Genomic DNA, 144,179 nt, shown 5'->3' with positions numbered 1-144,179 from the left:
TTCCCAAACATTACGAAGCCATACTGGACGATTAAGTGCAACTGTTTCCTAATTACCAGTTTCAATTTGACATCTTTTCACATTGTCCTTTAAATTCATCTTTGTATCGTTTCTGACGTCTTCCTAGTTTTATTTGACCATCCTTTACCTGGGAATTCATAATTTGCTTTGGTGGACGAGATACAGGCACGTGAAGAATGTGGTCTATTAAACGGAGTTGTTGCTTGATGGTCATGGTTTCTATGCTGGTAGAGTTAGCTTCTTGCACAACACTGATGTTGGCTCTGAGCACTATGGGACTTAACATCTATGGTCATCAGTCCCCTAGAACTTAGAACTACTTAAACCTAATTAACCTAAGGACATCACACAACACCACTCATCACGAGGCAGAGAAACACTGATGTTAGTGCGCCGACGTTGCACTTGACACTTAGGGTCCTTCTCAGGAAGCGCTGATGGTACCTTTCCGAACATCGTATGTGCCTTCTGTAAATAGTTAATGCTTCACACCCATACGTAAAAGAAGGTATAAAGTAGCTTGGTGTAAACAGAGCTTGGTCTCAATGATAACGATGTGATTAGCAACCAGTAGATGACCAAAACCGTTCTGGCACAGTTAAAGCTGTATTGTATTTTAGGAACAATATCTGCATTAGCTGAGAGACAGCCGTCCAGGTATGGAAAGTATCCTATGTATGGGCTACTTAAGCCAAAATATGTATAAAACTTTCGTTGTTGTTTTGAAATATCATATAACTGCATAAAAGCTTTACTGGAATATTTGTTTTGATGTAAACAGCGAAATAAAGATTTCCAATCGAAACGACACAAAGCAAGAAAATGTTTTCTAAGGCTTATAATTCGAGATCTCAAGAAGAGTGTCGGATAATATGGACCATACAAAAAAATATAGTTTTATTAAATAAAAAGGTGATTTTGTTGTTTAAAAAATACATCTATTTATACATCAAAAGTACAAGATGATAAGAAAACATCTGGTTAAAAGACATTTCAACTTGTCGTTTTATTCTGAAAGAACACATTAAATGTGTGGACTGTGTTTTGGGTGATACTTCATTAAGTTTTGATAGATATTCTTACTTGACAATTTATTTTCTCTGTTAAATCCGTGAGGCAGTTTCAAATTTTCTGCCAAATTGTAATTCAGCCTCTGAAACTCAATCTTAGCTAGCGACGTTAACCGGAATATCCCATGTGTGATACAAGGAAAAAGGAAGAAATTTTCTTCAAATATTGATTCTAAAACCCCTTTTGAGGTGTCATAGATGTCTGCTAACTCCCTACAATGATTTTAATTTCTTTTACAGTTTAATTCTGTAAGCATTAAAACGATCAGCAGAAGCCGTTTCGGTCAATTCGCCTTCAAAAACACTTGAAAACACTTGTTTCAACGCAGACTTGGCCCACTTCCATCGATCCTCACCGGTACGCTTCTACTTAAACCTTGGCATCACGCTCAAAAAATAAATAAATAAATAAAAAAAACTTTACATCATCCATAACCTACGACTTTGGTGTGCCCCATTTATGGTGAACAGATATCAGTGACGAGATTCTCTGATGACATTCCTGTCATCAGTGAAAGTGAAGACATGTTACAGGACGTGTTAAATGGAATGAAGTGTAATGAGTATAGAATAAATGTTGAGAGTAAATCGAAAGAAAATCAAAGTGCTGTGAGTAGCAGAAAGGAGAATTGCAAGCAAGTTGGTGACCAGGAAGTAGTCGAAGTGAAGGAATTGTGCTATACTGGATAATATATGATCGACGAAGCGAGAAGAACAAGTAATGCAGACTAGCAGAAGTAAAGAGGCAAAAGAAGTCTTATCAGTATCAAACATAGGTATTAATTTGAGGAAGAAATTTCTGAGAATGTACGTTTGGAGCAAAGCATTGTACGGTAGTGAATCAAGAACTGTGGAAAAACCAGAAAAGAAGAAATAAAAGCGACTGACATGTGCTGTTACAGTGGCATGTTGAAAATTACTTCGACTGATGAGGAATGAGGAGGCTCTCTACAGAATCTACGACAACAGAAAATACTTATTTATTGCTTATTTAGCCTGACCAGATTAGGTTATTAACGTCCTCTCTTACATCTGACCAGGGGCAACACAAACAAAAGATGTTACCAAATTTGCCAATAATAATAATAATATTAATATTATTAATAATAATTATTATTATTATTGTAAAGTTTTGTAACGTCTTCTGTTATTATTATTATTATCGTTATTATAAAGGGTATTTACAATGATACCGATTAGCTTAGGACATTTAGAGACATGTTTAGTATTGTCAGAAGCGGAATGGATGAAGGAAGAGGAGGTATCTCCTCTGACAATTTGTAGGGACAAGTTCTGGGGGAGGGGGGCAGACAGAATGAGCTGCACAGAATCTACAAGAGATTCTGTGCAGCTCATTCTCGTCAGTCGGCTATTGTGATACAGGTTAGATCATTAGTTGCCTTTTGAAGTTTGGAAGACATTTAATTTCTTATATTTTGAGGAAGACTGCTCCAAAGTCAGAGTCTCGACACAGATAATGATTTATAAAAATGGTTCAAATGGCTCTGAGCACCATGGGACTTAACATCTGAGGTCATCAGTTCCTAGAACTTAGAACTACTTAAATCGAACTAACCTAAGGACATCACACACATCCATGCCCGAGGCAGGATTCGAACCTGCGACCGTAGAGGTCGCCCGGTTCCAGACTAAAGCGCCTAGAAGCGCTCGGCCGCAGCGACCGGCAAAATGATTTATAGAATATGACAGTGCTATCTGATGGTACGAAAAGAATTTTGCCTTGTTGAGAACGACTATTAATATCTGCTGTGTTGTTCAAATAGCACAAACGTCGGAAGGAACATTGTGCCGTACTTCTGAACAACACAGGCACTATAATATCGTATTTATCTGCCGACATTGGGCAAGCGACTTTCAATTAAAAAATGTCTCCCGTCTATGGGAACATACATAATGGATGTACAAGTATAGATTGTAGGCACATGGTGGATGACGTATGGTAGTTTGAGTCTGGCCATGAAGTGTGCTCATATAGTCAAATGGTAAGGTGACCACTTGAGGTACATGGGAAATGTGGTTTCGTGTCCTGTTCCAGCACAAGTTTTCATTATTGGCATTCCATTATATAGCTGATGGTTGTCCATAGTCGCAACTGCGAATACATTGCATGGATTTCACAATGATGTAGTCGCCAAAGTGCCTACTCCTGAACAACACAGGCACTGCGATATAGTATCCTTAAAAGGTTTTATCTGACTAATATGTACTATCAGTGTTTCCATCGGTAACTGAAACTTGACGTTGACAACTGAAGTCATCTCCAATACATTATATGGTCCTTGCAACTTTGTCAAGAATTTCTTAGTTTTATCCTTTGGGATATAAGGATTGGCCAGTAGGACCCATTGTTCAACTCTGTACTGTGTTAAGTTGTACCCTGCCCAATTCGTTCTTGACCCTTCAATGCTCTTGTATTAGCACATTTTATCCTTCGCCATACTTCTTTTAAAGTTTTTGCTTTTTGCTTTACATGTTCACCTTGTGTACCCCTCATGGGCTGAATCCATCAAAAGGTGAGAGCATGTTTGCCATATTCTACTTCATGTGGCAGAAGAACTGATTCCGTGTGAATTTCAGAGTTGTATGCACTCACCACTTAACTTCATATCCCAGTCTAATTTTTGGCTGTTCATGTAGTGGCTTAACATTTTTGCTATGGTATGGTGGATCTACCCCGTTCAGTAATTTCCTTGTGGATGTAACAGACTAATATGCAATTTTTTCACTTTCATTAGATGATATAACTGTTTAATCAGATCAGACATAAAATTAGTTCTTTAATCTGTGACTGCAGTTTCCAGTACTTCAAATTTGAGTACCCTACTGTTAACCAAGCCTTGAGTTACAGCTCTCCCTTTTTGATCTGGTATCCCAATCATTAAGCTATGTATCTCAGAAAATGATTGATCATAGTCAGTCTATACTTATTCCATGCTAAACTTCTATTAAACAGACCTAATACGTCACGTCCTACCATTTGAAAATGTTTTTCCGAGTCTGGTAACCTCTGGAGTTGCTCCTTTTGGCGATCTAAAACTGTTTGTTGATCACAAAGAATGCAGTATGTCATACATTGGTTCACATCACTACGTCGTGTTTTCCACCAAAATCGCTCTGCAAACTGTCTGTCAGTAGCTCTTTTATCTCCAAGTCCCAACAGTACATTGTCACGTGCTTGTCATAACAATGAGTGCTACAGGAACGAAGACGAGTGGTCTGCATTTTGTTTGCCTACAGAGTAAACCGCTGTGCATAAGACTTTGTAATTGCTTGCTGTACAATTGGCATTTCTTGTCAGTCATTTGTTCCTTCTTTTGCCTTCTTTATTTCTGGCAAACTTAACCCAGATACTTACAACTTCACAATTTTCCTACCAAGTGTGTCCACTTGTGAAGTATTTCTTACTGAAACTCGGTTTCAGTGTCGAATTTGTTAGTTGACTTGAAGGGTCTTTTAGTATTTATGACCATATAAATGACAATTGAAATATGTTACAGCTAACATCGCTGTTTCCATAGTCGAATAGTTGCACTCAGCCTGTCTCAGCCAATGAAACACATATGCTACTGGATGTTCGTGATGTCTGTAGTTGACTTGAAATGGCTCCTGAGGCAATGTTGCTTGCATCATGTGACAGTACAAATCCTTTGTTAAATTAAAAAAAAACTAGCTCTTTTAAATTTTAATATGATGTCTAATATTCTGATGTCTAATGAAATGTAACTCCTTTTTTCGGTAATCTAGTCAGTTGTTGCACATTTCTGCAACCCCTGTGATAAATTTTCTATACTAATTCGTTAGTCCAGGGAATGATTTTAACTGCTTTACTGTTCACCGAACCAGAAAATCATGCACAGCTGATGTGAGATGAAGAGTTGTCCTCAGCCTGTCTTGGTTAATAATATGTCCAAGGTAATTAACTTGTGAATGTCGAAAGTGACATTTGTCAAGCTTCAGCGTGAGACAAGCTTTTCTCTGCGAGCTTTCTAAAATAAAATGAAATAATGTGCTCCTCAACTACGTACTGTCAGATTCAGAGTTGAAATATTAAAAGTATTGGTTGGTTTCGTTGTCTAGCGGCTGGGATACGTAGTTGCTGCATTACAAGCCAAGTACTGCTGAGTCTACAGTATACAGTATCAATATACACATGAATCGAATAGTCGAAGGTTCCTATCACTCGGCAATTGCGAGTTTTGAACGTAATACATACATTTATAAATGAAAGATTGCAATTAAATAATTTCTGCAGGTACTGTTTTAACGACTTTAAATGATGAGTACTATAGCAGAAGTACCTTTAAGAATGTGCCCTTTATTACTGTAAAACACTTGTTGGTGTCGATGGTCCAGCAATTATATAAAATATAAGTTGAATAACAGGGAAACAATAGATTTCTACTTCACGTAATCAGTTATGAGCAACAACATAGCTCGCGAGATATTCACTTCTAAACACATAATACTTCTTCACTGCAGAAGCCATGGAAATCTCACAAGTGCACAGGTCGGCACTACGAAATACACTCCTGGAAATTGAAATAAGAACACCATGAATTCATTGTCCCAGGAAGGGGAAACTTTATTGACACATTCCTGGGGTCAGATACATCACATGATCACACTGACAGAACCACAGGCACATAGACACAGGCAACAGAGCATGCACAATGTCGGCACTAGTACAGTGTATATCCACCTTTCGCAGCAATGCAGGCTGCTATTCTCCCATGGAGACGATCGTAGAGATGCTGGATGTAGTCCTGTGGAACGGCTTGCCATGCCATTTCCACCTGGCGCCTCAGTTGGACCAGCGTTCGTGCTGGACGTGCAGACCGCGTGAGACGACGCTTCATCCAGTCCCAAACATGCTCAATGGGGGACAGATCCGGAGATCTTGCTGGCCAGGGTAGTTGACTTACACCTTCTAGAGCACGTTGGGTGGCACGGGATACATGCGGACGTGCATTGTCCTGTTGGAACAGCAAGTTCCCTTGCCGGTCTAGGAATGGTAGAACGATGGGTTCGATGACGGTTTGGATGTACCGTGCACTATTCAGTGTCCCCTCGACGATCACCAGTGGTGTACGGCCAGTGTAGGAGATCGCTCCCCACACCATGGTGCCGGGTGTTGGCCCTGTGTGCCTCGGTCGTATGCAGTCCTGATTGTGGCGCTCACCTGCACGGCGCCAAACACGCATACGACCATCATTGGCACCAAGGCAGAAGCGACTCTCATCGCTGAAGACGACACGTCTCCATTCGTCCCTCCATTCACGCCTGTCGCGACACCACTGGAGGCGGGCTGCACGATGTTGGGGCGTGAGCGGAAGACGGCCTAACGGTGTGCGGGACCGTAGCCCAGCTTCATGGAGACGGTTGCGAATGGTCCTCGCCGATACCCCAGGAGCGGTCCCCTACGGCACTGCGTAGGATCCTACGGTCTTGGCGTGCATCCGTGCGTCGCTGCGGTCCGGTCCCAGGTCGACGGGCACGTGCACCTTCCGCCGAGCACTGGCGACAACATCGATGTACTGTGGAGACCTCACGCCCCACGTGTTGAGCAATTCGGCGGTACGTCCACCCAGCCTCCCGCATGCCCACTATACGCCCTCGCTCAAAGTCCGTCAACTGCACATACGGTTCACGTCCACGCTGTCGCGGCATGCTACCAGTGTTAAAGACTGCGATGGAGCTCCGTATGCCACGGAAAACTGGCTGACACTGACGGCGGCGGTGCACAAATGCTGCGCAGCTAGCGCCATTCGACGGCCAACACCGCGGTTCCTGGTGTGTCCGCTGTGGTGTGCGTGTGATCATTGCTTGTACAGCCGTCTCGCAGTGTCCGGAGCAAGTATGGTGGGTCTGACACACCGGTGTCAATGTGTTCTGTTTTCCATTTCCAGGAGTGTATTTCTACCTCTCGCGACCACGCGCAAGCTGCCCCACTCGCCAAGTCTTTCCCTCGACTGCCGTCCAGTGTCCTGCGCAGCACTCCCTCACTTCCATCCAATCTCCCCATTAACGAGCACTGTCATTGGCTAGAGCGCTCCCGCCATTTCTTCAAGCCAACACGCACTCACAAACATATTGAAACACATACAAAATACTGGATTTACAGATAAATAACATGAAATTAAATAAATATTCCTATTGCTGGACCATAAAAACGCTGCACATTATGAAATACATAAATAAATGTATGGGAATCTACTAACCAAGGGAAGGAGTGGTTTCATTGACGCCCTTTGCGCCATATCCTGAGTCCACATTGCTTCTGAGCGGCGGTCTGTCTGCAATATTTTCCTTGGCCACCCACAAGAAAACTGCGTGATTTCAACGCTGGACGTTGCTGTTCTGACCTCCACAGCAAAGAGAAGGGGTAAAATGTGGGTAAGAGGGGATGCGGCGACCTTCTCATAGTGTGACACGTCCACGGAGGCATTAAGTAGAATTGAGGCAAAATTTGGTCCCAATGTGACATCATTAATCCACGAACTTCAAAGCTCTGGCCTTTTTATCACATGTGTCGACACCTCAATATTTCAAACATTGTCATGCCCGAGGATGACGTCGCAGGTAGCCACGCCTTTGCACCGTTCCAAAAGGACATTGTCAGCTCTTTTGAACCAAGTCTGAAACTTCTGCGTTGCAATGGGAGACAATTACGGGGTTTCGAAAAAGTGACCCTTTAGTTTGTTGCGTATGTACTTCTCAGTCAGTGCGACAAGTACTTTCGAGACTGTTAACGGTGCGCAGGAAAGTATCTTTCGTGATCGACTGTAGGGGAATACAGGCTTTGGCAAGATATTCATATACTAAAAGCAACTCCCCTCAGATGCAGACAAATGACGAAAACCGTTATTGCGCAGTTGGAAAAAATATGCTAATTCTGGAGCACTACATTCGAGATATGTGACTTGGATCAGTTCAGCGAAACTATATGAACTGGAACGAACACACAAAACTACATTACTGAGTGCGAAATTTTTTGTGTAAAAAAAGTCCAGAATTTCATGAGATGTGGAAATATAGATACAGTTAGTACAAAGATTTAGAAAGATTAAATAGATAAAAACTATAGACAATGATACTAACCCAGCCCAAGAGGCGCGTAGAAAGCTCGGCAATGCGGGCAGCGATACTCGAGTTCCAGTCTGAACGAGGAAGAGTTCACAAAGATGTTAGACCGTGAAACGGAGGTACATCCAAATCCGAATAAAAAGTTTACAATCCAAACTGTTTCATAATAAAAAAAAGTTCCTTCGTACTACCAGGCTTACAAGTACTTGCAGGCGCTATTTCGAAGTAATTCATTCGAATTCAACTGCCTTGAGTGTCACTGTGTATGATTTAAACGTAAATTAAAGGTATCAGCAATAAAATCGCTTTACTCCTTCCACCTCAAATCCCGATCGTGAGTCAAAGCAACGCCTTAACGTACCTTTCGCATCGGAATCAGCTCTCGCTAAGACACATGTGATATCCCGAACTATAATTCCACCATAGTTAACACTGTTTTATTTGGCATTTTCCATGGATGAAGATACTTCTTTGATACGTCCTACCTCCCATTTTTTCGGGGCTTTCGATTACACAGAAATTTCTCAGATGTTCAAAGCCATCAATTTCCAAGGTGGTTGACAATATTTTGTGAAATCATCGATTTGAAGAGTGAGTATTTTTCCTTATGTGATGTACACCTTGCAAAATTAGGCTTTTATCTCTTCAGAGCTAGTACTTTCGTTTGAAAGAAAGAAGGCTGACATTTTGGGATTTAATATCACATACCTGACGAGCTCAGTTGAGCACAGCTCCGTGTTAGACAAGAATGGGAGAAAGAACTCGGCCATGCACTCAATGAATGAACAATTCAGCCATTCGTCCTTCACGATTTAGTGAAATCCCACTAAACCTAAGGCATGCCTGTGGACGGGTATTGGATCAGGCTTCTCTAGAATATAACTCCATTGCCTTAACAACTGCACTGTCCCACCCGACAATTCCCATCTAACCGATAGTGGTTAACATTATTGGTAACACATCGAAATTAGAGACGTGTGATCGTAGCTAATTCATCGAGGACGCAATTTTCGAGTACATCTCCTCCAAATTACTGATTTGTTTTGAGGGTTTAAAATATAGGTTGTTACAGTTACGTATCTCAATGAAAGACACGAAAAAAATAGCAGACAACACTAAAGTAACTATGCTTAATATAGCTGCTTAGAAAAGAAACCTTGAAAAATTTAATTAATTTGCAAGACAGATTATATATCAATGTCAAAGCAAGAAGAAAATGAGAAAGATATATTTTAAAGGAAATAAATCTCATTTCAGAGAAATAAGATTTGAAGCTGTCAAATATTCGCTTCAGCTGGTGGTTTGCGGTTTTAAGCGACCGTTTTTCCAGAAAGGGTCACGTAACGTAAGTAAATTCATAGTGAAAGAGCCATTTAATCAGAATATTTAATCAACACCGAGGAATACGACAAACCACAATACCAGTGATTGTCGGCAGCCAACTATGTAACTTCGCTCTTCGTTTCCTCTTGAATTACAACAGGATGCCTTATATAAATGAGAGGGTGTTGAAAGTAGTCTGGACGGTGTAAAAACACACAAGGTGCCAGGGAAGCAAAAGTAGGCCACCGCACTCACAGCCATTTTGCAGAAGAACGCATGAAGGAGGTGAAGGTCAATAGCCCGAGGGCTGAACAGCTTTTCGTGTTGCCACGCTCGGGTGCCCAAAGTATCGTGGATGAACACAGATACGATCTCCTAAGGCGTAATAGGATCTCGTATGATGCAACCTCTGCTGCAGAACATTGTACAGCCCAGAAGAGGTGAAGGAGGAGGATCGTTTTCAGCAGAAAGCATTATTGTGCGCAAAAGTAGAAAGCTGAGGTTTTTTTCTCTGTGAAGCACTGGATGCCCCAGGGGACCCGCAGTTTTCGAGCCTTTGAAGGCATGAGATGCCACTCGATATTTCGATTTCACAAAAACCAAGTGTTCACGCGTTAGAAGAATCACAGAGATTGGGTAACGTAAATAAACAAGGGGTCAGAAAGAGAAGCTTTGCTGTGTCGACAAGTTTGTTCACAGAAAGTGAGGTGCTATTTTTCTGTGGAAAATGGTAGAATCCACATTACTGGTTAAATGAACAGAGAACAGCTCAGGGAAAGGGGTAGCATATTCTAAGAGTCAGTTTTATCAGTTGGTGCTTGGAACATCTGAAGCTCAGCCAAAAAGAATAAATGCAGCAGTAAAGGTTTTCTTGTAGAAAACATTCGGTCAGAAATCACTTTTCATTTTTCTGCCTCAGCTTATACTTCATCTTGGACTTGAGACTCCGCTCAGAGCCGCTGATAGCCTACCACCGCCAGAGCTGGTTTATCGAAAGACTTAAGAGAAATTTCGGTTTGTGTTGCTCTTTGGCGTTGGTGAGGGTCGTTGGTGCCGCCAGTGATTGATTCTGCACCCACTTCCACCTCCACTTACAACACTATGATGAGATTAAGCTACAAACATGAAATGACGCATAGGGAAATTAAAGTCATTTCATAACATTTCGATTACTTCAACCTTCACTTTGAAAACCTGTATTTTGATTCAGTGAACAATCTCTTTTCAACTCTGACTGCAGGTGCGATGTCTACCCTTCTATGGTACTGTCTGCCTTTCAATTAACACCACGACGATCACTGCGCACTTCACAGCTGCAATTAATTCATTTGCACAGTTATTAACATTCATTCCCAGACCCCTTTACCAGATGTGCCAAAGTCTCGTTATATTAATATTGACATTGTTTGTCAATTGTTTATAATACCTTTATCAGAATAAACCGAAGTAATTTTGGTTCCTGTCTCATTTAACAATCATTGGATTCCTAATTAATTATTTTGGAGAATAATTAATTAACATATGTTAGATAGAGTGCCTACTTTTCCACTTCCTACATAAATTAGCAGCCTTTAACCATTGCCCATTTACAGTGATGCAGCACTCTATGGAAATGAAGCAACTGAAAATCCTGCAATTATGAAACCAGCAATGTCTGAATAGTGTTCTATAGCATGGACAGAGACTGATTCGTAACATATGTCAGTGATGATATACGGTGCTAATTGGCCCAGTAGTCTGTATCTTTTGAGAGACTAGCTTAGAAACGAGGCCCATATTAAACCAATCGAAATCTGGACATCATGAATATAATATCAGTCGCAGTCAAAATCAGTAGAGAAGATACAATACTGAACGAAAAGTACATTGATGAGCCAAGACATAATGGCCAACTGTTGAATAGTGTGCTGTCCACCTTTGGAACGCAAGACTGTGATTATGTGTGGCGTTCAATTCCTATCACTCAGGAAAAATCCTTGGCAGCACCGAGAACCCAAAACCTGTCTTCTGCATGACAGTCAGCTTTTCTAAGCACCCGGTTATTGAGACGGACGAATCGACTATTACTTGGTAGATTTTCCAATGGGTGTGTCACAAGGGGTCTACGGACACGTCAGGTATTTACTATAAATTAGGGGCCACTTGTTTGTAGGGACAGAACTGGCGCTCGACAGAGTCCTAGACATTTTCCGACAAGCTTAGATCAGGTAATTCTGGTGGCCAAGAAATAAAAGTGAGTTCACTTTTATGTTCCTTAAATTTCTGTAGCGCGGTCCTGTGCTTATAACACTGACAGTTATCCAGCCGGAGGATGCCATCGCCGTCGGGGAAGATACCAAGTATGAAAGGGTTGGGGAGGGTATCAAGCACGAAAGAATTCAGGTAGTGTGCAGTAGTGTTGGTACAGCCCAAATTTAAATGAAGGTGCTACAGAAAGTCGTATAGGAAGCATGCGACCAAATTGCATAAGTTAAACAATACTGTAAGGATGTAGAGGCTTATCTCACTAGTGGTAAGATAGATACTGCCTACAGGATAATTAAAGAGACCTTTGGAGATAAGAGAACCACATGCATGAACATCAAGAGCTCAGATGGAAACCCAGTTCTAAGCAAAGAAGGGAAAGCAGAAAGGTGGAAGGAGTCTATAGAGGGTCTATACAAGGGCGATGTACTTGAGGACAATAGTATTGAAATGGAAGAGGATGTAGATGAAGATGAAATGGGAGATACGATACTGCGTGAAGAGTTTGACAGAGAACTGAAAGACGTGAGTCGAAACAAGGCCCCCGGAGTAGACAACATTCCATTGGAACTACTAACGGCCTTGCGAGAGCCAGTACTGACTAAACTCTACCATCTGGTGACCAAGATGTAAGAAACCGGGACAAATACCCTCAGACTTCAAGAAGAATATAATAATTCCAATCCCAAAGAAAGCAGGTGTTGACAGATGTGAAAATTACCGAACAATCAGTTTAATAAGCCACAGCTGCAAAATACTAACACGAATTCCTTACAGACGAATGGAAAAACTAGTAGAAGCCGACCTCGGGGAAGATCAGTTTGGATTCCGTAGAAATACTGGAACACGTGGGGCAATACTGACCTTACGACTTGCCTTAGAAGAAAGATTAAGGAAAGGCAAACCTACGTTTCTAGCATTTGTAGACTTAGAGAAAGCTTTTGACAATGTTGACTGGAATACTCTCATTCAGATTCCAAAGGTGGCAGGGGTAAAATACAGGGAGCGAAAGGCTATTTACAATTAGTACAGAAACCAGATGGCAGTTATAAGAGTCGAGGGACATGAAAGGAAAGCAGTGGTGGGGAAGGGAGTTAGACAGGGTTGTAGCCTGTCCCCGATGTTATTCAATCTGTATATTGAGCAAGCAGTAAAGGAAACAAAAGAAAAATTCGGAGTAGGTATTAAAATCCGTGGAGAAGAAATGAAAACTTTGAGGTTCGCCGATGACATTGTAATTCTGTCAGAGACAGCAAAGGACTTGCAAGAGCAGTTGAATGGAATGGACAGTGTCTTGAAAGGACGATATAAGATGAACATCAACAACAGCAAAACGAGGATAATGGAATGTAGTCGAATTAAGTCGGGTGATGCTGAGAGAATTAGATTAGAAAATGAGACACTTAAAGTAGTAAAGGAGTTTTGCTATTAGGGGAGCAAAATAACTGATGATAGTCGAAGTAGAGAGGATATAAAATGTAGACTGGCAATGGCAAGGAAAGCGTTTCTGAAGAAGAGAAATTTGTTAACATCGAATATAGATTTAAGTGTCAGGAAGTCGTTTCTGAAAGTATTTGTATGGAGTGTAGCCATGTATGGAAGTGAAACATGGACGATAAATAGTTTGGACAAGAAGAGAATAGAAGCTTTAGAAATGTGGTGCTACAGAAGAATGATGAAGATTAGATGGGTAGATCACATAACTAATGAGGAAGTGTTGAATAGGATTGGGGAGAAGAGAAGTTTGTGGGACAACTTGACCAGAAGAAGGGATCGGTTGGTAGGACATGTTCTGAGCATCAAGGGATCACCAATTTAGTATTGGAGGGCAGCGTGGAGGGTAAAAATCGTAGGGGGAGACCAAGAGATGAATACACTAAGCAGATTCAGAAGGATGTAGGTTGCAGTAGGTACTGGGAGATGAAGAAGCTTGCACAGGATAGAGTAGCATGGAGAGCTGCATCAAACCAGTCTCAGGACTGAAGACCACAACAACAACAAACAATACTGTACAAACACTGCATAGATAACTCAATGAAATGTCATCCGTTGGTGAACAAATGACTTAACTACAATGTGTTTCAGCTTTACTCATCATTAGATACTGTGAAAATGAAGGGTACGTTGTCATGAAACGAAAAATGTTTATAACAATGACATCCCGTATGAAGAAGAACAATCACTGGTTGCAACAAAATGAACATATATCAAATACATCACGTTGTTCAGATGAACGGAAGGTACATGTTAAGCACATAACTGTTAGAGGCAGGTTGGCAGTGTTGCATGTGTTCATGTCAGGTCTCCAGCCGGAACATGTCGTCGTCTGGGCACAATATTTCAGCGGTCCACCTGGCCGCCATCTTCAGGTGAGTAGACCGTCGCACTGACTCGCCAGGCTGGCAGTGCTAGTAAGGTAACATCGGCATGGAGCAGAAACTGTCTACAGGGGGCACTAGTTTGTCCAACGTGATGTCCTCAGTGTCAAATAGTAAATCAGAGTACTGCACAATATGTTATTTATAATGATAAGCCGGCCGTTGTGGCCGAGAGGTTCTAGGCGCTTCAGTCCGGAACAATGCTGCTGCTACGGTCGCAGGTTTGAATCCTGCCTCGAGCATGGATGTGTGTGACGTCCTTAGGTTAGTTAAGGTTAAGTAGTTCTAAGTCTAGGTGACTGATGACCTCAGATGTTAAGTCCCATAGTACTTGGAGCCATTTGATTTTTATAATGATAAAAATGTGAATAACTATTTCAAATATATGCCCACTCAGCTGAAACGGATTAACGATCATATTTCAGGCATAAAGTGTATAGATAACTACAAAATTAAAGAGTTTTTTATATTTTTAATAAATATACAAAAAGCCAAAGGGAGAGCCACACAGTTTAACGATACTATTGATACGTTTAAAGAGGTGAGAGCTTTATGATAGTTTTACAGGCATGTAAGAATTTATACAAATTGTACTGGCAGCGAACATAACCAGTGACCCTGAGAATTGCTCGAATACGTAAGCGTAAACTAATTATTATCCTACAAAAAAGAAAAGAGCGTGGCCGTGTGCTTGTACCCTTATACATTTCTTACACAAACAATTTTTTTTTGAAAAAGTAAAACTATAACTTATTTTCAATTAATCTAATGAGGTCCATAGTTGTTACGGTGTCTTATCTTAGTGCCACAGCTGTCACGGAAGCCTGGGTGAATGTCCGTCGTAGCATAATACTGTCCCCACCGCTCTGCTTCCGTGGAACGGTGCATGTTTCGAGCACTCATTCGGCTGCAAGGTGTCGTATCTGGAAACGACTATCGACCTTGTGTAACTAGAAACGTGATCCATCTGTCCAAGCGACACTTTTCCACTGAGACACGGTCCAATCTCGAGTATACCGTGTTCACTGCAGTCATAATTAACGATTTCGTTGGGTCAACCAGGAAAGACGCAGGACCCGTCTGTTTCCGACCCCTTGTTTAACAACGTGATATATTACGTCAAGATTCCTTGTATCTAGGATGTTGTCCGCCCCGGTAGCTGAGTGGTCAGCGCGACAGAGTGTCAATCCTAAGGGCACGGGTTTGATTCCCGACTGCGTCGGAAATTTTTCTCCGCTCACGGACTGTGTGTCGTGTTGTCCTAATCATTATGATTTCATCCCCACCGACGCACAAGTCGTCGAAGTGGCGTCGAATCGAAAGACTTGCACCCGGCGGACGGTCTACCCGATGGGAGGCCCTAGTCACACGACATTTATTTTATCTACAATGTTCACATTATCGATTTAGGTAATTGATTGCCTTCTTCAGATATCATTAATCTATTAACAGCTTCATGATATGTGATAATACCTGTATGCACTCTGAACGCCATGAATTCGTGTAAAAGATGTCAATGAGTTACCTGTCATTTCGTCACATAGTAAAAGAGGCGACATGATTTACGATGCCCTCTTTCTTTGTATGGGCTAGACCTTGCCACCGTGAGAGTGAATAGCTGTGGAAAATCTCTCCTATGTTGTTTCCACAATTGTGGCCGCGTCCCATATATCTGTCACCGTAAGTTTCTATCTTCTCATGCTTCATCCTCTTCTTCTGCTTCTCTTTTGCTAGAGGCCTCCTTTAGCCGATTTAGCCAGATTACTCTCGGTCTCCCTCTTCTCCTTCTTCTCTGAGGACGCTACATCAAGATCTTCCTTGGCCATCTGTCATCTATTACTCACATTGTATGTCCATACCAGGTGAGCTGCTGTTCTTCAGTCTTCGTCGAGTGTGGGTTGTTTCCCTAATTGTTGTATTTCTTATCTCGTTTTGCAGAGACATTTTTCACATTCTGAGATGGTCGATTTCTACAACTCTCAATTTGTTTTTATTTTTTCCAGTATGCTCCCAGCGCTCGCAACCACATGTCGTTATCTGCTCTACAATACTGCTATACAGCATGATCTTTACTTTCCAACTTACCTTCGAAGGTCATAACAGAGATTTTAGCTTCTGGATTGTTGCTTTCTCACGAGCTACTCGTTGTTGTATTTCCCAATTAATTGTTCTATCTTCTGATGGGATGCTACCCAAATATTTAGAACTTTTATATGCCTTTATTATAAAGTTTTTGTCCACTTTTCTTTTGAAAATTTACTTTCAATCTCCACTTATCATATTCGTCTAATAATTTTCTTAGCATTAAGCAGATATCATCTTCTTCACTGACCATTATTACCTAATCATCTGCCAAGAACAAGGTGTATAAACATTGATCCTTTATTATCTGAAAGACCATCTCTGCACGTGTCTTACTCCACAGGTCTAAGGTTTTCTGGATACACACTACTGTTCGTAAAAAGTGAAACGTTCAGAAGCAATGGTCTGCAACAGGCCGTGATAAGAGGACGTGTAGAATAGCGGAACCACAAAAAATGCCAGAGAGGCGGCGTGCACGTAGGTCCAAGTGCGCCCTGTTTTGTGTCACCGGACTGGTCAGCGTTACGCAACGCTCAGTCGGCACGGAGTCGTCATACACCATAAAGTGGAATATCGGCATGTGAGTGCTTTCGAAGGGGGAAGAATGATTGGTCTCCTGGAGGTGGGTCTGTCGTTCGGTGACACTGCGGCTCGTAGAGGGTACGCTGCTTCGACAGTGAGAAGTATGTGGAGCCCTTGGAGAGAAGTGGGCCGTACACAGCGCCCCCAGGTTACTGGACGACCATAGCTGAGATTACCGGCATCTCGTCCGCTTGTCCGTAATGGACGGAACAGCTTCGTCCACAGTATTGGCGCAACGTTGGAGCACTGAACAAGTGTGGACATTTCTGTGTCGACTGTTCGACGCCTTCTTCTGCGGGCTGGACTGGTGGCACGCGTGCCATTGCACTGACTTCCACTGACCAGAAAATACCAACGCCACAGACTCCAATGGCACGTGAACTGCGACACCTGCATGCTGAGTGGCAAAATGTAGTGTGTTCGGCCGAGTCCCGCTTCATACAGTCAATACGCGTTCGACGCTGCCGTGGTCAGCACAGTCGGACAACTGTGTAAGAGGTCCATGACTAAGGAATTTATTGCTACCGCACTCGAGCAGATGTAACTTCGATGGACTGCTCATGCGCTGCCTGCGATATGTATGCTACAATAGAATCGCAGACCAGAGAGAAGTGTCGGCAGCAGTATTAGTAGTTGCTCGCAGTCGGGCGGTTGGGTCAGGTCGCTCTTAGAGAGCAGTTGTCTAGTTGTATAGCTCACAGAGAGCACTTGTGTTCTGTATGGAATTACCAAGGCCGGTCGTGGAGAACGATGGCGGTGCCTGAGCGATGTAGTATAAGGTAAAAGCAAAAATTATTCTTATTTATTGGCGCACACATATGTAATTTGTAACAACTGATTTCGTACTATTGTTATATCAAGTCCCATGTAAATGTTTTTAAAAATCTTTTAATAATAATCTTTCTTATAAAGATAACTTTTGACAATCATTCATCTGAATTTAAAGATTTTGCCAATTTCTCCTATCCATTGTCATCCCGATTATCGTAAAGAAAAATCTGTTGTTTCTTTTTATACAGAGTAAATCTAGTGGCCAGCATTGCACTGGGCTGTGGCAGAAAAATTTCTTATAGGAGCAGATATATACGCATTATCCGGCGACATAATTGAGGTAAGAATCTTCAGTTTATTCAGAACGACTTTTCAGGGCCATGACGCAGAATTGCTGACGTCTAGATTTTCCAGTTTAGATTCACAATCAGTTAATTATTGAAAGGTTATATGTGAGTCACAATTTTGTTGAGAGGTTAAATCACCATTTATTGGGAGGTTACGAAATTAAACTGTTGGGAGGTTACAACTGTACTGTTCAGCAGCATAGCGGACAAACGCGAAGTGTGCTGTATTGGGGCGCCATTGCCTGTAACACGCGATCTCGCCTCCTATGTCTTGAGGGCTATCTGAATTGCTACAGTTACATCAAAGAGGTCTTTCGGCGCGAGGCACTGCTTCTCCCGTAGGCCGTTCCACATGCCATATTTCAGCATGATAACATCCGACCGCATGTCGCGAGTAATTTGCAAGTCTTCTTCAGAGAACGACGAGCACCGCTGCTTCCTTCATGCATGTCCGAAGGAATATGACATCGTAATTCGGAATAACACAGGCACTGTAATATCGTATTTATCCTCCGACATTGGGCAAGCGAATTTCAAGTAAAATGTCTCCTTTTTCGGGAATATACATAATTGATGTATGAGTACAGGTTGTAGAGACATGGTTGACGACGTACGTAAGTTTGAGTCTGGCTGTGAGTCGTGCTAGTATAGCCAAGTGGAGAGGCGACCGCTCGCGAGAAGCGGGAAATCTGGTTTAGAGTCACGGTCTGGCACAAACATTCATAGTCATTCCGTTATACAGCTGATGGTAGTCATTATTCGCAGCTGCAAAAACATGTATGTGTGGTATATGGTAGGAGGGCAACTTGTTCGAACAGGTCCTACTGCAGCTCTGTGGACGCGTCTACAAACTTCGTGGCAGAGTATTCCCCAGCAGCATATTCAGGTACTCTTTGATTACACGCCACGACGTTTAGCGCCTCTGATTGCTGCACGTGCTGGCGCTACCTTTTGCTCAGCTTCCCCAGTTACTGTGCATGTACAGGTTTGTAATACTAATCATTCGTGTAGGGCCATGCCCCTAATTGGTTGAATAAATTTCATAGTGATCACAGCTGTCGGTCTTGGTACTTCCCTTTTTTGTGAACAGTATTGTATATTTTAAACAGCGCAGGATGAGCTCGCATTTATCCCATTTATTGTTTGTCATCTTCTATTCTGGTACTGCCACCGCGTTTTCTTATTCCATTTACTGGCGTCACTAACTTCCTGTCTTACTTGCACGTGAGCGGCAGCAGCAGCGTGTATCGATAGGTGCACTGTCGTACCATCTCTGGAGCGATATACCGTAGGTCTCTAGAAGAGCGTAGTGTTCCAAAGGATTGGAAAAGGGCACAGGTCATCCCCGTTTTCAAGAAGGGACGTCGAACAGATGTGCAGAACTATAGACCTATATCTCTAAAGACGATCAGTTGTAGAATTTTGGAACACTTATTATGTTCGAGTATAATGACTTTTCTGGAGACTACAAATCTACTCTGTAGGAATCAGCATGGGTTCGAAAAAGACGATCGTGTGAAACCCAGCTCGCGCTATTCGTCCACGAGACTCAGAGGGCCATAGACACGGGTTCACAGGTAGATGCCGTGTTTCTTGACTTCCGCAAGGCGTTCGATACAGTTCCCCACAGTCGTTTAATGAACAAAGTAAGATCATATGGACTATCAGACCAATTGTGTGATTGGATTGAGGAGTTCCTAGATAACAGGACGCAGCATGTCATTCTCAATGGAGAGAAGTCTTCCGAAGTAAGAGTGATTTCAGGTGTGCCGCAGGGGAGTGTCATAGGACCGTTGCTATTCACAATATACATAAATGACCTGGTGGATGACATCGAAAGTTCACTGAGGCTTTTTGCAGATGATGCTGTGGTGTATCGAGAGGTTGTAACAATGGAAAATTGTACTGAAATGCAGGAGGATCTGCAGCGAATTGACGCATGGTGCAGTCAATGGCAATTGAATCTCAATGTAGACAAGTGTAATGTGCTGCGAATACACAGAAAGATAGATCCCTTATCATTTAGCTACAAAATAGCAGGTCAGCAACTGGAAGCAGTTAATACCATAAATTATCTGGGAGTACGCATTAGGAGTGATTTAAAATGGAATGATCATATAATGTTGATGTCGGTAAAGCAGATGCCAGACTGAGATTCATTGGAAGAATCCTAAGGAAATGCAATCCGAAAACAAAGGAAGTAGGTTACAGTACGCTTGTTCGCCCACTGCTTGAATACTGCTCAGCAGTGTGGGATCCGTATCAGATAGGGTTGATAGAAGAGAGAGAGAGAAGATCCAACGGAGAGCAGCGCGCTTCGTTACAGGATCATTTAGTAATCGCGAAAGCGTTACGGAGATGATAGATAAACTCCAGTGGAAGACTCTGCAGGAGAGACGCTCAGTAGCTCGGTACGGGCTTTTGTCAAAGTTTCGAGAACGTACCTTCACCGAAGAGTCAAGCAGTATATTGCTCCCTCCTACGTATATCTCGCGAAGAGACCATGACGATAAAATCAGAGAGATTAGAGCCCACACAGAGGCATACCGACAATCCTTCTTTCCACGAACAATACGAGACTGGAATAGAAGGGAGAACCGATAGAGGTACTGAAGGTACACTCCGCCTCACACCGTCAGGTGGCTTGCGGAGTATGGATGTAGATGTAGATGTAGATTGTATTTCTGGGTCGTCGTGTGTGGCAGTCGGTTGGGGATGGACCAGCAGTGCAGTCGAGACGTAGCAGCAGTGATGTTGGGTGACGGAGCGCCGGTGTGGCGCCGACAGCCAGTGCTCGCCAACCGCTGGCGACACACATGAAATGTCCGTCGGAGGGAGATTGGAGCGGAACTACCGTTGGTTGCTCGTTCGGTTGGTCGTCTCATCGACCGACACATATTTGGTCCTTCCGCCATTTCCGGGCCTCGGAAGTTGGTCGGTTGGCATGGAGGAGCGAGGAAATCTCCACGGTGTGTCGTTTGGCCGGGACTGCTGGCAGCCTACATGCGGTGTCGGAGTGTGTGGTGCTGTCCCCATTGCTGTGAGGTTCGTGGCTCGCCGATCGTGGACATGAAAGTTGAGTTTTGACTTAATCTACCAGCAAGTCACTATTGTTCACACTGTGTCGTTTGGAGTTCGTTGTCGGCTGTTGAGATATTCCTGCGAGCAACAACGTGTGTTTTCAAGTTGGCAAATTTTAGCCACCCTCCGGTGGAGTTTAACTGTACTTGGTTATTTGAATTGAAGTGCACCAGCGGAATGTCCTGCCTTGTGGCCGTTAACGTTCCTGTTACCTGCCCTGGCCGTTGAGGTAAATTCAGGCAGTGTATTTTCCTCATCATGTTGTCGCTGTCCAGCACAGTGTGTAGTTTGACAGCTCAATGCATATTTGGTCGTGGGCGCCAATACCTTCTGCATTGTGCCATTGAACTACCTGTTGTGTGCAGGTCGGGTGACGTAGAGGTTATCTTGTCAGTGGGTCCGTTGACTGTCTGTCGGTTGGGTTGTCGTCGGATCGACAATGGTTGGGCCGACTGTCTGACTCACCTAAGCGAACGTTAGTGTTTGAATTCCAAACCGACCCTCGGAACTTCAGACCGCCCTTGGGAGTACTGTCTTTACTTGTTCGTTGTTGTTCGTACTTGTATGGTTTCTAGCCGATTTTTAGATTAAGGTTGTTTTGCCCTTAAGGCGTCAGATGGCTTGGGCCTTCAGCCTAATTTAAGAACTGTTTAACATAAAGCCTTTTGAATTTTTGAAATTGATGTTATTGAGTCTGAAGTGTTGGGCCTTGAGCCGATTTGGAATTTAAGTTGTTTTCGCTTAAAGTGTCAGATTCTTTGGGCCTTCAGCCTCATTAAGGAACTTTTTTTAAGATAAGGCTTTGCCTTTTAAGGGGGGTAGGACGTCAAACGGGCCGACTTGGAGCAGGAGAGGCATCACAGGACATTTTAATTTCCAGTGTATATAATTTACAAATAAATTCATAAAACTTTGTCAGCAACACCAGCAAGGATTCAGGATTCACACTCATTGCAGTGGAAGTACGAAAACATAAAAAAATAATTTTTTTACGTGCAAAATTTCATCATTTTTTCACTTACTAATATCTGCATTTGTTGCTATAGGTACACTTTTCTTCCTAAGTTAGAGAGATTCTTCGATGAATTTTGCACAGCATACATACCATACTCACAGATGTATGAAACTCTAGAATTTATTTAATTTATGAAGAAACGAATGAACTGTTATATTTTAAACTTCATGTTTAGAAAAAACACTAATTTTATAGTTAATTACCTCAATTTTTACCACAGTTTTTAATAGATTTGGAAAATTCTAGAGTTTCATACACCTTTAAGTATGGTTTGTATGCTGTGCAAAATTCATCGAAGACTCTCTCTTACTTATGAAGAAAAGTGTACCTACAGCAACAAATACTGCCATTAGTAAGTGAAAAAAATGATGAAATTTCACATGTAAAAAAATAATTTCGTGATGTTTTCGAACTTCCACTCCTATGAATGTGAATTCTGAATCCTTCCTGGGCATGCTGACATAGTTTTATGAATTTATTTGTAAAAGTATAGACAGTGGAAATTAAAATGTCCTGTGGTGCCTCTCCTGCTCCAAGTCGGCCCGTTTGACGTCCTACCCCCCTTAAAATTTCTGATTTTGGTTGAGCTTTAAGTTTTTAATTTAAAGTGGCCTTGCCCTTAAGGCATGAGATTGTACTACACATTCAGTCACTAATTAAGTTCCAAAACTAAAGCTGTGTTCCCTTTTTTTTTTTAATTCTTGGCTCTTGTAATGTCTGACCAAATAAAAGGTTGTATGTTCGAGTGTAACTGACAGCCACTTATTTTGGCCCCTTTCCACAATTAAACTACCTGTCCTGTCCTGCGGGTTTAGCAGGGCGTCTCACAGGAGATAGGCGGCATCCCTGTTTTATCCTCTCGTAGTTCTGAATCGTGATCTACATACGCACACTACCGCAAAAGCGAACGAAAAAATAAGAACAAAGTCCGCTGCCACTGCGAGGAAGTAGCGCGTTGTCAGCAGCGGAAGTGCTGGAGCCATTTTGCCGGGGAGAACCCAGAAGAGAGAAGCGCGCCGTGGTGCGATTAGGGCGGGAGAAGCCCAGGGGAGCATCTGCGGGCGGCGGCGGCGGCGGCTTTGTGCGTTGCTGAGTCACTGAGCAGTGTGTCGGGCGGCCGACCCCGGAACGACGGGCGCGGGGCAGCGCGCGCCGCGGCAAGTGGAGCGCGCCGAGCAGCGGCCGGGTCAGCGCGAGCCGCGCCGCGCGGGTTTCCCGGCCGCCGAACGCGCGCGGCGGCGCAGCTGCCGCCGTGACGCAACGCCGCCGGACTGCGGGCGCAGACTGCAGCTTCCACAACTGGCCGTCACGGTGTTTGTGCTGTCTATATACGAGGGGCGTTCCATACGTAACGCAACACTTTTTTTTTGTAAAGAAGTTATACAAAACTGCAACCAGTCACTTTTTTGAACAATTACGTACTATTCCATGAACCGGTTTTCGAACCTTTTCAGGTTCATCTCCAGATGGTTTCAGGAAGTTACATCGTTATTACTAGCATAATGCTGGGTGCTGGCTCTATGACAAAAAGACGGAACACACTTCAGTGTATCGCCATGACTATATTGACTGTGCTACAAATATAGCACCATTCTTATCCGTCATCTATCAGAGATCATTGGAACGGCGGAAAGTTCCACGGGACTGGAAGAAGGCCCAGGTCATAGCAATCTATAAAAAGATTAGAAAATCGAATGCACATAATTACCGGCCAATTTCAAAAATGTTCAAAATGTGTGTGAAATCTTATGGGACTTATCGGCTAAGGTCATCAGTCCCTAAGCTTACACACTACTTAACCTAAATTATCCTAAGGACAAACACACACACACCCATGCCCGAGGGAGGACTCGAACCTCCGCCGGGACCAGCCGCACAGTCTCTGACTGCAGCGCCTCAGACCGCTCGGCTAATCCAGCGCGGCCCGGCCAATTTCACTGACGTCGATTTGTTGTAAAATCATGGAACATATTTTGTATTCAGACATAATGATATTTCTCGACTCTGAGAAGCTCATCTGCAGAAACCAGCACGGTTTTAGGAGACAGCGGTCATGTGAGACACAGCTGGCCCTCTTTGTGCATGATATACAACAGTCTCTTAGATACCGGCTCCCAGGTTGATACCATATTTCTCGACTTTCGAAAGGCGTTCGACTCAGTGCCGCACTGTCACTTTGAACAAAAAGTGCGCGATTGGATAGAAAGTTTGCCGGCCGCGGTGGCCGTGCGGTTCTGGCGCTGCAGTCCGGAACCGCGGGACTGCTACGGTCGCAGGTTCAAATCCTGCCTCGGGCATGGATGTGTATGATGTCCTTAGGTTAGTTAGGTTTAAGTAGTTCTAAGTTCTAGGGGACTTATGACCTAAGATGTTGAGTCCCATAGTGCTCAGAGCCATTTTTTGGATAGAAAGTTTTCTAACAGACAGGGAGCAGTACGACGTCCTGAACGGGGTAACTTCAACAAAAACAAGAGTAACTTCAGGTGCGCCCCAGGGCGGCGTAATAGGTCCGCTGCGTTTTACGATTTACATAAACGATCTGCTTGATGGTATTGACAGCGGCATTAGACTGTTTCCCGGTGATCCTGTAGTCTACAGGAAAGTAGTATCACACGAAAGTTTTGAACAAATCAATGAGGATTTGCAGAAAATAAATGCGTGGTGTGATGACTGGCAGTTATCTCTCAATATTAGTAAGTGTAACCTACTGCGTATAACAAGGCGAAAATCCCCGTTAATGTATGAGTAAAAAATAAATGCCCAGTCTTCGGAAGCGTTAACATTCTCAAGTATCTGGGTGTGACTATTCGAAATGATCTCAAATGGAATGGTCAGATTACACAAGTAACGGGTAAGGCGAACTCTAGATTGCGGTTTACAGGTAGAATCCTGAAGCTATGCAGTCCTTCAACAAGGGAAACTGCTTACAATACGTTAGTTCGTCCAGTCTTAGAGTACTGTTCGTCTGTGTGGGACGCTTACCAGTTGGGTCTGATTCAAGATATTGAGAAGGTCCAAAGAAGAGCGGCAAGATTCGTGACTGGTACATTTAGCCATCGCGAGAGCGTTACTAATCTCTTAGAAAGTTTGAAGTGGGAGACACTTGCAGATAGACGACGCGCTAAACAGAAGGGGTTGCTCACTAAATTCCAAAATCCAATCTTCACCGAGGATGTAGAGCATATATTACTACCACCAACTTTCAAATCGCGTTATGATCATCATTCAAAGATAAGGGAAATAAGAGCTCGTACTGAGGCGTTCAGACAGTCTTTCTTTCCTCATGCGAGCGGGGGGGGGGGGGGGGGGGGGGGAGAAATATGACTTAGGCGCGAATTGTGCCCTCCGCCACACACCGCTTGGTGCCCTGCGGAGTATATATGTAGATGTAGACTATAGTTTGTCTGTCGATATGGATGTAAATTTAGTTTTTTACTTGCTGGAACAGTATAGGTGGCTTTCTTCGATTAGTGTCCATCTGTCTGCCTCCATTTTGATGTACAGTTATTATATCACTACAAACACTTCCACAAGAACTATGTTAATTTACACTCTGACTGTGAGACTTTTCCAGCATCCAGCATGCGCTCTACAACTGTTGCTTGTAACAAAAATCTTGACAGAAAGATATGGCATAGGCCTACTGTGCACAGTGATGTAATTTGTTCTTCTTTACATGTATTAAAGTCGATATAAGGTAAAATATTTTAATCAGATTGACGATAACGTGAGAGCACAAAATAAAATAAATAAATAAATTACAAGAACAATTTTTTTAATCATGATTGTCATTAACATGACTATCCAGGAATCAATGATACAGAGTTATTGCATCTGCAGTTAGATGCTGCTGTCTGTATGACAAGGACCTTTATATTTAAATTTAAATTAATAACAAACCTTCAGATGAACTGCTGGCTTATTTCTGTTGTTATGTTAACATGATCTGGGGTATTAGCAAGAGTAGATACTGTTTATTTTAGCTAAAGGCATATGTGTAAAGGTTATAGTGATTGTAATGGACTAAAGATGTTTGTATGGCTGTACACTTTACATTTAAAAAACAATGAACAAATGTTCTATAACTGTTGACTTATTTTTGTTCTTACATTAAAGTGATCTGGACTATTGGTAAAGGCAGCATCTGTTTGTTCCAGCTTGAAGTAATATGTATAAAGTACTGATTTATGTTAAAAGTAGAGAGCTTTGACTTTTAGAAATGTAGTACAGGTTTTATTCTGTGGTAAGATATTAAATTGACACCAGTGTAGTTAGGATGTAAGGAGAGGAAGGGGGGTTGGGAGACGTGTAGGGTTCGTTGAGTAGTTACTTGTTTTGAACTAGTAGATCTTCAAACTTCTGAAGGAAAAATTTGTTTCTCAGTTCAATTTGATCGTTGAGTAGGTAGTCAGGTGCTGTATTTGTGTAGATAAACAGTTCAAGTTCTTCAAGAAGGTGCACTATTGTGCCTTTGTTGGCAAAATGGAGATTTTGTTCTATGTTGTTTGCAGAATGATTGTGTTGGGCACGATGTAAGGCAAAGCTGAACTTATTCAGGTTGTTAAGCGGAGTGCATCTATGTGTTCTTTAAATCTTGTTTTTTTTTCTGAAAGCAGGTGGATTTTATTTTATTCAGGACTCCAATACACCATATCATACCTCAGTCTTCTGGCTAAAAAACCCTATGTTTTAACATACTCTCCGTTCAATGCACCGGCCTTAAGCCTCCTTACTGGGAGGGCCTGTTTGTCAGCATGCTACCGCTCTACTGGTCGACGTCGGCGCCAACGTCTTGCTGGAACGATAACGTCCCCATCATTGACGTGCTGCTTCCCGCGGAGTGCATCCTTCATTGGGCCAAAAAGTTGGAAGGTGCGAGGTCAGGCCTGTAGGATGGATGAAGAAGATACCATTGAAGTTCTGTGAGCTCCTTTCGGGTTTACAGACATGTGTGAGGCCTTGCGCGTCACGGAGAAGAAGAGGTTCGCTTGCATTTTTTTGGCGACGAACAAGCTGAAGTTGTTTCTTCAGTTCCCTGAGGGTGACACAATACACTACCCATTTGATCGGTGCACCATGAGGGAGGACATGAAACAGAACAACCGTCGTCAGCTTTGAACATTTTCTTCGGAGGAGAGGCGGTGTGGCGCCACTCCATGGATTGCCGTATTTTTTCCTGTTGGAAGTGATGAACCCATGTTCCATCGCCTGTGAAGCTATTCTAGAAAAAAAAAATGTCACGATCAGCCTCGTAACGCGCAAGCCATTCCGGACAGATTGTCCTTCGTTACTCTTTGTAGTCTTGTATCAGTCGGCGAGAAACCCAGCGCGAATCTACCTTTGAGTGCTCCAAATGAATCTGCCAACACTACCAACGGAGTCGTCCAGTTGTGCAGCTACGTGTGTGATTGTTATATGTAGATCACCTCGAATGAGAGTGTCCACACGTTCCAACATTGCAGGAGTGACAGCTGTTGGCCAGCACGCGAGAGATGGGACAGCTTTGCGCAACCCTTGAGTGTCCCAAATGGTCGATGAATCTGCCAACACTACCAACGGAGACGTCCAGTTGCGTAGCGACGTGTTTGAGTGTTATACGTCGATCACCTCGAATGAGAGTATCCGCACGTTCCAACGTTGCAGGAGTGACAGCTGTGTGCGGGCGGCCGGCAACCGGGAGATCGGACAACTTTGCGCGACTTAGCAAAGATTACAGATGCCTCGCCCAGCCGCCCACCTCGCTTTCATTCACTGTCAGGTCTCCGTTGACATTCTACAAGCGACCATGAACATCTGAGACGCTCTGGTTTTCTTACATACAAACTCAGCGACTGCTCTCTACTTGGAACGCACCTCCGTTACAGACGCCATTTTGAAGGTTACGTATAGCTCCGCCACCAATCGGAACTTCATGAAACTACGAGGGCTGAAGCGGGAATATTCCACAATGTCCCACAACAAATTTCACATGTTTTCAACCGAAACTGGCCGAGAAAAGAAACGTGCTGCATTACTCATTGAACGCCCCTCCCACGACCATATTTCAAAATGTGCTTATGGTTTTGAAAAGAACAGCATGAGCACTCCTTCAATTAGGAATGAAATGAATAGGAAGTGCAGGGTAGCTAAGGTGAAATGGCCTCATGAAAAATGTGAAGAAACCAAAAAAGAATTGATTGTCGCAAGGACTGACTCAGTACATAGAAAAGTCAGGAAATGCAAGGAAGCGCCCTTCTCCCGTACTGACAAAGGTGGTTGGATTATATCCAAACGTTTTCCAAAGAGTACTAAGCCCATCAGAAAAACTTGTTGTCCGGATGTCTACGGGATTGTTGCACCACAGGATTACACAGCAATAGCCAGTGAGTAAACCACGCTGCAGCACAGTGCTAGTGGTCGTTTGTAATTCGTAAACTTCCAAAGGTTCCTATACTTTAACCAAAGTGAGAGCAACGGGCTAAATTAATTAAAAAAGGTTAGCCCTGATGAAACATGAGCCATGGATCAACCACATAGCAATATATAATTAAAGACAGAGTTTATCTGGCTGTGAAATGAAATAGGCTTCTCAACTAAGCCAATTTATTACAATAGTTTTCTGTTTAAATCCATAAATATACGAGGGTGAGTAAAAAGCAAGTCGAAAAATGGGAAAGAGGCATCAGAGGAATTTTTACCAGCCTGAAATTTCTTTTCCTTTTCAACATTCTCCCCTTGCAAACTTAAACCATGGTGAATACAGCAGGGAACAGCCCTGAAGGGGATCGCAACAAGTCGATCAAAACATCGGCAACTTAGCTGTTTTAGTAGTAACAGTGACGCGGCTCAATGTCCAAAATTGTTTTATCTAAAGTACATCAAAATTTGAATCGTCAACAAGCCATCAAAGTTTCCGTGGAACTACAAGGTTCGCAACAGTTACTAGCTTCCAGCATCGCTCCTAAAAATCATCACTTGTTTACCTAGTTTTTGAGCCATCAGTATTCTGCTGACTGATCTGATGTGGCTCTCCACGGATTCCGCTCCTGTGCCAACCTCTTCGTCTCAGAGTACCGCCTGCTATCTACGACCTTGATTATTTGCTGTACGTATTACAATGGCCGTTTTCCTCTTCCGTTTTTACCCTCTACACATCTCTAACACCATGGAAGTTATTCTGTGATGTCTTAACAGATGTCCCATCATCCTGTCCCTTCTTATTCTCTGTGTTTTCCATATACCCTTTTTCTCTCCGATTCTTCGGAGAACCTCCTCATTCCTTATCTTATCATATCCTCTAATTTTCAATATTCTTCTGTAACACCACATCTCAAATGCTTCGATTCTCTTCTTTTCCAATTTTCCCACTGTCCATGTTTCACTATCATACAACGCTGTGCTCCAAACGCACTGTTTCAGAAATTTCTTCCTCAAATTGAGGCCTAAGTTCGATACTAATAGAGTTGTCTTGGCCAGGAATGCCCTTGTGACAATTCTAGTCTGCTCTTTATGTCCTCTACGCTCTGTCCAACATTGTCTATTTTGCTACCGACGTAGTAAAATACCTTAATTTCATCTACTTCGTGGTCACCAATTCTGATGTTCAATTTCTCGCTGCTGCTTCTCATTAATTTCGGCTTCCATCGATTTACTCTCAATCCATGTTCTGTACTGATTAGACTCTTCATTCTGTTAGCAGATCCTTTAATTCTTCTTCACTTTCATTGAGGATAGCAATGTCATCATCGAATCTTATCACTGATGTCCTTTCAATCTGAATTTTTCTTTTACTTCCGTCATTGCTTCTACCATGTACAGATTGAAAAGCAGGGGCGAAAGGCTACATTCCTCTCTTACATCATTTTTAGTCCGAGCTCTACATTCTTGGTCTTCCATTCTCACTGTTCCCTCTTGGCCCTTCGACATACTGTAAACTACCTGTCTTTCCATATAGCTTAGCCCTATTTTCCTCAGAATGTCGAGTACCTTGCACCGTTTTACAATGTCAAACGCTTTTTCCTGGTCGGCAGATCATGTTACGGGTCTTGATTTTTCTTTGGTGTTGTTTCCATGAGCAATCTCAACGTCAGAATTGCCTCCACGGTGCCTTCACCTTTCATAAAGCCAAATTGATCCTCATCTAAAAGATCCCCAATTGCCTTTTCCATTCTTCTGTGTGTCAGCAACTAGCCGGCCGGTGTGGTCGAGCGGTTCCAGGTGCGTCAGTCTGGAACCGCGCGACCGCTACGGTCGCAGATTCGAATCCTGCCTCGGGCATGAACGTGTGTGATGTCCTTATGTTAGTTAGGTTTAAGTAGTTCTAAGTTCTAGGGGACTGATGACCTCAGATGTTAAGTCCCATAGTGCTCAGAGCCATTTTTGTCAGCAACTTGGATGCATGAGCTGTTTAGTTAATTGTGCAATAATTCTCGCACTTGTCGGCTCTTGCATAGCTCTTTTAAATTATGGTTATAATATTGGATCCTATCTCTTCTACATAGACTCCTGTTTCTTTTTCTATCATGTCACCAGACAAGTTTTCTCTCTCACAGAGGCCTTCAGTGTCCTCTTTCTATCTATTCGCTCTCCCCGTTGCATTTAACAGCGGAATTCCCCTTGCTCTCTAAATGTTACTACCCTTCTTTTAATTTCACTGAAGGTTTTGCTGAGTCAGTCCTTCAGACAATCATTCGATTTCATCACATTTTTTCCTGCAGCCATTTCACCTTAGCTTCCCTACATTTCCTATTCATTTCATTCCTAAGTGACTTGTATTTCTGTGTAAATGTAAAACTTGGTACAACTACCAAAATGAGCCTATAAGGAGTTACGCTACTTCCAGTATTGACCATTGGAAAGTAATTTATGGAGAATGAGACGTGAACATAGAATCGGATGTTGACAGCTTGACTGAAATAATCAGGCACCCAAGTTATAACGGGACTTACCTATTTCGGGAAGAAGACATGACGAAGACCAAGTCACTACAGTGGCTATGGTGCTATGGGTAGCAGTACCAACGGGTCTGGCGGATTAATTGAGAGTTAAAAGCTCACCCAGGACAAGGCATTCGCATAAAAATATTTGCCGATGGTGATGCCTTCCCCATACATCTTCAGAGCCTTGACCTCGAGTATTATGAAGGAAGTTCGACCTTCAGCTCCACTAAACAGTAGAAATGATCACCAAGGATGTATTTTCTCAAGCAGGGCAATGACCAAGAGCAGCTTCAGGAAGTAAATGACTGTAGAGCTAAGCGAATCTTCATTGTGGTTCAATCTACGTGTGTAAAAACACTGTAAATAGGTTGCTGAGCCGACATTTTAACAATGATTTTTAGAACTACCATCTCTTAGCATTATGAATGAAATCGAAGTGGTTCAATCTGTTTGTCGTATCTCCATTAGTGAACCCTTATTAAATGAATCGGGGAATCCTTAGTTAAGGAGGAAATACAACATGTGAAATTGTGATGCCGTCTTCGGTGTTGACTGCTACTTCACCAACTGATTCCCGCACGAAAGCATTATCGTTGCAATGAATAACGTAATCTTCTATCAGCTACAAGTACTGTAACGAGATTGCTCGGTGTAAGTTATTATGTGGTTCACCTACTACTGCTGATCGTTGTGGTTTTGTAAAACTTTTATGAAGTCTGTATGTATTTTTTCTGTGTTAACTTTACTAATTATGGATTACAATTATTTTGTATGTACAGATGCAATGTAATGTATTATGTAGAATCAATATTATTATTTATGATGTATATTTGTTCCCATGTATAATGTAATTTCGTTGCTGCACGGAGTAGCCGCACGGTTTGAGGTGCCATGTCGTGGGTTGCGCGGCCCCTCCCGCCCGAGATTCGAGTCCTCCCTCGGGCACGGTTGTGTTTGTTGTTCTTATCGTAAGTTAGTTTAAGTAGTGCCTAAGTCTAGGGACCAATGACCTCAGCACTTTGGTCGCTTAGGAATTCACACAAATTTGAACATTTTTTGTAATTTCGTTGCAATTCGAGGAGCTTCGACCCGTTAGAAAATTAATATCTGTAGAGAGTACTAAAAAGGGACAGCTGAGGAGCGATAGTGAGTGATGGTATGTTGCAATTACGAGTAAGGCTGAACAGTAGGAGTGAGACGCACTGTCGTCATTTCAGACGGTCAGTTTCCGTAAGCTCAAAATTGTAACGAAATTTATATAAGGGCCGAGTTCATAAAAAATTTAGTTCTATTTTTGACAAAAATAAACGGGCGCACTGCACGTCAGAATGAATATTCCACCAGCCGTCCGCTATTGTTTTCTGGAAATCATCTTGTGTTCTTACTATTAAATTTGCTCGATCGGCTTGTCCCGTCCTTCTGAAATAGGGAAAGTTTGTTTTGGAGTACTTTGACGGGGTGGCGAGTAACGAGACAACGGAACATTGACAATAGAAATCCTTCGGCGGTTGTCTCAGGTAGGTAGCTACAGCACGCACATCTCTGCAATCACATTACACTAGTCAACAGCCATTTTATATCTGGGATGTGATACATCAACTAGTACGTATTTTGGTGCGTAGAATCCGAATATATCTTTCAAAATGTTCTATCACTTACCATTTTTGAGTTTTTTATTTTTCGTATTCAGTATTTCGCTTGATGCTGTTCTTCTGTTTTGATGTTTAATTGTTTGTTTTCGATTTTGTAGAGGAGAGCTAGAAGATCTACAAATCGTCAGTAAATGGTTGTGTGGTAATCCAGTGGTGTGAAAGAGATCCTCAGTGAGTGTTTCCTGTGAAAGGTAGTGCAAACTTTTTGTGTTTAAAACTTACACTAAGAAAAATGGCAACTAGTAAATCTAGTTGCTGTTTAAACCGCCCAGACATCTTTTGTTATGTGTGCGGGAAATTCACTCCAAAAGCTCAAAAAACCAATCACTGATTTGGTTAAGAAGGAATATAAATTGTATTTTGATTGTCCTGTTGGTGATCAAGATAAAAATTTTGCACCTCATAGTGCCTGAATAGCCTGTACTACAACCTTAACCGAGTGTTTGAAAGGAAAACGCCGAGCCTTGCCATTCGCTGTTCCGATGGTGTGGTGTGAGCCTAATGACCATGCTTTAGACTGTCACTTGTGTCTTACAAATATTTCGGGACATTCAAGCAAAACTAGACATAAAATAAAGTATTCAAATAATGTATCTTTAGTGCGTTTGCCTGCGCCGCATGATGAGGGGTAGCCTGTTCCTGTCTGCAACTTGAAAGCCACGGAACCAGACACCATGCCAAGTGAATGACACTTCGCCTCAGCTCTTCAATCAAAAGGAACTGAACGATTTGGTTCGAGATCCGAATCTTTCGAAACAGGAAGCTGAACTCTTGTGGTCGAGATTGCAACAACGGAACCTTCTAGCTCCAGGGACAAAAATATTCTGTTTCAGATCGAGAGGTGCTTCGTTCGCTCAGTATTTCGATTTGGAGAACTGAATGTGTGCATGTAAAGATGTCAATGGTCAGATGATGCAGCTAGGTGTACAGCATAATCCACAAGAGTGGCGAATACTAGGGTTGGAACTTAAACAGTGGCATCTGCTTGGTCTTCTCTTAAAGCAATTGTGAAGGGCTTTCTGGGTAACAGAAAAGACAAAAACTATGTTACTATTGTGAATGATCTGTTGGACAGCTCTAAGAACATGGAGCGTAGAATGTCACTTAAAATTCACTTTTTACATTCCCAGCTTGATTTATTCGCGGAAAATTTGGGAGCCGTAAGCGATGAGCATGGTGAATGCTTTCACCAAGACATTCGTAAAATGGAACACCATTTCCAAGGCCATTGGAACCCTTCGATGACGGGTGACTACTGCTGGGGTCTTGTTAGGAAGAGTGATGAAACGGCAAACAAAAGAAGAGCTCCGTAGACGCATTTTTCAAAAAGCAAAGACGATTAAAGGTGAAAATATCTTCAGAACTAACTGGGACCTTTTATTGGCGTAAAGCCGCTATATACATATAAAGTAGTATTGATTTCATACGTTCTAAATGAGTATTTTTGTTTGACGTAATTGTGTCAATTTTCGCTATTACAATTTTTTATTCTGCTGTGTATCTAAGAAATGTGACGTCATGGAGAAAAACTGATTTTACCAGTGTATTCAGCACCACAAAATTAGGCAAATCCACCCATTTACAAACCAGATGCAGAAAAAAAGTTTAAATTTGTTTACTAGTGTTGCCAATTTGACGTTAAAATGTTGCGAGTTGCCAATAAGAATTCCTGTCGATAAACATTATTAAAGTGCATTACTAAATTCAAGTCAGTTTTCAATTTAACCTTGACGGCCGGTGTGGCCGAGAGGTTCTAGGCGCTTCTGTCTAGAACCACGCGGCCGCTATAGTCGCAGGTTCGAATCCTGCCTCGGGCATGGATGTGTTAGTTAGGTTTAAGTAGTTCTAAATTCTAGGGGACTGATGACCTCAGATGTTAAGTCCCATAGTGCTCAGAACCATTTGAACCATCAATTTTACGTTCAACATTCAGATTAAATTTACGTTCTGTGCTGTAAAAGCCTCTTTCGAATGCGAGAACTTTACCTCCTTGTCTCTTTACAAAGTGTTTTGATAATACCGTTTATGCCGAGGTTCTTTAGTGCTGATATTAACTTTATTCCAATCAGGTATCACTTATTTGTTTGTTGATTGCTCTGCTTAGTAATTAAAGTTTCCAACCAAGAACGTTCTGGATTCTAAAAAGTCTAAATTGCTAGCCAATATGCATCAAATTAACTAACTTGGTGGAAGCACTTTTCCGTATAACAACCTTGCACTGGCTACTCACATTTCCAGAGTTATTTATTGCTACTGCAGCTCTTGCTAAATAGTATTTTATCTGTTTACGTGTGTTTATTTTGTATGTGACTGAAGTGTGCTTACGTTCTACATCTGCAATCTCAGTCAATTATTCTTAGAGACAGATGTCATCTAACAGATGATTAGACATATAAGTTCAGGATAGAAGCAGTCTGGTTAGGAGTTGGATTAAATGGACAGATGTGTGACGTTTTAATCACAGCAGTTCGCGAGGTGTTTTGGTGAACGGTTTCCTAATAACCTTTAAGTGTTACGTGCAGTACGGCAAAGCTAAATGACAAGGTGGGGGAAATATCAGCAGATTATTTACTTGTGGGACATGGTGAGTATCATTATAGAACACATAGAAGCGTGACAGTTCCTGCAACTTTTCATAAAGTCTTAACCGAATAGCAGTGCCTTCGGACAATACCATTAAAGAGTAAGTTCTGTACAACTCAAATTATTTGATTTGTAAGTGGAGCACAGAAACATAATTACCATCGACAGGGACGTATCGTCTAGCTGCGAACACTTTCCGGTTTTGAATGGTCCACGATAACATGCTTCTGGCATTTGTAAATTTTATACAACGGCTCATCCACAAGGGCATACCATATTAATGTCTGCACTTGTTCTCTGCAAATCAGTGTAAAGTGTGCTGTGGAGAGCACTGTTGATTGTGCGATATGTTATACAACAACTGCGGAGAAGTAATTCATACGAGACCGACGCACCATGTGCTGCGTACCCTTGGTTGAGAGGACCCCACTTCCTGTCCACGGTTGAGAAGTTGCGTCAGAATCTTGTGCGTCGAGAGATCGGGTTAACCGCGTCCGTTGCAGCCAGGAAATTACTTTTGATATCAAGCGTCTGTACGTATCACGTAATCTAAGGCACCAAAATGATGCAATAGCGGTCTTCATTCTTACATAAGGCAACTGCTGATGCTTAGTCTTAACTGCTCTTAGCAAGACAGTATTTCTGTGCGAGTTTGCCTTCTCCGTTGACTGAAACTGTTCACTGTCAATAGACTAATCTGCTAGGTTAACGGAAAAAATTCATTGAAATAAACTATTTTTCCCATATTAAAAATGAATGTTTTCGTGTTTTAATTATTTAATAAACCAGCTGAAAAATTATTTCGTTAAACCACGGAAATTATTTCTCTCCTTTATAGAACCGTCTGGTTTGGGAGAAAGACCTACCAAGTTATTCGATATAAACTCCCTTAGTCTCTGCAAATAATGTTGACCGAATGGAAAGTAGGAGTTTTTGATTTCTTTAATTTCATTATCTGGAAGAATATTTCGGTAAGTCACATCTGAGACCCTCCATACAAGAATTTCATACTATTCATAGAAGAAACAGCTCAGTCCTCATCACAAACTTTTTTTTATTATCCCGGTAAACTTTTAGCTGCCGCAGAAGTGTTTCACTGGGCTAGGAATGCAATGATTGAGACAGTGGCATCATATTGCAGGAACAGAGTTGGAGCTCTGATGACTTTCCTTTCAAGTGAATGCCAAGATAGATCTTTTTACAAAGTCATGCATAATTCGACCCAGAGTGCAGAAGTCACTGGAGAACGTGGCAACAAAAGATTATTCTCTTTGGTGTGTGGGATCTGTGAGACACGTTATACCATCAGACTTACGGCGAAACATCATCCACAAACATCATCCACACAATTTCGAAAATAGCAAGAACTGGCAAGTGCGAGAATTATCACAGAATCAGTGTATCGAAGTTGCTGACAAGAACAATACATAGAAGAATGGATAAAACTGAAGATGTATTAGATGGAGATCAGTTTGGCTTTCGGGAAGCTAAAGGCACAGCGGCAGGTCTGACGTTGCGCTTGACAATGGAAGTAAGACTGAAGAACAATCAAGACACGTTTATAGGTTTTATTGATCTAGAAAAAGCGTTGGACAACGTAAAACGATGCAAGATGTTTGAAATTCCGAGAAAAATGGGGGGAAGCTGTAGGGAAAAACGGGCAAAATGGAATACGTACAAGAGCGAACTGGATGACCAAGAACGAAGTGGTCGGTTGAAAAAGGGTGTAAGATAGGCATTAGTCGTTTGCCCATACTGTTCAGTTTATACATCGAAGAAGCAATAAGAGATATAAAAGAAATGTTCAAGAGTGGAATTAGAAGCAAGGTGAAAGGATATAGATGATAACATTCGTTGATGACATTGCACCCTCAGTGAAAATGAAGAAGAATTGCAAGATATGTTGAACGGTATGAACAGTCTAATGAGTACAGATTTTGGATTGAGAGTAAACAGAAGAAAGACTTACGTAATGAGAAGTATTAGCAATGAGAACAGCGAGAAACTTTACATCAAAATTGTTGATCGCGAAGCGTATGAAGTTACGGAATTCTTCTGTCTAGTCAGCAGAATAGCCTATTACGGACGGAGCAAGGATAACACAAAAAACAACACTGGCTTTATTGGCCAAGAGAAATGTGCTAGTATGTATCAAACAACAGGTCTTAATTTGAGGATGAAATTTCTGAGAATACACGTTTGGAGTACAGTATTATGTGGTAGCGGAACATGGACTGTGGAAAAACCAGAACAGAAGACAATCGAAGACATTTGAAATGTGGTGCTACGGAAGAATGTTGAAAATGAGGTGAACAGGTAAGGTAAGGATTGAGGAAATTCTCCGCAGAATTGACGATGTAAGGAATATATGCAAAACACTGACAAGAAGAAGGGACAGGATGATAGGTGACCTGTTAAGACATCGGGGAATAACTACGATGCTACTAGAGGGAGCTGGTGAGGGTGAAAACTGTAGAGGAAGACAGAGATTGGAATACATGTAGCAAATAATTGAAGACTTAGGCTGCCTGTGATACCTGAGGTGAAAAGTTTGACACAAGAGATAAATTCGGGACCAGTCAGAAGACTAACGACCCCCCCCCCCCCCCAAAAGAAAAGGCTTTCGAAATGTGGTATTACAGGAGAATGCTGACGATTAGATGGATACATCACGTAACTAGTGAGTAGGAACTGCATAGAATTGGGAAGAGAAAAAATCTGTGGTATATCACGACTGAAAGAAGGGATTGGTTGATAGCACACATTCTGAGACATCAAGGGATCACCAACTTACTGTTGGAGAGATGTGAGGTGAGGTAAAAATTGTAAAAGGAGGTCGAAAGATGAATACAGTATGCAGTTTCCGAAGGATATAAGTTGCAGCGGTTATATGGAGATGAAAGAGGCTTGTACAGGACAGACTAGCGTGGGGAGCCTCATCAAACCTGTGTTATGGCTGAAGACCACAACAACAACAACATGTGATGACGCGCCAGTACACCCAACACAACTAATTAATTTACTCTTAATTATGTACGTCCTACCCGTACAAAACAAAAGGATGACCTTATCGAGTATTATGAAACTGTAGTTTTCTCAAGCAAATACTTTGACATTATAGTACTCGGAAAATATTCACTAATCTCTTTTAACTTTGATAATATCCAAATTAAAATGAAGTGCAGCAGTTTTAGAAAGGGGCCGCTTAAAGAATTTGTATTTATATTAGAACCAACAACGTTAAACATTCCACTCATCGACACTTGTGGCTGCAGGAGCGAACGCCGCCCACTTATGGAAAGATCTGGAATGTCGAGTCCGCAACAGGGATATACTTAAGCGATTTAGCGTTGGTAAAAAGAGGAGAGGAAGACCTGAAAGCTCATTTGAGAAATGATGCTGCACTCACGCTGAATGCAGCTACGCTTGGGACTACGTTTGATAGTCGTGAAACGAGAAAAGTATATCTAAGCTGCATCCATGTGACCGTCTAGCATGTCAGACATAACAACAATACCTTTGTTGTGGAGTGTATCTCTGCAGATTGGTCTGTACCTTCTCAAATATATGGTGTTTTCAAGAGGTCAAAAGCGTGCTGCCAATCTTATTCTGTTTGTTCCTTGCCTTCTGTCGTTTCCCTATGGGTCGGCATTGTTATACACGATGTGACATTGTTAGTGACACTTGGCAAACGGATGCTCTTCCTGACGCCACAGCTCCTCACGGACCGAAGCTGTGTACACCGTCTGCTTGCATCTAGAGTACACATGTTCAAGAGTGAGAACGTTTACGACAGGTCTGCCTGCAGTGTAACTGAGACGGGAAGTGGGTACATGGCCGATACTCGTTTGGTCTAATATGAGAAAGCGCCTAAAGCCCACGTTGCTCCTGTTCGCTTCACCAGCCCTCTCCGTTAATTCCCGAGGTTATTCGATCCGCGACAGGTTGGCCACCATGAATTCTTGAACAACGCCTTACCGTGCTCTGGAATCCGGGCAGCTCCAAACGTGCTGCCAATGTTTGCACAAAAACTATTTATTAATTATTTATCGTATGGCGATATCACCAACTGAAGAAGAAAAAAAAATACATAGAGTGTAGAGCATAATACACTCTGAGGAAAAAAAGGCACACCACGAAGGAATTACCTGAATGTGACGGTAATCGGTAGATGTGATGTACAAGTTGCGAAAATACTGCTAATCATATGAGATATATTTTATCTTTTTCTTGTCTTCTGCTCCATTTACTCTGCACGTATATCTTCGATGCTTTAGAAAATTTGCTGTCTTGTTCTATAGTATGAAATGTAACTGTTTCTTGCTTTATTAATATTGCTCCATGAATCTCTTTTGACTGAGTATGCAAAAATATCAATGTATGTTTGACCTTCTCTGAAACACTTTTGCGTAACCAAATGTGTGAAACCAAATGTAATAGGCACCACTGTTGTATGAGTTGTGCTGCGAGAGCGATATCGATAATTGTCAGTCGAAAAGCGACATTGGGTAGGTGTGCTGTGGCGTGGAGCATGCGCGTGTGTTGTTAATCGTGGTGCACAGAGGCATTTGAAAATTTGTGGCCAAGTTCTTATTTTTAGGTCAAGGTATTTACTGAATTTGGACATGGACGTTATGAAGCAAAATGTCAGCCTGTGAATATTGTGATTTTACATTGAGTACTATAAACAGCAGTCACAATGCTTATGCGATTGAAGTGTGATTGTCGTATGTGATTTTATACTGTTATAAAATTGTGTACTGTACTCTAGAAACAGGAACGTTTCCTACCAACAGATTAAATCCTGTAACCTCGCAATAAAAAATGACTAAGCTCCCAATGAAAATGTGACTCATATATAACCTTTCAATAATTAACTGCCTGCGATCCTAAACTGGTAAATCTGGACGTCAGCTTGCCCTGTGTCACGGCCCTGAAAAATCATTCTGAGTAAATTGAAAATTCTTACCTCAATAAAGTCGCCGGATAATGCGTATATGTCTGCTCCTATATATATATTTTTCTGGCACAGCCCAGTGCAATGCTGGCCGCTAGATTTGTCATGTGTAAAAAGAAACAACTGATTTTTCTTTGCGATAATTAGCATGACTATGGATAGGAGAAATAGTAAAAACTTTATATTCAGAAGAAAGACTGTCAAAAGTTATTTTTAAAGCAAAGACTTTTATTAAATGATTTTTTAAAAACATTTACATGATACTTGATGTAACGACAGTACAAAATCAGTTGTTAGAAATTACATATACGCGCGGCTATAAATACACTCCTGGAAATTGAAATAAGAACACCGTGAATTCATTGTCCCAGGAAGGGGAAACTTTATTGACACATTCCTGGGGTCAGATACATCACATGATCACACTGACAGAACCACAGGCACATAGACACAGGCAACAGAGCATGCACAATGTCGGCACTAGTACAGTGTATATCCACCTTTCGCAGCAATGCAGGCTGCTATTCTCCCATGGAGACGATCGTAGAGATGCTGGATGTAGTCCTGTGGAACGGCTTGCCATGCCATTTCCACCTGGCGCCTCAGTTGGACCAGCGTTCGTGCTGGACGTGCAGACCGCGTGAGACGACGCTTCATCCAGTCCCAAACATGCTCAATGGGGGACAGATCCGGAGATCTTGCTGGCCAGGGTAGTTGACTTACACCTTCTAGAGCACGTTGGGTGGCACGGGATACATGCGGACGTGCATTGTCCTGTTGGAACAGCAAGTTCCCTTGCCGGTCTAGGAATGGTAGAACGATGGGTTCGATGACGGTTTGGATGTACCGTGCACTATTCAGTGTCCCCTCGACGATCACCAGTGGTGTACGGCCAGTGTAGGAGATCGCTCCCCACACCATGATGCCGGGTGTTGGCCCTGTGTGCCTCGGTCGTATGCAGTCCTGATTGTGGCGCTCACCTGCACGGCGCCAAACACGCATACGACCATCATTGGCACCAAGGCAGAAGCGACTCTCATCGCTGAAGACGACACGTCTCCATTCGTCCCTCCATTCACGCCTGTCGCGACACCACTGGAGGCGGGCTGCACGATGTTGGGGCGTGAGCGGAAGACAGCCTAACGGTGTGCGGGACCGTAGCCCAGCTTCATGGAGACGGTTGCGAATGGTCCTCGCCGATACCCCAGGAGCAACAGTGTCCCTAATTTGCTGGGAAGTGGCGGTGCGGTCCCCTACGGTCTTGGCGTGCATCCGTGCGTCGCTGCGGTCCGGTCCCAGGTCGACGGGCACGTGCACCTTCCGCCGACCACTGGCGACAACATCGATGTACTGTGGAGACCTCACGCCCCACGTGTTGAGCAATTCGGCGGTACGTCCACCCGGCCTCCCGCATGCCCACTATACGCCCTCGCTCAAAGTCCGTCAACTGCACATACGGTTCACGTCCACGCTGTCGCGGCATGCTACCAGTGTTAAAGACTGCGATGGAGCTCCGTATGCCACGGCAAACTGGCTGACACTGACGGCGGCGGTGCACAAATGCTACGCAGCTAGCGCCATTCGACGGCCAACACCGCGGTTCCTGGTGTGTCCGCTGTGCCGTGCGTGTGATCATTGCTTGTACATCCCTCTCGCAGTGTCCGGAGCAAGTATGGTGGGTCTGACAAACCGGTGTCAATGTGTTCTTTTTTCCATTTCCAGGAGTGTAGTAATTTTTGGTTTTACCTTATACTACATCGCTCAGGCACCGCCATCGCTCTCCACGACCGGCCCCGGCAACTCCATACAGTACACAAGTGCTCTCGGTGAGCTATACAACTAGACAACTGCTCTCTAAGAGCGACCTGACCCAACCGCCCGACTGCGAGCTAATACTACTACTCCTGCCGACACTGCTCTGTGATTCCATTATAGCTTACATATCGCAGGCAGCGCATGAGCAGTCCATCGAAGTTACATCTTCTCGAGTGCGCTAGCAATAAATTCCTTGATCATGGACCTCTTACAGTGTGTATGGAACGTTGTAATCGCACACATACGAAAATGATTCTACAAAACAATGATAGGTCCAACCAGCTCGTGACTAAAGGAATGCAACCGAAGATAATATTACCGTCAGGTGAATCATTCACGAAGTAAGAGGATGTGTCAGTTGCAATTTCATGAATTATGGAGACTGCACCGCCATCAACGATTGCCACCGCAGGATTGTGGCCCCTGCGTTCGCCGCACCTAACCAGTTGTGACTTTTATTTGGGGGGCAGTCCAAAGGGGAAAAGTGTATGCAAATAATCTAATAATTTTAGAAGACTTGAAGGACAATATTCGTAGTAAAATTTTGAGAACTGCTGCAGCAGATATGCTTGAAGTGTATATTAATATGTAAGGTCGCTTGCAAAAGAGCACTAAAGTACAAGGAAGTCATTTTCAGGACCCAACGTAATTTGATGTAAAAGAGAATGTCAATGTAATAAATACAGACCTTTTAATTACCCTATCTGTTATTTCTTTGTTACTACACGTTTACCTAATAAGTAGGTGCATAAGTTCACAGCGTTTTTGATTTGCATAGTATTCCGGTTGCTACGGGTTTATTTATCGATTGTCATTTTTTTATTTGTACTTGAATGTTGGCTTTTTGAGTTTACATATTGTCATTTTTTCATGTTGAAGTAGTGAGTGGAGCCGTGGACGCTAGAAAATGGAATGCCAAGTGCGGAAATAATAACATTTCCCACATATTTTTTTGTTTGAGTTCAACAGAGAGTGACGGCAGCGGAGGCTGCCAGGAACATTTGCGCCCTGTCTAGGGATAATGCCATTGGACAGAACACGGCAAGAAAATGGTTTTCTCGTTTTAAGAAGGATCCTTTTGACATCAGTGACTCTCCACGTTAGGGAAGACCTTCTGGGTTTGATGAAGATCTTTTAATTCATCAAGCCAAGCTAAAGTTTTCCGGGCACAAAAACGTGCAGTAAGAATTATATGTGGTGTTAACTCAAGAACATCCTGCAGAAGCCTGTTTAGGGAACTAGGGATACTAACTACTGCTTCACAATATATTTATTCCTTAATGAAATTTGTCATTAAAATATATATCACTTTTTCAAACCAACAGCTCAATTCATGGAATCAATACTAGAAATAAGAATAATCTTCACAAGGATTTAAAGTCACTTAGTCTTGTACAAAAAGGTGTGCATTATTCAGGAATACACATTTTCAATAACTTGCCAGCAGCCATAAAAAGCTTAACAAGCAATGAAATTCAGTTTAAGAGAAGCCTAAAGGATTTATTGGTGGCCAACTCCTTCTACTCCATTGATGAATTTCTCAGTAAAACCAACAGATATATATATACATACATATATATATATATATATATATATATATATATATATATATTACAATATAACTTCTGCACCATTTCATTGCAGTAATGTGTTCATTGTAAATAAGTATTATAGTAGTTGTATTACATGTTTATTTCCTTATAAATAAATAAATAAACTTTTTTATTTCAAATTCAGTGCATTAGTATTAGTAAAGTGACTCTTTCATATAGTGTTCATTAAAAATGGGACCTGTGGAATGGTACATTAGCTTATATGTTTTAGTTGTAAATATTTGTCATGTATTGTTGTTTTTCTAACATGTTCCACATCCTGGAGGACCTCCCTATTACGGATCAATTGGAATAAAAGTAAATCTAATCTAAAATCTAATCTAAACACATCAATCCACGCCAGTGTACTCGAGAACTGCTAAATGTGCTGAACTGTGAACATTCACCATCTTGCGACATTTGCATGTGATAGGACAGATTCAGAAATCGGCTTTGGGTACAGCATACTGTAAATCAATATCATAAATATCAGCGGCGTCCATATGTGCATCTCTGCTTGGCCGTCATGAATTAGCTTGCGTACAACACCGACCATTCCTATCCTGTATTGTTCCTGGCGACGAGATACGGCGTCTTTATGCTAAAATGAGGAAAATAAAGGAAAGGTTGACCCCAAACAAAGGAGCTTCTCCCCGTACAAAGAGCTGTGCGCATCCACAGAAAATCATGTTACGCCTCTGGTGGAACAGTGACGGTGTAGTGCGCTACGAATTGCTTCCACGAGGTGTAACCATCACTGCTGATACTTATTGTCAACAACTGAGACGTCTTGCACACGTAACATGAACGACCAGAAAGATTACTTGCACTGATGCTACTCCAAAATTCATGCCAGGCCGCGTTCTGCTCAAAAAATTGTTCAAATGGCTCTGAGCACTGTCGGACTTAATATCTGAGGTTCAGTCCCCTATACTTAGAACTACTTAAACCTAACTAACCTAAGGACATCACACACATCCATGCCCGAGGCAAGATTCGAACCTGCGACCGTAACATCAGCGCGGTTCCCGACTGAAGCGCCTAGAACCGCTCGGCTACAGAACCTGGCCACGTTCTGCTAGACCGACAAAAAACGCAAAAAACAGTATACGTGACTTGGGTTGGGAAGACATTCCAGACGCATCTTATTCACTTGACATTGCACCCTCAGATTTTCACTTTTTCTGCTCTCTATCAAAGACCTTCAAAAAACTTCCTTTAAGGGTGGAAATGCTCTCCGAACGTGCGTCGAACAATGTTTCGCCTCAAAACCAGTGATTTCTACAGTCGCAGAATCGAAAAGCTCGCCAGCGTCGGCAGACTGTTGTTAATAGTGAAGGAGAATATATTATTGGCGACTCTGTTATGTGTATCTGTTGCGTTTATTACACTTATAGAAAAACACTACGAACTTATGCCCCAACCCAATATTTGTTGTTGTGTCTGCTCGTAGCGGGTAATAATTCGTGCGTAATTGGCGAGCAATCTGCATTCGGGGCCCGTTTTTCTGCGCCACCACGTAATTTCCCAGTACGTCTAGGTTCTAGTTTGGATTTCTTCTCACTGTCAGTTGAGGTACACCTCATTAAAGCACCCAGTCGTCGACGTAACCATACCTCGATGATTTTGTTTTTAGCCTGTGCTGATGCATTAAGTTGTTCTGAAAGCGGTGCTGATATTCAAGATAATAAAAGCGGGTTAAAAGCTGTGAGCTATCTGGGGAAGTTATCCTTGCATTACTGAGCAACTGTTTCACCAGGTATCCAGTCTAGCTTACCAAATTCCCAACCAGGCTAACATTAATTGTAATCTTTTAATATTCATCTCACAACAACCGATGATATATATATAAAAAGAGAATTTAAATAAAAAGAAATAAATCAGTTTATATTTGGACATTTATTTTAACTTTGATCATTGTTCCGTTAAAATTTCAGCATATTAAACTTGATTCATAACTAAACTGGTGCCTTATTTAGGATTGTGAAAATGTGAGTTTGTAATCTTACGGAACACATCAAACAAGGAGCCAAGATTGGGAGACTGCATACAACACTGCATTCATAAAACAACACACGAAGAACATTGAAACATATGCAAGAGGAAATTAACCACAACCAACCGATTCAATTTTCACCCAAAGAAGTTATGTTCATAGCGCAATCCTGTCTGTCACGAAATTACCACACACTGGTATACTAAATTCATACTAACTGTATGTGAAATCTTCCCGAAAAGAATAGCTGAGGGCTACTTTGATGATTACACCAAATGCTTCACGTGGTCAACTTGGTTTACGCAAAGAGTGTAACTCCACAGTAATTTTGATAATTAAAATAAATTGCATCGAAACGCAATTTACAAAAGAAAAAACTCGAACTGGTTACTATCGTCTTACTATTAACCTGATGGGTCAAACAACTGTATAAGCACGTGGTACTGGTCTCACAAAGTACACCCCACATGGGTTGAACATAAAGAAAAGTTGTTATATTGAAAAATATTGTCAAGACGAGACGTTATAATCTCACACACATTCGCATTTAAGATTGATGATCTTACTTAGAGTTACGGATCATCAACACGTGTTTTCACTTTGCTCACAAAGTAGTGACAAAGCAACTACTGGAAGATATTCTGAACTTCACACTCAAATTACACTGCGTTGCAATTTAAGATAACATAAGATAGATCTAAACCTGAAACAAAGGTGATTAAATTTTCAGTTAAGCTGAACTTAAGAAATCCATTGTCCTACAGACTTAGCAGAGACGCGCTTAGCCGGAGATCTTACCACTTCAGATGCTCGCCGCAGACAGACTGGCGTGGGCCCTTACCGAGGGTGCCTCACAGATACAATCGGAAGTGACCAGAGAGGCAGCTTCCTATACCAACATGACAAGGGACGGACAGTACCATACCAAGAATAGAAACCTTTGCTTTTAGAAAGCGTAGCTACTTGTTCCGACGTTGGTCCTACTGTTCTCTAGCAGACAGGCTTGTCTGCTACCATCAAGCATGCAACTAGAAATACATCCTTTCACACAGAAGGGAAGAGGGATGACAGTATCTTATCATATACACTATATAAAAGAAAGCGGATGTAGGTTCCATATGAGACTGTGTGATATGAATTACATATAAACTGTGTTTTATAAAGTGTAGTAGTGTGACATATCGTTTTTGTTTATGTGTAAAAGTAACACGTTCCACTGCTCAGTCTCCTCCCAGATAGAGTCAGAAACACCACAGTAAATTTAGAAATGGAATTTATGCCTTAAATGACAACAGATTTAAGAAATTAACATGAAAGGAATCCAACAGAGACCTTTCAATGTACAATCAAAAAAATGTTCAAATGTGTGTGAAATCTTATGGGACTTAACTGCTAAGGTCATCAGTCCCTAAGCTTACACACTACTTAACCTAAATTATCCTAAGGACAAACACACACACCCATGCCCAAGGGAGGACTCGAACCTCCGCCGGGAGCAGCCGCACAGTCCATGACTGCAGCGCCTTAGACCGCCGGTATTGTTCGTTGCGTCCGGTCTGGGCGGACGTCACGAGACATCCGTTCAGGTGGATCGTTGATTCCTTTACTCAGTTTTTTTTATTACAGAGGGCGAGCAGCCCTCTGACCGAACACGCTGAGCTGCCGTGCCGGCATGTTCGTTTTCGTTCGTTGTATCTGCTCGGGGCGCACGTCGAAAGACACCCGTTTCAGTTCGTTGTTGATCCATTAACTCAGTTTTTTTATTACAGAGGGCAGCTAACCCTCTGACCGAACGCGCTGAGTTACCGTGATTCGGCTAATCCCGCGCGGCTGTGTACAATCTGAACGAAAGTGGGGCAAGGGCTGAGTCCTGTGGTAGAGTGGTTTTTTATTATTATTATTAATTTTGTTGGGAAGCTGCTATTGGGTCCTCCGACTACTTGGAAACGGTCGGCCGTTTAGCATACTGTACAAAAAGAAGTACTATCTTTACGTGAAATAACAGCCTGAAAGCCTTGACTGTAAAGGATGGCGGCAGAGAGAGAAACAGCCAGATGGCGAGAGCTGTAAGAGAGGTGTCGATAAGACGATCACGTATGCATCTCTAGAACTGCGCCGAAAAGCGCGCAGGCCTTACGCAAGAGGGCACGCTCCATTCATCTGGCGGCGGGGCCGTACGAGCGGCGTTCGGCGCGGCGCTGCGGGCCGCTTATTGGTAAACAGCACGTGGTGGCGCCGGCGGTGGTGGGGTGGCGTCGCGAAGGGAGTACGTCTCGCGGCCCACAGACAGCCTCCGCAGCAATCCGCCGCCGCCCGCCGTCGCCGCAGCACGCAGACGCTCCGCATAGCCGCCGCAGACCTCCCGCAGACCAGCCTCGCCTCTTCCGCTCTGCTCCGACACTCGCCCGACATGAAGCTGCACGTCGCCGCTTTCCTCGCGCTGCTGCTAGCCGCCTTCCTCAGTAAGTACACGCACTGCTTGCACTATCACACCATTTCGTGTACACTCGCGACTTGCATCAAATACGCTGACGGTGATGTGTTAATATGAAATTTATATAATCCCGATTTGGTGACTCTCATACCAATGCTTATTTAGGCTTATTCCTCTTATGTAGGTTTATTTTATCCCCCCAAGTTTCACTTTTCCTTCTTCTTGAAACCACTGCGTTTGGTCCGGTATTTCTGAACTATTCCTCGGAGGAATACCGTCCAGATTGTTCCACACCAGTACGGATCAGTTGTTAATTGTTGATTATTTCGGGACTACGTCATCCCATCAGGTGCTATAAAATGAGGAAACAAATTAATACATCGTAATAGGGCACTACTGACGACTATGTAAATATTTATATCGAACTGCAGTATACCTTGAAGCATGTATGCCGTTATGGACGGTCAACAGTAAGAAGTCATCTGCAAACATGCAATGTCAAATAGAACTGTTCCTTAAACACCTCATTTTGACGCATCACACTACATCTACATCTACATCCATACTCCGCAAGCCACCTGACGGGGCCGGCCGGTGTGGAATAGCGTTTCTAGGCGCGTCAGTCTGGAACCGCACGACCGCTACGGTCGCAGGTTCGAATCCTGCCTTGGGCATGGATGTGTGTGATGTCCTTAGGTTAGTTAGGTTTAAGTAGTTCTAAGTTCTAGGAGACTGATGACCTCAGATGTTAAGTCCCATAGTGCTCAGAGCCACTTGAATCATTTGAACCACCTGAAGGTGAGTGGCGGAGAGTACTTTGAGTACTTCTATCGGTTCTCCCTTCTATTCCAGTCCCGTATTGTTCTTGGAAAGAAAGATAATCGGTATGCCTCTGTGTGGGCTCTAATCTCTCTGATTTTACCCTCATGGTCTCTTCGCGAGATATACGTAGGAGGGAGCAATATACTGCTTGACTCCTCGGTGAAGGTATGTTCTCGAAACTTCAACAAAAGCCCCTACCGAGCTACTGAGCGTCTGTCCTGCAGTCTTCCACTGGAGTTTATCTATCATCTCCGTAACGCTTTCGCGATTACTAAATGATCCTGTAACGAACCACGCTGCTCTCCATTAGATCTTCTCTATCTCTTCTATCAACCCTATCTGGTACGGATCCTACACAGGTGAGCAATATTCAAGCAGTGGGTGAACAAGTGTACTGTAACCTACTTCCTTTGTTTTCGGATTACATTTCCTTAGGATTCTTCCAATGAATCTCTGTCTGGCATCTGCTTTACCGACGATCAACTTTATATGATCATTTCATTTTAAATCACTCCTAATGCCTACTCCCAGATAATTTATGAAATTAACTGCTTCCAGTTGCTGACCTGCTGTATTGTAACTAAATGATAAAGGATCTTTCTTTCTATGTATACGCAGCACATTACACTTTTCTACATTGAGATTCAATTTCCATTCCCTGCATCATGCGTCAATTCGTTGCAGATCCTCCTGCATTTCAGCACAATTTTCCATTGTTACAACCTCTCGATATACCACAGCATCATCCACAAAAAGCCTCAGTGAACTTCCGATGTTATCCACAAAGTCATTTATGTACATTGTGAATAGCAACGGTCCTACGACACTCCACTGCGGCACGCCTGAAATCACTCTTACTTCGGAAGACTTCTCTCCATTGAGGATGACATGCTGCGTTCTGTTATCTAGGAACTCTTCAATCCAATCACACAATTGGTCTGATAGTCCATATGCTCTTACTTTGTTCATTAAATGACTTTGGATAACTATATCGAACACTCTCACAAGGCTCAGCTGTAAACTAAAGGCAGCTGCCTTCAACTGTCAATGACAGTACTTTCCATTAACGTATGTATCACAGCCACAAACGATGCTACCGTCTATCGTAAAATCTTTGAAAGCTGTGAGACCTGAGCTGCTCCAAACGTATAATATGCTCACATAAATAATGGGAATGTATCCGGGTGACGTCACTGACAACCATTGACATTTGTCGACGACGTCACCCGCCTTCACTTCCGTAATTTATTTGATCTTTGAATGTTAGATGTCAAGTCCTAGCAAATACTACAAACCGAAACTGCGCCTTTGTTACAATGTGTGCATGCATAAAGAGTAGCCAACAGAAAATATTACGTAACTCTAACAATGCGTTGGTACCATTATCATCAAATCAAAATATTTTTTATTTATTCATTAAGGTTTCCATCCAAGCTGCAAATAACATTTTTATTAGTGATTAGTTTCGAACTTATCGTTCATTCTCAAACCATTACTTGTATTATAAGATACAATGTTATTAACAAAACATAAAATACAAGCATTTCGTGTCCTTAGCTTACAGCAGTGCAACAAATATTTTGGTCATACCTGCATTTGTAATGTTTTACTGTACTAATACATGTGTTTTTACATCAGACCAACAAAAAATATGTTATTTGTCTGTGCTACGGTTGCCTTAATATATTTAAAAAAACGCCTATCGAATTTTGAACGTGTCAGGACAATCGTAGTACAGTCAAGTAAATGTTTTTATTGGTCTGTTGTAAAAACACATGTAATATGTACAGTGAAACGTTACAAATGCAGGTATGCCACAAAAGATTTATTGCACTGCATTTGTGTACACAAAAGTTTTTGTTCTACGTTTTGTTAGTAATATTGTATCTTCTTATATACTTAATGGTTTGAGAATGAACGAAAAGTTCGAAACTAGTCACTAATAAAAATATTATTTGCAACTCTGAAGGCAACATTAATTAATAAATTACAAATTAGAAAATATTGCACCTAACACCACTAATTATATTAAGTTGGTGGCTGTTTCTCAAGGAGGACGTAGTTGAAGTGGGCCCAGAAGTGCCCCTTGGATGGGAAAAGTGGGTGTTTATAAAATGAAGTGTCAGGACTGTGAAAATAAGTGCGTGGGGAAAACGGCTAAAAATTTTAAAATAAGGTCTAAAGAGCAATATAATAAAGATAACGGCTCACCGGCGGTGGCGTAGCAGCGTCAGGGTACTGGGCTTTGAGGATGAACGGCGGTTCCTGTCAGATTTAGAAGAAGCTGAGATTTCTAGAACTTGATAATAGAAATGCGCCAGCTAGTTAAATGAGAATACAGAAGTGCCCAAGGGTCATTTATGGACTCACTTCAGCGATACCCTCCGGGTGAGGGAGCCATCAACTTATTGTAATTAACGGATCGAGGTGTAATACTTTCTGTTGGTTGTTCTTTATGGATGCACATATTGTAAAATAGATGTAGTATTGCTTTTTAGAACACACTGGGTCTTGACGTATAACGTTCAAAGATTTTACAATAGACAGTAGCGTCGTTGAGAGCTGTGATACCTGCGTTATAGGACAGCACTGTCATTGTTAGGTGAAGGCAGCTACCTATAGTTTACAGCTGAGTCTTGTGAGAGTATCATGCGTCATCTTAAGATGTTCACGAAAAAATTTTATGTTTGACAATGCTTGTTTGTTGCTGGGTCTTTACTGTTTACGGTGCCTAATGGCACAGGAGCTTAAAGGTATGTTACACTGCAGGACGATATAAATATTTACATAGTCGTCACTAGGTGTCCCGTTACAATTTATTGATGTGTTTACTAGTTTTGTAACATTTAATAATGGGATAACATAGTCCCGAAACATGTTGTGGTAAATATATCACTTGTCTGACAACTGGTGCGTAACATTCTCAGTACTGATTCTACTGATTCGTGAACAATCGTAACATGACTTCCTAATAGATAATCTTGAACCACACCGTTTCTTTATCTGAACCCTAGCAAATACGAGCAGGACGCTTATTTTATTGTAGATGAACTAACACTGGAGAATCACATTAATATTCTGCCGAAAACTTTCCAATATAAAGGGTTAAAAATCGGTAGAAATAAATGTGACTCACACTATACGGAGGAAACTGGAAGAACCCTCTAAATCGCACATCGCGTGGCAAGTTTCCTTTACCGATTTTGGTGGTGACTTACGAGGATGTTCTGGTTTTAATGTCTTACTAGTATTTTCAAATTCAGTATGCTAATGATTTGTTTTGGCGTTATTCATCTTCTTAACATTTTCCTTTCCTCCTTTATCTCCTGATGAATGGAGTCTATCTTCTTCCGGCATTCTCATATACAGTCGTTTGTGAGGCTACTTTACGCCTATTTCATGGAACTCGGTGGATTTGTAGCATCGATCAAACGGTTACACTGAAATTCAAAATCTGTTTCAGATTTAGCGATCACGATTTCAAACAGACATACGGTCCACTTGTTCTACTCGATGGTCTACAATAGTGTAATTCTGTTTGTCGGCCGGTGTGGCCGAGCGGTTCTAGGCGCTTCAGTCCGGAACAGCAGTTCAGTCCGGTCGCAGGTTCGAATCCTGTCTCGGGCATGGATGTGTGTGATGTCCAGTAGCTCTACGTTCTATGGGACTGATGACATCAGATGTTAAGTCGCATAGTGCTCAGAGCCATTTGAACCATTTTTTTGTAATTCTGTTCCTTTGAAGGAGCAAAGTGGCGCATTGATAACAACACCAGAATTGTCTTGAGAAGATGCTGTGGTTAAGTCCCTCCCCGAAGATTCCAGTTTAAACATTCTGCCGTATTCCTAACTTGGGACAGTCGTTTAAGATATCGGGCCACACGCAGGAAAATCAGTTTGTACCTGAGAGTTTTACGTAAGTTGACTGTGGACTAGCCGCAGGCAGTGCTGCGGCAATAAATTAAATGTATCCGCAATTGCGAATAAGGACAACCATCAGCTGCAGAATGGAATGACGGCAGTGAAAATGTGTGCCGCACCGGGTCTCGAATCTGGATTTTCCACTTATCGCGAGCTGTCGCCTTGCCATTTGGCTAACCGTTCACGACTCGCAGCCACACCCAAACTTTCATATGCTGTCAACCATGCGTCTTCGACCTGTACTCGTACATCTGTTATGTATATTACCGTAAAGGTCAGACGTTGTGCTTGAGAGTCGCTTGCCCGGTATCGGTAGATAAATACACTCCTGGAAATTGAAATAAGAACACCGTGAATTCATTGTCCCAGGAAGGGGAAACTTTATTGACACATTCCTGGGGTCAGATACATCACATGATCACACTGACAGAACCACAGGCACATAGACACAGGCAACAGAGTATGCACAATGTCGGCACTAGTACAGTGTATATCCACCTTTCGCAGCAATGCAGGCTGCTATTCTCCCATGGAGACGATCGTAGAGATGCTGGATGTAGTCCTGTGGAACGGCTTGCCATGCCATTTCCACCTGGCGCCTCAGTTGGACCAGCGTTCGTGCTGGACGTGCAGACCGCGTGAGACGACGCTTCATCCAGTCCCAAACATGCTCAATGGGGGACAGATCCGGAGATCTTGCTGGCCAGGGTAGTTGACTTACACCTTCTAGAGCACGTTGGGTGGCACGGGATACATGCGGACGTGCATTGTCCTGTTGGAACAGCAAGTTCCCTTGCCGGTCTACGAATGGTAGAACGATGGGTTCGATGACGGTTTGGATGTGCCGTGCACTATTCAGTGTCCCCTCGACGATCACCAGTGGTGTACGGCCAGTGTAGGAGATCGCTCCCCACACCATGATGCCGGGTGTTGGCCCTGTGTGCCTCGGTCGTAGGCAGTCCTGATTGTGGCGCTCACCTGCACGGCGCCAAACACGCATACGACCATCATTGGCACCAAGGCAGAAGCGACTCTCATCGCTGAAGACGACACGTCTCCATTCGTCCCTCCATTCACGCCTGTCGCGACACCACTGGAGGCGGGCTGCACGATGTTGGGGCGTGAGCGGAAGACGGCCTAACGGTGTGCGGGACCGTAGCCCAGCTTCATGGAGACGGTTGCGAATGGTCCTCGCCGATACCCCAGGAGCAACAGTGTCCCTAATTTGCTGGGAAGTGGCGGTGCGGTCCCCTACGGCACTGCGTAGGATCCTACGGTCTTGGCGTGCATCCGTGCGTCGCTGCGGTCCGGTCCCAGGTCGACGGGCACGTGCACCTTCCGCCGACCACTGGCGACAACATTGATGTACTGTGGAGACCTCACGCCCCACGTGTTGAGCAATTCGGCGGTACGTCCACCCGGCCTCCCGCATGCCCACTATACGCCCTCGCTCAAAGTCCGTCAACTGCACATACGGTTCACGTCCACGCTGTCGCGGCATGCTACCAGTGTTAAAGACTGCGGTGGAGCTCCGTATGCCACGGCAAACTGGCTGACACTGACGGCGGCGGTGCACAAATGCTGCGCAGCTAGCCCCATTCGACGGCCAACACCGCGGTTCTTGGTGTGTCCGCTGTGCCGTGCGTGTGATCATTGCTTGTACAGCCCTCTCGCAGTGTCCGGAGCAAGTATGGTGGGTCTGACACACCGGTGTCAATGTGTTCTTTTTTCCATTTCCAGGAGTGTACGATACCGCAGTGCCTGTGTTATTCTGGTTACGACGCAAAGTTCCTTTGGACATACATGCATGCGTGCACCATTTGATTCCTTTGCATTGTAATCAGAATAACACAGGCACTATAATATCGTATTTCTCTGCTGATACCGGGCAAGCGAGATTCAAGTACAACGTCTGACCTGTTCGAGAATATACATAATGTATGTACGTGTACAGGTCGTAGACGCGTGGTTGACGACATCTCGAAGTTTGGGTCTTGCCGTGAGTCCTGCACGGATAGGCAAATGGATGGCTCAGGATGTTCTGTTATCGTGGGCTTCTTTCTAATATGCTGTATCTTGTTTTTCATCGACAAGGAGTTGGATGAGTTGACATCCCTCCCCCTTTTATTTGTGGACACTCTTTTCTGGATTTGGATGTTCCGCGATGTAGAAGTGACGGTGGGAATAAGATGTGGGCACGTTAAAATTAACCCCATTATCCTTCACATATGATTTTCTGATTTAACTCTTTTGTTTTTGTCGAAATGACTTCTTAAGTTTTATTTCAATTGATTGCATTAAATAAGTCCTTTCGAGGAAAAAAAGAAGTGGTTACGGTATTGCACTACCAGGCGTACGTCCTGTGTTCAATTCCCCGTCGCTCCTATTTATTGATTGCTTTTTCGCAGTTTGATTTGTTGAAATTTGTTTCTAAAAAAAGAAAAAAAAGTGGCTAGGGTTGCTACCTTTTGATCACGGGGTACCTTGGTGCGATTCCCGGCCGGATGGGAGATTTTTTCTGCCCGGGGACTGGGTGTTTGTGTTGTCCTCATCATTTCATCATCAGCATTCGTGACAAACAAGGAAAAAAATGGTAAGGCGACCGCTCACGATTAGCGGGAAATCCGGGTTCGAGTCCCGGTCCCGCACAAATTTTCACTGTCGTCTTTCCATTCTACAGCTGGTGGTTGTCCTTATTCGCAATTGCGAATGCATTTAATGTATTTATTAAATCAGAATAACACAGGCACTGCAATATTGTAATGGGATAAGGTGCGGATACTGTCAGCAGAAAAGGGCAGTCGTGATACTAGTCAAACAAGGAAATATAAATTACGCCGTCCCGCCTGCTCTAATTACAATTACCATTTGGTGCATGGCAACTGGTGGTAAGGTGGGTACATTTCTCAATTCCGGCTAACAGTACGCATACTTCGGCGTCACCACCTTCGCGAGGATCCCCATGAGCACTATCCAGAAGCCTAACTGCTACCGTCCAGATTCTAAATGTCACCCTCTACCGAGGGTGGTTTTTCCGGGCTATTTACGGCGGTTGTTATGTGTGGCTGGTAGTGGGTAATTATACTTGATTATCGACTGATAGACCATTGACAGACTCTGTTCAGGCTTCGAGTTGTTTAGCTTTAAAGGATATTTTTAACGAAATAATGTCTTCCGAGGGTCCTAAATAATTTCAACAAATGCCAAAATATTTCTTACAGCAAGACCACGTTCGATTTTCCTTCAGAACCTTGTCCACCTGACGTGGCGATTTTATTTATTTATTTATTTATTGTTCCGTGGGACCAAATTAAGGAGAAGTCTCCATGGTCATGGAACGAGTCAATACATGAAATTATAACACGATATTAGAAACAGATAAAATGAAATATAAAAAAAACATATTCAGGTGACAAGTCGTAAGTTTAAATGAAGACAATCAACAATGTAACACTGGAATTTGCTTAATTTTTTAGTTCTTCCAGGAGCTCCTCGACAGAATAGAAGGAGTGAGCCATGAGGAAACTCTTCAGTTTAGACTTAAAAGAGTTTGGGCTACTGCTAAGATTTTTGAGTTCTTGTGGTAGCTTATTGAAAATGGATGCAGCAGAATACTGCACTCCTTTCTGCACAAGAGTCAAGGAAGTGCATTCTACATGCAGATTTGATTTCTGCCTAGTATTAACTGAGTGAAAGCTGCTAACTCTTGGGAATAGGCTAATATTGCTAACAACAAACGACATTAAAGAAAATATATACTGTGAGGGCAATGTCAGAATTCCCAGATTTTTGAATAGGGGTCGACAAGAGGTTCTCGAACTTACACCACATATAGCTCGAACAGCCCGTTTTTGAGCCAAAAATACCCTTTTTGAATCAGAAGAATTACCCCAAAAAATAATACCATACGACATAAGCGTATGAAAATATGCGAAGTAGACTACTTTTCGTGTTGAAGTGTCACTTATTTCAGATACTGTTCTAATGGCAAATAAAGCAGCATTTAGCTTCTGAACAAGATCCTGGACATGGGCTTTCCACAACAGCTTACTATCTATCCGAACGCCTAGGAATTTGAACTGTTCCGTCTCGCTTATAATATGCCCATTCTGTCTGATCAAAATATCGGTTCTTGTTGAATTGTGAGTTATAAACTGTAAAAACTGAGTCTTAATGTGATTTAGCATCAAATTATTTTCCACAAGCCACGAACTTATTTCATGAACTACATTATTTGTTACTGTTTCAATATTACACACAAAATCCTTCACTATCAAGCTGGTGTCATCAGCAAACAGAAATATTTTTGAATCACCTGTAATACTAGAAGGCATATCATTTATATAAATAAGAAACAGCAGTGGCCCCAGCACCGACCCTTGGGGAACGCCCCACTTAACAGTGCCCCATTGGGACTGAACATCACTACCACTCTCAATATTGCGGAGAGGCTTCATGTCCTCAATGTTGACAGGACAGGACGTTACGCTCTATGGATTCTTCCTTGTTTGTTCACCGATATACGGGCGTTTATATCCCCTTTCCAAAATCTAGCTGTTTTGTTCTGAGTATGTACAGCGGAGCCATTTTAACAAGAACCTCGCATATTCAGTGTAATACACGTGCGAGAAAAATAAAAATGCTTACTTCGCAACTCAGTGCACGACATATTAATATAAATTAATATCATATCGCTTAAGCGCCATGCTGACTCGTACCAAGTTAACTCTTCCTGCCTGTCACTCAGAGAAGCATCCAAGTCCTCTCCACAACCCGATGCGGATGTTAATACTCCTAATGCTTTTCTCTTACAACAGTGACTTTCACTCAAATTGTCAGGATAAACACGTTTGAGATACGGAACAAGGGTGACCAGTTTCCCCTAAATTTTGTCGATGAGAATCATGGGGTTTCACTTTATAGGACGTGACAGCTGCTTCGCCATTCTATGAGGGGAACGATGTTGCCGTATTGCAGTAAGTCACACCAAATTCGGACAAAGTTTTCGGTGGGTTTGTTTCAAATGCATGCCTGTTGCACACCCATGAGGATCACATTTACATTATAGGACCAAAAATCAAATTCCCATGTCGAAGGTATCGCTGTACCGTAAGTACTTCCGACAGACAGCAGGATTCTCAATTTCCGTGGCGTTTTTCTAAGTTATTCATAACCGGTTAACAACAAATTTACAACAAATTTCCCGTAGCCAGCTGAAGAATAGTAATGAAGATCACCATATTAATAGGTGAAACTCTCAAATTACCAAACAACTTGCCATTGTAGAGTTTTAAATTCATTAAATTACCACATACACATGCTTGAAATTTAATCTGAGACTCTAAAATGTCTCCACTGAATGCTGCAACCACAGATCGGCCATAGGATTGAACACTAGCCCACTCTATGCAGACAGTATTGTTTTATTAAATTTAGGTCTGAAACGCTATTAATCTATTTTCAATAAGTTACAACTTTTCGCCTTAATCTTTTAAAAGAGCGATTTCTTGAGTGAGTATCCCATTAGACATACTCGTTTTGACTACATTACGGGAGCACTGTTGGCTTACCTTTTGTCGTGGTATCCTGGTTATGACTGTTACCAATTCCCAGAAACATTAGCTGAATTTACGGTACAAATGGACGCTCTCTGCGAATTAAATGGATCGACACATAACATACCATAGACTCTTCTTTGAGTGGAAGTTAATGTTTATTTTCTACGTCTGAGCGATTTCTTGTATTTTCTGTTACACGCACTGCTGTCAGCATGATCATACAATACAGCTACCTGTCGATATAAAATAGAACACCAAGTCCTTATACTACAAGCAACCAGAGCCTGTAATCAGAAATCGTTACGGCACTGACTTCGTACACGGCCAGAGCCTTCATATTCAAAGGAATATTGTGCTATGGCGAAGCAGGACAAAAAAATAAAAAAAAAAATAAAAATAACCTCCAAACGTCATATATCTACATTCAGAACACAAATTCATAGATGAACGCTGTCATAATAATCAGATTTTGCTGATTTTATTTAATCCATTTTAGAGTTCTTTAGAATGCTGCGACTATTTATGATTCTAAACGAGGCGGCTATTTCATATTGATCGTTATCAGATTTTGCGTTCGCTGTAACATGAATATTCCCGAAATTTTCTCAGGAAACGGTGACAAACGGTGAAAAAATCTGTGGAAGAAATTTGAATCACCAGTGTTAGAGTTCCTAGGGAAGAAAAAAGCTGAAATAATCCCCCTTCTCGACAGACTGCAAGCATTTCTTGTGGGGTACACTCGAAACTACAACTCAGAATTCCAGGAATGAGCATATGTGATACTGTTGACAGTGAAATGTCTATCGGATAGGAACTTTAGGCCCTACTACCCTCTTGACACTATTAAACACGAATGGGTTATGCACCACCTACTGCAGGTCTGACCAGTTTCCTTTTCCTTAACAAACGTAATCGTCCAGAATAATAGGAACACAACACTACATTGCACAACAAATCATCACAGTAATTCACCCAATAGATATACACTTGAAGGGCTACTTCGTGGAGTTTCTCATTATGAGCCAGGAAATGAACAAAAATTGATCATATTGTTGTAGTTGAAATCTGTGATTGGGAAACCTGGGTTTTGGAGATGTTGTCTGATTCATGAACGATTAAGGTTTGCACGATGCGTTGATTTGGACAATAACAGAGTTATAGTGTGTAACGCATTAGTTCTTCTTTTCTCTGTGACAAATGCCACCCAAGTCCCTTCTCGAAGATCTCTTGTTTTGAGTCCTCAGCCTTCTCCAAGGTCTATCTTCCCCTAAAGCATTTAAAGTGTGCAGCTCCTTCTAATACCCTGAGAATTATTGCGTCATATATTAGCACATATGCTATCGTTCTTTTCCTTCATTATGCCAGCGTTTTCTACATATTCCTTTCCTCGCCGATTACGTGAAGAAATTCCTTTTCTCTTATCTGACCAGTCAACAAAATGGTTCAAATGACTCTGAGCACTATGGGACTTAACATCTGAGCTCATCAGTCCCCTAGAACTTAGAACTACTTAAACCTAGCTAACCTAAGGACATCACACACATCCATGCCCGAGGCAGGCTTCAAAACTGCGACCGTAGCAGCAGCGCGGTTCCGGACGGTAGAGCCTAGAACCGCTCTGCCACAGCGGCCGCCACCAGTCAACATTCATCTATAGCACCAAACCTCAAACGCTTCATTTCTCTTATTTTTAGTTGTTCTGAATGTTCGTTATTCGTTTCTATGCAGTGTTGTGCTCCAGACATACGCTCTCAGAAATTTCGTCGTCAAATTAAGGCCAATATTTGATACTCGGAGACTTCTTTCGCCCAGGGAAGCCTTCTTTAACTGTGTCATTCTGCTTTTTATGTCCTCTTTGCATCTTCCACCATGTGTTACCCGTATTTTTCTTCCAAGATACTAGAATTCCTTCGTCTTCTTTGTAGTCACCTATTTGAATGTTTCTCGCCGTTCTCATTTCTGCTACTTCTTATTATTTTCGCCTTTCTTCGATTTACACTCAGTCCATGTTCTGTACTCATTAGACTGTTAATTCCAGTTGGTGTGTGGATTATATGAGACTGGAGATACCATTACACTTTCGCAAGGATACCGTCCACACAATCGGAAGATGCCAAGGAGGGATAAGGACCGAATTATCGTACAATCAGTTTAAGAGCTCAAGCATCAAAGTTGCCGATAAGAATAATATACAGAAGGATGGAAAGGAAAGTTAAGGCTCTGTTATCTGACGATCAGTTTAGCTTTAGGAAAGGTAAAGACTCAAGAAAAGCAGTCCTGACATTGAGCTTGATATTTGAAGCAAGACTGAAGAAAAATGAAGACCTGATCATAGGATCTGTCGGCCTTTAATTCTTCTTCATTTTCACTGAGGACGTCAACGTCATCAGCGAATCTTATCATCAATATCCTTTCATCCTGATTGAACTATAGGGGCGAAAGGCTGCATCCCTGACTTACATCCTTTTTAATAAGAGCAACTTCGTTTTCGTCTTGTAATCTTACTGTTCTCTGTCGCCTCTTGAACATGTTGTAAATTGCCTGTTTTACCAAAACTTTACTCCCATTTTTCTCATAATTTCAAACGTCTTGCACCATTTTACACTATTTAACGCAATACTGCGTCACCTGTCATCCTCATCGACTCCCAATTCTTCTTCTATCACGTTATTAGACAGTTCCCTCCCGTCGTAGAGGCCTTCGGTGTACTCTTGCCTCGTATCCGCTCTCTCCTCTAAGTTTAATAGTGGAATTCTTCTTGCATCCATAATGTTGACTTATTTCCTTTTAATTTCACAGAAGGATGTTTTGAGTTTACCATACGGTGAATCTGTCTTTCCGACGACGATTCCTCATCCAAATTCTTGACACTTTTCTTATAGTCATTTCTCCTTAGTTTTTTTGCGTTTCCTAATTATTTTATTCCTAAGTGCCCTACATTGATGTATTACTGAGCATTTTTGTACTCCCTTCACTCGCCCATCAGCTGAAGTGTTTCTTCTGTTATTTAACACTTCTTCACAGTTGTCTTCCTTGTATGTACGTTTTCTGCCCGACTTATGTGATTTCCCTCTTTAGGAATGACCATTTATCTTCATAAACTGGTCTGCCTAATATGGTATTTACTATCACAATAACTGCAGCCTCAGAGAATTTCAGACGTACCTCATCATTCCTTAGTACTTCGGTATCCCTCTTGTTTCCACACTGATTCTGCAGGACGATTCTCTTGCAGTCCACTTTTCATCATGACCATATTGTGACCTGAATCTATATCTGCTCCTGCATACGCCTTACAACATTACGGAATACAATTGGTATACTCATGTATCGTTCCGCGTCTCAAGGGATTTTCCAAGCAGATCTCTCATTAATAGTATATACGTTATTACCAACTGTTGTTTACCGCAGAACTCTACAAATATTCTCTCATTCCTACTAGCGTGCCCATATTCTCCCGTAACACCGTCTTCAATTCTTTCCCTTACCGCACCGTTCGAATCTCTAATGATTGCTCTGTTACCATCGCACTTTACATACTGAAACTCCCGTTCATTGTCTTCATATACTTCATCTATCTCTTCATATTCTGCTAGTGACCTGTTGTTGTTGGTTTGGTTGCTGTCGATTCTGATGAGAATAATCCTATCACTTAACTGTGGAAAGTAAGCTACTCCCGCGCGGTCTGTGGAGTCTTGTTACGGTCCGCGCGGCTCCCCCCGTCGGAAGTTCGAGTCCTCCCTCCGGCATGGGAGTGTGTGTTGTCCATAGCGTAAGTTAGTTTAAGTTATATTAAGTAGTGTGTAAGCTTCGGGACCGATGACCTAAGCAGTTTGGCCCCATAAGATCATATCACAAATTTACAAAATTTAAGCTACCCTGTGACCTACCTTCCTACACATAATGAATCCCACTCCCGTTACAGCATTTTCTGCTGCTACTATTGACATTACCCGATGTTAGTCTGAGCATTTCTCTTTCCTGACTTCCACTAGATGTAGACTGGCCTTTGCATCTCCTGTTTCGGGCTCAACGTTCAAACTTGTGACCTTCAATGCTCTGACTCGTAGAATGTGAGCCTTTCTTCGGTCATTGACTCTTTTTACGAACGTCGCCTGTCCCTAGTCAGTTTCGTCCCGGAGATCCGAATTGGGACTAATCTAGAATCTTTGGCCTCGAGAGAGATCATCATGACACTTTTTGATTCACAGACTACATGTTGTATGGATACATATCAACTGACTTTAATTCTGTAGTTTCCATTGCCTCCTGCATCCCAACGCCATTGATTCTGGCTAATTCGTTCGCCTTTTAGATGTAGTTTCCTACACCAATGGCAAGAAGGTGTCCATAACCTCTGTCCGCTACTCCACCTTCATTGAAAGGACCGTTGGTGGAATGAGGTTGGGTCCTTATGCCGGGCCTTCGGTCGCTACTACAAATATTTTTATTCAAATTTAAAGCAGTAGCTGGGATCGATTCCGAGCCCAATGAAATTTTGATTATTAATCAAAGATGCCACGTCTAGACCACGGTTGTAATGAGATGTCGCCAGTCTTATCAATATCTCGTGGTAGCATAAGAAACCATTGTTCACCGTACACACACACTCTTGTAGTCTTCCATACTAAGCAAAATATGCTGTGGTGAGACACTGGTCTCTCATTCGGGAGTACAGCAGGTCAAATCGCAATATGACCAACCAGGTTTAAATTTTTTGTGGGTTTCCTGCATCGTTTAAGGTAAATGCCGTACGGTTATTTCAAAATAGTACAAATTTCCTTCCCCGTCCCTCCTCAAACCGAGCTTATGCTCCGCTTCTAATGACTTCGTCGTCGATGGGGCGTTAAACTTCCATCTTCATATCCTTTCTTCGATACACTTGCTCCAACCAATCATTGTACTTGTGTCTTCACTTATACCTGGCCATCTGACAGGATGAGTAATATCGTGCATATCGCATGTTATCTTCATTCGGTGTAGATCAGGAAAAATGAAGGCGCGTAAACACTATTTCTGTTCAGTTTAACACTGTATTCAGGGAATGAACACTGGTTCATTTGAACAACAAAAGTAGACTGGGCTTGGCCGCACTGACTTAGAGGAAACACGATAAACCAATGTTAGCTTTAAGCACGACTATCTGAACTCCGTTTCTTCCGGACGCGGATCTATTCAGACATCTCATTTACTGATAACGATCAGATTTAGAACCTCCCAAAGCCGCTGTGTTCCCTAAAACAGGAATAGTTGTTTTAGTTATTCTCATATCCGTTGTGAGACTTTCGAATGAAAAGACGAAGAAAAGTACAGACAGACGAAATATGTTTTTCAGAATAGAAACAGACTACACAAGAATACTGGGAACATAATGCGAAAATAAGCACATAATCATAAGTAATAAGTATTATAGATTGCATGTAGACCAGTTAACTCCTAAAATAAATTACTTGGGTGGACTGGATTACACTTGACAACAAACAAATATTCCGATTCTTTTCATGCAGCCCGCAACGAATTACTATCCAGCGTCGACATCACCTCAGAGTAGCACTTACATACAACATGAAAATATACGAATCAGTAAAAAAAAAAGGCGAAAAGCACTGAAATGGCCAGACATGAGAAACAAGGAAAAACATCTGAGTAAGTTTTAGGTTTAAAATTTAGAAAAAAAAATTTAGTGCGAAGGTTAATTCACGGGAATATATTTGAAACTACACACAAAAAAATTCCCAGTACAGCTGTCAAGGAACTGATCCCCTGGAAGACGACGGATTCGCGCCCTCCCATCGGCATGATGAAGAAGGTATCGGGATTGATCAGACCGTGCAACGCTCTGCCACTGCGCCAACATCCCGTGCCGATGTTCGCGTGCCCATTTCAGTCGTAGATGCTGATGTCTTTGTGTTAACATTGGCACATGCATGGGTCGTCGGCTGCGGAGGCCTCTTGTTATGAGTGTTTGATGCAGTCTTTGTTCGGACACACTTTCACTGTGCCCAGCATTAAAGTCTGATGTTAGTTCCGCCACAGTTCGCCGCCTGGCCTGTTTCACCAGTCTGCCCAGCCTACGACGTCCGACACCTTTGATGATTGGTGGTCGTCCAACCCTATGACGTCCGGACGTGGTTTCGCTTGGTTTCCCCACGCGTTGCCGACATTCATCACATCACTCCTCGAACACTTGACAAGTCGTGCAGTTTCCGAAATACTCGTGCCGGGCCTCCGGGCCGTCACAATCTTCTGTGGATCAAACACAGGTAGATCGCGCGCCTTCCCCATTCTACACATGGGCAGCGCACTCGCTGATACTACGTGCACCGTGCTGCGTGTCTAAATGGTTCAAATGGCTCTGAGCACTATGGGACTCAACTGCTGAGGTCATTAGTCCCCTAGAACATAGAACTAGTTAAACCTAACTAAACCTAAGGACATCACAAACATCCATGCCCGAGGCAGGATTCGAACCTGCGACCGTAGCGGTATCGCGGTTCCAGACTGCAGCGCTTTTTAACCGCACGGCCACTTCGGCCGGCTGCTGTGTGTCTAACAGTCATTCCCCGCCAACTGGACGGCTTTATATCGGTAGTAGGTCGGTTGTCATAATGGTCTGGCGAATCAGTGTATTTCCTCTAACTTTTTAGTCTAATGAAAGACTAAATTTTTCATGTTCGTTTTTCCTCTAGCTTTTTCCTGCGGTGGACTACTTTGTGTAGTTTGCAAACAGAACGTATATCTGTTAACCTCTCTTACAATTTGTAGACATTGGCTTGGAATTAAGATTTTATCCACGCACACTCTGTCTTCTTACTCTCTCCTGGCTAGTCCATGGTTATATATTCTTTAATATTCCTCATTTAGGATGTTTAAGGATATATTTCCACTCACTTGATATCTGCTAAAGGCCTTCTAGAAAAAGGAAGGCTAACGGACTGAATGAAAAGATGTAAAAACAATGGATACAAAAGACATATCTTCAGAGTCAGATCACAGTCGGGTTCATAATTTTAAGTTTAAGTGAATATCTGTAGCTAACACTTCATCTTCAGGTTCCAGGTATCACATACTCAGCCATTCACCCTGGTGGGCCTTCGTTTACCTGTGATCGACGAAAAAAAAAAGTTCAGAATTTTGCGTGATGCTCCGTAAATTAAAAAAGAAATGTGTATGGACTTTTTTCAGCAACATGCATCACAAAACTTTTAAACTGACTTCAAATACAGCATTTAAATAAGTTCTACAAATTGTAAGAACTTTTCTCTTTCCCATTAATTGTTGAAGATTTCTTGTTTTTCGTTCTTCAAGTCTTGTTTTAGGTCATATATATAGCCCCCTCCCTAGTTGAAGGTCTAGTTTATAAAACATGAACCATGTGAGTGCTCTTGGCTGGAATGCTCGAAACGTTCCGACGTCCATACACATTATTTTCTTGCTGTTTATTTCGTTAACAGTCGTTTATAGCAAACTTTCTGATTTAAATGTCATGCATTTCCATAGATATGCATTTCTGGAGCAACCTGCTGTTCGGTGTAAGGCAGTGTCAACCATTCCACAATACATGAACAAATACCCCTAGTGGGATAAAAGGAAGAAAAAATGAGTGCAATTGAAAAAGGCAATACAGTGATTAAAATGATGTGATAAAGGAATAGAAATTAAAGAAATTACATTTGACCAATTAATTGAATAAAAATAATTATCGAAGTCATTTCGATAAAGATTTAAGAATAAGAAGTTTCAAAGCATCTGATGAGATACGAACACTCAAACTTTTACATTTGAGGATTGTGTCTTAACCATTAAGCTACGTAACTAGTTTGCATAACATTCCTTTCTTAAAGCTGTAGAGTGTCAAGCGAAATACCACAATGTTTTTTTCTTGATTACTCGTAAACGAGGGGCCACCAGGGTGAATTGGTTGCTGGGTATGATACTTGGGACCTTAGCCTACATCACAACAAAGATGGCTTCAAAAAGGCGATCCCACCGCTTGGGACCTATCTTTGTAAGTGCATTATGTTTATGTGAGACAAAATGACTGCCGTCTTACGTGAGACGTACACCAGAGCACCAGAGCACTTTTTACAAGTTAGTTACGCGACTGCAGTAGCCGTAAGACAGCACACGTCAAGCTTCGTTTCCTCATTCACCATATTTTCACGCTGCTGCTTTTATTAAAGTGATTATTTCTCCAGATAAATATGTTCTTACAGAATAGTAGAAGTCAATTCTAAAATATAGATTTTATTTCAAGAAAACCTTTTCAAGGCGCTAGTGTTAACAGAAAGTAGTGTATTTGAGGAAGTACACCGTTCTGGTGTACAAGGAGACGTAACATTAGACTCTAAAAATGAACCTGTATGATACACCTATTTATTTTTTCATTTGTTTATATTTGACAGGTATTATTTCGTAAATAATTCGCAGCATGGAAACACCGATGATTGGACTACGAACGATAATGACATTACTTTAACTTTTATCCGAATGCTGGAGAAAGAAGCAAACGTAGCATCCACAGCACTGTTAGATTTTAAGAAATACGTGCTTAATATAGAGCTTGCGAGGCTGTCCCACTCTGTGACTGTCGAAGACCACAACTCAAAAATGCTCAGATGTGTGTGAAGTCCTATGGGACCAAACTACTGAGGTCATCGGTCCCTATTCTTACACACTACTTAACCTAAGCTAAACTAACTTATGCTAAGAACAACACATACACCCATGCCCGAGGGAGGACTCGAACCTCCGGCGGGAGGCGCCGCACAGTCCGTTACATGACGCCTCTAACCGCTCGGCCACTCCGCGCGGGCACTTATGGTCACAACAATAAAGGCCAGAAGTTATGCGGAAAACCATAATGCTTCTAGTGACATTTACGCTGATGTAACAGTAAAATGCACTGCAGTGCCCTCACTATTTTCGTTTTGGATGTGTGAGCATGAATTATGACCAAATACCATAGAGATCATGATTATCAAGTAACGCTTGTGACAGCTGCTCTTTATCAAGATGATTATGCGGCAAATGGTGGGACCGAGCGAGGTGGCGCAGTGGTTAGCACACTGAACTCTCATTCGGGAAGACAACGGTTCAAACCCACGTCCGGCCATCCTGATTTAGATTTTCCGTGATTTCCCTAAGTCGCTTCAGGTAAATTCCGGGATGGTTCCTTTCAAAGGGCATGGTCGACTTCCTTCCCCATCCTCACCTAATCCGATGGGACCGAGACCTCGCTGTTTGGTCGTCTCCAACCAACCAACAAATGAACTTTCTGTGTTTGATACGAATTCCTACGTCAGGTTTGCGAATTTTAACGTATGATTAAGATAAGAGAAATGTTTTTGCGTGGTAGTATTCTCTCTACTTGACTGCTGGAAAGGAACAGCAACGTCTGTGTAACGCACCGTTACTGAAAGAAGGATTCGAGGTTGGAAGTCAAGCATTCTTTCATCGAAATGCAAAATGTCGCTATTGATCGAACCGAATTTAAGAAACAGTTCAACGAATGGATAAGTTATGCTTAATTAATCGATGAACTAAGTAAAATGTCAAATAAGTGTTGATCTTTACTTATGACCACCAAAGACTCTTTGTGACGGAGTTCCACGTTCAACAAAATGCGTTGTCGCATTTTATTTTGATGATTACCGAAATTTGAAGCAAGGATCTGTGTTATTCTACGGAAGAGCTTTCTGCACCCGTTACCAGAGTCATCCGACGTACGAATAGAAATGGGGTCAGGGGTGAAATAATAAAGCTTCCTAGAAGTTAGAACTCGGTCACTGAGAAACAGGAAGTTGTTTGGAGGCCTATAAAAAGATGCGGTAAAGTAAATATGTGGTTGAACACAGAAATTATTTTTATTAGTCACGAAATGGCGCTCTTATAATTCATGTATGAAATGCAGTAGTAAGGAAAGTGAGGAAAAAATCGATAACAATCCCCATCAGCAAAATGGACAGGGTCATTCAGTAATAGTTAATTTTGACTGTAAGGAGCAGTAGGCAGATACAATGCAGCGATGGACAAATGGAAATTACAGTGTGCAACTCCTTATCAAATTTTTGGTGTGTGGATATACATTCTGCGTTACTAAACGGTTAAAATAACGGATCCACATAACAGGTTGTCTGTCTAACAGTTTCCAGGGGCTACAAAAGTTAGTATTATTTCATAATATCGTATAATAATTTCATTTCATAGAAACAGTGACCAAATTTATAAATTTAAAATGCTGTCAGAATCTACTCATTAAGATTACGTTAAGGGTTTAACACAATAAATAAAGTATCAAAGTTAGAAAATGGAAATGTGTCTTGTGGTAACGCAACTCATGCAGCCCAAATTACGCAGTGTTTGAGAACGGAAACAAATCTTGCACGTAATTTTAAACTTTTTCGGAACTTTTCCTCGTTGACACGCCAGTACAGTAATGAGAGGGAGAAAGTTTATCGCTAACTGTATTTTCTGTTCATGAAGTAAAACTTCAGCATTAGGTATGATGTTTTAATTTATAACTTATTTGCTACTAACTCTACTCGCAACACAGTTTGCCGATACTATAAACGTACGCCACTAAATGCAGCTGCAAAATTATATTATTGCGCGTCATATAGTTTAGCAGACATTGACGCCATAACACAGGAAGGAATAAAAGACAGGAAAAAGCAATCGAAAGAGTAAAGAGTATAGAAGGTACCGATATGGGGCTGCCGCTTCAGTCTGTTGGCCTGCAGTCGTATTTTTGGTTGTATTTCCCTGCATTGGCAGCGGGCAAGAATAGGCGCGCGTGACACTGGGGAGACAGGTAGAGCGGGACCTGTCTGATGTAAGATCATCACGCGACAAGATTGGCGCGCTGCAGGCAGGCGCGGCGGTATAAATACTCGCGTGGCGTGAGCTGACTGACGCAATCTGTCACGGGATTGCTGCGACGGCTTCCGCCGGACCCGCCCCTACACGTCCACCAATCACAAGGCGGGTTCTGTAAAGTAACACGTGCCAGGACGGTGACAACGTCAAGCAAAACCGAGCAAGCGCCCGTTATTCTTCACAGCCATACTTGGTGCTAAGGACTCTCTCTGACAGTACTGCCACTAATTTCAAAGCCTGATTTTCACATGACACCTCTTATTGCAAGAGAGGAAAGAATTCCATAACTGAGGTAAGAAAATTGCGATAAGTGATAAATCTATTTATAAAGGGAAGTCAAATGAAACCGTGACCTATTATACACACATCAAAAAAAGTTTTGCGTCACCTCGGTTCCGAGAATTCCGGAACCTGTACAGGAAACTGCAATAGAGATCAACATAAACATAATTTCCGCGCTTTTTATTGCTCATGAAAACCACTCATTGCATGTCGTTCCACCACAGGCTTTCAGAGGTGGTGGTCCAGATTGTTGTACACACCCGTACCTCCAATACCCAGTAGCACCTCTTCTTGCATTGGCGCATGCCTATATTCGTCTCGCATGCTATCCACAAGTGCATCGAGGCACTGTTGGTCCAGATTGTCCCACTGCTCAACGGCGATTCGGCGTAGATCCCTCAGAGTAGCTGGTGGATCACGTCGTCCATCAACAGCCCTTTTCAATCTATCCCAGGTATGTTTGATAGAGTTTATACCTGGAGAACATGCTGGCCACTCTAGTCGAGCGAAATCGTTATCCTGAAGGATTCACAAGAGGTGCACAATGGGGGCGCGAATTGTCGTCCATGAAGACGAATGCCTCGCCAATTTACTGTCCATATGGTTACACTGTAGGTCGGAGGATAGCATTCACGTATCGCACAGCAGATGCGGCGCCTTCCATAACCACCAGCGGCGTACGTCGGCCCCACATAATGCCACCCCAAAACTGCAGGGTACCTCCACATTGCTGCACGCGCTGGACAATGTGTCTAAGTCGTGCAGCCTGACGTGGTTGCCTCCAAATGCCGGCCGCGGTGGCCGAGCAATTCTAGGCGCATCAGTCCGAAACCGCGCCGCTACTACCGTCGCATGTTCGAATCGTGCCTCGGGCATGGATGTGTGTGATGTTTTAGGTTAGTTAGGTTTAAGTAGTTCTAAGTCTAGGAACTGATGGCCTCAGATGTTAAGTCCCATTGTGCTTAGAGCGATTTGAACCATTTTGCCTCTAAATACGTCTCCGACGATTGTCTGGCTGAAGGCATATGGACACACATCGGTGAAGAGAAATCCTGAGCGGTCCATTCGGCATGTTGTTGGACCAGTCTGTACCGAGCTGCATGGTGTCATGGTTGCAAAGATGGACCTCGCCATAGACGTCGGGAGTGAAAGGGTTCAAATGGCTCTGAGCACTATGGGACTTAACATCTGTGGTCATCAGTCCCCTAGAACTTAGGACTACTTAAACCTAACTAACCTAAGGACATCACACACATCCATGCCCGGGGCAGGATTCGAACCTGCGACCGTAGCGGTCACGCGGTTCCAGACTGAAGCGCCTAGAACCGCACGGCCACACCGGCCGGCTCGGAAGTGAAGCTGCGCATCATGCAGCCTATTGCGCACAGTTTGAGTCGTAACAAAATGTTCTGTGGCTGCACGAAAAGCACTTTTCAACATGATGGCGTTGCTGTCAGGGTTCCTCCGTGGCATAATCCGTAGGTAGCTGTCATCCACTGCAGTATTAGCCCTTGGGCGGCCTGAGTGAGGCATGTCATCGACAGTTCCTGTCTCTCTGTATCTCCTCCATTTCCGAACAACATCGTTTTGGTTCACTCCGAGACGCCTGGACACTTCCCTTGTTGAGAGCTCTTCCTGGCACAAAGTAACAATGCCGACGCGATCGAACCGCAGTATTCACCGTCTAGGCATGGTTGACGTACGCACAACATGAGCCGTGTGCCTCTTTCCTGGTGGAATGACTGGAACTGATCGGCTGTCGGACCCCCTCCGTCTAATAGGCGCTGCTCGTGTATGGTTGTTTACATCTTTGGGCGGATTTAGAGACATCTCTGAACAGTGAAAGGGACTGTGTCGGTGATACAATATCCACAGTCAAAGTCTATCTTCAGGATTTCTGAGAACCGGGATGGGTGATGAAAAACTTTTTTTGATGTGTGTATATGGAGTATGGCGCGGACATCGGTAAAGCAAGTAGGTGTGTGTATAGAACAGAGGTGTACACGTTACGCTTTTAACCTTCCCGTGGTTGCTTGTTGGCCAGGCAGGCAAGCTGTCTCATGTTACCAGCCGAACGGGCAGGATGCTTTACTCCCATCCAAGCCGAGCTACGCCCAACCCAGACTGGCTAATGGCATCTTGCTTGCCTGCCTCCCTGCCCGTCTTCCGTCGGTGTTAAGCTACGGAGCAGTTTATTTGTACGCTTTTACTGTAGTGTTACGAGTATGTGCTTTACCCGAGTATCGGATGTCGAAGTCCAGTGTACTACGTATATTCATTCCGGATCCATGTAGCCCAGAAAATTGTGGATTTTACTTCTCATTTCTTTTTCTTTTCGACGTATTTAGGGCTTATTTATTTACTTAGATTTCATCGGTTTTGTCAGCAGCTTCATCGTCTTTGGAGTAGTACTGGTTATTCTCAGTTCGAACCATTTTCACGTCACCTCTAATGCGTGTTTTCCGTCGTAAGCAGTACCATATTTGGAGGTCGAGATCCTTTGCACATGAGTACCTGAAGAGGTTTACTATAATGCAACGCTCACTAAAGTAAGGTTTTGAAGGTCTACTTTATATAACCTTAGTGTGTTTCAGCCAAATAAACCCAATGACAACAATTTTAATCACTTTTTTCCAGGATACGCATTTCGGGTTCGCTGAATTCATTCTAAATGGCCAAAATAGTTCATTCTAAATTCCACAAACATATTTTTGCAAACATGGAGTTGGTTTTTCATATTAAGTCAACCTAAAAAAGGTCATATCGGAAAGAATAAGCTTTTTTTTCATCCTAAGCTTTCTTCGGATTACGTGCCAGCAGCATATATTTTACCTATTCAATCAATGTTTGCCCTAAATTTAGAAAGCTTATACACTGATAAATGGCCGCAAGTCCTTAGCACACATTTCTACATAATTGTCAGCCATTAAGTCTTTGTCCTCTGTAAATAAAATGATAGAGTGAAGAAACCGCTGGTCAAATTTACAAGCATGTCGTAACATACTCGAAGTTCCCAAATGAGTGTTTAGTGAATTTTTATACAATTTGTATTGCGGGACACCTACCGATTTATTTGAAACTGCCGGCCGGAGTGGCCGTGCGGTTCTAGGCGCTACAGTCTGGAGCCGAGCGACCGCTACGGTCGCAGGTTCGAATCCTGCCTCGGGCATGGATGTGTGTGATATCCTTAGGTTAGCTAGGTTTAATTAGTTCTAAGTTCTAGGTGACTGATGACCTCAGAAGTTGAGTCGCATAGTGCTCAGAGCCATTTGAACCATTTATTTGAAACTGCCACATAAACACAGGAAAACTTTCCCATACTGGACCTTGACTCTGTTTCGTGACTGGTATTCTTTATTTCTTCACAATCTCCTTAAGTTCAGTTTGTTCATTTAGCTGGTCCCATCTTTAAGATAGCTGAGCTGCAGTGAAATTACCTTCGATAACATATACCTGGCTCTAGAATGAAATTTTCACTCTACAGCGCAGTGTGCGCTGTCATGAAACTTCCTGGCAGATTAAAACTGTGTGCCGGGCCGAAACTCGAACTCGGGACCTTTGCCTTTCGTGGGCAAGTGTTCTGCCAACTGAGCTACCCAAGCACGACTCACGCCCCATCCTCACATCATTAATTTCGCCAGTACCTCGTCTCCTACCTTCCAAACTTCCCATAAGCTCTCCTGCGAACCTTGCTGAACTAGCACTCCTGGAAGAAAAGATATTGCGGAGACATGGCTTAGCCACAGCCTGGGGGTTGTTTCTAGAATGAAATTTTCACTCTACAGCGGAGTGTGCGCTGATATGAAACTTCCTGGCAGATTAAAACTGTGTGCCGGACCGAGACTTGAACTCGGGACCTTTGCCTTTCACGGCAAGTGCTCTACCAAGTGAGCTACCCAAGCACGACTCACGCCCCGTCCTCACACAGTTTCATATATCTGGCTATTCTATAGTCACGTTGGATTGACAGCACAACCTGTTTTGAGGCGCAGCAGGCTGTACGGATTTCGTTGAGCTTGCCATGCTTGAGGAAACTTAAGTTGTCCTGTTTTAACCACTGCGCTTCAGTACACGTTTGCTCTTGTGACTTCGTTGCGGCAGTTTGAGCTGCTTGAATGGTTGCGGCTCTGAAAGGGGCAAGCAGGTTGGGAGGAGAATTTGTACACTTCTGGTGCAGAGGAAGGAACGTGAACGTTCACCGCTGTGCTAATTGTCTATTAGACGTACTCAACGTGAGGTCAGCGAGTCGAGTGTGCGCCCGATTTCAATATGGAGGCCGGGAAAGAGAGACAGGGAAGTGCAGTGAAGTTTTTGACTGTGGAAGGAGTGTTAGGAAGTGAAATTCATGTGTGAATGTCTACTGCGTAAGGCGAACCCAATACGTCAGATGCACGTGTGTTTGCGTGGAATAAATGATTTCGAGAAGGTCGGGCGTCATTGAAAGACAGCAGTCGTCCAGGAGAGGCTCAATGGACTTTACTCCTTCTGTCATTGTTGCGGTGGATTCTGAAGTCAGACCTGACCGACTGCGGACGATGGAAGACATTCGGCTCATATTGGGCATAAGTCACGGTTTCGCTCACGCCATCATGACAGAAGTTCCGGAAAATCTGTGCGCAGCGGGTTTCCCACAGCCTCACGTAGGAGCATAAGTTGAACAGAATGCTGACATCACTGCGGCAGCCGGAGAGGTATCGCGATGAAGAATATCGTTTCCTGTCTCGTATTGTCGCGGGAGACATGATGTTATGATTTTAAGCCGGAGAGCGAGCATCAGAGCCAACAATGGAAGCACATGGATGCACCCCCACAGAAAAAGTCCCAAGCTTGGTACCCTGAAGAAATATATTTGTGACCATCGATTTGCTTCGGACGAAGAGATGTACGACTGGGTACAATCGTGGTTCCGTAGGCAATCGCAAACATTTTTCCATTAAGACGTTGACCGTCTTTACTCACAGTGGGATAAATGTATAACAGTTATGGCGATTATTTTTGGAATAATAAATAGGCCAGTTATTTTTTTCCTTCGATCTCGTTTTTGTTTGTCTGCCACTTTATATACTCTGCAAGCCAATGGTGCATGTCAGAGGGTACTTAATACCACTTCTATTGTTTCCTTTCTTGTTCAACACGCAAACAGAGCGATGGAAAAAGGCCTGTCTATGTGCCGCCGTAGGAACCCTAATTTCTCTATCTTCGTGGTTTTTACGCTTGGCGGTCCCTTGCTACTATTCGACAGGGTTACGCTATGTGTCGGCACCCGGTTTAACCCTCTCCCTTCCCTCATCGTCATCATCATCATCATCATCATCATCATCATCATCACAATCATACTACGCAAACATAGCACTACACTATAGAAACATCCAGCACACTCGTCTATACCCAACAAATACAGATATGACCACCTCTCACACATCCACAAAGAACGGGGCCAGTGCGCACGGAGGAAGAACAATCTTTCCGACTGGCGACTGAACCTACTCCGTAGCATTTCCCAGGCAACAATGCCACACAACATTTAAATTTAATGTCTACGAGTTATAATACCGTGGTGTTCAATCCAGCGTTTGGGCTGATACCATATTGGTTATCACCACACAAGCAAAATCCTCGCGAAATCACTCGCCATAGAGCGAGTGGAACGGAAACCCGAATGACATGGTCGACCGTTTAATACATAATGAAATTATACACTGCAGGTGAACTTTTCTGCACAATACATCAGACGTTTGTGCGAAGAAGGTGTTGGATTTTTATACATGCCAATAGATACTTACGATACAGTGTCTGAATTGGAAGAAAAAAACAGGAAACATAGCTAGTGAAAAACTCCTAAATCTCCTAAACGGTTGATCGGGTGGCATTCGGTCAGCGTTTGTACACTCATTAGCACTGTGTTACAGATACTTACCAGATAACGTGTATCGTCCCGTTTCTACCTGATGACAGTGGCGACACGTCGAGACGTGGGAACCAAGAGACACCAACAGATTTGTGAGCAATTCTGATCCGTGACCACTCAATTGCAACCCACAATTCATGGAGATTGATAAGCTCTGACCTCAATAAGCGCACACCTCGCTAGATAGTGGTGCAGATGTCTCTAGTGGAGCTAAGGGCAAGTCACCTGGAGGATTATGCCCATAGTGCTACTGAAACCATTCGGAAGCAATGTGATGGTGCATTGCGTAGCACTGCATAACATACCATAAATAAGTCATACCAATAATTAGTGGTTTGACGAAAGCCTTATGTTGGTAGTACTTTATTTTACGGGACTAGTTTCGGGCGTTGTCCGTCATCAGTGGTGTCAGTATTAAAAAGACATACAACTCTTATATTACGTCGCAACATAGAACAGTCCTGTAAATTTGCACGTTCATGTGTTTTTAGGCAAGACTGTGGCAACTGTGAGAAAATTTACGTAGGACAGATCGGAAAAATTTCAGAACAAGATTTAAAGAACATCTGAACCTGTCTGGTACGAATCTATCTTAATTTAGTATACATTTAACAGAACAAAACCACACAGCAGGTGACATGAAACAAAGCTTATCATCCTAAATATTGCCAAAACATGTAGATTTAGAATATATAGAAATTTATACACTTAAAAGAACAAAACCATATGACAAGTGACATGTCACAGTGCCTATCATCCTAAATAGTGACAAAAATTGTAGATTATTAAACGTATTCGAAGAAATAGAAATTTTGAATATATAACGAAACAGCCTGACATTATTTTAAATGAACCGACGGACCTAAAAAAAACAGTCGTCGAAAATTTTATTAGTATTAATTAATGACAAAACATTTTTCTGTTCTGCCAACAGAGATAGAATTAGAAGTCGCACTATATATACATTTTTGTATGTCAGCAATTGACAATGATAACTGCGTATATTTTCGTAAAATATACCGTTGCAGACTGCATATATGTACGTACATAAATCATATAATTGTATTATTACACGATTATTACGAAATATCATCAGTGACATATGCTAAAAAGCATAACGTATAATTACATACATAATACTGTATGAAAAATCACATATGTACAAAACACTATATATATATATATATATATATATATATATATATATATATATATATATATATATATATATATATATATATATATATATTGGAACTATAAATACTGTATTATAAGAACTATGTATATTTTGTAATACAGATACCGCCGAAAATGGGCAAAGACCGAAACTAGCACAGTAAAATAACTAGCAACAAACAGCTTTCGTTAAACAAGTAATTATTAATATGACGTATTTATAATTTGCAGAGCACCAAATGCAGAAGACATTAGCATTAAAAATCGTTTTGAGTTGCTGTATGCTATCAAGTGGTTACACAAACTGGGCAGAAGGTTACGGTTCATTTTTTATGAGAATCGATAACATATCACGAGCTCCATCTTCATGCCATTAAACGCTTCCCACACGAGAATACCTCATCTCCACCACCTGCCAGAATGGTTCCTCTAACAGGTGGAATCACAGCATAGAATCTAACGTTTCTCGAAAACAAGAAATGCGGAACCCTTTCATTTCCTGTGGCCATAACTTTTAATTTTCCATACATATCGTCCTGCTTTTTACATCATAAACGCCGTTTTCGTCTAATCTGATTACCAAAGAGTAGTCAAGTCGTACGTAAACTAGGTATTTGTTACGCGATTCTGTAGCAGCAGGGTCAGATCGCTGTCGCAGAAGCAACGAAACGAAAAATTGCCAAATTTAAAAAAAACGCAAAATCCCCAAGATTGGCAAAGTTTGGCAGACGTTCGAAACATAGCGCGTACTTCAATGCGAGATGCTTTTAATAATTCCCACAACGAAACTCTGCCTCGGAATGTGGCAGAAAACCCAAAGACATTCTGGTCATACATAAAGCACACCAGTGGCAAGACGCAATGAATACCTTCACTGAGTGATAACAACGGTGAAGTCACTGGTGACAGTGCCGCTAAAGCAGAGTCATTAAGCACGGTTTTCCGAATTTCCTTCACCAAAGAAGACGAAGTAAATATTCCTGAATTCTAATGAAGAACAACTTCCAAGATCAGAAACGTAGAAATAGATATCCTCGGTTTAGCAAAGCAGCTTAAATCGCTTAATAAAGGCAAGGCCTCCGGTCCAGATTGTATACCAGTCAGGTTCTTCTCAGAGTATGCTGATACAATAGCTCCGTATTTAGCAGTTACATACAACCGCTCGCTCACAGAAAGATCCATACCTAAAGATTGGAAAATTGCTCAAGTCACACCAATACCCAAAAAGGTAAATAGGCGTAATCAGCTGAATTATAGGCCCATATCACTGACATCGATTTGCAGTAGGGTTTTGGAATATATACTGTTTTAGAACATTATGAATTACCTCGAGGAAAACGATTTATTGACACATAGTCACAATGGATTCAGAAAATATCGTTCATGTGAAACAGAACCAGCTCTTTGTACTCATGAAGTAATGAATGCCATCGACAGTGGATGTCAAATTGGTTCCACATTTTTAGATTTCCAGAAAGCATTCGACACTGTTCCTCACAAGCGTTTTCTAACCAAACTGAGAGCCTATGGAATATCGCCTCAGTTGTGCGACTGGATTCGTGATTTCATGTCAGAAAGGTCACAGTTCGTAGTAATAGACGGAAAGTCATCGAGTAAAACAGAAGTAATATCCGGCGTTCCCCAAGGAAGTAATATAGGCCCTCTATTGTTCCTGATCTATATTAACGATATAGGAGACAATCTGAGTAACCCTCTTTGGTTGTTTGCAGATGATGCTGTCATTTACCGTCTAGTAAAGTTATCAGATGACCTAAACGAATTGCAAAATGATTTAGATAAGATATATATATGGTGCGAAAAGTGGCAATTGAACCTGAATAAATAAAAGTGTGAAGTTATTCACGTGACTACTAAAAGAAATCCGTTAAATTTCGATTACGCGATAAGTCACACAAATCTAAACGCTGTAAATTATTTCAAATATCAGTCTTCTCCTCCGATTGCAAAAACATTCTGTTGGCACCCACCTATATAGGCAGAAATTATCAGCATGATAAAATAAGAGAAATCAGTGCTCGCACATAATAACTTACGTGCTCGTTTTTCCCGCCCGCTGTTCGAAAGTGGTACGGTAGAGAGACAGCTTGAAGGTGGTTTATTGAACCCTCTGCCAGGCAATTTACTTTGAATAGCAGAGTAATCACGTAGCTGTAGTTGTAGATTTAGCAGTGTACCAAATTAATTCGCACATTAGGTGTGAACAAACTATCAGTTCCACGGCACAGTTTTCAACTTCTGCTATGGTTGGTGTGGATGTAAAACTAAAAACCACTAATTCCACAAAGTGAAGAGGCACATAGCTAAGTTCGCTTTTGTTCACCATATTACCAGTAAAATTCTGACAATCGTTTTTCCGACACTAGTAGCCAAATATGTGAGTTGTATAAGAAGTGCAGTGTTAGCTACATTGCCTGCTCCTGAGCAGTGGCTGACGAGGTTGACAGCTTTCTGGTAGCTCTGTCTTTCATTGATAATCTATTTTGCTATTAACTCTGCATATAAAGCAGTTTTATGTTCCTGCCAACTGTTTCGTCTACAGTTCTTCGAAATACGGCACAGTCACTCGCTTATTCTGCTTCCTTAAAAGCAGAAATGAGTACTAAGTCTGTCGAGGAAGAACTTTGCTTTCTAAGAAATCTCACAAACTAAAGAACGGTGCTGATAAGAACGGGCCTCGGTAACTAACCGTCCTCTTCTAAATAGCTTTCAGAGAATGCTTTCGTAATAATTTGAGAGGAAATTGCGTCGTGACCGCTACTTGTGTAACTATGACTTTTTACCTGTTACTGTACGAGTGAATTCTTTTTCCCAGCACTATTGTGAAACGTACTATTTATGTGCTACAGATACACATCTTTCACTTGCATAACAATTGCTTAAAATACGACGAAGAACTTTCCTTTTTATCAGAAAAGACTTTTTTACGTGGTCTTTCGTTCACTTGAGAGTGTTCCGCAAACAGCTTCACATGCAATGTTTTCCTCTATGTAGTACCAATTTCTACAACAACAATACCGACTTTACTTCAGATCGTGTATCCCACAGATGAAAATTTGTATTTCTTTCAAATTTCTCATTATTAATCAGTTCTTGTTGACTCATATTTTCATAAGAAGGTACCATTGTTCCAAAGTGGATCACTGTACTCAACTCACTGTATCATAAACTCTCAATCCACACGAGATAGCCTCCCCCTCACCATCATTTCCCTTCTTTTAAACTTCTGAAATACCAGCGATGATCCTTTACATTGCATTTGCGTTTTGGTATCAAGTCACAATTGCAGATTATATCGTAAAGAAGCTAGTATCACGCTTTGCCACCTCGAGAAGATAGTATATCATTTTGAAGGAGGAGATAGTGTTTTGACACTTACATCTACAGGGCGATTCTGCGATGACGGTACAGATTTTCAGGCATGATGGAGAGTGGTAAATGTATCAATCTCAGGCAAAGGACTTTGGTCCGAGTACGAGCGAGTCAAAAGTTATAAGCGAGAATCGTTCTGATACCTCTGACAGTGGAATATATGTGCCGACACTGTTTTTGCTAAGATTGTAGGGTAGACAAGCTTGAGGTGGTAGTACGGACGAAAACAAGAAAAAAAGTCTAATGAATATGGGCTCTAAAATGCATACTTTTCGAGCTATGGGTACTTGTCCAATAATAGAAGTGTGTTTCACTTTAGCGAACATAAACAAGTGTTCATAGTTTTTAAGGTAGACATTTTAAAGCCCACCTCTACTGGATTATTTTTGGTCCATAACCACCTATGAAAGTTGCCAACTGTGCATGTACAGGTACATGTATTCATTCCTCTCTCAGAGGTATCATAACGATTTTGGCTTATAACTTTCGACTCATCTACATCTATATGGTTACTCTGCAATTCACACTTAAGTACCTGCAGAGGGTTCATCGAAGCATTTTCATACTACTTCTCTACCATTCCGCTCTCGAGTGGCGCGTGGGAAAAAGGAACACCTAAATCTTTCCGTTCGAGCTCTGATTTCCCTTATTTTATTATGATGATCATTTCTCCCTACGTAGGTGGGTGTCAATAAAATATTTTCACATTCAGAAGAGAAAGTTGGTGATTGAAATTTTGTAAATAGATCTCGCCGCAAAGAAAACCGCCTCTTTTTCAGTGACTGCCACCCCAACTCGTATATTATATCAGTGATTGCGCGACAACATGAAACGAGCTGCCCTTCTTTGCATTTTTTCGATGTCTTCCGTCAATCGTACCTGCTAAGGATCCCACACCACGCAGCAATATTCCAGCAGAGGACGGACAAGTGTAAAGTAGGCCCTCTCTGTAGTTGCTTTGTCGCATCTTCTAAATGCTCTGCCAACAAATTGCAGTCTTTGTTTCACCGTCCTCACAATATTATATATGTGGCCTTTCCAAATGGTTCAAATAGCTCTGAGCACTATGGGACTAAACGTCTGGGGTCATCAGTCCCCTAGAACGTAGAACTACTTAAACCTAACTAACCTAACGACATCACACACATCCATGGCCAAGGCAGGACTCGAACCTGCGATCGTAGCAGTCGCGCGGTTCCAGACTGTAGCGCCTAGAACCGCTCGTCCACTTTGGCCGGCTGTGGTCTTTCCAATTTAAATTGCTCGTAATTGTAATTCCTAGATATTTAGTCGAACTGACAGCCCTTAGATTTGTGCGATTTATTGTATACCCAAAATTTATCGGATTACTTTTAATACCCATGTGGATGACCTCGCACTTTTCTTTGCTTAGTGCCAATTGCCACTTTTCGCACCATACAGAAATTCTGTCTAGATCATTTTGTAATTGGAATTGATCTGATGATTTTACTAGACGGTAAATTACAGCATCATCCGCAAACAATCTAAGAGAGCTGCTAAGATTATCATCTAGATCATTTATGTAAATCAGTAACAGCAGAGGGCCTATGACACTACCTTGTGGAACGCCAGATATCACTTCTGTTCTACTCGATGATTTACCTTCTATCACTACGAACTGTGACCTCTCTGAGAGGAAATTACGAATCCAGTCACACAACTGAGACGATACTCCACATGCACGCAATTTGATTAACAGTCGCTTGTGAGGAACGGTATCAAAACCCTTCTGGAAATCTAGGAATATTGAATCGATCTGTGATCCCTTGTCGACAGCACTCATTACTTCATGGGAATAAAGAGCTAGCTGTGTTGCACAAGAATGATATTTTCTAAATCCGTGTTGGCTATGTATCAATAACTCATTTTCTTCAAGGTGATTCGTAATGTTCGAGTATAGTATATGCTCCAAAACCCTACTGCAAATTGAGGTCAGTGATATGGGTCTGTAATTGAACGGGTTACTCCTATTTCCTTTCTTGAATACTGGTGTGACCTGTGCTACTTTCCAGTCTTTAGGAACAGACCTTTCATCAAGTGAGCGGTTGTATATGATTGCTAAGAAAGGCGCTATTGTGTCTGCATACTCTGAAAGGAATCTGATTGGTATACCATCTGGACCGGAAGACTTGTCTTTCTTAAATGATTTCAGTTGTTTCTATTCTAGAGTCCCTCACCTCAAATTAATACATTTATCCTTCTCCATCATCCCTGGAAGTTTGTCCACGTTACTGTGTGTGGTGGAGGGTATCTCTCGTACAACTATCAGTTTGTCCCTTCCCTGTTCCATTCGGAAATGGTGCGTGGGAAGAACGTCTGTCGATAAGCTACTGCGTGAAGTTTAATTCCTTTGATTTTCTCGTTGTATTCATTTGGCGAGACGTATGTGGCACAAGGTAATATGTCACAGACTCTTCTTTGAGTGTACGCCCTGGGAATTTCAACAGCAACCCTCTCCGTGATACACGACGCCTCCCTTGTACCGACTGCGTCTGGAGCTTGCTGCGCATGTCCGTAACGCTCTCGTGCCTTCCAAGCAATCCCAGGACGGAAAGTGCCGTTCTTCGATTTTCTCTATCTCTTCTGTTAATCCTACTTGGTAAGCTTAATAATACTCAAAAATCCATGGAACAGGCGTTTTGTAAGCCACCTCTTTCGTGGATTAAAAACATTTCCTTACCATTCTTTAAATATCTATTCGCCTGTTCACGCTCAGTTCTACATATCGCTTGAGCCTTGGCCCGCAGTTACAGCCATCGTTAATCGGTTTTGGATGTTAATGCTTAAGGGGACGGAATTAGTGTACCCCAACTGCGTCAAGTGTAATCCATGAATAGTGGGAATGTGTTCAGATGTCTGCGAGCCATGGAACTGAGGCGGAAGATGGGGACCAGCCCGGTATTCACCTAGCGGGATGTGGAAAACTGCCTAAAAACCACATGCAGTCTGGCCTGCACATCGGCCCTCGTCGTTAATCCGCCGGGCGGATTCGACCCGGGGCCGGCGCGCCTACCCGAGTCAGGGAGCAGCGCGTTGGCGCTCTCGGCTGCCCTGGCTGGTGCCTGTTCACCCTCAGTGTGCTACATTTATTTACTCTGAGGGTCAACTGCAAATCGCTGCACCAGTCACCGATGCTCAGCACGTCTCGGTGCATTTCGTTACAGTCATCTGCCGTTGCAAAAATTCCTGTAGACATCAACGTACCTTGTAAGAAGTGATTTAAGTATACTGTAAACAATATTGCCTTACATCGCTCCTTTGTGGTACAACAGAAATTGATTTTATATCCGTCGCTTTGCCTTAGAAAGTCCGCGAATCTAGACATAAATGGGATCAGATACTCGGTAAACTCGCATTTTGTTCACCATATACACACTGACGACAGGAGACAATCCTACAACTTTTATGTACCGAAAACTGACCATAGCGAATGGAAGATGGGTTGACTGACGTACATATCTCGAAATCATTGTTGTTTGACTCGCCTACTCTGTTATATAGCTAGCGCCTAAGTGTTGCAAACTCATCAACCTTTGGTTGTAGTTATCTCACATTGACGCGGATGGAAGCCCGAGAATTCTTTATTTACTATTACCGCCGCAAAACTCTGAACTCTTACATCGCAAATTGTAGTTTAGTATTACCGCTGGGCTCCATGTTTGTCATTTTTGTTGCAAACTGAGTGGTCAAAAATAACGGAAAGAGTTGTCGGTTTTGAACATGTGCCATGTGTGGAGGCAGAATGTTGAGGCGTATGGCGCGAGTGTATAAATGATGACAGAGCAATCTATTGCAGGCGGATGAGTAGTGACCGTGGTAGCACGTCGAGAATCTGCTAAATTTTAACGTGGCATGATAAAAGATAAACGGCCCTTGGGTCATACACTGAGCCGGCCGAAGTGGCCGTGCGGTTAAAGGCGCTGCAGTCTGGAACCGCAAGACCGCTACGGTCGCAGGTTCGAATCCTGCCTCGGGCATGGATGTTTGTGATGTCCTTAGGTTAGTTAGGTTTAACTAGTTCTAAGTTCTAGGGGACTAATGACCTCAGCAGTTGAGTCCCATAGTGCTCAGAGCCATTTGAACCATACACTGAGATTACACAAGGACTCGAATTTCCGAGGTCAACAGTGTCTAGTATCGCAGAGTTTCCATATGCGCAACCCACCTCACACGGCGTCCGCTAGTGTCTCACGAACCGACGTCCCATCACCTTCGCAGGGCGTTACAGAACGGCTGATGGTGGGCTGTGAGCTAATCATCATCAAACTGAAGTGGGCCTCGGCACACAGCTCAGCGACAACCATGGGACCCGGTACATAGCCACTGGTGGCTCGTTGTAGCATATTCCGATGAATTCCTATTTCAACTGTTTCCGGCTGATGGGCACTTGAGAATGTGGATCGTGCTTGTTAACAAGATTATTTCCAGTCACGTAAATAGCTCAGTTATCGTTACATGGTCGCAGTGAGCCACGTCGTCCGGGTGCAGGTACCAATACTAGACCTACTTAAACCTAACTAACCTAACGATATCACACACATCCATGCCCGAAGCAGGATTCGAGTAGCACCTAGAACCGTTCGGCCACTCCGGCCGGCCCTAAACTTTAAAGTTCCCTTTTACAAAGACGGATGAAACGGCAGATATATCTGGCAACGGAAATATTCACGGAACTAAGAGGGACTCTCAGAGACAAATTGTGCTCATTTTTTGAAATACTGTACACTGTAACTGTGCTTGGATGGCTTTATTAAGTTACACCAAGAAAGTTCGTAGACGCGTGGATTTGACGATTGTATTACATTTTATATCGGACAAACATGCGGGAATTTTTGAATCGAATTTAAAGAACATACACGAAACAGCAAAAGCAATCATTTCACATTTTACTTGTATTTAAAAATCGAACGAGATGAAGCAGTAGATATTGAATATACTCTAAAAATTTACCTAAGTGCTTAAAGGACACTCAGTGAACATTTTGAAGGAAATGAAAATTTACACTCACACAGGAAAATACCCAGAAGATATCCTCAACGAACAAACAGATCTTAAACATAAGAAACAACTCGAAATTTTTATTTATTAGAAAAAGGGTAAAATATTGCGATAAACACAAAACAATGAAACACATATCATTCACGTAAAAACATGGAGGTAAAAAAGAGAAGGGACCTGACATTACGTCACAAACTTGAAGCTGATCTTAACCAGCTGAAAACATTAGGTTCACCGCATTCATACCCCCATAGTTCATCGTGGTGCCACTTTGCCCTGGTGTCACTCTGTGTCGTATTACTAGAGCAAATACGCATTCAAGAGCAGAAAAACGTACGCAATTGCCTACCTGACACTGTTATTCTTGTAAGCTCTGTCATTTTTAGTATTTAAAACAGTTGCTGGATGCACACGACAGAAATATTGGATAATAAGCACTCGTAAACCGTAGTCTGCTAATGTTTTGGGCTACGTAAATTGGTGGCAGACACCGCCCACTCTGGCTTCAAAACAACGTACAGCATAAGTCCCTTCTTTTTTTACCTCCATGCGTAAAAACAAAAAAATGCTACCTCTAAAAAATAAACGTAGTCACTGACTTTTCGCTAAACAGAAACTTCATTGTAAACATGCACCATCGCTGGAGCCGAATCTGTCAGAAAAATTGTCAATAAATAACTTTAAAAGTGTGACGTCTCGCTTTGTCTCTGCTCGATGGTGATGGTTGTCCCAGCTAACTATTATAAAAGCAAACTCCTTGCGAGGTTTGGCTATTTTTCAGATACTGTCTCCCAAAACTGATATGAACGTCTCAATGGAGCAGCACACCGGACCGTGTGCGCCGTCCTTGCTTGTAATTAAAGCAATGGTGTTCGATGTCTATCGATCTTCTCCGCTTATAAATATAGCGGCTGCACCACTCGATAACGCGGTGACTCCCTTAATCTGAAATGATAACCAAAAGTCCTTTGGGTGTTCGAGACAGATTTTTAAGTTTACGCGAGCTTGCTGACTGTAGTTCTTATGCCCGGTTTGAGAATGGGTATTCAAACGTTGAAAATATAATGTCTTGAATCATCAATCCATCATTCCAGTAGATGTCACATCATGATTTCTGTGAGGATATTGAGTTGTAAGTTATTATTCCGTCGTCAAGGCGTCGCTACGTCGCGTATTCAACAACTACATGACGTAATTCCAGAGATAACATACCCTTGAGCAATGTTAAGAATGCGTCGTATTTCGGTGTAACCTTATTGCTGTTTACAGTTAAATTGTCACTAAATCACTTTTCACTTTTATGTTATCCGAAGAATCAGTTAATTCCACAAATTCACTTTAAATATCCGTTAAATGATGTATGCGACACGAAGAATTAAAGTTGAATTAAAGTTTATTGTTCTTCGTAAATATTTGTCCCTACACTGAACACACACACAGATTTCTCATTCAGGAAATTACGTCTGTTAACATCAGATATTCTGACTTTGACGATAGCTTCTGGCAACACGGAGCAATTAAAAGTTCTTCGTGATTACGTTTATCTGTTGCCTACTCAAGTCTAATAATTGAGTTTATGTCGGCGACCAGTCTCTTTCTGTATCCTTTGATGTTCGTGACTATTAAGTATCACGAAGGATAAGTCCCATCACAAATCAGGAATCACGAGTTATTTTTCTGTCACATGTATCAATTATCCCGTTATCTGTCTAAACGGTAAAAATGATTTTACTTCAGTCCGACTTTTGACTAAGACTTCCAACCGTATAACTTGTTAACTTGAGATCGGTTCTAAAACAATCAAGTAGCGCTTAACATGCGTACGACTATTGCAAGAGTACAAGAGAGAGAAGTGAAGTTAACATCTCCATTGCCGAGTTAGGTTGGCGTCACAGCGAACTCACAGGTCGATGCGGCTACAACTCTCTTCTAGGAAAATGTTATCTTTGGTCAATTAATGGTCTGGGCTTGAACCTTCGTGAATAATAGTTTTTTTTTAATTCTTTCTTTAAAGTTTTTGTTTCGTATCATATGGTATTCTTTCATTCAGTCCTTTCTTTATGATAACCATTAGTATTGAGACAATCCTCTGTATTTTCCAACCAAAGATACAGCTATTCTACCAGAGGGAAAGAGACTTTAGGCTCATCGAGACATGCGAGTGCTTAGTGATGTGTGTATTGATACATAACATCAAAGCAGACGGCTTTCAACCTAAGTGGATATATTTGTACGAAAGTGTAATTTTAGTACTACCTTATGTTTATGATGTTACTGAAAACTTTTATGGAACATCACGACAAGAAATACTGTACAAGTAGCAGATGGCAGGCACTTTTTTTGCCCCAAATAGCTAAAACATTGGGTGGTTATAGTTAAATAAGGCAACTTAAGAGGGTCCCACGAAAAGCGAGTCATCTTAGGAACAATGAAACTGTGGAAATATTAGTAAGGACATGCGGAAGAGAAACAACTAATAAACTATCGAAAGAAACACGTTTTAATTTCTACATGAGAGGGTGTCTTTTATTAATTAAGTACCACTTTCTCGTTCCAATTTACAAACGTTGCTCCGTGTGACGAGCATCTGCATCCATGACAGCCTGGAATCGCACAAGTTATTCCATTTCACAACTGTTCGTTGTACTTTTCGGACGGTGAAGAATGGAATGTCCAGCAGTCATGACAAAGCTCGAGTACTGCGTGAAGATCGCTCATTGCGTCCAGCATTCTCAGACATGACAAAAGTACCCTTTTCAAAAATCCGTGGCGCAACTGGCCGTTGGCCTCTCCTAGGAGCAACTCCGAAGACGCCAGTTATTTCGAACTAACCAGTCACGTTCTTCAACCCCGCTGCGGAAAGAGGGCCTCCCCGTATTCCTGTAATGTGTCGCTACTTGCGGAGAGCAGTAGCACTGCTTCTGTTGTATTCATGAAACAGCTTTACGAGTAAAGCCCTGCTCTCCTTGGCCACACTCGTGTTGACTGTCTGCAACAGTAGTTCTGATGCCTGTGTTTCAACCCTATGTCGTCGTATCAGTGCCGCAGCGTAACAGATTCCCGGCTGGATTGGAGATTTTCTCCGCTCAGGGACTGGGTGTTGTGTTATCCTTACATTCGTATCGTCATTACTGACATGAAAGTCGCCTGAAATACACTGTCGTATCGTCTTTCCACTATTGAGGAACACTTCCACTATGCGGAAGGAACACATACAAAATGTTGTGGGGAAGGCTAACCAAAGACTGCGTTTTATTGGCAGGACACTTAGAAAAAGTAACAGACGTACTAAGGGGACTGCCTACACTACGCTTGACCGTCCTCTTTTAGAATACTGCTGCGCGGTGTGGGACCCTAACCAGATAGGACTGACGGAGTACATCGAAAAAGTTCAAAGAAACACAGCACGTTTTTTATTATCGCGAAATATGGGAGAGAGTGTCACAGAAATGATGCAGGATTTGGGCTGGACATCATTAAAAGAAAGGCGTTTTTCGTTGCGACGGCATCTTCTCACGAAATTCCAATCACCAACTTTCTCCTCCGAATGCCTAAATACTTTGTTGACACCGACCTAAATAGGGAGGAACGATCACCACGATAAAATAAGGGAAATCAGAGCTCGTACGGAAAGATACAGGTGTTCATTCTTTCCGCGCGCTATACGAGATTGAAATAATAGAAAATTGTGAAGGTGGTTCGATTAACCCTATGCCAGGCACTTAAATGTGATGTGCAGAGTATCCATGTAGATGTAGATGTAGATGTAGATGAGACGGCTGCATGGGCACAATAAAAGAGTAAATAGAAATAAAACATAAAAAAGCTACTGAAACCAAAAGTCATACATCCCACAGTCTGAACATCATTCCTATAAAATTAGGTACCCACACGGTCAATAGTTTTCCATCCAGGTTGACTCACGTAGCTCACAAATGTAAGAGTTGGAGAACTGAGAAGTTCAATATTTCTAAGAGGACCACAGACATTGTTATGTGGAACGGAGACAGTTTCGTTCGCAACCTCTAGTGCTCCGAGAGGCGCATCTGTTTCTGTTTCCTCTTCTCGGAACGATTTCGCAAGGCTTTGTTTTCAACCCGCATCTGTAACTAATTGAGAGGAAAGATATGAGGTGCGATGGCATCGGCCTTCGAGAGTGACCAGTGAGGCAGCTTGCCTCGTCTTTCTCGGAAGTGTTGACCCTCGCGGAGGCGGCAGCAGGCGTCTAAAAGTATCGGCGGAGACGACGGCGCGGCGTCACAGGGCAGACGGCGTCTCGGGTGCCCCCACTCCGCTGCCGGCGTCGCGGCGCCAGCGCCAGGGACTGCCCGTGTCTGCCCACACTCCGCTCAGAGATCAGCGCCGGGGCGCGCGCCGGTCGCCGCTCGCAGCTTGGCGCCAAAACGTACTGCGTCGCCGTGGCCGCCTCCGCCTGAGACTCACAGCCAGCTCCTGACAACAGGGGATCAGCGGTGACTAACGCTCAGACACGACATCTTGCAAATAACAGTTGCTTGTGAACAGTTACACTCTATATTCCTATATTTCCGTAGGAGGGGGTTTCACTTTCCACCAGATCGTCATCCATATGCAAAAACGCGAGGAATGTATGCTTGAAATACTGTATTTACGCAAATCTAATGCACCATCGAATATAACACGCACCCCAATTTTAAAAATTAAAAGCATAAATAATGAGTTTGTTTGGTAGGCTGAATTTATTTTACACAACAACGGACATACACATGAAGATCAAACAAAAAAGAAAAAAAAAAGTTTAAGTGAAAATTTGTATCAAGGCCGGAATCTGAACCCGGGTCTCCTGCTCAGTAGACAGATGACGTACCGATTAGTGCATCTGCCGAGTGAGCAGGAGAATCGCGTTCGAATCCCTGCTTTGAAACAACTTTTTATTCGTCGCTTAAATGACACCCTCGTTATTAAAAAAGATCGCCTAACTTGATTATCACTGACATGCAAAGAAACATACCGTAAATTGCAGGTGTTATTCATCATTATTATTCATTACTGACCTCATCGGAGGAATCTACATTAGAAACTGATTTATTTCCTCGCTCCCCGTCGCCATCGGTTTCGTATCACAGCACCTCATCTACACTGGCGTCCAGACAATTTGAAATACAGGATATCTTCGATGATTCTACGCTCATTCCTTCGATGCTTTTCCAGGCAGCCGAAATCGGGTATGCAATAATGTGCGATGCAGCACGTTCAGTTTTTCCTGTCGAAGTCAGTTCAAGGTTTGGTTCGTAAAACCAATTTTCATTCTGTTCCTGAACGCAACCTTTGAAAGATTTGTTTATACTAAAATCCAGGTGTTTTAACACGGAAGTCTTTCCTCCAGGACTAACAATAAGGTCACTGGCCAGACTTTGAATCTTTATACCCCGTCAGTGAGATGACCACAATGCATCAAGACAAAGTACTGATGGTAGTTTGGAAAGCTTGCCCGAACGGAGTTCCCATGCATTTCGGGGCAGTAAAGCATTGAAGTTTCACTCATCCTTCCCAGCTCTTGATTTTGAACAATCAAATCATCAGGGAAAAACTTTTCATTTTCAGGCAGCTTTGGACTTGTTTTCCCCTAAAGATTAAGAAACTGGGAAGTTTGCGTCCATCTGCCGTGACTGCCAGCATTACACTTATGCCCTGTTTTCACACCCTGATGTTTTGATAGTGATTTCTTTTGTCTCCTCATCAGCTGTATAATTATGTGGCATATCCAACCAAATTGGCGTCTTATCAGCGTTGCCTATTTGTTCCATGGAAAAATTCTTGTCTTTCCGAATGATGAGGACATACCACCCAAAATCCTCTGGAAGCTTTTGGGGCGTACCACTGGACAGCGTCGTAGATGTAAGTCTGCCCCTTTCTTACAGTGATCAATCCATCAACAGCTAGCCTTCAGCTCTTGCCACGGGATGTTGCTTCGTTTTTTTGTGGTGTTACTAGCCACGGATTGCCCATTCTTCCTCCTTTAATGGAAGAATACCACAACCTCTTTCTTCAACACATGATGTCTTCCTTTGCCAGGGCCAGTGAATTTCTTTGTAGTAGCGATAGTCTCAAATAATGTCAATTTCTGTTTCTTCCATAAACGAACGTTACCCTCTGCTACATTGAACTCTTTTTCCCACTCTTCTCTTACAACATCTTTCACCGTAAATAATTAATAGGTGGTTATAATTAAACTTTCACTGTTTCACACGTTATAATACGGTAACTACACTGAAGAGCCAAATAAATTAGTACTCCGCCGGCCGGAGTGGCCGAGCGGTTCTAGGCGCTACAGTCTGGAACCGCGCGACCGCTACGGTCGCAGGTTCGAATCCTGCCTCGGGCATGGATGTGTGTGATGTCCTTAGGTTAGTTAGGTTTAAGTAGTTCTATCTCTAGGGGACTGATGACCTCAGATGTTAAGTCCCATAGTGCTCAGAGCCATTTGACCCATTTTGAAATTGGTACACCTGCCTAATATCGTGTAGGGCTCCCGCGAGCACGCAGAAGTGCCACAACACGACGTGCCACGGAGTCGACAAATGTCTGAAGTAGTGCTGGAAGGAACTGACACCCTGAACCCTACATTGTTATCCATAAATCCATAAGAGTACGAAAGGGTTGAGATCTCTTCTAAACAGCACGTTGCAAGGCATCCCAGAGATGCTCAATAATGTTCATGTATGGGGGGTTTGGTGGCCAGCGGAAGTGTTGAAACTCAGAAGAGGCACTCTGTAGCAATTCTGGACGTGTGGGGTGTCGCATTGTCCTGCTGGAATTGCCGAAGTCCGTCGGAATGCACAACAGACATGAATAGATGCAGATGATCAGACACGATGCTTACGAGCGTGTCACCTGAAAATGGTATCTAGACGTATCATGAGTCTCATATCACTCCAACTGCACACGCCCCAGACCATTACAGGCCTCCACCAGCTTGAACATCCCCCTGCTGACATGCAGGGTCCGTGGATTCATGAGGTTGTCTCCATACCCGTACACGTCCATCCGCTCGATACAATTTGAAACGAGACTCGTCCGACCAGGCAACATGTTTCCAGTCATCAACAGTCCAATGTCTGTATTGCCGGGCCCAGTCTAGGGGTAAAGCTTTGTGTCGTGCAGTTATCAGAGTCACACTAGTGGGCCTTCGGCTCCGAAAGCCCATATCGATGATGGTTCGCACGCTGACACTTTTTGATGGCCCAGCGTTGAAATCTGCAGCAATTTTAAGAGAGGTTACACTTTTGTCACGTTGAACGATTCTCTTCAGTCATCGTTGGTCCCGTTCTTGCAGGATGCTTTTCCGGTCGCAGCGATATCAGAGATTTGATGTTTTACAGGATTCCTGATATTCACAGTACACTCGTGATATGGTCATCCGGGAAAACCCATTCTTCATTGCCATCTCCGAGATGCTGTGTCCCATCGCTCGTGGCCGACTATGACACCACGTTCAGACTGACTTAAATCTTGATAACCTCCCATTGTAGCAGCAGTAACCGATCTAACAACTGCGCCGGACACAGTCGTCTTATACACGCGTTGCCGACCGCAGCGCTGTATTCTGCTTTTTTACATATCTCTGTATTTGAATACTCATGCCTACACCAGTTTCATTGTCAGTTCAGTATAATGACCGTAGGAGGGCCGAACTTGGTGGCATTAATGTCAAACACATGGGGAAGAGAAATAATGCAGAATCAGTTCAATTGAAACACTTTTAATGGAGGTATTGAATAGAATTGGGGAGAAGAGGAGTTTGTGGCACAACTTGACTAGAAGAACGGATAGATTGGTAGCACATATTCTGAGGCATAAAGGGATCACCAATTTAATACTGGAGGGCAGCCTGGAGGGTAAAAATCGTAGAGGGAGACCAAGAAATAAATACACTAAACAGATTCAGAAGGATGTAGGTTGCAGTAGGTACTGGGAGATGAAGAAGCTTGCACAGGATAGAGTAGCATGGAGAGCTGCATCAAATCAGTCTCAGGACTGAAGACCACAACAACAACAAGAACACCTACGGCACATCATACCGTTACATACCGGTACCATTATTGCTACAAAAGGGAATCAATATGGCGGTCATCAGGGTCCAGAAAGCGCAGGATTGCATTCTGCACATGCCGCGCTTCAGATCAGCACATGTATGAATGTTCCCCTGGAAACCCTGTCCTTCAGGTAGACCCACAACCAGAAATCACAGGGAGTGAGATCAGGTGATCGTGACGGCCAAGCTTTTGGAGACGATAAGCTGATAAATCAATCGTTTCCTATTGTGGTTCGGAGAAGCAGATGAACTTCACGAGCGATGTGCGGTGGGGCCCCATCTTGCAGGAAAACTGTTAAGTTCAATGCGTCTGTCTCCTGTAGGTCGAATACGACATGGTAGCGAAGAATATCGCAGTAACCCTGACGACTCACAGTGCACGTCTTTGGTCCTTGAGCGCCAAACTGTTAAAAAAGAAGGACCAATGATGAACGTAGCCGTGAAGACACACCATACGGCGACAAGTTCACCTTACAGAGGAACTTTATGCACAGTAACTGGAGGTGAAGATCCCCATACACGGCAATTCTTTGTGTTCACCTCATCCGTCAGAGAAAAATGACCTTCGTCTGTCCATAGGATGGTCCAGGGCCAGCCTTCGTCAGCTTGCGAGAAAGTGTAGAGCGAAGTCAACACGTCGTTGTGCTGTACTATATGGATCTTAAACGGATACCATTTGAGAACGCTTCGAAGCACCCTCCGTACAGTGGACCACGGGATGTTCAACTGTGGTGACACAGCACGCGCACTGCCTGACGATCGGGAATTGCGCGCAAAGTTGTATGTCGTAGCAACAACGATTTCATCAACCACTTGTGGTGCAACCGGAAATCGGCCTCTTCCCGGAGCGACGCCCAGTTCTCCAGTTGATTCGCACTTCTCCGGCATTCTCCGCACAGCAGGTAGAGAAAGAGGACCCTTCCGTTATCCTTTCAGCAGGCGATATTCTCGAAGTGCAGCTGCAGCATTACTGTTGCTTTGATAATAGAGCTTTACCAATAATGCCCTGCTCCTCTTGTCCAAGCTCATGTTGACACGTCAACAAGTGCATTGCGACTGGTTAGGTCTGTGGGACTATGAATCACGATGACTAATCACGGCACCTTGTGGCCATAGTTAAAACTGGACTGGCACTGTGACGCATGCAAATCATGTACCCCATACTCTGGACATTAATGCTACCAAGTTTGATATTCGTACTGTAATTAGTTTCCGTGTTATAACATGTTAAATATGGAGAGCTTAATTACAACCACCCGGTACTTTACGCTTGAAAGTAGCATCATACGCTGTTCTCCCCTGCTTTCCTTCCGTTTCGTGACTAGCTAATGCAAACACGCTTTGTAATAATATGTCAAAAATAATGTAACGAAGTTGAGAATTACAACAACGCATTGTGACGTAAGTAACAATACCTAAATTTCAGTGATGTTACCGATCAATGACGGTTTCAAGTCTTTACTCGAATGTAATGCGCCAGCGAATCTTATAGGCACCCCAATTTTGATTACTGCGTACGGTAAGAAAAATGGCGCAATAGATTCGCGTGAATGCGGTAAATGTGTATGTTGGCTGCAGGTTGCCCTGATGTTGGTTGGTTAGTTGGTTGATTGATTTGGTGAAAGAGACCAAACAGCGAGGTCATCGGTCTCAAATCAAATGTTCAAGTGTGTGTGAAATCTTACGGGGACTCAACTGCTAAGGTCATCAGTTACTAAGCTTACACACTACTTAAACTACATTATCCTAAGGACAAACACAGACACCCATGCCCGAGGGAGGACTCGAACCTCCGCCAGGATCAGCCGTACAGTCCATGACTGCAGCGCCTGAGACCGCTCGGCTAATCCCGCGCGGCCATTGGTCTCATCGGGTTAGTGAAGGGAAGGATGAGGAAGGAAGTAGGCCGTGCCCTTTCACAGGAACCATCGCGACATTTGCCTAAGGCGATTTAGGGAAATCACGGGAAACCTAAATCAGGGTGGCCGGACGCGGGATTGAACCGTCGTCCTCCCGAATGCGAGTGCAGTGCGTGCGATGATGTATTTGACCACAACCGACACCCGTGCAATGTTATTAATACGCTGTAATTGTCAGTCGTTGTCAGAACGGTTTCGTGTGTAAAAGTGAGTACATTATGGCAGAGTTTAGTGAATTCGAACGTGGGCAAACTGTTGATTTTTGAACGGTGGGTCCTTCCGTAACTCAGGTAACCGATGTGTTTGGTGACTCATGAGGCACCGTATCGGAGATTTACACTACATATAGGGAAATTGGAAAGCATCATCCTGTAAGTTACAAAGCGAACGGAAGTGTGTTGAGTGATCGTGACGGGCGGTCATTGAAGAGGATTGTGACGAGAAATAAGACGACGACAGCTGCAAAAGTCACCGCAGAACTGAATGTCGCACTCGCGAACCCTGCGAGCACCAAAATAACTCGAAGCGAGCTCCATAAGCTGGGAACAGCAGGGTGAACTGGAATTCCAAGATCACACATCAGTGATTAAACTGCTCGTAACAGGAAAATGTGGTGCTGAAGCAAAAAAACCTGTGCTATGGAGCAATGGAAGAAAGTCGTTCAATCAGATGCGTTTTATTTCTCACTATTTCCAACTTTAGGCCGAGTTTACATCCCAAGAGATAAAGACGGCGGAGATTCAGTGATTATTTGGGCAACCATATAGTGCTATTTTATGGGCACGTGGTTATTTTGCATGGTCTAATTGCTACCAAGGATAATGTGACTATTCTGGCTGGTCATGGCTATTCCATGGTACAATGTTTCTTCGCCAATGGTGATGCTATGTTCCAAGATGACGGGTAACCTGTTCACGAAAAGCTCATATCATCCACGGCTGGTTTTGTGAGCACGTGGATGAATTGTCGCAGCCAGCCGTTGTGGCCGAGCGGTTCTAGGCGCTTCAGTCTGGAACCGTGCGACCACTACGGTCGCAGGTTCGAATCCTGCCTCGGGCATGGATGTGTGTGATGTCCTTTGGTTAGTTAGGTTTTAGGGGACTGATGACCTCAGACGTTAGGTCCCATAGTGCTCAGAGCCATTTGACCCACTTGAATTGTTGCATCTCCCCTGCCCCCCACAGTCACTAGGTGTCACTATTATTGAGCGTTTCAGGTCAACTTCTTGAGAGAAGGGTGCATGATTGCTATCCACCTCAGTCAAATGGTTCAAATGGCTCTGAGCACTATGGGACTTAACATCTGAGGTCATCAGTCCCCTATAACTTAGAACTACTTAAAACTAACTAACCTAAGGACATCACACACATTAATGCCCGAGGCAGGATTCGAACCTGCGATCGTAGCAGTCGCGCGGCTCCGGACTGAAGCGCCTAGAACCGCTCGATCACTGCGGCCGGTCCACCGCAGTCATCGTTACCCGAACTTCCCTAAGTTGCGGGAAGGATGTCATATTATTCCCTTGGAAACAGAGTAAATAATCTGTACTTATCCATTCCGAGACTACGGGAGACTCTTTTGAATGCCAACGGGTTTACTAGTACGTATTAAGCATGGTGGTATGTGGTGTTCTCGGTGTTTCCATGTTTTTGTCCAACTCTCTCTGATCACACGCAATTGTTTCGCAAATATGTGATTGGCTCGGGAGATATTGCTCTAAAAGAATGCAACAGGTTGAAATTGTTTTTTCCGAAGTTCTTATAGTGACTTTTATGTTTCTCCCAACAATAATATTCTTTGTCGGGATAGATTTTCGACGTAATGATGCATAGCCATCTTACCCAAGTATATGGGGTACCCTTGTTCCATGCGTCTTATTTCTAATATAACATATAGAGACGGCAAAAGTCAGTTAACGGGTGGATATTGCCTTGAAAAGACGTCACTAGATGATCATTAACATAAAGAAAACGGAAGGTAGCGGAGTGTCGTCGAACTAAAATCAGATGATGGTGAGACAATGTGACTGGAAATGAAACATTGATGGTATTACACCTGACTTGATAGATGGGGAGAGAAACAACTGAGCATGTCAGAAAAGGATATAAAACGGAGACTGTCAATAGCAAGAAAAGCTCTCCTGAAATGGAGAACAAATTTAAACGCTAGCAAGCTTTTTTTGTTAAGTATTGGACTGCAGTCTAGTGTAATAGGAAGTGAAACGTGAACGATAAATAGTTCGAACAAGAAGAGAAACGAAGGAGAAGGAAGCTGAAAAAATTATATTTTGTGAATAAAACCGTCTAGATCGCTTACTACGATTTTTCAGCTACTGCCCTCATCAGGTATTAAACATATTAAAACTAATAGAAGGAAGTTCTGTATCAGCAGTAAAAGCTGTGCCTAATGACATAGAACCTTCTTATGTTACATAAGCGCTCCCACTTCATGAGTGTGATACAGCAACCTTACTGATTATTTTCGGCAAACATAGACTGTTCTTCTTACCGAACTGTCTTTTATTAGTTTTGAACTTTTTTATATCTGATGATGACAATTGCCGAAACGTCGTAATATATAAAGAAAAATTTTAACGTACGATCTATGCGTTAGTATTATAAAATATTCTCAATGGTCGCGGACTGATACGGGTAATTCATTTCCTGTATTAGAAAGAAAAATTTATGGATAGATCGAATAATAGAAATTCGTTCCAACTTGATGAAGAGAAGGGTACAGCCTAAGGCACTATGTTTGTGGAGGGAAGCCTGCAGGTGTGTTAAAAACTGTAGAGGGAAACCAGGATTTAAGTACATAACTTAGTTCAAATGGGCGTAGCTTCCAGTAATTATGATGAGGCAAGGAGACCGGTACAAAAGTGATTACAGTGGACCGATGCACCAAACCAGTCTCCCGGCTGAAGACGACAACATTAACAGAACGGACACTGCCTGAGTTCAGGTACTTACTGCACACACTTCACATGGCAGCAAGTGAAAAACAATGTTCCTGTACAGTATCGCGCACCCATGACTTGAGTCATTGTATGTAATTACAGCAGCATTACTCCCAAAAATAGTGCTGCTTGATATAGTGAAGGGATGTATTACGCTTCTTCCTTTTTATGGGCGGCAACGTTCATTTCCACTGAAATACCCACGTTGCTGAGACAGTGAAGTGTTGCGGACATTGCATGAGACGGCAGCTTGAGTATGTGACGAACAATCTTCTATTACCCGTGTGAGGAATGTTCACAAAGGTTGAAACGTATGAAGTATAACAAATACTGCTTCTTTATCTTTTAGTATACAGGGACTAATGAAATTTATTGCCAACACATAATACTACCGTTTCCCTGATGGAAAGATTAGGCCATGACGTCCCGTCGCAGCACTAGTTCAGATTGAGGAAGGGAATCGGCCGTGTCTTTTTCGAAGGAACCATTCTGGCAGTCGCCTTAAATAACTTTGGGAAACCACGGAAAGCCTGTGTCCGTATAAAGGACGGGGATCTCAACCGTCGTCTTCTCTAATGAGGGCTCTTGTTTCCATGCGCACCATCACTCGGTCGGGTTTCTTGAACTGAGGTCATCCGTGGCGAGGAATGTGTGCCGTATTACCGAAATGCAGGGACCATTTCCTCTTGTTATTGACATGGTCCCAATATTTGTGGTAAAAAAGAAGAGCAGAATAATATTAAATTCTTCCTTCGCTACTGTTAGTCAGTGCAAATACAGACGGGTCTTAAGTTATCGGCGAAGTGAACACTACTATGGATCGATGAAGTGCGTAAATTGGACAAGATATCCAGTGAAACAGGTGAATCGATGCCTCTGAATAAATATTAACCCTTGAACTTTCAATAGCTACGGACACCCACCTGGTATTAGTAGATCAGGAGTAGTGAACCTCTTCCACCTGCCACCCACTATTGTATCTCTGTTAGTAGGAAAATTTTATGACCGCGCACCAGTTCCACAGTAAAAGTGATCCATAAAGTAGGGAAGTAACTTTACATTGCAAAATTTGGACAGTAGAGTTACAGCAAGTCAAAGCATATAATAATATCTGTTAACCAAATATTTTATGTCTAAACTTTATGAAAGCTAAGGAAAATAGTTGTAAAACGCCTACGGCCTAACACCCACTACGAAAACTGGAGCGGCCGCTAGTGGACCAGGTTGACTACCATTGTGGTAGATGGAGCCACAACATTCCATCATGACTGAATTTGTACAGAACAAAATGATTGCTAGGCCAGTATTTCAAATGCCGCAGAATCCGGTCTACGATAGGATATTATTATCCTGATGATACGTCTCACCATTTTGAAACTACTGGTAGGAGTATATATACTGTATATCTGGCAGCAATAGCTGTGTTAAAATATAAGTAGTATTTTCCGCTCATATAAAAAAATGGCTCTGAGCACTATGGGACTTAACATCTGAGGTCATCAGTCCCCTAGAACTTCTTAGAACAACTTAAAACTAACTAACCTAAGGACATCACACACATCCATGCCCGAGGCAGGATTCGAACCTGCGACCATAGCGGTCACGTGGTTCCAGACGGAAGCGCCTAGAACCGCACGGCCACACCGGCCGGTCTACACTCATACAGACGAAGTGGGCATCAAAGAAGCAACCCAAAGGTCACAGACTTAAATGGTAAGTCTTTGGTTCAAAGCGAGTGATCCTTGAGGAACGACCAAAATACATTCCGATTTGCTTGGCATTTGAAAACACTAGATGGAAAACACCATTGACGGACAAGTGTTTGTTTTCGTGAATTGAAAATCACAGTATTCTCATGGAATACTTACACGCTAAATTCTAGATTAGTTTGTGTGCAAACACCGCTATTGTCTTAGTGTCATTCTGGTAAATGATTATCTTCAAATTTCTAGAAGGCGCACTGAGATAACAGTTTTGCCCGCTGCAGCACTCCGTTTCGAAACTGTGCCTCGTAGCCTATCGAGACGACCGTTAACAAACAACACAGCTATGAAAAATAGAAGTTATCAGTGATTACTCGCAAATTAGGAAACATCGAAGTTGCAAATACAGAAACTGCCTCTAATTAGAAGCGTGATAAACAGCGCCTTGGAACGTGCTGCTATTTCGTAATTTGCCTGTCGTTACTGATATGGGCGTAACTCTTGCTCAAAAAATCATTGCCTACAATGTTACAGCACTAGTAGAGTTATATTTTCGTGTTATAAGCTTAACTGATCAATACAATAATTTTTTTCTTTAGTGCCAACAGCGTAATAAATGTGTGATAATCACCCGATTACTAGAAAAATGCACCAAAATAGCTGCTTACAATTACTAATCTTTATTCACTACAGACTGTTTCGGCTTTTATCGCCATTGTAAAGTACGTCTAGACTGATGTGACGTCCAAATTACGTCGTTAGTGAACCGTCTCATAACTGTCACTGTTTTTATAAGATGATAAAAGACGTAAATATATCGAAAATAAATCGTTAATTAGGTGTGACAGTGGTTTGTCTGTTCCACTCTTACGTCGCTATATGTTTGAATTATAGGTAAACACATAGCGTCATAAGAGTGGAACCCATTACATTAAAGGCAAAAATAATCATCTTATAAAAACAGTGACAGTTGTAGTACGTTTCACTAACGACGTAATATGGACGCCACATCAGCCTAGACGTACTTGACAATGGCGATAAATGCCAAAATAGTTCGCCGTGAATAAAGATTAGGTATCATAAGTAGCTATTTTGGTGCATCTTTCTAATAATAATGTCATTATCAAACAATTATATTTGTTTTCAGTCAGAAATTTGTTACAGATTATTCACTGCGTATCTGTGTCCTAAATGCTAAGAGCGTTCGGTAAGTGTAGTCAGCATTGTCTCACACTCTATTGTTTTTTCTTGTAACACGGTGGAGAAACAAAATAAATCTATCAGCAAGTATAGAAATTAGGCAAACCATATATAACTTTAAAAACATTAGCTGATTCAAAAATTGTGCATATCTGTCACAGTAAGATCTGCCGTCTAATTCCACGCGAGGTATATTTCGCATTACTTTGGAAATGTTTTAGAATACTTCCTACTACTTCTTTCCAACCAAATATAAAAATTTTCATTAGCAGGTCAGTACAGTTATGCAGTTATTGACATGAAGGTGCACAATACGAGTCTTGAACAGTAATGAAGAATTGCAGAATTAGCGGAAACGAACTTAGTTAAATGAATGATATTACAAATGTGTGTTTCCTTAGAAAACAAATCACAAGCAAACTTGTAGTCCAGTGAGTCAGACATATTAATTACCTTTTAATAGGAACACATTTCCTTTCGATGGACCTTCTACACATACAAAGGTTACACAATACACGATTGCTATGAACATTTGACTTGAGGATCCTCCTATATGCCTTGAATTGATATTCCGTCTATAGTATCAATCTATTTCTAACTTATACCCAATCATTAACTGAATGCAAAATTAAAAGCTGTCGAAACGTTTATTTAATTTCCAAGAGCTTTATTTGAAAAAAAAAATCTGTGCACCTTCCTGAGTTACTGCAGGGATACGTGCATCCCTTAGTTTTCTTTATTATAAACTATTTTTGGTTATATTGTTACTAAACACTGATTTTTATTATTATTTTAACACTTTTTTCATAGGGTGATCTACTTCCTAAAGGCTGTAGCAGATCGTACATCTATTCCCTCGTTGCTGCTGTTAAAATGAACATTAAGACGGGAATATTTACATGGTTTTACAGATTAACTAACACAAATTTAGATTTAGATGTAAGCTGTGATGGTCTCACCTCCCACCTCACTCAATATAGTATATAATTTATAATGTCTTCCGGCTGTACTTCGCTGTTATCAGTTTGAACCTTACACAAAACTTAACATAACATGTACATTTGGACTATAGCCACACCTCAATTGGTGTGATAAATACAAATTTGTTAGACATTAGCTTCCGGTAGTTCTGATAATTCACTTTGGTGAAGTAGCTATGGCATCTGATCATTACATGTCTAAGTAATTCTCAACAAACGTATAGTTGGAGTTCTACCTTTGAATGCTTCTTGTTTTGGACTGTCAGCACTTCATACAATTCACTTCGATGTATAATGTACAAAAGCAGTGGTTTTTAAGCAGTCCTCTGTTGTTACATATATACGCAATCAAGCTATTTATGTAAATACACTATCTGATCAGAAGTATCCGGACACCTGGCTGAAAATGACTTACAAGTTCATGGCACCCTCCATCGGTAATGCTGGAATTCAATATGGTGTTGGGCCACACTTAGCGTTGATGATAGCTTCCACTCTTGCAGGCATACGTTCAACCAGGTGCTGGAAGGTTTCGTAGAGAATGGCAGCCCACTGCACTGAGGAGAGGTATCGATGGCGGTCAGTGAAACCTGGCACGAAGTCGGCGTTACAAAGCATCCCAAAGGAGTTCTACAGTATTCAGGTCAGGGCTCTGTGCAGGCAAGTCCATTATAGGGATGTTATTGTCGTGTAACCTCCGCCACAGGCCGTGTATTATGAACAGGTGCTCGATAGTGTTGAAAGATGCAATCGCCATCACCGAATTGCTCTTCAACAGTGGGAAGCAAGAAGTTGCTTAAAACATCAATGTAGGCCTGTACTGTGATAGTTCCACGCAAAACAACAAGAGGTGCAGTGCAAGCCCCATCCACGAAAAACACGACCACACCATAACACCACCGCCTCCGATTTTTACTACTGGCACTACACACGCTGGCAGATGTCGTTCACCGGGCATTGCTCATACCCACACCCTGCCATCGGATCGCCACATTGCGTACCGATGTTCGTCACTCCACACGCCGTTTTTCCACTGTTCGGTCGTCTAATGTTTATGCTCCTTACACCAATGGAGGCGTCATTTGGCATTTACCGGTGTGATGTGTGGTTTATGATCAGCCGCTCGACCATGAAATTTTCTCACCTCCCGCCCAACTGTCATAGTACCTGCTGTGGATCCTGATGCAGTTTGGAATTCCTGTGTGATGGTCTGGAGAGACGTCTGCCTATTACACATTACGACCCTCTTCTACTGTCGGCGGCCTCTATCAGTCAACAGACGAAGTCGGCCTGTACGCTTTTGTGATGTACGTGTCCCTTCACGTTTCCACTTCACTATCACATCGTAAACAGTGGGTCTAGGGATGTTTAAGAGTGTGGAAATCTCGCGTACAGACGTATGACACAAATGACACACAATCACCTGACCACGTTCGAAGTCCGTGATTTCCGCAGAGCGTCCCATTCTGCTCTCTCACGATGTCTAATGACTACTGAGGTCGCCGATATGGCGTACCTGATAGTAGGTGGCAGGACAATGCACCTAATATGAAAAACGTATGTTTTGGAGGTGTCCGGATACTTTTGATCACATAGTGTATTAAGCCACTATTAGCTCATAAACACTATCTTCACTTGCAAACTACATCCTCAATAATTTGCTGCATGTATTCCCATCCGTGCTTTCTTCTGCCGTTTTTACCCTTTACAGCTCCCTCTAGTACCATGGAAGTTATTTCCTGATGTCTCAACATGCTCTATCGCCCTATCCACTCTTCTTGTCAGTTTTTTCCACATATTCCTTTCCTCACCGATTATTCGCAGAACTTCCCCACTCCTTACCTCATCAGTCGACTTAATTCGTTTGTAGCACCACATCTCAAATGCTTCGATTCTCTTCTGTTCCGGTTTCCCCACCATACAATTTCACTACTACACAATGCTGTATTTCAAACGTACATTCTCAGAAATTTCTTCCTCAAATTAAGGCCTATGTTTAATGCTAGTAGACTTGTCTTGGCCAGGAATGCTCTTTTTGTTAGTGCTAGTCTGCTTCTGATGTCCTCCATGCTCCGACCGTCAAGGGTTATTTTGCTGTCTAGGTTTCCTTAACTTCATCTCCTTCGTGATAACCAGTGCAGGTGTTAGGTTTATCGCTGTCCTCATTTCTCATTTCTTTAGTCTTTCTTCCGTTTACTGTCAATCCATTTTCTCGTATCATTTATATTCTCTTACCGTGAATTTTAATTCCACTTCTGAGCCTTTCCATTATTTCAGTTATTGCTTCTTCGATGTATAGATTGAACAACTGCAATACAATTAGCTTGAGTAAGGAGACATATTACTGATTTATATAGGGTAGTTTACTGCCAGTGCGTTGTACAGTTTTTAATAGTTGTTTCCCTTCTGTAGATGTAAACCTCCAGTCATTACACACAGCTAGGCTCTTCTCGTTTCATGGCGTCTACGGAACACGACGAAAGAATGAAAACAATTAATGAGAGAGAATCTACGCAGTTTGTACAATATTTATGCTCTGCAATACAAATAACTTCAGAGAGATTTTGATGCTTAAGTTTATATGAAACACTTAAATGTGAAAATCCGATGCTCCGTGTCACAAGCCTATTAAGGAAGAAAACAATTTTGCACGAACGGCCACAAAAAAAGTCAAGCGACCTAAACTGTCACAGTGAAAGTATATCATCTTTCCGCCATCTACGCATGTTCTAGGACTGCCACTGCAGTTTCAATTCACAACATTATGCTGATTAACCTTTTCTGACGAATCGAATGCTCCAATATACCAATAGCTGTTATCTAGGCTTTATTTTTAGGCTACAAGTTTGGACGATACACTACAATGTTATTTCGGCATCAAAGACGAGTGAGTCTCCTAAGGCGTCAGACTCAAATATCTCTTGCATTTTCGTGCAGGAAATCGACTAAATTGTTGATTCAGATAACTTTCGTTAAGCCTTCTACGGAGAATTCGTCGCGCGTTTGGCTGCGAGACACAGACGGCTTAAACTTACCCGCGAGAAAATATCTCTAACACGGTCCACCGTTCCCCCGTCTGGGCCTGAGCGGCTGTAGATATGCACACATAACATTCATCGCTTAAGTTCGCATACCATTTCTTGGTACCGTGGAACACAGGTGCTGCATTCTGGAATTTCATTCACGTCAGCTATAAAAACTGGAAGACTTTTTTTTTTAACCCAACGACATTTGACAACACATCAGTGTTCTGTGCTGTCTTTGCCAAGGCTGTTCACGAGCATTTTACTGCTTTCAAATGACATCGTTATTGTCAAATAACGGTCTTGTAATTGTTATTTGCCACATGATGGTCCCATAAGCCAAAAGGCCCCGAGACAAATAAATCACTAGAAAACATTCACGATTTTTCTTTCCGCTTCTTTACAAATGAAGTTGTTCTGCCAAGCGGCTGAATAACTTTCCTAATCGTTCCACTGAAAGCGTCGATTCCAACCCGTGAACAATTCGACCACTGGATCGCACAACGTTAAACTTTCCCAATGGGAGGAATATGTGCCTAGTAATGTAGTATCTGTTTACGTGCCGTTTAGAAGACTCTAGAAAGGCAAAACGCCATGTACAGTAGTAATACTTGTATCGGTTGTTAGTTGTCGTCACTTTGGACAGTTATTGAGAGGTGAGCGATGCTGTTAAATACGAATACATGCACGTTCGATGATGAGAACCCATTACTCTTAATGAGATTCCGCCTTCTTATTCGTGATGTAAAATGTAGCACCAGTTTCGTTGATTAGGGTAGGGTGGCGGTGTGTTTAATTGCTGTAAAAAATAAACAGCTTACACCACCATGATAGGAGCAATCATCCTGGTATACTGCTGCTCACTGTGCACCACACTGCTGCCGAACCAGATGCTTCCTGGTTCTGCCTTGTACCTCACACTACCGAGTTGGGCCACTATATCATTTATGTATTTTGAATCAATTGCCAACTGCCAATTCACGGACAAAATTATCTGCCTTATCTGTTCGTGATTCGTGTTATCAGTCAGTCATTAACATTGCGTTCATGGATTTTGGGAGTATAAACACAAGGTAACTTGCCTGTGAACGCCTGGAAAAATACTAACAATTTACATGAATTTTATACGGCTCTAACTAAAAAACATGAACTCTTAGTAGGATGAAAATTGTAGGACAATAGGAGTGTTTATTGCTGAACTTTACGATATACAATTAATCGCATTAGTTCTGACGTTGACTTCAATTCAGTTTTTTTCGAAGATCGGGAAATTACATTTTTATATGCCTGTCTATACTTGGGAGCTATGCAGTGACTAACTGTCTTACTTAGATGCTTGGAGAAAGTACACATTAACAATATGTCTGTCTAAAAAGTAAACTACAGTGAAGTCACTTCAACCACAAGCTTTTATTCTGGGAAGTTTGCATTTGATAATCAAAATTAAGGTTAAGTTTATATAATTATTCAGCAAGTATTTTCCTTCCTACTGCTAGTATGTTAGTGTCTGTAGTCTACTGTCCAAAGTGTACCCTGAAACATGCAAAGAAATTTCAGACCTCTAGCTCGGATGGATTTTTTAAGCGTAAAATAAACAAGTTCAAAAATGGTTCAAATGGCTCTGAGCACTATGGGACTAAACATCTGTGGTCATCAGTCCCCTAGAACTTAGAACCACTTAAACCTAACTAACCTAAGGACATCACACACATCCATGGCCGAGGCAGGATTCGAACCTGCGACCGGAGCAGTCGCGTGGCTCCGGACTGAGCGTCTAGAACCGCTAGACCAACGCGGCCGGCAATAAACAAGTCAGAAAATTTAATTCTCGATAAATTCAATTACAAGTTACCTATGACTCATCTCCGTTGTTCCTAAAATACACCTGTTGCATAATCTTCTTGGTTTACAAGTTCATCTTCTGTCTTCCTTTTCTTGTTTCTCCTTGTTATTATGGCCTCTTTAGTTGCCTCAAGGACCCACTTTTAGTTTCGGCCACAAACATGGAACCAATTACCAATAGTTACTGTCTCCCAAATTCGGAATATATTCCTAACGATTCTACAACGTCACATCTGCTAATTGCTCCACAGTAAAACAAATTACAGGCATAATAATTTTCGAGAATTTCAAAAGAGTAGCAAAACGAACGACAGAAAAAGAATATAAGGAAAAAAAAAAACGCTCGAGAACCAAGGAAAACATATGAGCATCGCAAAGCGTATCCCGGACAGGGCTGTCAACTAAAAAGGAGTTGTACATGTTCTCGAACAAGAGTCTAATGACAACATTGACGTGCGAAATGAGCGGGAACTTTGGCATGGACGCATACCAAGACATCTTTAAGTTGATTTTTAAGCAATAATCCGATGTGCAATTCAGTTGTTTTAACCATCATTTCGTTCAAAAATCTCTAAATATCGGCCGCGCGGGGTAGCCATTCGGTCTCGGGCGTCTTGAAACGGTTCGAGCGGCTTTCCCCGTCGGAGGTTCGAGTCCTCCCTCGGGCATGGGTGTGTGTGTTGTCCTTAGCGTAAGTTAATTTAAGTTAGACTAAGTAGTGTGTAAGCCTAGGCACCGATGACCTCAGCAGTTTGGTTCAAATGATTCAAATGGCTCTAAGGACTATGCGACTTGACATCTGAGGACATCACACACATCCATGCCCGAGGCAGGATTCGAACCTGCGACCCTAGCAGCCGCGTGGTTCCGGACTGAAGAGCCTAGAACCGTTCGGTCACAGCGGCCGGCAGCAGTTTGGTCTCATAGAAACTTACTGTAGTGTTGGCAGAAGAGCCAACACTGCGTTGCAAGAGGAGGCCGAAATGCACGCGTCAACTCACGCAGGTGGCGCTAGGTCTGAAACAGGATACGTAATTAATGCTATAAAGAAAAGTACGTAGCTGCTGGAATACTTAACTTTAATCCATCATTTGTATACAGCATTCTTGATGATACAAGTGAGACTCTCTCTAGAAATGGTTAATGGCGCCTTACTAGGTCGTAGCCATGGACTTAGCTGAAGGCTATTCTAACTATCTCTCGGCAAATGAAAGAAATGCTTCGTCAGTGTAGCCGCTAGCAAAGTCGTCGTACAACTGGGCCGAGTCCTAGTACGTCTCTCTAGACCTGCCGTGTGGTGGCGCTCGGTCTGCAATTACTGACAGTGGCGACACGCGGGTCCGACATGTACTAATGGACCGCGGCCGATTTAAAGCTGCCACCTAGCAAGTGTGGTGTCTGGCGGTGACACCACACTTACCACAAATTTCCATTTTTCTAAATACCGATTTAACATGAAAAATAAAAAAAAATAAAAATAATTGGCAACCGTGGTTGGCTGGTTGGTTGATTTGGGGGGAGGGGACCAAACAGCGAAGTCATCGGTACCATCGGATTGGGGAAGGGCAGGGAAGGAGGTCGTCCATGCCCTTTCAGAGGAACCATCCCGGCATTGGCGAAAGCGCAAACCTAAATCAGAATGGCCGGACGCGGGTTTGAATCGTCGTCCTCCCGAATGAGAGTCCAGTGTGCTAAACACTGCGCCATCTCGCTCGGTGGCAGCAGTGGTGGGTGTATGCCGGGAACGCAGACGGTTGTGCAACGCGCGTGCACGTCGGCCCGTCTCGTACAATGGGTATATTTAGAGTGGCGCGACGTCTGTGCATTCAGACACTCGGGGGAAAAAACAGAAATAAAGGGAGAGCCGTCTGGCGAGCTGGGCCGGCGCGTCGCGGCGCCGGTGACACACGGCGAGGCGAATAGCGGCGGAGGGGCGGGGGGAGGCGGCAAGCGGGCCGTGCGCCGGACGTTGCCCTTCCCTCCCCTCCTGCTAAACTACTACCCTCTCCTCTCCAGCACTGTGCGGCCCCGACCAAATCACTGCCGCTCCGGTAATACGACAGTTGACTGCGTAATAACATAGAAATCGGGGCCCCCGAGAAATACGAGCCGTGCGAGGGACTTGTGACGTCACACTAGTCAGCTACGTATTTCGCTACACTTCAACTGCCATCGGCTCCGTGCAGGGCAACCGGGAAATCAATACGTAGCTGAAAAGGCACCCACTGAATGTCTTAAGCCTGTCGTGTGGTGTCGAGAGACTGCATGCATTTAAACGCGCAGTCAAGAATTATTTAACTCGTCTTGAATAGTTACTCGCTCCGCCGGATACGGCTGCTAGCACTTGCACGCGCCACAGCCTGTCTTTCTCGTAGACTTCCGTTTAGTCTGTAAACATGCTTCATGAGAGCAATGGAGACTCTATGTTTCAGTCGTTGCAAAATCCCTCCGCCTTTCGTGGATCTGCTGTATCATGCAGTATAATGGCACTCCAAAGGAAATCAAAACTCTCACATCGAAGCTGTAACATCTCTGCAGTATCACAACACACCAATAGTTTTCAACAACCTCACATCGAAGTAACGCCTCTTCACTTGATGCGCAGCTTGAGGCAAAATTCCACGTGACCCTATAACTACGCTACTGGCCATTAAAATTGCTACACCAAGAAGAAATGCAGATGATAAACGGATTTTCATTGGACAAATATATTATACTAGAACTGACATGTGATTACATTTTCACGCAATTTGGATGCATAGATCCTGAGAAATCAGTACCCAGAAAAACCACCTCTGGCCGTAATAACGGCCTTGACACGCCTGGGCATCGAGTCAAACAGAGTTTGGAGGGCGTGTATAGGTACAGCTGCCCATGCAGCTTCAGCACGATTACCACAGTTCATCAAGAGTAGTGACTGGCGTATTTTGACGAGTCAGCTGCTCGGCCACAATTGACTAGACGTTTTCAATTGCTGAGAGATCTGTAGAATGTGTTGGCCAGGGCAGCAGTCGAACATTTTCTGTATCCAGAAAGGCCCGTACAGGACCTGCAACATGCGGTCGTGCATTATCCTGCTGAAATATAGGGTTTCGCAGAAATCGAATGGAAGGTAGAGCCACGGGTCGTATCACATCTGAAATGTAACGTCCACTGTTCCAAGTGCCGTCAATGCGAACAAGAGGTGACCGAGACGTGTAACCAATGGCACCTCATTCCATCACGCCGGGTGATACGCCAGTATGGCGATGACGAATACACGCTTCCAATGTGTGTTCACCGCGATGTCGCCAAACACGGATGCGACCATCATGATGCTGTAAACAGAACACGGATTCATCCGAAAAAAATGACGTATTGTCATTCGTGCACCCAGGTTCGTCGTTGAGTACACCATCGCAGGCTCTCCTGTCTGTGATGCAGAGTCAAGGGTAACCGCAGCCATGGTCTCCGAGCTAATAGTCCATGCTGCTGCAAGCGCCGTGGCCGAGCGGTTCTAGGCGCTCCAGTGTGGAACCGCGCTACCGCTACGGTCGCAGGTTCGAATCCTGCCTCGGGCATGAATGTGTGTGGTGTCCTTAGGTTAGTTAGGTTTAAGTAGTTCTAAGTTCTAGGGGACTGATGACCTCAGCAGTTGAGTCCCATAGTGCTCAGAGCCATTTGAACCATTTTTGTAACGGAGCGTATCAGCATTTCATCGGAAAGACAGAAATGTTCCTAAGCGAGCGCTGCGTTTTCATACTTACCATATAAATCAAATTACTGAACATGATTAACTATATCTCCCGTTTTTTTCCAACTCTTGAAAGTTTAACTTGTCACAGGTAAATCCACATGGAAAGCTTACAAAAGTCAGATTCGACTTAAATCTTTCCAATACACCTCCTCACCTACATTGTTGTTCTTGTGGTCTACAGTTCAGAGACTGGTTTGATGCAGCTCTCCATAGTACGCTATCCTGTGCAAGCTTCTTCATCTACATCCCTCTGAATCTGTTTAGTGTATTCATCTCTTGGTCTCCCTCTACGATTTTCACCCTCCACGCTACCCTCCAATACTAAATTCGTGATCCCTTGATGTCTCAGAAAATGTCCTGCCAACCGATCACTTCTAGTCAACTTGAGCCCTAAATTCCTCTTCTCCCCAATTCCATTGAGTACCTCCTCATTTGTTACGTGATCTATCCATCTAATCTTTGGCATTCTTCTGTAGCACCACATTTCCAAAGCCTCCATTCTCTTCTTGTCTAAACTATTTATCGTCCATGTTTGACTTCCATACATGGCTACGCAACATACAAATACATTCAGAAAATAATTCCTGACGCTTAAATCTATACTCGATGTCAAGAAATTTCTCATTTTCAGAAACGCTTTCCTTGCCATTGCCAGTCTACACTTTATATCCTCTCTACTTCGAACATCATTAATTATTTTGCTCCCCAAACAGCAAAATTAATCTAGTACTTTAAGTGTTTCATTTCCTAATCTAATTCCCTCGACATCACCTGATTTAATTCGACTACATTCCATTATCCTCGTTTTGCTTTTGTTGATGTTCATCTTATATCCTCCTTTCAAGACACTCTCCATTCCCTTCAACTGCTCTCCCAGGTCCTTTGCTCCCCCTGCCAGAATTACAATGTCGTCGTCAAACCTTGAAGTTTTTATTTATTCTCCATGGATTTTAATTCCTACACCAAATTTTTCTTTTGTTTCCTCTACTGCTTGCTCAATATACAGATTGAATAACATCGGGGATAGGCTACAGCCGTGTCTCACTCCCCTCCCAACCACTGCTTCCCTTTCATGCCCCTCGACTCTGATAACTGCCCTCTGGTTTCTGTATAAATTGTAAATAGCCTTTCGTTCCCTGTATTTTACCCCTGCCACCTTAAGAATTTGAAAGAGAGTATTCCAGTCAACATTGTCAAAAGCTTTCTCTAAGTCTACAAAAGCTAGAAACGTAGGTTTGCCTTTCCTTAATCTATCTTCTAAGATAAGTCGTAGGGTCAGTATTGCCTCACGTGTTCCAACATTTCTACGGAATCCAAACTGATCTTCACCAAGTTCGGCATCTACCAGTTTTTCCATTCGTCCTCATCTACATACACTTATACAATACAGTGTTCGTACTTTGCATAATTACATAGCCTTTCTTATCCAGAACCATGATGGTGTTGGCTTTTAATGTACACATATGAAAATGTGCTTTTAACTTTCCTAGGCTGTAATATTGTCATCAGCAATACTTTTCAATTGCTTGTCTCAACAACCCGAGGAAATAAATAGCAGATACTGTACAGGCTCAGAAGCATTCTTTTCCTAACGCCTAATTAAGTAGAGAAATTGTGTTTTTTTTTCATTCCTCACCGTTCATCTTGCTAATACGCTGACGTTCTTAACGAAGTATCAGTAAACTACGCAGGAGGATGGAGTCAGAACGGCATTTAGAACTTATGGTCGTATCGGTCCAAAGACTGACGTCTCAAGCCAAGTACTATAACTTAAAAGATATCTTACTGTTCACCACAGGGTGCATATTGGTTGGTTTGTTTGGGGAAGGAGACCAGACAGCTTGGTCATCGGTCTCATCGGATTAGGGAAGGATGGTGAAGGATGTCGGCCGTGCCATTTCAGAGGAACCATCCCGGCATTTGCCTGGAGTAATTTAGGGAATTCACGGAAAACCTAAATCAGGATGGTCGTCCTCCCGAATGCGAGTCCAGTGTCTAACCACTGCGCCACCCCGCTCGGTACAGGGTGCATATAAAATATTTAATTGCCTGACCGGTATTCAGGCACAGACCTCATCCTCAGTGGCATATGTTATGCACGTTCATATCAAACTTCGTACATGTCAATTAAAATTCCTTACTGCGTCAAACTGAAGTGCTGGCCGCTGTGGCTGAGTGGTTCTAGGCGCTTTAGTCCGGAACCGCTGCGGTCGCAGGTTCGAATCCTGCCTCGGGCATGGATGTGTGTGATGTCCTTACGTTAGTTGGGTTTAAGTAGTTCTAAGTCTAGGGGACTGATGAGCTTAGATGTTAAGTCCCATAGTTATTACAGCCATTTGTACCATTTTCAAACTGAAGTGTATTTGGATACAGAGTACCCCGTGGTTATTTAAAATAGGATTATAGCCACGTGATCTCGGGAGGATCGAACACCTGTCCTACCTCTCAGTTCACAAGTCGTCGTGAGTACATGATACAACTGTCAAACGTCAAATGATGCGTGTACTATGAGGTGGGACAGATGTTGGATCCTGTTGTGGTCACGTAGACGTGGTTATAGTCATGTTTTAAACAACCAAGGGGTTCTTTTCAGTGTGACGTTATAGGAATTCTATCACTGACCTGCACGTCATCCGATATGGACATGCACATTATGTACCACTGATGATGGGTTCTATGTGCAAATGTCAGTCTAGCGATTAAATACTTTGCCCGCACCTGGTGATGTACATAAAGTTTAATTTTTAAATACTTACAAGCTGCGCAGCACCAAACATACAAGATTTTCGAATGCCATATCTCAGTATCTGCCAGGAGTTACCATCAGCTCTTTGTACGTTTAGATGCATACTATGTTTAAGATTGAACTTATTATAAAATAGGCCGAGAACAAGTGCCTCAGTATTCACTACAACACGGATATAGTGCTACCGCCTTACGTTCATCTAGCGGTGGTGAAATTGAACCGATTACTACGAGTTTTTGCACCGTACACTTGTAAAAGTTCTACACGTCGCACTGTTTACCGTGCGCAGCAATCTCTGGTTCCAAAATTATGGAGTCCCAGCACTTTCCAGTGATGATGCACAGGCACAGCTGTTGGCTGTGTGGATCGTTGTAGCGTCTCAGCGTCTGTCACCGGATTGAGTGAGCTTGCTTAACGAATCTGTGACAAAATATGTTGCTTTTCTTTGGATCTTCTCTACTGCCTATATCAATTTTATGTAGTAAGAATCCCAGATTGTGGAGCAACACTCAAGTATCGGTTAAATGAGGGGTTAAATGCGTAGGTCGACTACATTTCCCGAGAATTCTTGAAATGAATTTGAGTCTGGCACCAGCTTTTCTCACAATCAGTTTCACTGTCCAGTCACATGAATGTGAAAATTCATCAGAAGACTGAATAACCGTCTTTTGCAGCGTGGACCTCTGCGAGACGTGCAGGATGAGAGTCAGTGCGTTTCTGGAAGGTACCGACAGGGATGTGGAGTCATACCGACTCCTGTGCTGTGGCTACCTGCGCTGTAGTTCTCAATTGGGAATCCATGGCGGGTACAGCCCGATCGAGGTGGTCCCACTGGATCTCGGTTGGGTTTAAATCCAGGGATGCTGGTGGCCAGGGGAGCACGGTAATTTTCATCCTGGTAATCTTCAAATTATGCACATACACTGCGAGCTCTGCATCACGTTGCTTTGTCCTGCTGGTAGATGCCATCATGCAGAGGAAATACGAAGTGCTTTGTAGGTGTGGACGTGGCCCCAAGGATAGATACTAACTTGTGTTAGTCCATTGTGGCTTCCAGGATGACGTGATCACCTAGGGAATGCCACGAAAACATTTCACAGACTTTGACGTTCCCTTTTCCGGGCTAGACCTTTCCGACGGTTGCTGCAGGGTCTTCGCTTCCAGACGTTTCACTCCATGTGCGTCAATGGCCATTCGCTCGCTGCAGCATGAAACGTGATTCATCTGAAAACACCTCCTATCGCCACTCAGTGGACGTCCAGATGCGGTTGTGGCGTGCAGATTCCAGCCTTTGTCGACGATGAACAGCAGTCAGCATGGATGCATGAACCAGACCCCCACTGCGGAGGCCCATAGGAAGCAACGTTGGCTGAACGATTGTTGAGGAGACACTGCTCGGAGCCCTAGGTTCATCTCGGCGCTCAGTTGCTTATCTGTTGCACGCCTGTTTTCCTGTGCGCATCTCCGCAGCCGTCGTTTACCTCTGTCATCAACGGCCCGTGGGGTGCCATAGTTGCCTCGGCGTCTGTTTTACACTACTAGCCATTAAAAATGAACACCAAGAAGAAATGCAGATGATAAACGGGTATTCATTGGACAAATATATTATACTAGAACTGACATGTGATTACATTTTCGCGCAATTTGGATGCATAGATCCTGAAAAAACAGTACCCAGAACAACCACCTCTGGCACTAATAACGGCCTTGATTCGCCTGGGCATTGAGTCAAACAGAGCTTGGATGGCGTGTACAGGCACGGCTGCACATGCAGCTTCAACATGAGTCGAATCATAGCTGATAAGGAAAAGCTGAACGAAGCGAAAAAGAGCGTAAAGAGAGCAATGAGAGAAGCATTCAACGAATTCGAACATAAAACATTGGCAAACAATCTAAATAAGAACCCTAAAAAGTTTTGGTCATATGTAAAATCGGTAAGCGGATCTAAATCCCCTATTCAGTCACTCGTTGACCACGATGGCACCGAAACAGAGGACGACCGAAGAAAGGCAGAAATACTGAATTCAGTGTTCCGAAACTGTTTCACTGCGGAAAATCGTAACACGGTCCCTGACTTCAGCCGTCGCACGGACGCCAAAATGGAAAATATTGAAATAAACGATATCGGAATTGAAAAACAACTGCTATCACTTAGTAGCGGAAAAGCATCCGGACGAGACGAGATACCCTTAAGATTCTACAGTGATTATGCTAAAGAACTTGCCCCCTTTCTATCAGCAATTTATCGTAGATCGCTGGAAGAACGTAAAGTACCTAGCGACTGGAAGAAAGCGCAGGTCGTTCCCATTTTCAAGAAGGGTCATAAATCAGATGCGAATAATTATAGGCCTATTTCGCTTACGTCAATCTGTTGTAGAATAATGGAACATGTTTTGTGTTCTCGTATTATGACGTTCTTAGATAATACAAATCTCCTTCATCATAACCAACATGGATTCCGCAAACAGAGATCATGTGAAACTCAGCTCGCTTGCCCAAGAAATTCACAGTGCCGTAGACACTGGCGAGCAGATTGATGCCGTATTCCTGGACTTCAGGAAGGCATTTGATACGGTTCCGCACTTACGTTTAATGAAAAAAATACGAGCTTACGGAATATCGGACCAGGTTTGTGATTGGATTCAGGATTTCCTAGAAGAAAGAACACAACATGTCATTCTTAACGGTTCAAAATCTGCAGATGTAGAGGTAATTTCGGGAGTACCGCAAGGAAGCGTGATAGGACCTTTATTGTTTACAATATACATAAATGACTTAGTTGACAACATCGGTAGCTCCGTGAGGCTATTTGCAGATGACACGGTTGTCTACAAGAAAGTAGCAACATCAGAAGACTCGTACGTACTCCAGGAAGACCTGCAGAGGATTAATGCATGGTGCGACAGCTGGCAGCTTTCCCTAAACGTAGATAAATGTAATATAATGCGCATACATAGGGGCAGAAATCCATTCCAGTACGATTATGCCATAGGTGGTAAATCATTGGAAGCGGTAACGACCGTAAAATACTTAGGAGTTACTATCCGGAGCGATCTGAAGTGGAATGATCACATAAAACAAATAGTGGGAAAAGCAGGCGCCAGGTTGAGATTCATAGGAAGAATTCTAAGAAAATGTGACTCATCGACGAAAGAAGTAGCTTACAAAACGCTTGTTCGTCCGATTCTTGAGTATTGCTCATCAGTATGGGACCCTTACCAGGTTGGATTAATAGAAGAGATAGACATGATCCAGCGAAAAGCAGCGCGATTCGTCATGGGGACATTTAGTCAGCGCGAGAGCGTTACGGAGATGCTGAACAAGCTCCAGTGGCGGACACTTCAAGAAAGGCGTTACGCAATACGGAGAGGTTTATTATCGAAATTACGAGAGAGCACATTCCGGGAAGAGATGGGCAACATATTACTACCGCCCACATATATCTCGCGTAATGATCACAACGAAAAGATCCGAGAAATTAGAGCAAATACGGAGACTTACAAGCAGTCGTTCTTCCCACGCACAATTCGTGAATGGAACAGGGAAGGGGGGATCAGATAGTGGTACAATAAGTACCCTCCGCCACACACCGTAAGGTGGCTCGCGGAGTATAGATGTAGATGTAGATGTAGATACCACAGTTCATCAAGAGTAGTGACTGGCGTATTGTGACTAGCCAGTTGCTCGGCCACCATTAACCAGACGTTTCCAATTGGTGAGAGATCTGGAGAATGTACTAGCCAGGGCAGCAGTCGAAAATTTTGTGTAACCAGGAGGACCCGTACAGGACCTCAACATGCGGTCGTGCATTATCCTGCTGAAATGTAGGGTTTCTCAGGGATGGAATGAAGGGTAGAGCCACGGGTCGTAACACATCTGAAATGTAACGTCCACTGTTCAAAGTGCCGTCAATGCGAACAAGAGGTGACCGAGACGTGTAACCAATTGCACCCCATACCGTCACGCCGCGTGGTACGCCAGTATGGCGATGACGAATACACGCTTCCAATGTGCGTTCACCGCGATGTCGCCAAACACGGATGCGACCATCATGATGCTGTAAACAGAACCTGGATTCATCCGAAAAAACGACGTTTTGCCATTCGTGCACCCAGGTTCGTCGTTGAATACACCATCGCAGGCGCTCCTGTCTGTGATGCAGCGTCAAGGGTAACTGCAGCCACGGCTTCCGAGCTGATAGTCCATGCTGCTGAAAACGTCGTCGAACTGTTCGTGCAGATGGTTGTTGTCTTGCAAATGTCCGCATCTGTTGACTCAGGGATCGAGACGTGGCTGCACGATCCGTTACAGCCATGCCGATATGATGCCTGTCATCTCGACTGCTAGTGATACGAGGCCGTTGGGATCCAGCACGCCGTTCCGTATTACCCTCCTGAACCCACCGATTCCATATTCTGCTAACAGTCATTGGATCTCGACCAACGCGAGCAGCAATGTTGCGATACGACAAACGGCAATCGCGATAGGCTACAATCCGACCTTTATCAAAGTCGGAAAGGTGATGATACGCATTCCTCCTCCTTACACGAGGCATCACAACAACGTTTCACCAGGCAACGCCGATCAACTGCTGTTTGTGTATGAGAAATCGGTTGGAAACTTCCCTCACGTCAGCACGTTGTAGGTGTCGCCACCGGCGCCAACCTTATGTGAATGCTCTGAAAAGCTAATCATTTGCATATCACAGCGTCTTCTTCCTGTCGGTTAAATTTTGCGTCTGTAGCAATTTTAATGGCCAGTAGTATAGATAGTGCCATTTTGTCATGCACGCTATATTTACACCGCGGCGACACGCGAACAGTTTACGAACTTAGCTCTTTCGCAAATGGTTCTGCCCTTGCCCCGAATGCCAATGATCACGCCCTTTTGGACGTTAGATAAATCGCTCCGTTTCCTTATTACGACAACGGGTGTACGGTTTTCCGTGTTCCTTGCGCGTTGACGTGGTACAGAGACGTTAGTCACATTAATGTGTACTTTAAGTAGTTCTTGTCGCATAGTGCCAAATATTTTACGGATGTGACCCTCCCAAGGACTGCAATCTAACAAGTCTTTAAAGCCGGAGACACATTGGGCGGCGGGTGACTGGTTGTCTTGAATACTCAGATAATACTGATTGGATCGTTCTAACAGTGAAGCATTCTGTATTACTTGTACGTGATACTAGATTCTAGTTAATTAAACTGATAAAATTAGCAACGCCACTGAAATATGCTTATACAACAATTACAACTAATATCAGGATGTCCAACGCTAATAAATGGTGATAGGGGGAAATTCCGCTGTGAGCTGCAGCTGCTAAGGACATGAAGGAAAAAGAAAAAGGCGGGACAAGGTATGAAAGAATACAAAAGATGGTTCAAGAAACACTGGCATGAATTCCTTCGAATAAGAAGGACAAAGAAATATGTGAGCCTGAGTAAGGACACTGTTAATGAGAGAAAAAATACTCCATCCACTTGTGGGCTATCGGAAAAATTGTTTTTCCGTAAGTCTGATGAAGTTACTACGATGACAGCAGAAAGTGCTTCAGCCAGATCCAATCAGGAAATTCCTAATCGAGTCACAAATTTGTCTTGAGATTCCATGATTACCTGGCTGCATTCTAGTAAGTTATTTCAACATTCTATGTTGTTGTGGTTTTTAGCTCGAGAACTGGTTTTAGGCAGCTCTCCACGCTATTCTATCCTGTGCATGTCTCATCATCTCCGAATAACTGCAGGAACCTGCATCCTTCTGAATCTGCTTGCTGTATTCATCTTTTTTCTCCATCTACGATTTGTACCCTCTCAAAACTCCCTCCAGTATTAAACTGGTAATCCTTCGATGTCTCAAAAAAAAAAAAAAAATGTGCCCTACCAAGCGATACCTTCTTTTAATCAGGCTGTGCCACAAATTTTTTGTTCACCAGTTCTATTCAGTACTTCCTCATTAGTTATGTGATCTACTCATACAATCTCAAAAGCTTCTGTTCTCTTCTTGTCTAAACAGTTTCTCGTGTTTGTTTCACTTCCGTACACTACTCTCCAGACATATTCCTTCAGAAAACACTTAACACCTCCATCTATATTCGATGTTAACAAGTTTCTCTTCTTCGGAAACGCTTCTCTTGCCGTTGTCATTGACTTTGCCAGCCTACGTTTTATATAGTCTCTACTTCGGCCATCTGCACTTACTTTTCTGCCTAAATATCAAAATTCATCTCCTACTTTTAGTTCCTCGTTTCTTAATGTAATTACTTTCGCATCAGCTTTGTAAATGCGAGTACATTCCATTATTCTTGTTTTGCTTCCGTTGTTGTTCGTCTTATCTCTCAAGATACTGCCCATTCCGTTCACCTGCTCTTCCAAGTCCTATGATGTCTCTGACAGAATTACAATGTCATCGGTAAACTGCTTGCTCAGTGCACAAACTGAATGACATCGGGGATAAGCTACAGTCCTGTCAAAAAATGGTTCAAATGGCTCTGAGCACTATGGGACTCAACATCTTAGGTCATAAGTCCCCTAGAACTTAGAACTACTTAAACCTAACTAACCTAAGGACATCACACACACCCATGCCCGAGGCAGGATTCGAACCTGCGACCGTAGCAGTCCCGCGGTTCCGGACTGCAGCGCCAGAACCGCTAGACCACCGCGGCCGGCACAGTCCTGTCTCATGCCCCCTGAGCCACTACTCCGAAATCCTAACTAATCTTCCCCGAGGACGTTTTCTAACAGTTCTTCCATTCTTCTGTAAAGATTTGGTGTTAATATTTTGCAGCCATGACTTATTAAATTAATATTTCGGTAAATTTCACACCGGTCGACAAACTCTTTCCTTGGAATTGGAATTATTACATTTTTGTCGAAGTCTGAGGGTATTTTGCCTGTTTATAGATCTTCCACACCAGATGAAAGAGTTTTGTCATGGCTGTTTCGACTTAGAACTTTCAGCGTTCTGTCAAATTATTCTCGCAGTATCGTATCTCCTCTCTATCTTCTCTTCATCTACTTCCTCTTCCATTACTATAATACTTCACTTGTACAGACCCTCTAAGTACTCCTTCCACCTTTTCCTTCTTTGCTTGGAACTGGTTTTCCACCTGAGTTCTTGATGTTTATACAGGTGGTTCTCTTCCCCCAACGACCCTTTTAATCCTGCCGTAATTTTAGTGGTTACTACTACGACTTTTTGCCTGCAAAAAGGAATACAAACGTCTCAAAAATGATATCGACAGGAAGTGCAAAATGGCTAAGCAGGGATGGCTAGAGGACAAATGTAAGGATGTAGAGGCTTGTCTCACTAGGGGTAAGATAGATACTGCCTACAGGAAAATTAAAGAGACCTTTGGAGAGAAGAGAACCACTTGTATGAATATCAAGAGCTCAGATGGCAACCCAGTTCTAAGCAAAGAAGGGAAGGCAGAAAGGTGGAAGGAGTATATAGAGGGTTTATACAAGGGCGATGTACTTGAGGACAATATTATGGAAATGGAAGAGGATGTAGATGAAGACGAAATGGGAGATAAGATACTGCGTGAAGAGTTTGACAGAGCACTGAAAGACCTGAGTCGAAACAAGGCCCCGGGAGTAGACAACATTCCATTTGAACTAGTGATGGCCTCGGGAGCGCCAGTCATGACAAAACTCTACCATCTGGTGAGCACGATGTATGAGACAGGCGAAATACCCTCAGACTTCAAGAAGAATATAATAATTCCAATCCCAAAGAAAGCAGGTGTTGACAGATGTGAAAATTACCGAACTATCAGTTTAATAAGTTACAGTTGCAAAATACTAACGCGAATTCTTTACAGACGAATGGAAAAACTGGTAGAAGCCGACCACGGGGAAGATCAGTTTGGATTCCGTAGAAATGTAACACGTGAGGCAATACTGACCTTACGACTTATCTTAGAAGAAAGATTAAGAAAATGCAAACCTACGTTTCTAGCATTTGTAGACTTAGAGAAAGCTTTTGAGAATGTTAACTGGAATACTCTCTTTCAAATTCTGAAGGTGGCAGGGGTAAAATACAGGGAGCGAAAGGCTATTTACAGTTTGTACAGAAACCAGATGGCAGTTATAAGAGTCGAGGGACATGAAAGGGAAGCAGTGGTTGGGAAAGGAGTATGACAGGGTTGTAGCCTCTCCCCGATGTTATTCAATCTGTATATTGAGCAAGCAGTAAAGGAAACAAAAGAAAAATTCGGAGTAGGTATTAAAATTCATGGAGAAGAAGTAAAAACTTTGAGGTTCGCCGATGACATTGTAATTCTGTCAGAGACAGCAAAGGACTTGGAAGAGCAGTTGAACGGAATGGACAGTGTCTTGAAAGGAGGATATAAGATGAACATCAACAAAAGCAAAACGAGGATAATGGAATGTAGTCAAATTAAGTCGGGAAATGCTGACGGAATTAGATTAGGAAATGAGACACTTAAAGTAGTAAAGGAGTTTTGCTATTTAGGGAGTAAAATAACCGATGATGGTCGAAGTAGAGAGGATATAAAATGTAGACTGGCAATGGCAAGGAAAGCGTTTCTCAAGAAGAGGAATTTGTTAACATCGAGTATAGATTTAAGTGTCAGGAAGTCGTTTCTGAAAGTATTTGTATGGAGTGTAGCCATGTATGGAAGTGAAACATGGACGATAACTAGTTTGGACAAGAAGAGAATAGAAGCTTTCGACATGTGGTGCTACAGAAGAATGCTGAAGATAAGGTGGGTAGATCACGTAACTAATGAGGAGGTATTGAATAGGATTGGGGAGAAGAGAAGTTTGTGGCACAACTTGACTAGAAGAAGGGATCGGTTGGTAGGACATGTTTTGAGGCATCAAGGGATCACAAATTTAGCATTGGAGGGCAGTGTGGAGGGTAAAAATCGTAGAGGGAGACCAAGAGATGAATACACTAAGCAGATTCAGAAGGATGTAGGTTGCAGTAGATACTGGGAGATGAAGAAGCTTGCACAGGATAGAGTAGCATGGAGAGCTGCATCAAACCAGTCTCAGGACTGAAGACCACAACAACAACTACTACGACAGCAGAAAGTGCTTCAATCAGAGCCATTTAGGAAATCCTTAATAGTCAGAAATTTCGCTCGAGATAGTGATCAGTTATCATTTGACCGGCTGTGTTGCAGGTGAGGGCGGCAGCGCGCCGCGGCCGGACCCGCGCTGGCTGTGCGAGAGCCTGCGCTGCCCGCCCGTCGTCTCCCCCGTCTGCGGCGTCGACGACACCGGCGAGCTGCGCACCTTCCGGACCGCCTGCCACATGGAGCTCGCTCTCTGCCACGAGAAAAAGTGTAAGTACTCGCATCCCGCGCCTGCGCACAGCTGCTCCGGACCGCCCCGGTCGACATCGAAGTGCTCCACTAGCTCCCCACACCCCTGTTCAGTCACTCAGTACTCGCTAGTTCGCTACATTTTAACGGTAACCTCAAACGCTACCCTCCTACAGCGTGTATCAAACAGAATCGTCCCATTTGGCATGTCTATATTTCTGAAAGCAATAAACATACGAGGGGCGTTTGAAAAGTCCGTGCAAAAATAAATACTACGTACGTCTTTGGGGTAAACATATTTTTTATTTTTCTACATAGTCTCGTTTTACATCTACATCTACATGGATACTCTACAAATCACATTTAAGTGCCTGGCAAAGGGTTCACCTTCACAATTTTCTGTTATTCCAATCCTGTATAGTGCACGGAAAGATAGAACACCTATATCTTTCGGTACGAGTTCTGATTTACATTATTTTATCTTGGTGATCGTTCCTCCCTATGTAGGTCGGTGTCAACAAAATTTTTTCGCATTCGGAGGAGAAAGCTGGTGATCGGAATTTCGTGAGAAGATTCCGTCGCAACGAAAAACGCCTTTCTTTTAATGATGTCCAGCCCAAATCGTATATCATTTCTGTGACACTCTCTCCCATATTTCGCGATAATACAAAACGTGCTGCCTTTCTTTGAACTTTTTCTATATACTCCGTCAGTCCTATCTGGTAAGGACACCACACCGCGCAGCAGTATTCTAAAAGAGGACGGACAAACATACAGTAGGCAGTCTTCTTAGTAGGTCTGTTACATATTCTAAGTGTCCTGCCAATAAAACGCAGTCTTCGATTAGCCTTCCCCACAACATTTTCTATGTGTTCCTTCCAATTTAAGTTGTTCTTAACTGTAATAACTAGGTATTTAGTTGAATTTAAAGCTTTTAGATTAGACTGATTTATCGTGTAACCGAAGTTTAACAAGTTCCTTTAGCACTCATGTGAATGACCTAACACTTTTCGTTATTTAGGGTCAACTGCCACTTTTCGCACCATTCCGATATTTCTTCTAAATCGTTTTGCAGTTTGTTTTAGTCTTCTGATGACTTTAACAGTCGATAAACGACAGCGTCATCTGCAAACAACCGAAGACGGCTGCTCAGTTTGTCTCCAAAATCGTTAATATAGATAAGGAACAGCAAAGGGCATATAACACTACCTTGGGGAACGCCAGAAATCTCTTCTGTTTTACTCGATGACTTTCCGTCTGTTAGTACGAACTGTGACCTCTCTGACAGCAAATCACATATCCAGTCACATAACTGAGACGATATTCCATAAGCACACAGTTTCACTACGAGCCGCTTGTTTGGTACAGTGTCAAAAGCCTTCCGGAAATCCAGAAATACGGAATCGATCTGAAATCCCTTGTCAATAGCACTCAACACTTCATGTGAATAAAGAGCTAGTTGTGTTTCACAGGAACGATGTTTTCTAAACATGTTGACTGTGTGTCAATAGACCGTTTTCTTGGACGTAATTCACGATGTTTGAACACATACTTATACATTCACTCAGTTGCAGAGTGAAAATCTCATTCTACATACTTATACATTTCGTCCAACGCTGTTCTAATTTGTTGAACCCTTCCGAATAATAGGAATGGTCCAAGACTGCAAAATAGCTATTAGTTGCTGCAGTCACCTCCTCGTTTGTATAAAATCTTTGCCCCACCAGACATTTCTTCAAATTTGGGCACAAATAGTAGTCCAAGGGAGCCAGGGGGGGGGGGGGGGGGGGATGTGAAACGAGCTGGAATCATATTTCCATTTTGCGACCACAACTGCTGAGGTGTGTGCTGGTGTACTGTCGTGATGGAAAAGGAATTTTTTGCTGTCCAGTCGTCGGCGTTTTTCTTGCAGCTCGGTTTAAAACGGTCCATACATGATGAATAATATGCACCTGTAATACTTTTACCTTTTTCCAGACAGTCGATGAGGATTATCCCTTGCGAATCCCAAAAGACAGTCGCCATAACCTTTCCGGCCAAAGGAACGATCTTGGCCTTTTTTGGTGCAGTTTCTTCCTTGGAAAACCTATTGTTTTGATTGTTGTTTGGTCTCAGGAGTATAGTAATGTATCCATGTTTCATCCACAGTGACGATACGACGCTTGAAGTCCTGCGGATTCTTCCTGAACAGCTGCAAACCGTCTTTGCAACACTTCACATGATTCCGTTTTTGGTCAAGCGTGAGCAGTCGCGGTACCCATCTTGCGGATTGGTTTCTCATGTCCAAATGTTTATGCAAAATATTATGTATCCGTTCATTCGAGATGCATGCAGCACTAACAATCTCATGCCCCTTAACCATTCTGTCATCCATCACCATATCATGGATTTTATCAAAGATATCTGGAGTCGTAACCTCCACCGGGCGTCCAGAAAGTTCAGCATCACTTGTACCCATATGGCCACTTCGAAAATTTTGAAACCACTTATAAACTGTTCTAATCGAAGGTGCAGAGTCGCTGTAATGTTTATCAAGATCCTCTTTAGTCTCCTGAGGCGTTTTGCCTTTCATAAAGTAATGTTTAATCACCACACGAAATTCTATTTCGTCCATTTTTTGACAATCACTCGACTTCCTTGGTTCACAACAATGCCAAACACAAAGAAATAGACCAATATGGCTGAAACTTGGTGTGCGTTCTTTCCAAAGGTGCTACTAACTAAACATGACCTCCATCCACACCAGTGGTGCCATCTCTCCGACTTTTCACGGACTTTTCAAATGCCCCTCGTATATAATGAATTATGATTTTGATGACCGGGAAACTCAAAAAGTTTTTTTAATACCCTTTCATAGGTGTTCAATATGCCCCCTTGAGATGCACGGTCTATGCCAATGGGGTACTCAAATTGTCTCCACACTGTAGCGAACATGTCTTGAGTTGCAGCTTCCACAGCTGCGATGTCTCAGTTCATTCGTAGTTGTTGGTAACGGACGCATATAAACAGAATCTTTTATAAACCCCCACAAGAAGTAAGCACATACAGTCAGGTCTGATGACCCTGGAGACCTATAATGTAAGGCTGAATCATTTGGTCCAGTGCGACCGATCCATCGTTCAGTAATCAAAATGGTTCAAATGGCTCTGAGCACTATGGGACTTAACATCTATGGTCATCAGTCCCCTAGACTTAGAACTACTTAAACCTAACTAACCTAAGGACATCACACAACACACAGTCAGTTCAGTAATCCTTTGATTTAAAAATTCCAGCACCAATAGGTGCCAGTGTGACGGTTGGTAAATGAAGTCGTTGGAATGAGTATCCAGGTGTAGGAAAATAAAGTTCTCAAGAAGATCGATGTATGTGCTTCCTGTAAGAGTGTTCTCGGCAAAGGAAAAAAAAAATGGACCATATACCTTTTCCCATAAAACTGCACAAAACACATTAAACTTTGGAGAGTCCCTCTCATTTAGTACAACTTCATGTGGTTGTTCCGTACCCCATATTCTCACATTATGACGGCTCATCTTTCCACTTAAATGGGATGTTGTCTCGTCACTAAATACGACGCCTGGAAGAAAACTGCCATCCTCCACCTTGCCAAGAACTAAACTACGGAACTCCACACGTTGTTGTTTGTCACCTTCACGAAGAGGTTGCAGTAGCTTAATTTTTTATGGTTTCATGTGTAAACGTCGACGCAACACACGCCAGACTGACATCGGAGGCATGTTGAGTTGTCGAGTTGCACGGCGAATTTATTTTTGCGGACTCTGTGTCAGACACTTGGGAGTTTGCCTTTACACAAACAGTCTGTTTCTCGGAATTGTTCGTGCCGTCATCTAATGCTCTGTTCTGTAGGAGGATCCATACCATACCTAGAACGAAAGTCACGCTGAACAGTTATTACTCACTCACAATGCGCAAAACGTAGAACACAAAACGCTTTCTGTCTTCCCGACACCAGTTTTACTATAACTGAAGTGGGTGCTCACTGCTGCTAGCGGGAACCATGTAAAACTTGAGAGTTTGCTCTTTCCAACAGTACGTTGTTCAAGCACATATCGCGAATAAAATAATAGTTACGATTTTTTAAATCGGATGATTCTTTTTAATACACACTGTACTCCTTCGACATGTTTGTCCCATTATCTTCCATCTAGTATACAACAAACAGAATTAGTTCTTTTTGCAGATGACACTAGTATTGTAATCAGTCCGTTCATACATACAGAAACAGAAGAAATGGTAAACAAGGTTCTTAAGAGCATCATTGACTGGTGTTCTGCGAATTTTCTCACCCTTAATTTCAAAAAGACCGAAATTATTCAGTTCTGTACATCTACAGGTACTACACCAATAATAAGTGGAACACTTGGTGAGGAAATAATAGATTGGATAGAAACTTCAATATTCTTCGGCGTCCATATTGATGAGAATTTAAATTGGAAATATCTCATTTTGGAACTCCTAAAACAACTTATTTGAACCACATTTGCAGTTAAAATCATTGCAAATCTTGGGGAGAGACAAATCATTAACCTGACAAAAAAATGGTTCAAATGGCTCTGAGCACTATGGACTCAACTGCTGAGGTCATTAGTCCCCTAGAACTAAGAACTAGTTAAACCTAACTAAACTAAGGACATCACAAACATCCATGCCCGAGGCAGGATTCGAACCTGCGACCGTAGCGACCTTGCGGTTCCAGACTGCAGCGCCTTTAACCGCACGGCCACTTCGGCCGGCTTTAACCTGACATATTTTGCATATTTTCATTCAATAATGTCATATGGAATAATGTTCTGGGTATAACTCATCTGCAAGAAAGAAAGTCTTCATTGGGCAAACATGTACTGTAAAAATACACTCCTGGAAATTGAAATAAGAACACCGTGAATTCATTGTCCCAGGAAGGGGAAACTTTATTGACACATTCCTGGGGTCAGATACATCACATGATCACACTGACAGAACCACAGGCACATAGACACAGGCAACAGAGCATGCACAATGTCGGCACTAGTACAGTGTATATCCACCTTTCGCAGCAATGCAGGCTGCTATTCTCCCATGGAGACGATCGTAGAGATGCTGGATGTAGTCCTGTGGAACGGCTTGCCATGCCATTTCCACCTGGCGCCTCAGTTGGACCAGCGTTCGTGCTGGACGTGCAGACCGCGGAGACGACGCTTCATCCAGTACCAAACATGCTCAATGGGGGACAGATCCGGAGATCTTGCTGGCCAGGATAGTTGACTTACACCTTCTAGAGCACGTTGGGTGGCACGGGATACATGCGGACGTGCATTGTCCTGTTGGAACAGCAAGTTCCCTTGCCGGTCTAGGAATGGTAGAACGATGGGTTCGATGACGGTTTGGATGTACCGTGCACTATTCAGTGTCCCCTCGACGATCACCAGTGGTGTACGGCCAGTGTAGGAGATCGCTCCCCACACCATGATGCCGGGTGTTGGCCCTGTGTGCCTCGGTCGTATGCAGTCCTGATTGTGGCGCTCACCTGCACGGCGCCAAACACGCATACGACCATCATTGGCACCAAGGCAGAAGCGACTCTCATCGCTAAAGACGACACGTCTCCATTCGTCCCTCCATTCACGCCTGTCGCGACACCACTGGAGGCGGGCTGCACGATGTTGGGGCGTGAGCGGAAGACGGCCTAACGGTGTGCGGGACCGTAGCCCAGCTTCATGGAGACGGTTGCGAATGGTCCTCGCCGATACCCCAGGAGCAACAGTGTCCCTAATTTGCTGGGAAGTGGCGGTGCGGTCCCCTACGGCACTGCGTAGGATCCTACGGTCTTGGCGTGCATCCGTGCGTCGCTGCGGTCCGGTCCCAGGCCGACGGGCACGTGCACCTTCCGCCGACCACTGGCGACAACATCGATGTACTGTGGAGACCTCACGCCCCACGTGTTGAGCAATTCGGCGGTACGTCCACCCGGCCTCCCGCATTCCCACTATACGCCCTCGCTCAAAGTCCGTCAACTGCACATACGGTTCACGTCCACGCTGTCGCGGCATGCTACCAGTGTTAAAGACTGCGATGGAGCTCCGTGTGCCACGGCAAACTGGCTGACACTGACGGCGGCGGTGCACAAATGCTGCGCAGCTAGCGCCATTCGACGGCCAACACCGCGGTTCCTGGTGTGTCCGCTGTGCCGTGCGTGTGATCATTGCTTGTACAGCCCTCTCGCAGTGTCCGGAGCAAGTATGGTGGGTCTGACACACCGGTGTCAATGTGTTCTTTTTTCCATTTCCAGGAGTGTAATATGTGGTGCTCACCCACGATCATGTTGTAGACATCTATTTAAAGAGTTGGGCATTCTAACTACTGCTTCACAGTATATTTATTCCCTCGTGAAATTTGTTGTAAAAAGTCCAGATCAATATCAGAAGGAAAAATGATATTCATTACTCCCCATTAAGGTTGTGTTTAGCACAAAATGGGTGCAACAAAAATTTTTGATCACTTACCCAGTTATATAAAATGTCTAACAGACAGCAAAGTAAAATTTGATAATAAACTGAGAAAGTTTCTCCTTGACAAATCCTGCCACTCCGTAGAAGAATTTCTATCACTATAATGTGTAAAAGGTGGTGGGTAGGAATTACTAACTCACATCTGTATATCTTTTTCTCTTTTTTCTAAAAAAATGCCTACAAATGTTCAGAATGTAAATGTGAGCACAAATTATTTGCGATGTGGATGTAAAATGACTCGTTTCACATCAATACGACCTATCGTACAAAATGATCAATAGAACATGAAACTAACTAAGTAACTATGACGAGACGGGAATGATGGGTTATTAGGACATTTCCCAGCACTGTAACGAATATCAGAGGCACATCGACCACCGAGTTCTATGGGCGTAAAACTGCCATACTTCGATATACAAATCATTAGAATTTTATAGCAACTACACAAAATAGCTAGTAGTAACGTTAACTACAGTCTTTTTTGTACGGAAAGATTATACAGTAGGTTTCTCATAAAGAAGTAGCATTTCAATGTTAGTTGTCTATGAGAAGGCAGAGGCAGGATCGTGGTCCGTTGAAACTGCAGTTTATCGTTTGGCAATACTGCTTCCCGCTTTGATTGAGATCCCACGACTTTCGTGCGGATATGGAATCGATTGGTTGACGAGTCACACTTTCCAATATGCAGACTCTCATTATACAGTCACCCATTTACGCAGTCAGGAATGGGCTTGGTTTCAGAAAGACAAGTATTCACATGGTCAGCACCACGGATTGCCAGTGCGAGGACCATTGTAACGTATTTTCTTGACGGGATAGCAGAGATTAGCGCCGCCAGTGGTGCACCCAACGACAATACTGAACGTAAGAATGGCACCATGATGTCTTCTCGAAACTGTCAGTGTTCTGTGTACAGTATATACTTATCAGTGTGTGGACATTTCTACGACAACGAAGTTGCAAGACATTACACAACGAGAAGACCTCTGGTTTACCTAGTTGGTAATTCGGCCGGCCGCGGTGGCCAAGCGGTTCTAGGTGCTACAGTCCGGAACCGTGCGACCGCTACGGTCGCGGGTCCGAATCCTGCCTCGGGCATGGATGTGTGTGATGCCGTTAGGTTAGTTAGGTTTATGTAGTTCTAAGTCTAGGGGACTGATGACCTCAGATGTTAAGTCCCATAGTGCTCAGAGCCATTTGAACCAATCGGTAATTCGAATAGCTGGGGTCAAGCCTCCGTAGCGTTTTTAACAAGATAACAAAAGACAGCAGGCTGCTCTGCTGTACTGAAAAACATCGACAAGGAGTCCTGTTACTAGGACTAGCACGTTCTCCAGATCTCTCATCCACTGAAATCATCTTATCAGGAGTCGTGAAAAGGCTGACACGCCGTAACTCGCGAGCTCCTACCACTGATGACCTCTGGCTTAGAGTTGAAGCACTATGGAACGACAGTGCCTTCTGTTGTATGAATTCGGGGTTTCTGTTATTCGTACGTGTCCAAAATAACAGATGCCATGCAATCATATAACTGATACGCCCGAAATCTACATCGCAGAAAGGCGCAAGCGTTTCATCAATAGAAATAGTACAGTCTGAAGAATAACACTACAGACAGTTGGCAATAAATCTGTTAAAAATGTCTGATACTGAGACAGTCGCACTTACTCTTCTCCTCGCTGCGCTGTTACCTGGGTTCTCAAGTAGAAGAACAAAAACTTATTTTTGTAAAACTATGAAAAATAATACGTCCAGTTCCATCCACTGAGATTTGCTCCCAGATTTGGAGGGTCCTGTGCATACCAGCAAGTCTATAGAAGCTTCCAATTCAAGAACGTCAGTATCATGGACATATGTTCTTCTGAGACTACTTTTACTTAATCAATTTTGTTGTTATATCGCTGTAGAATCTCATCTAAAATGTGAAGAGGAAAAAGGAAACCCCATACTTGTTCAAAGAACAAGACAGCAGGCATTAGTCCTAAGTCACAGATCAGGAACGTGCTACACTATGTTACGTTGTGTTGTTACGACATTAGTTGGTGGTTGTGTTTCTCTCCATCTGAAGCGCTGTTTCCCCTACCATAAAAGCGTGAATCACAGCGGTATGACTGTTTTTTACTCAGATCATCTTCACCTGTTTGTACGTCCTCCGTTCCACCATCATCCACTTCCTGTTTTCAATTCGTATCTCGAAATCTGGATCAATGTCACTGTCGTCCAAAACTTCCTTAATCATTTCTTCGGAATGCTTTTCGAAGTTTAGTTCATTTACTCGTAAAACTGGATAAGAATAACCACTCCGTTCAGAAAGTTTTGAATGGTGAGATCTTCCTGGTAGAGGTTCGATATTCTGCAAATTAATTACGAGATACTGTCAGTAATAACCATTCTATATTATACCAGAGTTATCGCAATAAACACGGAATGATTATAAACAAGCTTGCCGAATGATAATAACGTAATTAGTATTATACATCTGCTAGACGTAAAGGAGAGTTGACTGTGTATTTACCGATGGTCAAATAGTGCGATCGGCATCTCACCCTCACAACTAGAAGCCAGCACTACAACAGAGAGGTACACTGAGGGAAAAGGCGAAACGACTCCGGAAAAGGAGGGGTAGTTCTACAGCCGACTCAGAGACCCATGATATCAGTTAAGGGTTGGCGCAACCGTCTAGTAAGTAGTAGATACCAGCTTCCGATTATGGTCTGGCATACATTTTCACTCGTCGCTGCTGATTCCGCATTAAGTCTCGATGAAGCTGACATCAATAGTTCCTTCCCTTTCCTTCCCTTCCCTTTCCTTTCTCCCCCTTCCACCTTCAGTTTACATAATACGTATCGTTCCACTCTATACGCAGCCAGGTGACAACAATTGTTGATCACGTGTGGCAGCTATGTACAGTAAATCACCTAGTTAATCAAGTATTTCTCGTATTATACTCTATATGCAAGTTACGTAATTCTCCGTTCTGTTGCAATTTCAATGGCTGGTATTTTACAGTGATCTGCTATCAAACAAAGCCTTACGAATAAGCACAAGATTTTGCTTGACGAGACACGTATTCTTGCCGACGATTCAATTTCTGGCTGCTGAATCATTAGAGACGCTGTGGAACCTGGAATGTGTGTGTCAGATTTTAATAGAGATACTGTGGGGCGGCGGGTGGAATAATTGTTAAATTGTTCTGTATTTATGCTGTTTGCCGATCTCAACACTGGCTCTCGAACTACAATATTGGCAACCAGAAAGTAATTAGCAAAACGTGAAGCCTGTAATTAGAATTCCTAGTGCCCACTTCATCTGAGAAATACATTTATAACTACAGCTTATAGCTCTGAGGAATTAGGAGATTGTCTGGGATTCATAATCAAAAACCATTCTCTCTAAAATGTTCACTATATTCTGAAAATCACAGAGCAAAAAGAATCCACACAATCCAACTACCAGAGCAGTTCAGAGTCTAATGCGCTGATGCAACTATAACTGTTCAAATTAAATGTTTAAGTGAATGCTCGCCATAATTTGATGATAATGTTAATCAAACGCCACGCTAAATAATGGTAGAATATCTGTCCCACGGCGGCACGTGAAAATACGACATACGCAAAATGTAGATCATTAAAGTCATCCCAGAATTAACACTTCACTCGAAAACGATTTCATGGTTACGCGTATCCCTGGTAATTTATTACGGCATCCGAGGCTGTTTATAGCAATGATACCGACGCGACGCGACTCCCGGCACAGGTGGTGTGCTAATCAGCATCTGGAGAGAACTGGGGCCTTCCTTCTCTCGCACAGCGTTCTTACATATAAAGCCGCGGTGCGGACGGCTAAGGGAACGCCTGATCAAATCCGCTCTCCCGACTAGCCGCTGGGCTAATAATGCACCACTTTAAGTTATTGAATAAATCATTGCTTCCTTTGCTGATGGCCGATGAAGCTCTCAATTTAAATGTGCAATCAGCACACAGGTAAGTAATCATAATAAAAGTCTGACGTGGCTAAGTCAAATATTTTGGGCGAGAGAATTAATTTAATTACACTACACGCAGTAGACGAACTCTGAACTTGCCCTTTGGAGATATGCTATCGCTATAGTTTTATAGTTATTCTGTTGAAACTTCTCACACCTTTATGATTATAGCGGATCTCCATTCTACTTAAATTTAAACATCCTAGCTTTATTTATTCGCCTACTTAATCTATCTTGCTTCCTTAATTTTTAAGACAAAAACCAGAAAATCGTGAATTTCAACTAAAATTTTAATTTGTGAGATCCAGAATACTGTTTCTACTAAATTATTATGCAAAAGGAATCTAAATATAAATTTTTAAGTTTCTAGCTCTTTTCTGTTGCGCCATAATTTTTACAGAAAAACGTTCAAATTTGGAAAATGGTTAAAGTTATTGAACTGATGTTCAACACATATTGATTTAGTATTACTTCTGACATGCTAGGAACGTTTCAGGTTATATACTTGATTTTTAAAGTATTGCGCAACATTTATGACGTCAGAGCTAGTTACAGCGGACTAGGCTGGCACACAATGGAAAGACTGATGTGAATTTTATACGGCGTGAGTAGGCTGCTTCCCTACAATACGAACTTCAGTAATGCGTGGAAGAGGGCACTTGATACCCAGAGACTGCATAGAAGTATATCCTATATTACACAATAAGATGAGAACAAAATCACTGTGAAGGATGTGTCGTCGGTGGCCCAATTTATCTGTTGTCGCATTGTAAGCTACTGCTTCATTTACGTCTGTGTGATTCCATTACTTCTTTGATTGTCAGTTGCTCTCTTTACGAAGATGATGGTGAACATTGTCGAAGGCTCGGATTTTTATTGAACGTTAACTCAATAAGTGCCAAAAATATTTAATACGAGTAAGATTTGAGTTTAATGTCCCACCAACGACAATGTCATTATAAACGCGGCATAGGCTTGAATTGGCAATGGGTAGAAGAAGATCGACCGCGTCCGTTTCAAAGGGACGATCCTGTCGTTTATCTTGATAGGTTTAGAGAAACCATGGAAAACCTAAATCTTGGATAGCAAGTCGTTGATTTGAAGCGCCGCACAAGGGACAAATCATCGTGCTGACACACAGGATGTTATCGTGATGACGATACAAATTTTCAGGGTAAAGCAGAAGGACAGTTTTATTGATTTGACCTAAAGAAACCAGTGATCGGAAATTACGAAGTCAAACGTATTGTGGGACAACTCTGCAGTGGAATAGGAGAATCTATGAATCGTTGTTAGCATGATGTAAGAAACTGATTTATTATGTACGTAGTTGCTAACACTGTGATAGAGTAACCCGACCAACATGTAGGTTTATGTCTTGTGGAATGGAGCAGGAAAGTTCACTAATGCACTTAACTTAGCTTGGTCCTCGTGCACGTGTGTAGTGCCCACAGTGTGAAGGAGTAGACAGAGAGGCGGCCCTAACCAAGCTAGGGTTCCCCTCACCCATGTGTCTGGTCCGGGACGGCTTGGAGGCTGAGCGCACGATCTGACACCAAACTAAGTAATAATTTGTGCTCAGAGAAATTTGTTAACATCTAGTATAGAATTAAGTGTCAGGAAGTCATTTCTGAAAGTATTTGTATGGAGTGTAGCCATGTATGGAAGTGAAACATGGACGGTAAATAGTTTGGACAAGAAGAGAATAGAAGCTTTTGAAATGTGGTGCTACAGAAGAATGCTGAAGATTAGATGGGTAGATCACATAACTAATGGGGAAGTATTGAATAGGATTGGGGAGAAGAGAAGTTTGTGGCACAACTTGACCAGAAGAAGGGATCGGTTGGTAGGACATGTTCTGAGGCATCAAGGGATCACCAATTTAGTATTGGAGGGCAGCGTGGAGGGTAAAAATCGTAGGGGGACACCAAGAGATGAATACACTAAGCAGATTCAGAAGGATGTAGGTTGCAGTAGGTACTGGGAGATGAAGAAGCTTGCACAGGATAGAGTAGCATGGAGAGCTGCATCAAACCAGTCTCAGGACTGAAGACCACAACAACAACAACAGTTACTATATTTTCTTTTACTTAAGAACATGGGCAACATATCCGTTTTATATGAGTGACACGCATTTAACATACCCATAAATGTTTGAACACTAGGGCTACATTATCTAGCCAATCTAACTTTAACATCAGATGAGTTTATGGCAGTTATGCCGAGTTACATCTGTGCGAAGGTGGAATGTGTTGACAATTTTGCGGACCCCAAGACACGGTCAGGCAGTGGACGTCTAAGCAGGCTGTCCCAGAAGTAGAATACGCCATCCTGTCTGCCGCTACCTGCGACGTACTACTGGTGGAAATACAGTGTAAGGCGCCATCGCCCTAACATATTTCTAAAGGATGATACCGAAGAAAAGACACATTAATGTAAAAAATTCATCTAATTTTTTACTCATTCGGGAAAAAATCTTCGAGAAGACGCAGAGTATGACGGCCACCAGTTTGACCGATGAGAGAAGAAGAAAGAAGTCAGCCATTAAGACTGAGACTGTTGCAAAGACTTTAAAAATACTGCAAATTGATAATGACTTAAAGTCATTTCTATTTGTGTGGCTTCGCGCAGAAATTACAGGAAAGAAAGAGTTTCGCAACCATTGGAAATTATGTGAGAAGTTTAATGCACATCATACTCATTGGGAATCTTGTAAATATTGGAAGTAAGTTTAACGGGAGACAAAAAGAGACTACTTCCTCGTAGTGCTACTGATAACATGACTCGTGCATATGATGTTATTTATATATATATTTGACGATGCTGGTGCTGGTTTTGTATGTAACATTTGACGATGCCACTATGGCTGCAGTACATTAGGACTTTGTTTTTATAAAAATGATGATGGTCATTATAGACCGAAACCGGTAATCTGTTGACAAAAAGTTTGTGACCATAGATGTAAATTAAAGGAAACGTATAATAAGCTATTTCTCTTCTTAAAACTTGACAGTTTCGTAAAACAATGGAAAAAATGTCGTTAATAAAATCATACCACTAGCTAAACTCATATTGTGTTTGAAATTTACCGCACTAGATCTTATCCAGTATCAGTAGGCCTATGTATAGGTATATAATCATTTATTCTGATTTTCAAGTAAAGGTAACCGACAAAAGGCGAATATGTTGTCCCCAAAAAATACTACTTGAGTGAACCCAGTATAATATTTCATTAGTTTACGAGAGGCGCTAATGGTGTACCAAGTAGGTTGCAAAGGAGCAATTCAACCCTGTTCACAGAATGATAAAAACATTACCAGATTTTAATCGGTTTGAAAACACGACGGTAACATTCAGTTGAAACAGTCAAAACAAGTAATATAAATTAAATGCCGAGAAAACAAAATATGTTGTAATACTTAGCACGAGAAAAAATTAGAGTAGCGGGACCCGTCTTGGAGACATTACCGGTAGACGTCACTAGATACTGGGATGAGCAAAAGCTTGAGAATTGTATAGGATCATTATTTATTAGATACCATTGTTACATACAACCTGCTCCCTAGGGGATTTTTCAGTTCGTGTTTCCTTGTTGTTTCTATAATTAAAACCCATAGTGCATTAAAAACACTGTGACATGTTGTGATAGTAACAACAAAAGTCACTAGCTGGCAGGCCGGTCAAATGATCGATCAGAACCAGAGTGTTCCGTAACTGTACGCAAACTGTTCGAACAGCTCGACTCGTGTTCAAACACAGCGCTAATTGTAATAACTAAATTTGTACTCCGTTTGCAGCATTCGGTAGTTTTCTCTTTTCTTGACCAGCGATATGATTCTCGGTACTTCTTACCATAGACCACCTATAACATAGACCGCGCATGTCCCTATCTCTGCCGTGTTAACGCTTGAATTCAACATCTAAGTCACGTGACTCGGGTTCCTATCATTCATCACGGGCTATATGAAGTGCAGATGACAGTTACAGTTTGTCTCATTTATAGCTGAAATCAAGTATTGATTTTGACAATTCAACAAACTGTAGTACTACTCTTACACATGTAGTAGATTCTTCAAAATTCCTGATAATAAAGCAGTGGTTATCGTTTTTACCTGTGGTCAAGTTGAAACGTATTGACAGTTCTTCTGACGAGCGATAGAATGACTGTTCTTTAGTGAAGACATTCCTTTTTTTTTGCATTGTGCATTCTTGTAGTTCGGCGCGTCTACAGAAGTGGAAGACAAAATAACAATTTCGAACGTAGTTAGTTTTCTAACGATTCCACAAGAATATGTGTGAAATGCTTTAGTAAGCTTTGGTAACAAAGGAAATCCGTTTACGTGCATAATGTCAGGTATTTACACAAAATAAGCAGGTATGTTTTCTGTCGTTTGCTTAATCCATTGCATATACCGAAATGAAATCAATATGGAACTACAAAACGTTGATTATACTGGTGTAGTGAGCTAGGTATTAACGATATGTCGTCTCAAAATCTTATTGATTCAAGAAGCTTTACACCCAAGGACTAACATCCATACTAACTTTCAAATTATGGAAATACCTCTGCAAGTATTGTAAAGTAATTCACTTACACAGATGAGATTTTCGTCACTTTACCCAATCTGTAGGATACAATACAACTTTCTGTGCACACGGAAAGGTCTTCACTTCTGCATCTAGTAAAAAGCACAGGATTTGGTCTGTAACAAAAATTTCGTAAATTGTGCACAATAAATGCGTACTGACATGCTCGGCTTCATGCCCCGAGTCACGTGACTTAGATGTTGGTTTCAGTACAATGACGTCATTCGCTGTCTATGTTATGTGTGGCTTATGCTACCTACCTGAAAGACGTCACCAGCTGCTGCTGCAGGATGTTGCGTGATCTATGTTCCTCTCTTGTCATTGTCGATCGTCGTTATCTGCTACAAATGCCGCTCTTTGCGCTAATTTCGTTGAAAATTGTTACATCCAAAATCTTGTTCCTGAACGTCATCAGATTAGAATGAGAGTTTTAACTAACCTAAGGGATAACCCTCGGTAGAATTGCATGATATATTGCACGAAAAACTCAGTATTGTCGTAACAAAGAGTGCAAACCAACTTGGATTTGTTTGTTTGAAGTTTGCACAGTTATTTAGAAATTCACTTCACTCAAAGTCCGTGCTATGACCTTACTATTGTCAATAGTTCTAATTAAGTTGTCAGTCCGAATGTTCACGTAATATTATATTCAACCACATACAGTTTGCTCAATATTCACAGTCTGTTTACACGTCAGCCCTTTTTCTAGGAAGTTTATTAATGGTTAATTGCAATCGTTTCTTCGTACTCCTTCCACCCGTAGTGTTCATCAACTATTAAACTGCTCGAACTTAATGCAGATGCTATTCGCCATTAATGTGTTCAAAAATTTCTTCAGCTTTACTCTTCACGCTCGTAAAACCTCACCCAGTAAATACTTCTGTCCTCGCTTCATTTTCCAGTTTTACACACGCGAAGGGTCTACGTAAAGTTCACCGAGCTGTATTATTATAGCACGACGCTAGCACATAGTCCATGGTATTTCTCGTGTCCACACCGATGAATATTTAAAACTAACTAGCTTTATGTTCTAGTTAAGCTACTTCCTTTGGCACTCAACTCTTCCAGTCACAGTTCGAACATTACTCAAAAATATATTTTTCTTAACGAAATACATTGGCCGTCCGTACACTAGCGTACTTCCATTACTCATTGTCGACTTTCAACTGCCTTCGTCCTCCTCCCCCTCGCTTAGAATCTCAGATAGCATTTACTCCTGACCGGGCACAGCACATGTATAAATTTATAATAAATTTTTACATAGTACAAATTTTACATTTTAGAAAATACAGCCATAAACAATTCATACTAGCATGAAAATAAATAAGTCAACAAATGCACACAAATAATTTACATTAAAACAAAAGAAATAGAGGACAGAAAATAATATTCACACAGAACATATAGGTACATAGCAAAAAATACCCGTTTTAATCTCGGCATCTGCTTTGAACAGTTGCAGGGTAACCACCGGTGGGATGGGATTTGCAATTCTCTCTTTCCAAATCGGAATCAAGCGTATTAAACACTGCGCCATTTCACCTGGTAACAATCATAAAGGACACATTGCAAAAGACAGTTCCGAGGAACGTGGATAACTACATGGTTGATAAATAAATTCAAGAGGGAAAGCCCAGAACATGCATTGGTGTAGCAACTGAATATGTCAAATCTATTATGTTTAAAAGTATCTCTTATCAACAGACTACACAACCTACATAGTTAGCCTTGTTACTCAGTTACGTATGTTCACACATAGTTTCCTCGCATCATTGTTATCGACGCGCCAGGATGAGGATGAGTTGCACTAGGCTGCCGAACTACCCTAAATGGAGCCTCCCGGCCAATAACGCCATATGTTCATATCATTTAAGCAGCAGCCATTTTTTACAAATAGCAGGTGTTTCTAAATTATCCTTACGAAGTTAAATGACGTTTCGAAGCTGTTGGATATTTGAAAACTCTATTGGATACGGACAGCCAAGGAAAATGAGGCTGGTTTTCCAAGAAACCATTGCAGAATATTTATAAGAGGGTAGTGGATGATTGTATATTCAATAAAAAATAATTCTGAAGAGGCGTCGCAATTATAAAATCTCGCACTCATAAAAGTTTTTATTCACTACGTGTGTCCATAGTATTGAGATAAGCAACAGTATTTATTAATGGATATAAATCTCATTCAGATCCAAGGTCCAAATTCTCCTTATAAATTCATAAGACGTTTAGAAGGCATTGCTGCCATAGAAGCCTGTGTGTTGAGACGAATTTTTTCCGTGTCACAGAAACAAATATGTAAATCAATGTATGTCAATACACCATTGTGCTCGCCAAAAGGGAAACAACAACGAGCTGTGAGATTTGTAACTGCTACATTTAACGCCATCAACTAATGTGGTTCCAGTTCCCAGATCCAAGGTTGACACTAAACGTACAGTATTCGTATGTCATTTGACGCCCTTGCTGTAACTCGGTCCAATGATGGTCCGCTTCCCGTGTCACTAGCACGGCAGCAGCGCTGTTACTATGTTGATTAGCTGGTTGCAAATTCTGTAACAATTAAAGGGGTGGTGAATTATTATTGCTCTTCCAACCGGAAAATGCAGAAGAATGGCATACAACTCTTTTGATGTAATTAAATCTTTGAATATGATTTGCCAGTTAAGTTAACCCACGCAATACCAACGGGGAGGTGGCACTTTACGCCCACCTTTTCGAAATATAGTACTCAAGTCAGGTATTTTATATTTCAAGGTTCTGAAAAACAATCTATCCGATTACATAAATGTTTTAAATTTTTCGGTTGTTTGTTGTTGTTGTGATCTTCAGTCCAGAGACAGGTTTGTTGCAACTCTCCATGCTACTCTATCCTGTGCAAGGTTCTTCATCTCCAAGTACCTACTGCAACCTACATCCTTCTGAATCTGTTTATGTATTCATCTCTTGGTCTCCCTCTACGATTTTACCCTCCACGCTGCCCTTCAATACTAAATTGGTCATCACTTGATGCCTCAGAATCTGTACTACCAAGCGCCCTTCTTCTAGTCAAGTTGTGCCACAAATTTCTCTTCTCCCCAATTCTATTCAGTACCTCCTCACTAGTTACGTGATCTACCCATCTAATCTTCAGCATTCTTCTGTAGCACCACATTTCAAAAGTTTCTATTCTCTTCTTGTCTATACTATTTATTCTCCACGTTTCACTTCCATACATGGTTCCACTCCATACAAATACTTTCAGAAACGACTTTCTGACACTTATATCTGTACTCGATGTTAACAAATTTCTCTTCAGAAACGTTTTCCTTGCCATTTCCAGTCTACATTTTATATGCCTCTACTTCGACCATCATCAGTTATTTTGCTCCCCAAATAGCAAAATTTATTTACTGCTTTAAGCGCCTCATTGCCTAATTTAATTCCTTTAACATTAATTGGACTACATTCCATTATCCACGTTTTGCTTTTGTTAACTAATCGCAAATTTTAACTCCTGGTAGGAGATGTGATTTATCACAATGCATGTCGTACGTGTCATATTGAACACTTTCACTTTATGACCCTGCTTACACATCAGTATTTGTTTAAAAAGTATGTTACGAGTAAAAATCAACAATAATTAACGAAGTTCGCATGTTTAAAATTTTTTTGGTAGTTCACGTTATTGACAGGTTGCTAAAACATATTTTCTGGACCACACTAACACATCAGTACCTCTTGAAAATGTATGTTGTCAGCTTAACAACAATTAACAAATTCTGTTTTTTAAAGATGATACGCATTAAGTAACCCCCCTAACCCCCCCCCCCCAAAAAAATTGGTAATACACGTTACGGAAAATGTGATAGTAATGCTAGGATTAATATCTAACCGACGCCTTCAGTAGATAGAGAGTAGAGGTTTGTTAAATTTGTTAATTTGATTCCTTGTCTTTCAAGTATCCTCTGAATATATTTCATTGGAACAACCGCGAAACCTTTCTTCCAAACAGGCAATAACTGATACCTCACATATATACCACGTCAAAATAACTTGAAGCTTCAACGTGCTGAAGTTGTTAGAAAATGTTCGAGTAAACATTTATTAAAGTAATAAACAAGCGCACCTGGCAACGGTGTACGATCGATCGCAGAAAGAATCTTAAATTATTTTCTTGTTACTTGGTTTTACGATGTCAAAAGCCAAATTTCTACCTCGTATAAGATCCGCAGACGACCCGGAAGAGTCATCTGTTGAAAGATACAAAAGAACTTGTTCCGGAGAGCAGTGAAGACGGCTCTGACGCTAGCGCACAGAGGCTGTTTGCGTCAGTGTTGGTCTCTTATCGCGGGCGTGGCCTACGTCACTCGTAACCAGTGGACCTCATCGAAAGCTGATAGCATTTTTTTACGATTAGAAGATGCAACTGCACGAGACTCAGTGGACTTTCGTTCTTCTGTTGCAGACTTCGTGATGCTGAAGCCCGGCGAATGCTGACGCAGATGAAGACACGGACCATCATCGTTATTTATTACGCTAATTGCCAGCATGACAATAAGATATATTTATCCCATATTTCATGCAAATACTATCATTATATTTTCTATTATTAACATTTGTATTTAATAAATAAGTATTTTTTAACTTTCCTGGATTATTCACCCTTTCTTGTCGGTTTGTTATTAGCATTTATATACGAAAAGTACCTTTTTTGTTTCAACCTAAATAGCTTGGTACAAACTAATCGACATGACTAACATATTCATCACTGGGTCAAGTACACTGCCCATTGAATTTACGAACAAATAATGTACAGAATGTATATATAAATAATAACATGACATCAAAGTAAACTGTGATTTTCTTATGAACGCAGATGTCAAACATACTGTAGTGTAATAAGTCCCAGCTGCTCCGTACATACTTAACAGTGTCTGCTATACTGTAATACTTCCTGCATTTAGTATGGTCGGATGCTTACATTTGTGACATTCTCTCCTCTTCATATGAAAGACAGGCGACTAAAACGATGGTGAAATGAGTACTAGAGACAAAAATGTGACATGTGTAAAAAAGCTTCCAAAATTGATGTTTTATAGCACAGATCCCAGTTGATACATGTCGTGATTACTAGTTTCAGCAAAGTTACACTGCCATCTTCAGGTCATCGGATACGTGAATTTATAATTCTAGGCAATAAAACTTCTATTTTGGAAGCTTCTTTTACGTTGATATAGAGATCACTCTTCTTCTGACAATATCAGATAATTACAAAATGTAATCTTACGCAGCTATACATACTACACTTCACTTACGCTACATCGTATTAATCGGTTTTGAGCTAAACTGTTCCGCTGTCCCAATCCATTTTGATGACCTGATTTTCTTCTCGTAAGAAGGCTTTTGCGTTACTTTAGGTTTTACAATTGAGTTCCGTTCCATTGTCACTTTCTGAGAATGAAAGTGAGAATCCAGACAATAGTATAATCTACAGCTACTTGCAACTGTGCTGCAAATCTGCTTAGAATCATCGTAGTGTGCTGTAAATCAGCACTGAGTTTCCACAGCACAATCCAAAGGCGAACAACAGCAACGACACAAAATTTGAAAACATTTACCTCAAGCAAGTTAACGTTTTCTTGCCTCAATACTTCGTTTAGAGAAGTTGAACTGTATCTCTGCTCAAATCGAATAGGAAAAAAAAACTGTTGCTGCAGTTAATTACAGTGCGCAGGAAGAAAAACTATCATAACGAGAATGGGACTCATCATATAAGAGAGCCAAATTCTTCCAAGCATTTGCTAACTTCTCACTAAATTTCCTACTACAAAGATTTTTTTTGAGCTCTGATACTTTTCACTCTCATATAAGAACATCATCAATTGATCTTAAATACTTTTCGACAGGCACTGATAGAATACTTCGAAAAACCAGAAAAATTATTTTAAACAATACGCTATTATCAAAGGAAGAAGAACAGCAACAAATTCAAATTTAGTCAGTAGTTATGCAGTTCATCTTCGAAATCATAGAAATCACAGGTACACACTATCATCAAGAACTAGCAAAACCGCCTCATAAATGAGTGTAAGCAGGGGAGGAAGATAAGATTCAACTCCAGTCGATAACTAGGTCATTAGAGACGAAATACAAGCTCGGCTTGGTAGAGGAACCGTCACGGCATCAATTGATTTCAGGAAACCAAGGAAAAATATCTGACGGTCCAGATAGAAATTTGAACCACTGTCCTTTCAAATGCGAGTCCAGTGTCTTAGCCAATGTGCAATTTCTCGCAGTAATTGAGTAAAAGAAGCAGAGACATCAGAAAAAGTGACTTTAATCCTTAGCAGCAATGGTCTGTCGTAACACAAGACATGTCGGAAAAATACCAACTGCGCTTACTTCGTTCTCCGACAGGGAAAACTGGGCATTTTACAAGAGGAAGCCCTTGTCCAGGAATTGTTTCGATGGTGAAGGATATCGAAGATTGAGAACGGTGATGACAAAACTTCATCGAACGGCGTTTAGTACCTACTAGCTAACAGAGCGTGTAACCTCCCCCTCACTTATCGACCTTAATGACAGTGAAAAATTAGACCGCGTGTGCCTAATGGAAATTTGGGAAAAGCAATCGTCACCGAAGTTAATCTGTCGGTAAAGAGGGAGGAAAGGGTTACATCTAAATGAAAAGAAATATGCAAATGAGATTGGTGGAAATTAATTTTGAGAA

General features: G+C 42.5%; 1 protein-coding gene across 1 annotated transcript; it reads left to right on the top strand.

The window, feature by feature from the left end:
- The first annotated feature begins 31,188 nt into the window (after window positions 1-31,188).
- Window positions 31,189-142,093, top strand: LOC126131942 (uncharacterized). Its single transcript, XM_049915176.1, has 4 exons — window positions 31,189-31,233; window positions 47,537-47,993; window positions 122,249-122,410; window positions 141,915-142,093. The coding sequence occupies exons 1-4, from the start codon at window positions 31,189-31,191 to the stop codon at window positions 141,944-141,946; spliced, it is 696 nt and encodes a 231-aa protein (XP_049771133.1). The 3' UTR covers window positions 141,947-142,093.
- The last annotated feature ends 2,086 nt before the right edge of the window (window positions 142,094-144,179 follow it).

This window comes from Schistocerca cancellata, chromosome 1 (genome assembly GCF_023864275.1).
Source record: "Schistocerca cancellata isolate TAMUIC-IGC-003103 chromosome 1, iqSchCanc2.1, whole genome shotgun sequence".
Taxonomy (NCBI): domain Eukaryota; kingdom Metazoa; phylum Arthropoda; class Insecta; order Orthoptera; family Acrididae; genus Schistocerca; species Schistocerca cancellata.
Note: the sequence above shows the minus strand (reverse complement) of the source record. Positions and strands in the feature narration are given on the sequence as shown.

Coding starts and splice junctions, on each gene's coding strand:
- LOC126131942 (XM_049915176.1), top strand. CDS start 31,189: ATGTATTTTCTCAAGCAGGGCAATGACCAAGAGCAGCTTCAGGAA. Junction 31,234..47,536: donor ACCAAGAGCAGCTTCAGGAA/GTAAATGACTGT, acceptor GTGAAATAACAG/CCTGAAAGCCTTGACTGTAA. Junction 122,411..141,914: donor TCTCTGCCACGAGAAAAAGT/GTAAGTACTCGC, acceptor CTTCTGTTGCAG/ACTTCGTGATGCTGAAGCCC.